The sequence below is a fragment of the Phyllostomus discolor genome, chromosome 14 (assembly GCF_004126475.2).
Source record: "Phyllostomus discolor isolate MPI-MPIP mPhyDis1 chromosome 14, mPhyDis1.pri.v3, whole genome shotgun sequence".
NCBI lineage: Eukaryota > Metazoa > Chordata > Mammalia > Chiroptera > Phyllostomidae > Phyllostomus > Phyllostomus discolor.
Window position 1 is genome coordinate 49,370,782 of NC_040916.2, and position 106,781 is coordinate 49,477,562.

The 106,781-nt window shown below is 48.0% G+C and overlaps 3 protein-coding genes across 10 annotated transcripts; 1 reads left to right on the forward strand and 2 right to left on the reverse strand.

Moving 5' to 3' along the window:
• Positions 1–29,196: 29,196 nt before the first annotated feature.
• RXFP4 (relaxin family peptide/INSL5 receptor 4) lies at positions 29,197–30,837 on the forward strand. Its single transcript, XM_028503224.2, has one exon. The coding sequence runs from the start codon at positions 29,246–29,248 to the stop codon at positions 30,362–30,364; it is 1,119 nt and encodes a 372-aa protein (XP_028359025.1). The 5' UTR covers positions 29,197–29,245; the 3' UTR covers positions 30,365–30,837.
• Positions 30,838–33,722: 2,885 nt separating this feature from the next.
• On the reverse strand, positions 33,723–80,717 carry ARHGEF2 (Rho/Rac guanine nucleotide exchange factor 2). 5 transcript variants are annotated; one of them, XM_028502575.2, is made up of 26 exons: positions 80,387–80,717; positions 78,773–78,890; positions 63,666–63,783; positions 63,039–63,081; positions 61,780–61,873; positions 49,239–49,383; positions 46,962–47,029; positions 46,564–46,627; positions 45,798–45,927; positions 45,453–45,562; positions 45,179–45,325; positions 44,202–44,452; positions 43,868–43,993; positions 43,380–43,497; positions 42,935–43,183; positions 41,287–41,363; positions 40,464–40,633; positions 39,184–39,251; positions 37,930–38,130; positions 37,412–37,531; positions 37,242–37,309; positions 37,064–37,099; positions 36,799–36,849; positions 36,147–36,590; positions 35,662–35,845; positions 33,723–34,847 (listed from the first exon to the last, which is right to left on the reverse strand). In XM_028502575.2, the coding sequence occupies exons 1-26, from the start codon at positions 80,647–80,649 to the stop codon at positions 34,774–34,776; spliced, it is 3,537 nt and encodes a 1,178-aa protein (XP_028358376.1). In that variant the 5' UTR covers positions 80,650–80,717; the 3' UTR covers positions 33,723–34,773. The 5 variants fall into 5 exon arrangements, with proteins under 5 accessions (XP_028358376.1, XP_028358377.1, XP_035871506.1 ...); XM_036015613.1 differs by lacking the exon at positions 33,723–34,847 and adding an exon at positions 35,159–35,414 and having other exon boundaries at positions 35,629–35,845; positions 80,387–80,649; XM_036015615.1 differs by lacking the exons at positions 33,723–34,847; positions 63,039–63,081; positions 63,666–63,783; positions 78,773–78,890; positions 80,387–80,717 and adding exons at positions 35,159–35,414; positions 62,038–62,239 and having other exon boundaries at positions 35,629–35,845.
• A 13,151-nt stretch (positions 80,718–93,868) lies between these two features.
• On the reverse strand, positions 93,869–101,007 carry SSR2 (signal sequence receptor subunit 2). Of its 4 annotated transcripts, none has more exons than XM_028503179.2 (6): positions 100,899–101,005; positions 100,047–100,198; positions 99,286–99,384; positions 98,069–98,177; positions 95,543–95,620; positions 93,869–94,429 (listed from the first exon to the last, which is right to left on the reverse strand). In XM_028503179.2, exons 1-6 carry the CDS (start codon positions 100,905–100,907, stop codon positions 94,319–94,321), a joined length of 558 nt encoding a protein of 185 aa, XP_028358980.1. In that variant the 5' UTR covers positions 100,908–101,005; the 3' UTR covers positions 93,869–94,318. The 4 variants fall into 4 exon arrangements, with proteins under 4 accessions (XP_028358980.1, XP_028358981.1, XP_035871711.1 ...); XM_028503180.2 differs by lacking the exon at positions 100,899–101,005 and adding an exon at positions 100,531–100,562; XM_036015818.1 differs by lacking the exon at positions 100,899–101,005 and adding an exon at positions 100,305–100,470.
• Positions 101,008–106,781: the final 5,774 nt, after the last annotated feature.

The following is a 106,781-nucleotide window of genomic DNA, read 5'->3' on the forward strand; positions in this document are numbered from 1 at the left end:
CTGCTCACCAAAGCTGACTTTTACCAGCACTGGTCCCAGGGATAGGTCAGGAAAAGTCCCCAAGCACCCCAACATTTGCCTCTGCCTTCATCTGCCTGACAGGTATCTGTTAGACTCAGTCACTGAAATAGCCTCTGGCTGTACTCCTCAACAGAACATGAGCTCCATGGGGTGGGGCTACAGGGGGTCCAGAGAGTGGGGCTATTTCTTTTCTCCAGGCTGATGCTGCAAGGAGGGGACTGTTCCACCCAAGAAAGATGATGTCAGCTCTCTACCCAGAGCCACAAACCCCAGACTCTTCTCATGCAACTTTAGTCCACTCCACCTTTCCTCCACTGGAGCCCAGGATGAGCACTGCAAACAAAATCCCATGTGTTGGCCCTTTAAGAGGGTGCCTATGCCTCTATCCATCTCTCTCTGGTGTACAGAAAGCCCTTCTTTTCACAGCTAGATATTATGTGGATACCTCTTCCCGTTGCATGTGCTCTGGGCTGGGGGTTTAGACCCAGGCTTCTTAGGGAGAACCCTCCACCAGAGCTAAGATATCCCTCCAGAACCTAAACTACTACCCATGGGAGCGAGGCAGCCCTTTCTGCATCTCTGCCCTTCCTACGATTTTAATATGACTTCTTCTGTAAATTGTTGGTTATAAGGCTTCTCTTCAGCCTGTCTTCAGTTGGTTATTTGGGATGATTATTCTATAATTTAGTTGTAATTCCGGTTTGGTCCTGGGAAAAGGTGAGTGTAGCTTCCATCGAGTCTGCTGCCATCTTGGATCTCTGTCTCTGCCTTACTTTTCGATGCCATCAAACAGTTTGAAAGATAATCTAGCTTACTTTAACTTTAAAAAGTACCATTCAACTGATGGAAATTAAAACTGGTCAGATGTACAGTAATTGGAATCAAGGCCCATGTGAATAAATTTTTTCAAAAATTAGTCTAATTGTTGAACGGTTAATAATTCTTTGTCATCTATTTCTAGATATAACTTTGAGATTTTCAAAAATAATATTTTCTGTATTAGGCTGCTGAGTTTTTGTGTTAATAAATCAATTTAAATTGTAAATTGAAAAAGTACAAATTATTTCTTTAATACTTTAAGTTATTATTAGAAGTTATTTTTAAAAGATTATTGCAAATTTTGCTCCTCAGTTATGCAAACTTAGGAAAGTTTAGAAAAATAACTTAGGTACAAGTGGACAAAACAATTACACACCCAAGTGATGAGTAACATAAAACATTATTTTTATAATTTATAAGCAAATGGTAAAAGATGTTTCTCCTTTATATTTAGAACAAATTTGCATTACATTCTTTGGATATAAGATCTGGTAAATTAGCCCTGGCTGGTGTGATTCAGGGGATTAAGCACGTGCCTGTGAACCAAACAGTTGCCGGTTTGATTCCCAGTCAGGGCACGTGCCTGGGTTGTGGGCCAGGTCCCCACTAGGGGACATGCAAGAGGCAACCACACACTGATGTTTCTCTCCATCTTTTCCTCTCACCCTTTCCCTCTGTCTAAAAGTAAATAAAATATTTTTTAAAAGATCTGGTAAATTGTACTATAAGAAAGTTACTGTTATTTAAAACTAAATAACAATGAACATTTTATTTTACTTCCTTTCCAACCAGTTTATTCTACTTTCAAATTTCCCATTCTTAAGACAATTTTTGTCATTGAAAGAATGTCCTAATTATTTACTATTTCTTTGTATTTTGATAAATTTTATGTAAGAAAGCTGTCACTCTCAAAATTTTAGGTCAATGGTAAAAATTACAATGTATATATTTTATGTGTAAATATGTGTACATGATCTTTCATGTTCACTTTGTCATTTAACTTTTTAATGTTATACTTACGTACACACCTGTCATGTACATTTTACTCCCAGAATAGTTCAGCATATCATTGTTAATGTTTAGTTATGCGCACACTCTTGTCACTCCCTGAATAATTCAATGTATCACTGATAATAAAATTTTGAGATGAAACCAATAATGATTAGAAGTGGAGAACAGAAAGTTAGATAAGAGTATCAGCAGGTTTTTCTCTTTTTTGTTTTTCCCAATTTTGGTTCCTATTTAAAAGGGGGCAAAGATAGAGAGAGAAGAAGGGGAGGGGGAGAGGGAAAGAGAGTGTGGAGGGAGAGAGGGAGGGGGGCAGATCTGAAGGAAAGGGGCCCTTAGATACTGTATAATCCATTCTAACCTAAGAAACTATTGCTATATATGGCTTTATGTATTTATATATTTGTGACATAGCAAACTTTTTACCTCTTTGCCTGTCATACTTGGGAATTTTAGGGTTTTTTTTAAAGATTTATTTTATTTTATTTTTAGAGAGGGAAGGGAGGGAGAAAGAGAGAGAGAAACATCAATGTGCGGTTGCTGGGGGCCGTGGCCTGCAACCCAGGCATGTGCCCTGGCTGGGAATCGAACCTGCGATGCTTTGGTTCACAGCCTGAGCTCAATCCACTGAGCTACGCCAGCCAGGGCAGAATTTTAGTTTTTTAAGATTGTATTTATTTACATTTAGAGAGAGGAAAAGAGAAGGAGAAAGAGAGGGAGAGAAATTTCAATGTGCAAGAGAAATATCCATTGGTTGCCTCTCACATGCCCCCAGCTAGGGACCTGGTCCCCAGCTCAGACATGGGCTCTGACTGGGAATCAAAGCAGTGACCCTTTGGTTTGCAGGCTGACACTCAGTTCACTGAGCTACACCAGCCAGGGCTGTAATATTGTTTTTTGGGAAACAGCAGTATAAGAAGAGAAGGAAGCCTATATACTATAAAACAATTATTTGACTTATTGTTTGTTGTTGAGCAGGACTTTGTTATCCCATTTGTGTGAGCAAATGCATTGAATGACAGTACGATGAGTTGTAGTATAATTTTGAAACAATTTTAAGCATCAACTGTGACATATTTTTGACAATTTTAGTTACTCGGTGTTTCCATCAAGTTCTGTAGTCCAGGGTTATAAATACATATTTGACCAGTTTATCACATGATGCTTGAAATGACTGTGTCTTACTTCAGGGAAGAGAACACTTAAATTATTCACACCACCAGTATCCTTTATTTAGATTTGCAAGAAATAGAATGCCAATGATTATGTTATCAGCCTTTTGATGTCTTTTGTACAGAGTTTTACTTGTTTATGGTAGCTTATATTCAGTAACATCCAGCACAGGCAGCTTAACATACTAGTATGTTGAGTTCTAGCAAAGTTTAATAAATGATGGCATTTCCATAAAAATTTATGGAGTAATGTACACTAGCGTAATTGACATCTACTCAGGATAATTCTGAGGTTTGAAATTTAGAACCAATTTTGAGGGGCTATGGCATAAAAATAATAACAGGTAGAACTATTCAGAGTGATCGCCTTTCACAAAAGTTAGCTCTGTCTTGCACATCTAAGAGAAGATAGCAGTGAATATTTGCTTTTTGTACTTTTTTTCCAAGCAGAGGAAACTGACAGTTTTATGTTTTAAGTGCCAAAAGTTTTTCTTGGTTAAGCAGTCCCTGAGTTAATTACTGGACTTTGTTAACTTGACTTTTTGTCTCTAAAAAGGTTTCAAATTTTAAAACAAAATATGCTTCCATTATTCCTTAGAAAGCAATAGTTTCTTTTAAAATTTCTTCTCATTTTGGTATTCAGCAACATTGTTTTAAAAATCTTATGTGCTCCATAAACATATATTTGTGAAGGAATTAACTGCTTAGATATTTTAGTAGGAAATGCTCTTGCCCATAAACAGAATGTGTTTATCATATCTGGTGTTGCTTTGGCACTTTATTTTCCAATATGATGAACAAGACTGGTTTTTAAGCCACTAATAGTCTGCATTCATGGCATAGTAAACAGGAATTTTACTGAGAATTAAATGTGCTAATTTTTGCTTTATAGCCAGAATATCAAGATTTGGGGAAGAGATTAATTTTAAATAAATTACATATGTACATATATATTAATATATAAATGAACATAAATTATTTTAGAATATAATGGTTCTGTTTCCAGGATTAGATTTCATTGTTTATGATAACAATTCAGTAACTGCACTGTTTGGCACTATCTTATCAGACAGTAGGAAAAGTGTATCAAAATCACAGACAAGCCCTGACTAGTGTGGCTCCATGGACTTAGCACCAGCCTGCAAACCCAAAGGTCACCAGTCTGATTCCCAGTCAGGGCACCAGCCTGTGTCACAGGCCAGGTCTTCAACTGGGGTGTGCGAGAGGCAACTGATCAATGTATCTCTCACAAACTGATGTTTCTCTCCCTCTCCCCTCCCTCCCCATCTCTCAAAAAAAAATTAAAAGTAATTTTTTAATCACAAATATTTTAGTGTTAAATTATTTTTTATTACAGTATGCTTTCCCCATAATTATCTAGAAATTTATCAATAATCCTGTAGTAGTAAACACTTTGTATGAGTTAATCTTCATACTTACATATACAAACTTCAGTTAAATTTTGTGAATATACATATGTGAATTGTATAATATTTTCAGTAAATGTTTTATAGAATTTGTGCTTTAATCCTTTGTTTTATAAAATTGAAAATTTCAACCGACGCCACTGAAGTTGGCACATGACTGAACCTCCTCAGGTCTGTTAAGAAGACTCATGCTTCCTTGAGAGAGAATGGACTTTTCCACTTGCCATTCTGCTTGAATCACTCAGTCCTCTTCTTTCACCTGGCCCACGTTTGCTATTTTTCAGTTTGTAGTCATTTTTCCCCTTTGTTGTTATGCCAAATCTAGATTAGGCCCTGTTTGCTCTGTTTTTCTTTTCTCCGGCTAAACTATAAGCTCGCTGAAGGCAGACTTCATGTCTAACTTCTTCAACTTGATTCTCACCACCTAGCTCAATGCCTGTAAAAAATGTATTGAATGAATAAATTTGATGTTAATTTACTCTTTTTTAAATTTTTTTAAAAATTTATTTATTTATTTTTAGGAGAGGGGAAGATAAGGAGAAAGAGGGGGAGAGAAACATCAATGTGTGGTTGCCTCTTGTCTGACCCCTGCAACTGGAGACCTGGCCCACAACTCAGGCATCTGCCCTGACTGGGAGTCGAACTGGTGACATTTTGGTTCGCAGGCCAGCAGTCAATCCACTGAGCCACACTGTCCAGGGTGTTGACTATAAGTATCAGTTCTCATAGCATATGCTCCGTTTTGTAAGAGCTGCACAAAAAAATACAACTTAGTGCTAAATGGGTACTGATACCATCAGATACACTTAACTTGGTTTCTGGAAAAAAATTCTTCCAGCAGCTTATTTGGGTGGTCATTTAAGTTTTCTATTGACAATTAAATGAAGGATTCACAAGGGGATAAACTACGGGGCATTTCAACATGAAATGAGGTGAAGGTCACAGGGCACCTCACCTCATTTGAAATGAAATAAAGTGAGGGAACTCACTTTATTCTAAGACATGACTCACTTTATTCTAAGTTTAAGTTACTGAAGCAAAAACTAAAGCAGTTCCCTTTCTAGTATATGCCGGTTCATCAGAAAATAATCTTGAATAATGCTCTCTTATAACTTGTTAACACTACCCAAAAGTATTTTATGTGGCCCCAGCCAGGTAGGTTGGAGTGTCCTCCCTATGTGTCAAGGTTGTGGGTTTGATCCCCAGTCAGGGCACATGCAAGAGTCAACCAATAAATGTGTGGATGGGAGGAAAAACAAATTGACATTTCTCTCTCTCTCTCCCCTGCACTTCCTCTCTTTAAATCATTTGTTATTAAAGATTTAATAAATCTTTAAAGAAAATGTAGTTTAGCACTGACCAGTATGGCTCAGTTGGTTGGGCGTTGTCTCTCAAAGAGAAAGGTCACAGGTTCAATTCCCCATCTGGGCACATACCTGGGTTGCAGGTTTGGTCCCAGTTGGGGCACATGCAGGAGGCAACTGATCAATGTTTCTCTCTTACACTGATGCCTTCCTTCTCTCTTTCTCCCTCCCTTCCCCTTTAAAAGTAAATAAATAGAGACTTCCAGCCAAGATGGAGGTGTAGGTAGATACACTTTGCCTCCTCACATAACCAAAAGAACAACAACAAATTTAAAAACAAAAATAACCAGAACTGCCAGAAAATCCAACTGTATGGAAGTCCAACAACCAAGGAGTTAAAGAAGAAACTTCTATCCACACTGGTAGGAGGGTTGGAGACGGGACACGGGGGCAGAGAGGACCTGTGGCAAGGCAGCAGCTGGAGGACCTAGTGGGTGAGGCTGCGACTGGTGGACCAGGTATCCCCATACTTGCATGCAGATAAACTGGGAGGAATAATGAGGGAGCAAGACAGACCACACAACCCAGGGTTCCAGCATGGGGAAATAAAGCCTCAAAATCTCTGACTGAAAGAACCAGTGGAAGTTGCCGAGGTAGGAGAAGCTACCAGTTTCACAAGAGTTTGTTGGAGAGACCCACAGAGTCCTAGAATGGACACAAACTCACCCACCAGGGAATCAGCACCAGAAGGACCCAATTTGCTTGAGGGTAGTGGGGGAAGTGATGAAAGCAGGGTGAGAGCTGAGCAAGCAGCATTGTTCCCTTTCAGACCCCTCCCCCACATACAGTGCCACAACTCAGTGAAGTGTGTTGCCCCACCCTGACGAACACCTAAGGCTCCCTCCCTTTGCAATATAACAGGTGCACAGAGACAAAAAGATATGGCCCAAATGAAAGAACAGATCAAAGCTCCAAAAATAGAACTAAGCAGTAAAGAGATAGCCAACCTTTCAGATGCAGAGTTCAAAACACTGGTAGTCAGGATGCTCACAGAAATGTTTCAATATGGTTGCAAAATGGAGGAAAAAGTGAAGGCTATGCAAAGTGAAATGAAGAAAAACATGCAGGGAACCAACTGTGAAGGGAAGGAACTGGGACTCAAATCAACAGTGTGGACCAGAAGAAAGAAATAAACATTCAACCAGAACAGAATGAAGAAAGAAGAATTCATAACAATGAGGAGAGGCTGCTGAACCTCTAGGACAATGTTAAACATTCAAACATCCAAATCATAGTGGTTCCAGAGAGAGAAGAGGAAGAGCAAGAAATTGAAAACTTCTTTGAAAAAATAATGAAGGAGAACTTCCCCAATCTGGCAAAGGAACTAGCCTCCCAGGAAGTCCAGGAAGCTTAGAGAGTTCCAAACAAATTGGACTCAAGGAAGCACACACCAAGGCACATCATAATTACCAAGATTGCCAAGATTAAAGATGAGAGAATCCTAAAAGCAGCCAGAGAAAAGGAGACAGTTACCTACAAAGGAGTTCCCATAATACTATCAGCTGATTTCTCAGAATACTTGCAGGCCAAGAAGGGGCTGGAAAGAAGTATTCAAAATCATGAAAGGCAAGGACCTGCATCCAAGATTACTCTATCCAGCAAAGCTATCATTTAGAATGGAAGGGCAGATAAAGTGCTTCCCAGATAAGGTCAAATTAAAGGAGTTCATCATCACCAAGCCATTATTATGTGAAATGTTAAAGGGACTTAGCTAAGAAAAAGAAGCTGATCAAAAATATGAATGGTAAAATGACAACAAATTCACTACCAACAACTGAACCTAAAAAAAATACAACTGAAACTAAACAAACAACTAGAACAGGAACAGAATCACAGAAATGGAGGTCACATCAAGGGTCATCAGTGGGGAGGGGTGGAGGAGAATGGGGGGAAAGGTATAGGGAGTAAGAAGCAAAAATGGTAGGTAGAAAATAGACAGGGGGAGATTAAGAATAGTATAGCAAATTGAGAAATCAAAGAACTTATATTTATGACCCATGGACATGAGCTAAGGGGGGGAATGCTGGTGGAAGGGAGGGTGCAGGACAGAAGGGAATAAAGGAGAGGAAAAATGGGACACTGTAATAGCAAAATCAATAAAATATATTTAAAATAAAAATAAAAATAAATAAAATCTTTTTTAAAAAAGCACCCTACCTTGGCTGGTGTGGCTCAGTGGATTAAGTGCTGGATTGTGAACCAGAAGGTCGCCGGTTCAATTCCCAGTCAGGGAACATGCCTGGGTTGCGGGCCAGGTCCCCAGCATGGAGTGCACCAGAGGCAACCACACATTGATGTTTCTTTCCTTCTCTTCCTTTGTCCCCTCCCCTCTCTGTAAAAACAAATAAATAAAATCTTTAAAAAAATTAAACATAAAAAAGTACTTTATGTGGGTTTTTCATTATTCATTCGCTGGACTCTGGGCTTTACCTTCCAGAGTTTGCCTACTCTTATAGCTCAGCTGGATCCTACTGACAATACTTTGTGAAGGAGAATTTAGGTTTTATGTCCGTAAACCAGGGCAGGACACTTTGGTACCCTATTTTATTTCCTCTTAGAATATGGGAAATACTTAATAGCTACAATTTTCTTAGGGACTTTTAAATAAAGTCTCACTTTAAATATAATTTGTTCTATTTCAACATTGAATCAGGGCATTCTTATCACTGTAACAACATGGAAAGTACTGTGTTACTTTCATGATATATTAACTTTTTTCATGAAGCCATTTTATTAACAGTACTTCATTTTCTGAATAGCACCCTGACTTGTAGGCTAAATAAAGATGGCGTCATTTGCAGGTATAAAGATGATAATATTACCAGATACCAATATTGTTTGTTAAGGTGAACTCTGCAGTTTTTGCTTTTGAAATAACCAGGTAGACTGTTATTATGAAGTGTTGTATCACAAAAGTGTAAAAGAACAGTGACAGCAGTAAATTTTCACTAACACCAAATGGGGCCTGTTTTCTCAGGTTGTGTCGCTCCTTTCACAAACGTCTTTCCGTCATCCGCGTGCAAACCCTTCACTGTAGTCAACAGTTAAGCGAGCAGAGCATTAATGCTTTGACATCCAGAATACGTTCAGCACTAGTAAATACAGGGCCAGTCAACCAGTTCTTTCTCTGCTTAAACCAGACATTCTTAAGATTGTTTGGGTGAGTATATTCTCAGGCTTTATGGTTCTCTTTGGGGAACTCCATGAAATAATGTTAAATTGTCATGTCATACAAACCTGGAGACATTCCGTAGGTAAAATGTGATTGTATTGTATGCCTGCATGTACCTACAAAACTAGCATTACACGCCACATGAAATGGTTTTAAGAAATACTATTTTCAAGTTTCTCTGTTAACATTTATGTGCTGCTTATTCACTCTTTTTTAGAAACCAAAGTCTTAAGAAAATAACAACCAGGTGGAAACTTTAAAATGTGTAGAATTTTACCTTATTTTTTAAAGCAAGATGAGAAACACCCATCATGATTCAATTTGTGAGATGGAACACCTTAGTACGCAGATTGAAGACAACTACTTTAGATGAAGGTAAAATCTCCTACACTTCATTTAAACACAGCATTTATTCAGACTTATAAAAATGTTCAGAATTTAGATGTGTAAACTCAGTTCTCTGAAAAAGCCACAGTATTATTTTATTGGCTGTTTTTCATCTGTTTCATTCAGTCTTCTAGGATAATAGGTTACTTTATCCCCGTGTCACTTCCAGGTTTCTCATTGGTAAAAACAGGCCTCACAGATTCCTTACAGGCTTCAGTGAGGGCTACATAAGAAAATCCTGTGAATTAAGAAGCAAATGGCTGGTACATAATAGGTACCAACAACAGCATATTCTTTTCCAACTTGACTTATTTTGTCTCTGTGGCCTAGCTGGTGTAGTGTATCCTAACAAGACTCTTAACCACTACGGATATGAGTCTCTGCTTTGCCACCGTCCACCGCCACAACTGCCAGCAGCAGACTCAAAGACAGAGCTCTCCACTCCTGTTTGCTTGTCTCTACCGTCTTTCCTTTTAGAGCAGGGGTGTCAAACTCATTTCCACCGGGGGCCACATCCGCCTTGCAGTTGCCTTTGAAGGGCTGAATGTAATTTCAACTTCCTAACAGTTAAGGAGCAGTTACGTTTATGCAGCCCTAAAATTATTTCGGCCCTTTGAAGGCAATTGAGAGGCTGATGTGGCCCCTGGTGAAAATGAGTTTGACACCCCTGTTTTAGAAGGTATCTGTTACTTTTTGCTCTTGTTTTAGTCTCTGATCTCTTTTTAATTCTTTACCCTTTCCAAACTCTTTTGCCCTGAATTCTCTATCTTCTTCTTTCATTTCTCTTTTCTGTCTTCTACCATGTTGTTGTCTATTTTGGCACATCCAGGCTCTTGGTGGCCTGAGGAGTCAATGATGTCATTCCACTTCCAGCAAAAAAATAGCAGCTGAAAGGTTTCTTCTAAGTTCATCATTCCATCATCCCTGTACAGCAACTGCTGTGTCACTGGAATATGTCACACACACTCAAACACATGCGTGCACATGCACTCCAATTTTTTAGCTGAAAAATGCACAAATCATAAGTGTATATAGCTCAATGAGTTACTACAAAATAAATATTCTCATGTGACTATCTCATGTCAACAGAGACATTTGCTAACATCCTGCAAGCCCCCTTGTGTACCCTCCTGCTCTCCATTCCCTTCCCTCCCCCCGGGATTAATCATTCTCCCTACTGCTCACACCTTAGACTGGTTTTGCTTGTTTTTGTACTTTACATAATTAAAGTACTACATTCATATGTATTAAAAGTCTGTATTGTTTTATGTCTTCATGTCTCACACTCAACATCCTGTTTGTGAAATTCATCCATATTATTCTATGCAGTTTTTTTTTTAGTAGAAACTTTTTTTTTAAGATTTTATTTATTTATTTATTTATTTTAGAGAGAGAAGGGAGGGAGATAGAGAGAGAGAGAGAGAGAACCATCAATGTGCGGTTGCTGGGGGTTCTGGCCTGCAACCCAGGAATGTACCCTGGCTGGGAATCGAACCTGGGACACTTTGGTTCCCAGCCCGCGCTCAATCCACTGAGCTACGCCAGCCAGGGCTTATTCTATGCAGTTTTTAAAAATATTTTGTAATATTTATTTATATGGTAATAACTGTCTTTGAAATTAATCAGTTCACAAAGCACTAGTTTTTTCCAAACACACTCACATTTAATGAGTACTATAAATAAGATATTCGTAATTTCTCCTGTTGCAATCTGAACATCAATTTGTAGTAACAAGATGTGGGTTCTAGTACAGATTTTTTTCTAATTCACTGTGTGGCCCTAGACAAGCTATTTTAGATCACCCACACCTAACAAGAATAATAATACTTTTTCTAACTTACAAGATTTACATGAAAACATTTTGCTAAAGTTGCTAAACAAATAAGGTAAAATATGTAATGTTTTATCATATTAACTATTTTCTAATATTTGATTTGCTTTCTATATTTTAACCAAACTAAAGATTGCATACTTTAAAGAATGACAAAATTCAGTAGTTATACCAAGTGAATTAAAGCTAGTAAAGCTAGAAGAAAAAAAAAAAAAAGCAAGCAGCCCTGGCTGGTGTGGCTCAGTAGATTGAGTGCCAGCCTGCAAACCAAAAGGTCACCAGTTGCATTCCTGGTCAGGGCACATTTCTGAGCTGGGGACCAGGTCCCTAGTTGGGGGCATGTGAGAAGCAACCAATGGATATTTCTCTTGCACATTGAAGTTTCTCTCCCTCTTTTCTCCCTCCCTCTCCTTCTCTCTCTAAAAATAAATAAATAAATAAAATCTTTTAAAAATATGTAAAATTTTGTGAAAATATTCTAGCTTAGGAGTTCGTGCCCATAATGATAGATTGTCTAGCATCAGCCATGGCATCAGATATTTTGAACAGTCATTTTGTTCATAGACTATGTCAACAGATTGGCCTCCCAGCTGAGGTCTATCTGTGAGCCTGTTCCTCAGATCGAGCATGTCATTCACCTCATCAGTGAGTGCTTCTGACTTCTCATACATGCGTTTGTCAAAGATGAGGTGCCAGAGAGAGCAAGCCAAGGTTCCCTCATATACATCCAAACCATCATTATCTAGATTATTTTCAACCACAACATCTAGCAGAGAATCACCGACTTTTCCTTTGATTGTTAATGCTTCACCATTGCAGTTTAAAAAGTAGACTTTTGGACTTCTGGCCAAGATAGAGGCATAGGTAGATACACTGTGCCTCCTCGCACAACCAAGATGGGGACAACAACAATTTAGAAATAGAGTAACAACCAGAAATGACAGAAAATTGAACTGTATGGAGGTCGGACAGCCAAGAAATTAAAATAAACCTGTTCATCCAGACCTGTAGGAGGTGGGGAGTCAGGCAGCTGGCTGCAGATCGGGGTGCGGAGAGCAAGAGTTGGGACCGGGTGCGTAAGGCATCCAGGGTGCGCAAGACCACAGCGGACGGACCCTGGGCACACAAGTGGCAGCTGGCAGACCCAGCGAGGTGGGGATTGTGAAGCAAGATACTGTGTGCAAATCAGGATCCCAGTGCTGGGAAATAGAGCCTTGGGGCACTGATTGAAAACACCTGTGGGGGTGGAGGCACAGGGAGAGACTTCCAGCCTCACAAGAGAGGTCCTTGGAAGGCCCCACGGGGTGCACAAGCCCACCCGCATGGGAATTGGCACCAGAGGGGCCCAGTTTGCACGGGGGAAGCAGCGGAAGGGACTGAGGTGCAATGGAGAGTGCAGCAAGCGCCATTGTTCCCTTTTGGACCCCACCCCCACATACAACGTCACAACCCAGCAATTGGGGTGCCCTACCCTAGTGAACACCTAAGGCTCCGCCCCTCATACTTAAGAGGCGTGACCAGACCAAGGGGGGTGGGGGGAAGATGGCTCAAACAGAACTGAAAGCCCCTCAACCAGTACTTTTAAGCAAGCGAGAGATAGCCAGCCTATCAGATGCACAGTTCAAAGCACTGGTGATCAGGATGCTCACAGAATTGGTTGATTTTGGTCTCAAATTAGATGAACAAATGCAGGCTACGATAAGAGAAATGAAGGAAAATGCATAGGGAACCAATAGTGATGGGAAGGAAACTGGGACTCAAAACAATAGAGTGTACCAGAAGGAACAAAGAAACAATCAAGCAGAAAAGAACGGAGAAATAAGAATTAAAACAAGTGAGGAGAAGCTTAGGAACCTCCAGGACATCTTTAAATGTTCCAACATCCGAATTATAGGGGTACCAGAAGGAGAAGAGGAAGAGCAACAAGTGGAAAAGTTATTTGAACAAATAATAAAGGAGAACTTCCCCAATCTGGCAAAGGAAATAGACTTCCACGAAGTCCAGGAAGCTCAGGGAGTCCAAAGAAGTTGGACCCAAGGAGGAACACACCAAGGCACATCATAATTACATTACCCACGATTAAGACAAAGGAGAGAATCCTAGAAGCAGCAAGAAAAAAGGAGACAGTTACCTACAGAGGAGTTCCCATCAGACTGTCAGCTGATTTCTCAAAAGAGACCTTGCAGGCAAGAAGGGGCTGGAAAGAAGTATTCAAAATCATAAATGGCAAGGACCTACATCCAAGATTGCTCTGTCCAGCAAAGCTTTCATTTAGAATGGAAGAGCAGATAAAGCACTTCTCAGATAAGGTCAAGTTCAAGGAGTTCGTCATCACCAAGCCCTTATTTTATGAAATGCTAAAGGGACTTATCTAAGAAAAAGAAGATAAAAAAACATGTACAGTAAAATGACAGCAAACTCACAATTATTAACAACCACACCTAAAGCAAAACCAAAAGAAACTAAGCAAACAACTAGAACAGGAACAGACCCACAGAAATGGAGGACACATGGAGGGTTAGCAACAGGGAAGTGGGAGGAGGAGGGAGGGGGAAAAGGTACAGAGAATAAGTAGCATAGATGGTAGGTAGAAAATAGACAGGGGGACGGCAAGAATAGTATAGGAAATGTAGAAGCTAAAGAACTTATGACACATGGACATAAACTAAAGAGGGGGGATTATGGGTGGGAGAGGGTGTGCAGGGTGGAGGGAAATGAAGGGGGTAATGGAACAACTGTAATAGCATAATCAATAAAATATATATTTTTTAAAAAGTAGACTTATCCTGGCTGGCATAGCTCAGTGGATTGAGCGCGGGCTGGGAACCAAAGTGTCCCAGGTTCGATTCCCAGCCAGGGTACATGCCTGGGTTGCAGGCCATAACCCCCAGCAACCGCACATTGATGTTTCTCTCTCTCTCTCTATCTCCCTCCCTTCCCTCTCTAAAAATAAATAAATAAAATCTAAAAAAAAAAAGTAAACTTATTTCACTTGGTATGATATTCTCAAGATCCATCCACGTTGTCACAAATGGCAGTATTTCATTTTTTTTGTCTGAGTAGTATTCCATTGTATATATGTACCATATCATACTATCCAATCATCTATCAAAGGACACTTTGGTTGTTTCCATGATTTGGGCACTGTGAATAGTGCTTCAATAAACACAGGAGAGCATATATCTTTGGGGATAAATGTTTTCAAATTTTTCTGGTAGATACCCAGAAAAGGGGTTGCTAGGTCATATGGTAACTCTATTCTTATTTTTTTTAAAGATTTATTTATTTATTTTTAGAGAGGGAAGGGAGAAAGAGAGAGAGAGAGAAACATGAATGTGTGGTTGCTAGGGGCCATGGCCTGCAACCCTGGCATGTGCTCTGGCTGGGAATCAAACCTGTGATACTTTGGTTTGCAGCCCATGTTCAATCCACTGAGCTACACCAGCCAGGGCTTATTCTTAAATTTTAAAATATTTTATTTATTTGTGGAGAGGGAAAGGGAGGGAGAAAGGGAAGGAAACATCAATGTGTGGTTGCCTCTCACATGCCCCCTACTGGCGACTTGGCCCACAACCCAGGCATGTGCCCTGACTGGGAATTGAACCAGTGACCCTTTGGTTTGCAGGCTGGCACTCAATCCACTGAACCACACAAGCCAGGGATCTATTCTTACCTTTTTGAAGAATCTATATACTGTTTTCCATAGTGGCTGTACCAGTTTATATTCTTACCAGCAGTGAATAAGGGTTCCTTTTTCTCCACAACCTCTCCAACACTTCTTATTAGTTGTCTTGTTGATAATAGCCAGAGATAGTGAGGTAGTATTTCATTGTAGTTTTGATTTGCATTTCTCTAATAGCTAGTGACATTGAGCACATTTTCATATATCTGTTGGTCATTTGTATGTCTTCCTGGAAGAAGTGTCTGTTCAGGTCCTCTGTCCATTTTTTAATTGGATTTTTGTTGTTGTTGTTGTTGTTGAGTTGTATGAGTTCTTTACACATTTTGTCAGCACTGTTGCTTATAAATACCTTCCCTCATTCCATTAGTTACCTTTTTGTTTTGATGGTTTCATTTGCTCTGCAGTGTTGGGAGCTGCCCTGCCTGGTTTCAGAAGCTGTAACCCACCATGGCTAAGGCTGAGTGAGCGACCTTCGAACCATAAGCCACTAAGGAAACAAAGCTTATCTCCCTGGCAGGGGCACCACTTCTGCTCCTTTTTCCATAACTAGCCCCCAATGCTTGATCAGTTAGCCAATGATGGGTAAGATTCGCCGAGGGGGGGAACAATCTAAGACAGGCATGATCACATGGAGGCCCCAGGGAAGAACTTGGGGGGCTATGGAGAAAGGAGGTGATGGACCCTCGCCCCCTTAGCTTTGACAAAGCCTGAGTCCTCATTCTGCCTGCGAGAAGTCTCCTAATTTCCTGGCTATCTTGCCTCCTCTGCCTGACTTAAGCCTGAAATAATGACAGAGAATGGTGCAGCCCTGTGCTAGATAGAAGGGGCTCCTCAGATAATCAGGCCTGAGAAAAGATATGTAAAATCCTGTGAAACCTGCTTTGCTAAGAATGCTCTTAATTAAATGATAAAGGCCCAAGCAGGAAATGAGTTTGTTTCTCAAAGTTTTGTAGCCTTTTAGCTGATAGACCCTGACTCAGAATAAGCCCTCATAGTTCTTGTATACTATCTATTATTTGATCCTTACTGCCTGATAATGATTAATGAACTTTACCTATATTCCTGTACAATTTAAAAGCCAATAAAAACCTGTGGATGGAAGGATCGGGGTGCTCTACCCTAGAGAGAGTGGCCTGCCCCTTTTCCTCCACAGGACTCAGTAGTCACTGTGAATTGGTCCCACATCCCATCCATAATGCTGCAGACACTGCCGGCTGGTGTCTGGGTCCGTGCAGAAGCTTTTTAGTTTGATATGGTTCCCATTCATTTAGCTTTGCTTTTACTTCTCTTACCTTGGGAATCACATTTATAAAATCCTCGCTAAGGCCAAGGTCCATAAGTTAAGTCCCTATGTTTTCTTCTATATTATTTATTGTTTCAGGCGTTGTATTTAGGTCTTTGAACCAAAATTGAGTTGATTTTTGTATATGGGTACAAACAACAATCTAGTTTCATTCTTTTGTATGTGGTGTTCCAATTTAGCCAGCATCATTTATTGAAGAGGCTTTTTTCATTGTATATTTCTGGCTCCTTGTTTTGAAAATTACTTGCCCATATACATGTGGGTTTATTTCTGGGATGTCAATTCTGTTCCATTGGCCTGGTCTGTATGTCTTGTTTTTCTGCTAATACCATGCTGTTTTGATTATTGTCACTGTGAGTACAATTTGAAGTCAGGGAGTGTGATACCTCCAGATTTGTTCTTTTTTCTTGGGATTATTTTGGCTATTTGGGATCTTTTGTGGTTCCATACAAATCTGATGGGTTTTTTTTTGTTCTATTTCTTTCAAAATGTTATTGGGATTTTGATGGGAATTGCATTAAATCTGTATATTGCTTTGCATAATATGGCCATTTAAACTCTGTTGATTTTTCCAGTCCATGAACATGGAATAGCTTTCCATTTCTTTATGTCTGCTTTAATGGCTTTTAATCTTGCAGTTTTCAGAGTATAGATTCTTCACTTGCTTTGTTAAGTTTATTCCTAGGTATTTTATTCTTTCTGTTGCAATTGCAAAAGGTTGTGTCTTTTATTTCTTTTTCTGAAATTTCGTTGTTAGTATATAGAAATGCAATGGATTTTTGTACATTTATTTTGTATCCTGCAACTTTTTTGTATTTGTTTATTCTTTCCAAAAGTCTTCAGAATTTTTTATAAAGATTTTATTCATTTATTTTTAGAGAGGGAAGGGAGGGAGAGAGAGAGAGAGAGAGAAACATCAATGTGCAGTTGCTGGGGGTCATGGCCTGCAACCCAGGCATGTGCCCTGATTGGGAATCGAACCTGTGATGCTTTGGTTTGCAGCCCACGCTCAATCCACTGAGCTACGCCAGCCAGGGTAGAATTTTTTAAATAAGAAGCATGTCATCTACAAAAAGTCAAGAGCCTTCTGATTTCACTCATGTGGGAGAGAAAACTGATAGTAACAAATGAACAAATAGCACAACAAACAGATAACAGTTTGCTGGTTAACAGAGGGAATAGTGAGTGAGGGAGTGGTAAAGGGGATCAAATATATGGGGACAAAAGATTTGACTTTGGGTGGTAAACACACAATGGAATCTTCAGATGATGTGTCATAAAACCCATATAATTTTATTAACTAATGTCACCCCAATACATTTAATTTTAAAAAGAGGGGTGCTCTGGCTAGTGTGGCTTAGTGAATTGAGTGCCAGCCTGCAAACCTAAGGGTTGCTGGTTCGGTTCCCATTCAGGTCATGTAACTGGGTTGCAGGCCATATCCCTGGTTGGGGACTTGTGAGAAGCAACCATTCAATGTATCTCTCATACATCAATGTTTCTCTCCCTCTCTTTCTCCATCCCTTCCCATCTCTCTAAAAATAAATAAAACCTTTTTTTAAAAATAAAAAGAAGGGTATATATAACTTTTCTAAGTGTTTATTGGTTGCTGAACAAATGATTTATGGTACATTTTAAGTCGCTCTTTTGAACAAAATGGTTTATGGAGGGGGAAATGAAATTATTCTCTAATATCCTGAAACATCTGACAACCTATGCAAGTTTCACTGATATGTTCTCTACTGGATAATACTGCTTTTTAAAATCGATGACATATTTACTTTCCTTAGACTGCCTCTATGGCTGTAAACCATTCTTTGTTGTTTGTTAAGTGGCAAATTCCTTCCTTCCTTCCTTCCTTCCTTCCTTCCTTCCTTCCTTCCTTCCTTCCCTCCCTCCTCACTCCCTCCCTCCCTTCCTCTCTTCCTCCCCTCCTCCCCTTCCTTCCTTTCTTTTATTTTTAGAAAGAGGGGAAGGGAGGGAGAAAGAGAGAAACATCAAATGGTTGCCCCTCACATGCCCCCAAATGGCCTAAACCCAGGCATGTGCTCTGACTGGGAATTGAACCAGCGACCTTTTGGGTTGCAAGCTGGTGCTCAATCTATTGAGACACACCAGCCATGGCAAGATTTTGGGTGTTTTTTTTAAGATTATATTTATTTATTTTTACAGAGAGGGGAAGGGTGAGAGAAAGAGAGGGAGAGAAACTTCAATGTGTGGTTGCCAACACCACCCCACCAGGGACCTGGCCCACAACCCAGGCATGTACCCTGACTGGGAATTGAACCAGTGACCCTTTGGTTCACAGGCCAGCACTCAATCCACTGAGCCACACCAGCCAGGTGAGAAGCAAATTTCTTAGTCACTCCCCCATTAAACTGGAGTTTCCATAGACTTTCAGGGTCCCACAGGTTTGTTGGTTTCCATTCTATCATTTTCCCCATTCCACTTCTGTAACAGTGGAAAACTGTAACATTGGTGGATTGTAACCCACCCCACCAGTCTTTTGACATTATTTCTGTAAGTGCTGACTCTGACTAATATGTGGTTTGTAGATAAACATCATGTTTGTATAAGAATCTTAGGAACTTCCCTGGCTGGCGTAGCTCAGTGGATTGAGCGCGGGCTGCGAACCAAAGTGTAGCAGGTTCGATTCCCAGTCAGGGGACATGTCTGGGTTGCAGGCCATGACCCTCAGCAACCGCACATTGATGTCTCTCTTTCTCTCTCTCTCTCCCTCCCTTCCCTCTCTAAAAATAAATAAAAATAAAATCTTTAAAGAAAAACAAATACCCCATTGAAAGAAAATGAAATACCTTGAAAAAAAAGAATCTTAGGAACTAACTTCAAAAGATATAGATTCCAACCTTCAGGTATCCCAGCTCCAGGAGATTTGCTGACCTTCAACAATAAAGCCAGGAAGACATGTGAATCCAGGATGACTAAACCAGGATGATGCACACCGGACCACCACTTGCCTTATCAGAATGGGCTCTGCTCATCTGCTCATAGAGAACTTCTCAACCCTCTCCCTTGATCTCTTTGTTCTGTCTCCCTCTCTTTCCTTATAAAAGCCACTGCCTTTGCTCTGACCACTGTGACTCGGTTGGTTAGACCATCATCCCATAACTGAAAGGTTGCAGGTTCAATTCCAATCAGGACACATGGCTGGGTTGCAAGATTGATCCCCAGTCTGGGTGTGTATGATCTCCAGTCCTGGCTTACACAGGAGGCAACCAACCACTCCTTCTCTCTTACATTGATGTTTCTCTCTCTCCCTTCCTCTCTCTCTAAAGGCAATGGGAAATTGTCCTCAAGTGAGGATAAAACCCAAACAAACAAAATCTTCTGCCTCCACTGAGCTGTAGAGTTAGGCTTTCAGATGAGAATGCCCCATCTTCAGGGGTATGGGCTTTCACACACAAGTGCCCCATCTTCCAGGTGGCCAGCAACTGAAAATAAACCACTTTCTTTTACATCAGCACTGCCTCTGGAGTACTGGCTTTCAAAGCAGCAGACAGCTGGACCTGACTTCAGTTACAGTTTTTGGCTACTTGATTGGGACTATGTGGACCCTGTTAAGACCTGGCAGGCCTGGGCTGGGAGTTCCATCTGCTTGTGGCAGGCTGACCCCATGACAGGTGTTGTGATTGCAGGAGTTTCCCAGCAGCTGCCAAGAGCTGTTTATCTCAGGGACTCTCCCTGTTCTCCTTCTCAAGGATCAGCTGCCTTTAAATGCTTTGCTGGTGACTGTGGTGAGTCAACTAACTTCAAACTGGGTAAGTTGCTGGTGTGCACAACCAGGAACTCCTGCCCTACCACTTGGGTTCTTTGAACCATTTGGGATTCTGTAGGAATCAGTAGGTGCTTCTTGGTCGTAGGCATGGCTCAGTGACAAGAAATATCCCAGTTCTCCAGTGTAGGATTTCATTGGAGCACTATTTTGGTTATGGTACATGGATATTTGGGTATTGTTTGCTCTTAATTGCTGTATGTTGTGGGGTGTTCTTATCAATACTGCTTTTTAAATGTCTGTTAGTTTTGTTTCTCTGTTCCTCCATGAGAGGAAGTCAGTTTCTATTTGAGAGCACTCATCTGTCTGAAACAAAACTTTGGTTCTCTTATCTGTCTGTTTTGGTTACAGTTGTTCTTTGTTTACCTTCTTATCTTTGGGGGACTTGGTTTGATCTTCGGTGGTTTGTACACAGCAGGCATCCTCTGTCTTTGCCATTTGGACCTTGTCAGGGTCATTTGTGGTACCTGATCATTGAGATAAGATTTTGAGGCTAGTGTACCTGTCCCTCCTTTTAGAGGAGTTAGTTTGAGAGCACTCATTTGTTTGAACTTTGTCTTTGTTTTAGATGTTGCTTTTGTTTCTGTTTTGAAGAGGAGCAGCTTGGCCTTCATCCCAACAGGAAATCTATTAGTTTGCATTTTAGACTAATTAGAATTGGTTTTTCAAAGGTCCAGTAAATGAGATAAGATCTCTTATGAGCAAGCTTTCATGTTGTCATGTCATAAGAGTTCCACTCAGAAAAGATTTAAGTTAATGGTTTGAAAGAGGAAAAGATCCCATTCCCCTCCCAGACTATAAAACTCAGGAAGAAAAGGGGCTAGGGAATGAGTCTTTTAAAACAGTCTCAATCCTCTTCTTAGGGGCTTGGGAGCTGCTGCAGTCTCAGGAATAATGGGGAAATTAATGCCACCTCCAAACCCTGTGCAGCTGCAGGAAGAGCAAGGGCAACTGCCCCACCTCAATGCGAAGTTGTGGGGAGGGGAAATGGGCATTTTTAAACTTAATCAGCTAACGTCATGCCAAACCTGATATCTCTTCTGCCTCTTAAAAGTTGTCAAGCCCACTAAATAATGAAACATCTCGCTTTTGAGCACACTAAAGGAATGTAGTAATCACCAAGAATAAAAATGTGAGTGTATTTGCCAATGGGTGGGGGGACTCTGTTTCTGAAAGTTATAAAATGTACTTATAAATTTTTCAATCTAAAGAATGCTAAGTACTTACTTTTAGTTGTCACTAAAAGTTAAAAATTCTAGCCCTGGCTGGTGTGGCTCCGTGGATTGAGCATGGGCCTGCAAACCAGGGGGTCACTGGTTCCATTCCCAGTCTAGGGCACATGCCTGGGTTACAGGCCAGATCCCCATTGTGGGGGTACATGAGAGGCAACCACACATTGATGTTTCTTTCCCTTTCTTTCTCCTTCCCTTCCCCTCTCTCTAAAAATGAATAAATAAAATATATTTTTTAAAAAGTCTAATTAGCCCTTGTTGGTGTGGCTCAGTGGATTGAGTGCTGGCCTGTGAACCAAAGGGTCACTGGTTCAATTCCCAGTAAGGACACATGCCTGGGTTGTAGGCCAGGTCCCTAGTAGGGGACACTTGAGAGGCAACCACACATAGATATTTCTACCCCTCTCTTTCTCCCTCCCTTCCCCCATCTCTAAAAATAAATAAAATATTTAAAAATTCGAATTAGGGCTGGGAACCAAAGTGTCCCAGGTTCGATTCCCAGCCAGGGTACATTCCTGGGTTGCAGGCCATAACCCCCAGCAACCGCACATTGATGTTTCTCTCTCTCTCTCTCCCCCCCTCCCTCTCTAAAAATAAATAAATAAAATCTTAAAAAAAAAATTTGAATTAGGTTGGGAAAATATATGGCTTCAGTAATAAAATATGTAAATTATGGCAATATATTTTGATAGAAGTATAATTCAAAGTGGATTGTTCTAAAGTTGGTTATTTCTGAATGATCTAAGAAGAAAAAAGTAAGAGGATCTGTGTAAGTTGTGGAGGGTCTGTGTAAGTTGAAGAAAGATTGTGTAGTCAGGAGTTTCCAATCTGCGCCTGCAGGCTGCATGCAGCCCAGGATGGCTGTGAATGTGGCCCAACACAAAATTGCAAATTTAGTTAAAACATTATGAGATTTTTTTATGATTACATATCACAATGTATTTAATGTGTGGCCCAAGACTACACTTTTTCTTCCAGTGTGGCACAGAGACACCAAAAGGTTGGACATCCTGGTATAGATGGAAGAAGCAAAAAGAGAAGGAATTGAGGAAGTGAAAAAAGGTGAGAAAGTAATGAAGAAAAGGGACATACAGGAAGGAAAGACATTGGAGGAGGAATTCTGAAGAAGGAAAGTGAAAATGGGAAAAAAGTGGTAAGAGAGAAAAAGGAAAGGCGCATAGATAAATGGTAGAGCAAGGTCCTAATTTTAGTGACAAATGAAAAGGCCAACAGATCCCTTTGATTTTTAAAAACCAGCCCTGGCTGCTGTGTCTCAGTGATTCGAGTGCTGGCCTGTGAACCAAAGGGTCACAGGTTCAGTTCCCATCAGGGCACATGCCTGGGTTGAGGGCCAGGTCCCCAGTTGGGGGGACACAAGAGGCAACCACATATTGATGTTTGTCTCCCCTTCTCTCGCCCTCCCTCCCCTTTGCCTAAAATAAATACATCTTTTTTTAAAAGATTTTATTTATTTTTTAGAGAGGGAAGGGAGGGAGATAGAGAGAGAGAGAGAACCATCAATGTGCAGTTGCTGGGGGTTCTGGCCTGCAACCCAGGAATGTACCCTGGCTGGGAATCAAACCTGGGACACTTTGGTTCCCAGCCCGCGCTCAATCCACTGAGCTACGCCAGCCAGGGCTAAAATAAATAAATCTTTTAAAAAAAAACAAAACACCAATTGTTATTTCCTGATAGAAAACCCAGTTACAGACTTCTGGCCAAGATGGAGGTGTAGGTAGATACACTGTGCCTCCTCACACAACCAAAAGAAGGACAACAAAAAATCTAAAAACAAAAACCAATCAGAACTGCCATAAAATCTAACATAATGTCCAACAACCAAGGAATTAAAGAGGAAACATTCATCAAGTCTGGTAGGAGGTGTGGAGATGGACAGCCAGGGCAGAGAGGGCTCGCAGCAAGGCAGCAGCTCTTGGATTGGGTGAGGCTGTACCTGGTAGAGCAGGAGGTCCCACATTCAAGTGTGGATAAACTAGGAGGAACAACTGGGGAGCGAAATCGACTGCGTAACCCAGGGTTCCAGTGCGGGGAAATAAAGCCTCAAACCTCTGGCTATAAAAATCCTGTGGGGGTTGAGGAAGAAGCAGGAGAAAATCCCAGCCTCACAGGAGTGTTCCTTGGAGAGACCCACAGGGTCCTAGAATGTACACAAACACACCCACCTGGGAGTCAGCACCAGAAGGGCCCAATTTCCTTGTGGGAGTGAAGGAAGTTATTGAAAGCCAGTGGAGAGCTGAGCCAGTGGCACTGTTCCCTCTGAGACTCCTCCCCCACAGGCAGCACCACAGTGCAACTACGGGGGTTGCACCACCCTGGTGAACACATAAGGCTCTGCCTCTTACTACCTAACAGGTGCGATGAGACAAAAAAAAAATGGCCCAAATGAAAGAACAGATCCAAGCTCCCCCCCCCAAAAAATACAACTAAGCAATAAAGAGACAGCTAACCTATCAGATGCAAAGTTCAAAACACTGATAATCAGGATGCTCTCAGAAATGTTTGAGTATGGTCAAAAAATAGAGGAAAAAATGAAGGCTACTAAAAGTGAAATAAAGGAAAATGTACAGGGAACCAACAGTGATGGGAAGGAAACCAGGACTCAAATCAATGGTGTGGACCAGAAGAAAGAAATAAACATTCAACCAGAACAGAATGAAGAAAAAATAATTCAAAAATATGAGGGAAGGCTTAGGAATTTACAGGACAACTTTAAACATTCCAACATCCAAATCATAGGGGTGCCAGAGGAAGAAGAGGAGGAGCAAGTCATTGAAAACTTATTTGATAACATAATGAAGGAGAACCTCCCCAGTCTAGCAAAGGAAATAGACTTCCAGGAAACCCAGGAAGCTCAGAGAGTCCCAAACAAATTGGAGCCAAAAAAGCACACACTAAGGCACATCATAATTATATTAGCTAAGATGAAAATAAGGAGAGAATCTTAAAAGCAGCAAGAGAAAAGGAGACAGTTACCTACAAAGGAATTCCCATAAGATTATCAGGTGATTTCTCAAAAGAAACCTTTCAGGCCAAGAAGGGGCTGGAAAGAAGTATTCAAAATCATAAAAGGCAAGGACCTACATCCAAGATTACTCTATCCAGCAAAATTTCCATTTGGAATGGAAGGGCAGATAAAGTGCTTCCCAGATAAGGTCAAATTAAAGAAGTTCATCATCACCAGGCCATTATTATGTGAAATGTTAAAGGGACTTATCTAAGAAAAAGAAAGAGATCAGAATTATGAACAGTAAAATGACAACAAACTCACAACTATCCACAACTGAACCTAAAAACAAAAACTAAGCAAACAACTAGAACAGGAACAGAATCACAGAAATGGAGATCACATGGGGTGTTATCAATGGGAAGGGGGAGGAGGAGAAGGGGGAATGGTACAGGGAAGAAGCATAAACAGTAGGTCCAAAATAGACAGGGAGTGGTTAAAATATAGGAAATGGAGAAATCAAAGAACTTATATGTATGACCCATGGACATGAACAAAGGGAGGGGATGGGGTGGGAGGGGGTATACAGGGCAGAGGAGAACAAAGGTGGGGTGAAATGGGACAACTGTAATAGCATAATCCATAAAATATATATTTTTTAAAAGCCCAGGTATCATTGACAGTAGGAAACAAATTAATTGATTTCTTAGTCTAATGTACTCTCATTTACAATTCTGAGTGTTATCTTAAAAAGTTAATACTAAAAAAAGCAAATTCCTTTGTCAATTGCATTGTAAGCAGATCAGTAACTATGTCATTTTAAATATATTTTTGTCATTTAGAGATAGTATTATTTTTTTCTGATGCATTTGTGAGAATGTTTTGTTGTCAAAAGATCCATGGAAAGGACCCTGACTTATTGTAAAATATGAGAGTGGATCCCCCCCAAAACTGGAATTTATTTATAAAAATGGTATATTTATTCTTGTATATTTATTCTTAAATGTTTAAACTTCAGTCACCATCAAAGTTCTCTCCACTTGATGCAATACACCCACCAACATGTTTCTCCACTGCTCAAAAGAGTTTTCAAACTCATCAATTTTGATGCCTTTAGTGCTTCTGCTGTTTTTGTTTCACCTCTTCCACACCAGTAAAATGTTTCCCTTTAAGGACTTTTTTCATTCAGGGAAACAAAAAGTAAAGTCGCTTGGGGTGCGATTGGGTGAATAGGGAGGGTAGGGCACCAGGGTCATGCCATTTTTGATAAAAAAACTCATGAACACTCAGCAAAATGTGGGCAGGTGCGCTTGTAAATCACCCATCATGAAATGGGCAAATGAGTTGCGTCTTCAAAAAAATTTTGCTGACCCTAAACACAGCCTTTCACAATGACACCAGCTGGTATAGCAATACAGATGGGTTCCTAGAACACTCACTTCACTTAGCAAGGGAAGCCACTACTACAAGGGGTCTGCCCTCCAGACGATAATTCCATTTTAGTAGGGGTCCCTTCTCATACGAGTTTCTGAGCATAAATTTTCAAATCATACCTTTGAAATAGATGGGAATTTGTAGGGTTCTGGTAGATGACTGGATTCATAGAGAGGTTGGCAAAAATCAGGGTAAAAAATTAATATGGGACTGAATGGACTAATAACTATTGTTCTTATAACTTTGTTCAAATTATTGCTGTTTGTTTTCTTAGAGCAATGTGCTGAATTGTCAATATTGACACATTTATATTTTTCTCCCTACTTACACCTGTAAGAATTTAAAAATTCTTAATGAGTGTTAGTATTTTCATGACAATATGTTTATTTGCATAAATCCAGTAGGAATCTGATTTTTTCCAGTTTCCAGTTGTGGTGTTATTAATCCAGACTTTGATTGGAGTGTCACATTGGAGAGAGACACACCTAGATTCTGGATATCAGCAAAAAGCTTTAAGGATGAAGATTGACTTCGAAAGTCAATAAAAGCCCTTTGGAGCCCTGGCTGGCATAGCTCAGTGGATTGAGTGCCAGCCTGGGAACCAACGGGTCCTTTTTTTGCTCTGTAGAAAGATAACTCAGACCCTCAGGCCTCCTCACCTCCTATCCTCTTTGCCTAGGCTCTGGAATGCAGGGACAGGGGTGTGGGGTGGAGAGACTTGTGGGCTGAGGTGAGGGTGGCTGGATATTCAGTAATGTTGGAAGGCCCAATCATTAGAAGTCAGACACCGTAATCTCTTGCTACAGGCCTTCATGCTCTATTGAGATAGAAAATGGGGCTGGTGAAGTATACGAATGCGAGGGACCGTGAAGTCTTTTGTTGAATTCAGTTCCTCATCTCCCAGTAGCTGTGAGTGAAAACCATCTAGAGCCCTAGCTGGTGTGGCTCAGTGAACTGAGTGCTGGCCTGAGATCTGAAAGGTCTCCGGTTCAATTCCCAGTCAGGGCACATGCCTGGTCCCTGACCAGGTCCCCAGCTGGGAGTGTGCAAGAGGCAGCCAGTCCATCTCTTGCACACATTTCTATCACACACTGATGTTTCCCTCCCTTCCCCTCTCTCTAATATAAATAAACTGCACTGTCCCTCTGTACACATCCTGTTTCCCTCTGCAGCCTAGGAGCTTCCCAAGGGAAGGCACTGGTGCTTCTTGTACTCAGAAAAGGGGAAGAGGTTGTAGATGGAAATACCTAAAGGGTTTCATGATATAACAGAAAGAGCCAGATTCTAGGAGTCAAGAGACTTTTAACTCAAATCCTGACTCTGCCACCACTTCCCTGGTGGCCTTGGGCATGTCACTTTCACTCCCTATAAAATGACAACTTGAACTAGATGACCTTAGAGATCCCATTCATCTCAAAAAGTTTATTATATTTTATGGAACAAGAAACCTTATTTTATTAATTTTTATCAAATGCAAGGGTCCAAAGTGAAGTTCTTACCTTGGCCACCTGGTGGCATTATTTCTCTACATAACCACAAACTGGGGTGGGTGGGGGGCCCAGTGCTGATTGAGCAAGAGAAAGAATTTAGATTAGAAATTAGTAAGGGTAGAAAGGGAGAGGAGAGAGAGAGAAAGGGGGAGAGAGAGAGGGAGATAGAAGAAAGGAAGGGAGGAAGGGCAGAGAAAAGGAAAGAAGAAGATAGGAGAGGAAAGGTAGAAAGAAAGAGAAGAAAAGGTAAGGAGAGAAAAAAAAAAGAGAGGGGAAGGGAGGGGAGAGGAGGGGAGGGGAAAAAGACCTGGCGGGCGTAACTCAGTGGATTGAGTACAAGCTGTAAACCAAAGGGTTGCCGGTTCAATTCCCAGTCAGGGCACATGCCTAGGTTTTGGACCAGGTCCCCAGTATGGGGCGTGTGAAGGGCAACCATACATTGATGTTTCTTTCCCTTTCTTTCTCCTCCTCTTCCCCGCTCTCTAAAAATAAATAAAATCTTGAAAAAAGAAATGATCAGAGGACCAGCTGTTTCAAAGGACTAGATGAACCCTGGAATCTGAGCAAGCTTCTTTTCTCCAAGGAAAGAGAAAATAGGTCTAATGCATTAAATAGACACCTTCACCGCTAGATTGGCAAAGTGACATTTGGAGGGGTGGAAGAGTGAACGTGGTCAAGAGGCCAGGGGGTAAACCATAGGATGAACCTGAACTTGGGCTGGGCACTCCCCTTCTGCTATCCCCTCTACACCCATTCCTTGCTGAAAAACCCAAACATCCTGGGACTCCAATCTGCATCTCTTTGCCTCTGGGTTTCTTCTAGAGGTTTCATCAAACCCCCCTGCGGATGTATTGTTCTGAAGGGCCCCTCCCCTCACTCCAAGCGAACTGAACATCAAACAGTGTAATTAGTTGGCAGAGGGCAAGAAGATGTTCAATATTTTAGAATCTGAAAAAGATTCGCTCTTCTATCTGCCCTACCTCCCACCCCTTCTTCCCCATCAAAGCAAGGGGTAGAGACATGGGCACCAAAGGGGAGGACCCAGTGAAGCACCTTTTCCAGTTGAGACTGAGATCATGGGGAGACAGGATGAGGTGTGGTGAGAATGCATCTCAGGAACCATAGCTCTAAAACAAGATTTGGGGACTGGAGAAGACAGTGCAGGTGCTGCTGACCTGTGGCTCCACAGACTACAGCAGGGAAGGTGCAAAAGCAGAGGGTAGCAGGACTACTCAATACTCAGGAGCAGGAGCAGAAGCGAGGGCATGCCCAGGTCTGCTCAGGTCCTCCCAGGCCTTGTGCCCAGTAGGGAGGGAACAGGAAGCTGTGACTTCCTCTCCCCTTTCCCTCCCTGCTCTTAGCCTCAAGGTCACTTGCTGCTGCAATGAATTCCAACCTGTGTTGTAGTTGGCACTGTTCCCTGGGCTTGGTGATAACTGCTCAGTACCCTGCTCCCTTCTGCCCCAAACACCCCAAACTTTTCCCTTGAAACAATCATCCATTCAAACAGCAATGTACAAAGTGCTTATTTTTACACTATTATATAATTTCATCACACCAATCTTGTGAAGCAGAGACTTATCTGAAAATTTTAAGAAAGGAAACTGAGGCTCAGGGGAATGAAGTAACTGACCCAAAGCCACGCAGCAAGCGAGTGGCAGATCTAGAACTCCAGAACCTCTGCTCTCTCCCTCCCTCCCTCTCTCTGACACCCCTCTGACTGCCTGCCACAGGCCCCCTCCCAGGCCCCTTCCCCAGGCCTAAGGGAGCACTCTCTGCCGAGAAGGGGGCTGCAGTTTGGTTCCTGTCATCCTTGCAATGGGGCATCTCTGGTTCTCTCCCCAGGGTGGAGGCTTGGAGCTGCCCTTCATAATGTGGTAATTCCCTCTTTTCTCCTCCCTTTCTGCCACAACAGCCTTTCTACACACATGCGTGTGCGCACACACCAATCTCCCCGCCTCTCTCACCCTGCCCCACCCACCACCAATCCTGACCAACAGGCATGGGGTGTGTCATCCCATCTACACCCCGCCCTCAGAGGTCTGGGGCCTCCTGCCGAGAGCCCCCCTGCCCCACCCCGCTGTCCCCTGCCAGTCTGGCCCTGCTGGCTCTGCTGCCGGGCACTGGGACCTCTGATGCCCTGAGATGCCCACACCCAACACCTCTGCCCCGCTCCCCAGTTCCTGGGTCAACACCTCTTCTGCAGGCAGTATGCTGAGTGTGGATGATGCTGCAATGCCTGTCGAATTCCTAGCCCTGAGGGCTGGGGTTGCCCTGGCCTATGGGCTCGTAGGGGCCATTGGATTACTGGGAAATTTGGCTGTGCTGTGGGTGCTGGGCAACTGTGCTCAGCGAGCCCCTTGCCCACCGTCGGACACTTTCGTCTTCAACCTGGCTCTGGCAGACCTGGGGCTGGCACTTACTCTCCCCTTCTGGGCAGCTGAGTCGGCACTGGACCTCCACTGGCCCTTTGGAGGTGCCCTCTGCAAGACGGTCCTGACAGCCACCGTGTTCAACATCTACGCCGGCATCTTCCTCGTCACAGCGCTGAGTGTCGCCCGGTACTGGGTGGTGGCCATGGCAGCAGGACCAGGCACGCACCTCTCGCTCTTCTGGGCCCGCATGGCCACCCTGGCAGTGTGGGTGGCGGCTGCCCTGTTGACAGTGCCCACGGCGGTCTTTGGGGCTGAGGGGGAGGTGTGGGGCGTGCGTCTGTGCCTGCTGCGCTTCCCCAGCAGGTACTGGCTGGGGGCCTACCAGCTGCAGAGGGTGGTGCTGGCCTTCATGGTGCCCCTGGGCATCATCACCACCAGCTACCTGCTGTTGCTGGCCTTCCTGCGACGGCGGCGACGGCGACGGCAGGATAGCAGGGTCGTGGCCCGCTCTGTCCGCATCCTCGTGGCCTCCTTCTTCCTCTGCTGGTTCCCCAACCACGTGGTCACTCTCTGGGGTGTCCTGGTGAAGTTTGACCTGGTGCCCTGGAACAGCACTTTCTACACCATCCACACCTACGTCTTCCCTGTCACCACCTGCCTGGCACACAGCAACAGCTGCCTCAACCCGGTGCTGTACTGTCTCCTACGGCGGGAGCCCCGGCAGGCCCTGGCAGACACCTTCAGGGATCTTCGAGCACGACTGTGGCCCCAGAGCCCCGGCTGGGTGAAGCAGGTGGCCCTAAAGGAGGTAGGCAGAGTACAGAGCACCCCCCAAGAGAGTGGCCCTTCCACCATGCTCGCCACCTTGGACACAGGAACACCTGGGTGAAGGTGCAAGCTAAACACCCTTTTTCTGGGGCCAGCCGGGCACAGGATCCATGCATCCTAGGGAGAGGCTGGCCCGTCTGCCAGGCTGTGATGCCCTCATGGGACGTCTGAGCTGCGGTCTCACTCTGGGTGTGGCGGAATGGGGGAGGCCTGGGCCCAGGTCAGGGCTGTGTATGACAAAGCTTGTGTCTCCATTTGGAGGTGGGAAAGAAGAGGATCTTAAAATAAATCTCTGGATCACCCACAAATTGCCTTGACTTTTTCTCCCAATTCCACCTCCATTTCAGTGTGGACAAAAGCATTCTTTGCCCCATTTCTGCCTCCTTGTGAGGATCCCCAGGAAATGTTCCCTAAGGGTTCTCAACTCATGGATCTGAGGTCAATGCCTAGCTCCCTCTGCCTGTCCTCCCTGCCCCCACATCTCAGACAGGGTGTGCTCTTGTCCTCTGGTGCGAGGGCCCAACATGCCCTCGTCCCCTGGCCATCTCCACCTTCTTACTCTCTCACTGGAGCCCCGAGGCTGATTAACCTGCCGGGAGATGCCACATGTGGAATCTTGCTGGACCCCTGGCACCAGCCAAGCTTGGAATGTAAAACCCTGGTGGTGGCTGGGAATCCCTGTGTGTCTCCCTTAAATCAGGATTTAGAGGGAGAAGTGAGGACAAGTCAAGGATGTGGGTGAGGCACGGTGAGGTGAGAGGTGCAGAGGGAGGGTGGGGGAGAAGAGGAAGCTGAAGGTGGGGCTGGAGACTTGGAAAGCAAGGAAAGTGGTGCTGGTCTTCCCCACCCCACCAGCTTCTCTCAGCGTCAAGGCCCAGGGGTTCACATCCTAGCTCCAAGGGGACTCGGTGAGTTACCTTCTCTGCACCTGTTCTCGCATCTGTGGAACGGGCTGCTGCCCGAAGGAGTGCTAGCCATTGTCCTCACACTCCATGTGAAGTGGAGACAGAGCGGAAAAAGAAAAAAATGAGGGGGTAGCTGGGAGATGGGGCTGGGAGGCCATAGAGGTCTCATCTGAAAGTTTTAAAAAAGATTTTATTTTTAGACATAGGGAAAGGGAAGACGAGAGGGAGAGAAAAATGGACGTGTGAGAGCAGCACTGTTTGGGTACCTCTCACATGCACCCCCAACCAGGGACCTGGCCAGGAATGGAGCCAGCGACCTTTCGCTTTGTGGGAGGATGCTCAGTAAGTGAGCCGCCACAGGTCAGGGCTCCTCTGGAAGGAATTTGACACGTCCTGGAGTAAAAATCAAAGTTTTCCATAAGAACTGAGTGAGGAGCTGGCTCAAGCCCCTCTTGAAGGTGTGTTCTTTGGAGCAGGGGGTTCCCATTTGGTTTCCAGATTCCCGAGACCCAGCAACGACAAAGGTTGGCCACCACAGGGACTTTCTGGGGGGCAGCCCCTGGAAATGGAGGTGGTGGCAGAAAGAAGTTGGGGTGGAGCTCCCACTTTCACTGCCCCACCCCCAAGCTCTGGCATGTCCTACGACCTGTAACAGCTCTAGCCACTCGAGGTCCGACCGCAGCGGCTGAGGGCAGCGCGTGCGCGCGCAGCCGCTCTGGAGGGCAGCCACAGGCGCCCTGCACGGGCTCAGTCCAGTTGCCGAGGAAAGGTTGTAAATAGCCACCCAGTTCACCATGTATTGACTAATATAAAGATTTAATTAGCCTCTCGATGTTTAATTTCCGTTTTGGATAATGTTTAAACTGGTTATAACACTACAGGTCTGTTCCCAGCCAATTCAGGATGGGAAACCCTTACCCACCTGAGTACCCTCTTGCGGCCCCACCCGGAGCCCCTCCAATGGCCCTGCCTCTGCTGGGCTCCGGATATTGGCTCCTCCAGGGGCCTCTCTGCCTGATGAGACTCAGAGGTAAATATTGACAGAGTTGAAACAGGTCCAATCCAGAGATGAATGCACGTAGGCTCACCTTTAGAAGGGGTCAGGGTGGCAGGGGAGGGTGCAGCAATGGAGGAGGTAGCTGGGCAGCGCCTCTCTAATGGAAAGGCATTGTTGTGGCAAAGAGCTGGGCCCTGGCTCCGGGCAGCACGAAGCCAAGGAGCTTTGAAACTGCAGGATGGACCGAGTTAATACCATTTCCAATATAGGGTTTGGGAATGGGCAGTGACATCATGTTTCCAAAGATGAGGAGGGGGTTTGGTCAGGGGGCTGCAGGAGGGGTGGCACCACCAGGAAGAGAGCCGTGGGCTTCTCCACACAAGCTCTGGGCCTGACCACCATCCTGCACTGGGGCCCTGTGAGCATGTGGGAGGAGGCTGTGTTCCCTTCAGTGGTCTTTGGACGCTAACACCCTCCTCCCACCCAGCACTGGTCTTTTTCCATCCTCTCCACCTGTACAGCCGTGGGTCCCAGCTGACGGCAGAGGGCTGCTGGGCCATTGTGGGGTCCGTGTGTCTGAACCTGGAGCCCTGGTATTCCTAGGCAGAGTTGGGCGGGGTACATGCGTGTGTGTGCATGTGTGTGCGTGAAGGACTGACCTCTTCCTGGACCCTATCTGGGCCTGGCAACCCTCTTGCACCTAGATTTCCATGTCTGTAAGACGACAGCGATTCCTACTGCAGATTCCGTAATGGATGAGAAAGCACCTGGCAAGGGCCTGATGCTGGGTGAGAATCAGAGGGTCGGAGGGTGCTGGCTGCTCCCCAGTCCCACGGTCCACCGTGGGATTCCAATCCCTCTTTCCAGCCAAGGTCTCGAGCCCCATTCTCATCTCACCCCCTGAGCTCCCGTGGAGATCTGGGCACACAGGCCAGCATTTCTGCAACTCCAGACTCACCTCCCCCACAGCCCCAGGGTAGGGTATTAACCAGAAACAGGAAGTAAAATTAATCAAAATGAGAAATGAAATCAACCTAATCTGTCAAAGAGCCAAAAAGCAAGCAAACAGCTGCTCTGAGGGGAACCATCTTGAGAAGTTACCCCAGGGCTCCTCCTGGAGAACCAGGGTAGAGTGGGAGCTGAACCTCAAAACAAACGACTCTGGGAAGACGCTCAGGGGGACTGTGCTCAGGGGCACTGTGTCAGAAGGTAGAGAAGGAGGCGAGGCTGACACAGCCTCCGGCACAGCATGCAGACGACATGAAGACAAGTTTTCTAGTACTGGAATCCCCAGCAGCCACTGGGACCCAAGCACCCTTCATCTTTACCCTTGTGTTCGTGAATATCAACAATGGTAACAAAAGTCGGTAGCAGTCTCTTTCGTTAGGTCCCCTGTCTTCAGTGAGGCCACCTGCCCCTCCTGTGAGAGGAAAAGGCCCCTTTCAGAGGAACGCAGGGCGCCACCTGGCTCTCCCCTCACGGCACCCTCAGAACCAGCAGGCAGTCACAGACAGCGCTTCATAGGGTCCCAGGTCTTTAATTCTCCTTGCTTTATCTTTTGCTTGTTTCTTTACAACCAAACTGGCTGGGGCTGGTGGGCACTGGGGGTCCATTGAAAAAATCCCCCAAATTCAGGCTGAGGTTTCAGCAGTGTTGGTGAGGTGCAGGAGACGGTCAGGGCTTGTAGAGATTTCCCAACTCGCCCCAGAGCTGTTTCCAGACGGCTGGGGGAGAGGTCGGACTAGGTCCCCCGTTACTAGAGAGGAGGGGAGAAATCATTACTCCCCCATCCCCCAAGTTCTTCGGAGAAGTGCAGATAGAAGGCTGCAATTTCTAACTGCCTACAATCTTCTGTTAAAAATATAAAACACGTGCAGTTGGCTTTGGTACAAAAAAAGAAAACAACAACAAAAAGACATTCTGGCCCCTGTGGGTTTTTCCCTCACCCCCAACCGACCCTTCTGGCCACCTCAACCTCCATTCCGTCAACTCCAGGAAGCCGGGCTCTATCTCCCGGGGCTTCCACGGAGCAGGGGGAGAGAGAGAGAACAGCAGTACAAGGTTGAGGGAAGAGGGACATGGCCCTGCCCACAGCCCTTCTCAAAGGGGCAGTAGGGTCCTATGGTCACAGCCTGTCTTTAAAGACAGTGCTGCCGGGAGGGTGTCGGGGCGAGAACCCAGCAGCGGGCACGGTTCAGCCTGAGTAAACCCCAGTAGTGTTAAAGGGCAAGGCCCCCGATCCCTATGGCTTGGTTCCCATGTCCCTGGTCCTCTAATCTCCCGTCTCCCTCCATAACTAATAAACAATAAATAAATAAATTTTCCTAAAGTAGAGGGAAGAAGGCATGAAAAATTGGCATCTGTGGTGTAGTTTCTGGATGCCACCAGGGGCCACTGTGGCCTAATTCCCCCAGCTTCCTAAATGGCCCCTGGTATCCAAGGATCCCAAGAGCTGGCAGGGACAATCAGCAGTTCAAATGTTCCCTGGTCATTGGCAGGCTGGAGTCCCCAAGGTGTGCCTCCCTCAGCAACATTCTTCACGGGGCACAGGAAGAGGGAGGGGCCCCCTTAGCTCTCCGAAGCTACAGGCTCCCCATCGCGGCTCTCCGTCTCCTCTGGGATGTCCTGCATTCGGGTGAAATCTGAAGGGGACAGACAGGGCAAAGTCAGTGAGCGAGCAGGAGCCCCACGAACCCGCACCCTGAAGCCTCCCCGCCTGCAGGCTGTGGAGCTCCGAGGCCAGGAGCCCCTGGGTGAGGGAAAACCTTCCGTCCACCAAGTAAGTAATGTGCCCACACCTGTGCACTTTGTACACTTTGTAAGTATATGAAGATACAATTTGATTAATAAGATTCAAACTATTTTAAGATTAACTATATGAAGTTATAGTGGATTTTGGTTATTTTGTATTTCCTGAACCAACTATAAGAATTTGGAGGTCTCTGACATTTTCTTTTACTTTAAAAAATCTATTTCTACTTGAAAAGTTTGGGAATCACTGACTTATTGGACAAATGGTCCCTACATTCTTTGCTTCCTGGAGTTTCTCCACTCCTTCACCGTCAGACAAAACAGGAAGTCCTCGCGTCCACCCCAAGAGCTCCCGGAGGCCTTGGTGGCTGGTTAGGAGCTTCCCAAATGTTCCCATGCTCCAGGATGCAGGCTCCATTTGGAAAGCATAGCCCAAGGGCCTGAACCCAGGTTGCACCCTCCCTTTTTTAAATATATTTATTTATTTATTTTTAGAGAGGGGAAGGGAGGAAGAGAAGGAGACAAACCTCAACATGTGGTTGCCTCTTGCATGCCCCCAACTGGGGACCTGCCAGCAATCTGGGTATGTGCCCTGACTGGGAATCGAACCAGCAACCCTTTGGTTCATAGGCCGGCACTCAATCCACTGAGCCACACCCGCAAGGCTGCGCCCCCTTCTATTCCATGTCTCTGCCAGGATCTCACCTCGTGGACTATGGGGTGGAGACAGACGGCTGCTACCTTCCTCCTCACTGCCAGTGTCAGGGTCACTGCTATCTTGTAGCCGCTCCTCAGGGCTGCCCAGCTCCTGCCTCTCTCGATCCTCAAAAGGTCGATGGACAGAGCGCATAGTCACAGGCAAATCCAAGCGGTCGTGGCCTCGGCTGGGCTGTGGACGGTGGGCAGGAAGAGCAGCAGGCCAGGGAATGAGCAGTGGGAAGACGGCAGACCCTGCTCGGCTGCAGGCAGTGCGCCCTGCTGGGCCCCAAGGCTGAACGCTCCCAGTAGATCCATCACTGACTAACTTCTTTCTGCACCCACCGAAAAGTTCCAGCCCTCTAACTAGTATCCTAATATCCTTCAAGTCTGTTGCCCAGTTTCACTTGGGCTCAAATCCCCGGTTCCTTTCAGGTTTTCCCATAGACCCAGATGTCCACCCCAGGTCAGTCCACTGCTCCGAGCTTCCTTACCTGTGGTGGAGTAAAACTCAAGTACAGGGCATCGCCTGCAGGGAGGCTCCGACGCCGAGGATCCAGGGGCCTGCGGGCCCAGGGGGCCTCCAGGGGGAGGGGGTCGGCCTGGCCCAAGGCGGCCAGCTGCCTGCGAGCCTCTTCAGCCTCCCGCTCCAGCAGCGTCCGGGCCTGCTCGCTCTCCCGGAGCCGGGCTTCCAGGCTGCCAGCCTCAGCTGCCCGCTCTTCGCCGAGGCGCCGGCAGCGCCGCAGTTCCTCCTGCAGCAGCGTGTGTTGCCGCTGCAGTAACGCCAGTTCCGTGGCTTGCTTTTCAGGGGCCACAGGGGTAGCCCCGGCTCTGCCAAGCTCCCCATCCCGAGAGTTGGCTCGGGTCAGCTTCTCTCGTCGCTCGGGGCCCTCAGGGAATCGGGCTTCCATCAAAGTATCCTGCTGGGCCACGGCCGCCTGGGGTGGAAGGCGGACAGATGAGTATATGAGAGACCCCACCCCATTTCTTCTAGCCCTCACCCTCAGCCCCAGGGGCCAGGTCAGGATTCCTCAGGTGCTCCAACTCGGACAAGGTGCAGAAAGCCCAGCTGGAAGGACACTGCCCTACCCGGGCAACTCTGCTCTGGCTCCTCCCCTTCCCTATTCTAGCCCCTGCCCCACTGACCTGTAGGCCATGTAGAAGTCCATAAAGATTGACCAGTCGCTGTAATGCTTCCTGAGGATAGAGGATAGAGGAGAGGGTGGGAACAGGGCCCAAGCTGCGGGACGGGAGAACTGCCTGGAAGCTGAGTAAGTGTGGGTGTGGGGACAGTAAGACTCCAGACACTGCGAGGTGTGCACTCTCTCCCACGCCCCTCCAACCTGGGCTCCAATTGCTCAGACTGAGACTCCTCCCTTCAGTCTCCTACACCATCAAATTCCCATCTCACCTCCTGCGGAGACCTCAGCTGATTTCCATTTCGATCCTGCAGAAATGGGCAAGGGCAGGGAGTCAGCAGGCACACAAGTCTCTAGTACCTGTCCCTGACAGTTCTGTGTCAAGAATCCATAGGCCAGGTGTCCCTTTCCCATCCTCTAGCCAAGTCCCGACGCCTCCTGAGGACCCACCTTCTGGCTGGAGTCCGAGTCGGCTCTACAGAGTTCAATCGAGCCATTGAAGGTTCTGGCCTCGCCATCTGTCAGAAGGAGTAAAGAACGAGCTGAACTCACTCCCCCAGGACCCTGACCACTCGGTCCCCACTGCCACCCCTACCTTGGTCCCCTGCCCTGGCACTCACTGGCAGTGATTCCAGGACTCGTGTTCCCACCACTTTCTGCTTCCGTGGGCAGAGCTGGTTCTCGGGGTGTCAAGAGCAGCTCCACTCCAGGCCCCACCAGCAGGTCTTTCAGGCCCTCCACTGAAAGGCAAGAGCGAGAGGTGAGCGCAGAGGCAACACAGACCCCTGTGGGGAATGGGAGGGGATGACACTTGTGCAATATAGGGGGGCTATGCAGCTGTCTAGGGGAATGGCCCTGCAGAGGCGGGCTCTCACTCACATTGCCACACATGAAGCAGAGTTCATCAAAGGTGCCCAAGGGCAGCCCAAATGTGTGCAGCATGAGAGGAATCTAACAGAAGTAAGAACCACGTCTCTTCCCGACTTTCCCAGCACCTGGCACACAGCAGGCATTCCAGGGAGCTTAGGGACTGTGGGGTGGACATCCCCTCTGTCTGTGTGCAGCCAGGTCTAACCACGTGTGCACGTTCTGTGACAGTGAGTGGATGAGTGTGCGCTCTTCCCCACGGCCGCCTCACCCTCACGGATGGCATCCTGCAGCAGCCGCTCGCCACGAGGGGACTCGAGGGACTCGGAACGGAAAAGGCCCCTGGGCAGGGCGGGCATGGGCCTCCCGCTGCTGCCATTCTCTTCCACTTGGAAGTGGGTCATCTCTGTGAACAGTCCGACCTTCTCTTGCAGCAGCTCCACCAGCGCCCGGTCTTTCTGTTGCAGTTCCACTGTGAAGGAGGAGCAGGTGAACACACAGGTGAGCACACCGAAGAGCCAGCAGCAGAGCGGCAGCCCTCCCAGAGGCAGCCCTAGGGATTAGGGGCCAGGCCTGGGCAGAGTTGCACGACTGAATTTGGATTTTTTGGTAATTATGAAAAAGAAAAAGAAATGTTTTGGGGAACGGTAACATAGGCATTTTTGTTTTAAAAGCAAAAGTAAAAAAGATTTGCAGCCTGAACCGAAGGCCGTCCAATAGCCTTCATCCCCGCCTTCCTTTAGTTAGAGAATGTGTACAAGTTTCATCCAGGCACGTGGCGCCCAGTGAGGCCACATCTCCCAATCTGAATTGCAGCTAGAATTTGTCACATGACTACATTTGGGGCGATGGGTGCGGTGGGCCTTCCAGGTCTACCCTCAAAAGAAAGGGGCGCAAACTTTCCTTGTTTCTTTACTCCTCCTTGCCCCTTGCTAGCTGGGGTGCCAATCACACCCTAACTAATATGAGGCCCTACAGTGAAACAGTAAGTTACTGTCTCAATCCTGGTCTCCCTAGTTCCCCTTCCCAGAGGCAGCCACAGTGACATCTTATCTTTGAAGAGATATTACAAACACACACAATACATTTGACATATATCTGTCCCCATCATTTTTACACCAAAGGTAGCATATACTTCACGTTGTTTTAAACTTTGCTCTTTTCTTTTTTAAAAAAGATTTTATTTATTTATTTTTAGAGAGGGGAAAGGAGGGAGCAAGAGAGGGAGAGAAACATCAGTGTGCAGTTGCCTCTTGAACTCCCCCCACTGGGGACCTGGCCTGCAACCCAGGCACATGCCCTGACTGGGAATCGAACCGGTGACCCTTTGCTTCGCAGGCCGGCACTGAATCCACTGAGCCACACTAGCCAGGGCTAAACCTTGTTCTTTTTTCTTAATGATATATTTTAGGTATTGATCTACATCAGGCCTCATAGAGCCATCTCATTTATTAAAATAGTTGCATATAATCCCATTGTGTGAATATATCATACATTATTTAACAAATTCTGTGGGTGGACTTACTTTTAATTCGCCGCAGGTAAGCCTCATCCTCCGTCTCAATCAGGGGGAAGTCCTCCCTGGATGGGCAGCTGGAAGCGTAACAGAGCGGGTGGGAGTGGCGGAAGGAAGTGATTACAGACCATACATGTGCTGCGCTCTCCCGTAAGACCCATCGGCCACATGCCCTGGTTTCCTTCGCTCTCAAACCTCCCCTTTCTCAGCACTGATCGTCTGCACTTGCTGCCGTGTACGGACCTCTCCTAAGGTCACCTGGAGGCGGCCGGTGCAGAGGGGCAACTCCAGCCTCTGACACCTGGCAAACTGGGCTGACCTCCTGGCGCCACGGTTTACCAGGTGATCAACTTTCTACTTCCTCCTCTGGAAAATGGGGATACTATCTCACAGGTTTTTCATTAGGATTAAATGTAATAATGTAACAGTGCTTTTGACAATGGTGGAAGCTCAGTAAACTACAGTGAATAATTTTCATTATAATTTTAACAATTACAAATATTAATACTATTAACAAAGAAGCCACTGTGGATCTAATATCAATGCGACAGGTATTTTGCACTGTTTTGCTAAAATAGGCAATTTCATAGTTTTGTATGCATTTCTGAAAACGGTGCAAAAGTCTAAATTGCAGAAATTAACAGAATAGGTTTACATATTATGAAGTGGACAAGAATCCATTTTTCTGAAAGCTAAAAAAGAATTATAAACATCCTAACTGAGTATAATCTTTAAGAATCCATTTTCAACACTTTACATATATGCATTTTGCCCGACTGGCTTTGTTACAACAGACACACAGCTGAGCAAATGTGACGGGTGTCCGACCAAGGCCAGAGCTGTTGCTTTAGCTCACTGCACACTTTCCTTCTCGCCTCCACCACACGGAGTTTGTGTATGAGACTTGCTCCTCTTATCCCCAGCATCAATGCTTTCCTTTCTTTTTCATTCATTTTTAGAAAATAAAGGTAAAATGCAACACAACCCAAACAACTGCCCACTGCCTACAGACCAAGATGTTAAGGCAGCTGAAACTGGACTGCCGGACTGACAGCTGGTCCACCACACCACAGCTCAAGATATTCCTTTGCTTGTCAGCTCATGTTGCGTTTGAAAGGCGGTCAGGGTTGTCATATATGAGAACATAAAGGATGACCTTTCCTGCCTGGGGCCATCCTGTCTCCCACCCAGCCTCTGCCTCCACCTCTGAACCCTAGGTCCTAACCCCAGAGAGTGCCGTGGCCGGGGGCCCGAAGCCGCAGGCACCCTGAGGCCACACACACACTCACAGGCGCACACTCTGCTGAATGACCCGGATCCAGGTGTTCCGGTCGTCTCTCGATGCCGTGTGGACCTCATACATCTCAGGGGGCGCTGCACTGATCAGAAACATCCCTTTCTCCTGGTTGGCAATGTCCCGAACGATGAGATTCTGCAGCGAAACCACGGAGGGCTTGTCCTGTCGGTCAGGGGAAAAGAAGGATTAAGTTTGGGAATCCTGATCCTTGGATAATGGATGATTTTCAGTCCTTCTGGAATAACCAAAGGTAAGAGAAGTCCACCCACAGTACAAGAGAAGAGCCCCAACTTTGGTGCCAGCCAGAGAGGACCTAGAAGCATGTGTGACCCTTGGCAATTTAATTAACTTTTTAAAAACAGATTTTATTTATTTACTTTTAGAGAGGGGGGAAGGGAAAGAGAGAGGGAGAGAAACATCAGTGTGTGGTTGCCTCTGGTGCGCCCCCTACTGGGGACCTGACCTGCCACCCAGGCATGTGCCCTGACTGGGAATTGAACTGGCAACCCTTTGGTTTGCAGGCCTGCTCTCAATTCACTGAGCTACACCAGCCAAGGCCATTTAATTAACTTTAAGCTTTACTTTCCTCATTTACAAAAAGAGGATATTAACTGGCCTTTCTCACAAGTGTGAAAGTGCCTGCACCCAGTACCAATCCCTGTAAGTTTTCCTATTTCTTCTTATTTTATTACAATAATGGGTACAACCACAGCCATTGGACTCCAGAGGATTCCAGGGTTTTTTGGACTCAGGTAGGAAACCAAAAAGGGCCTGAAACACTGGTCTGTGCTGACAGAGGAGGTGGAAGGCCTCACCAGGGCAGGAAAGATGTACTTCTGGTCCTTCTCTTGGAGAAACACCAACACATCTGTCATCAGCAGCATCAGCACATCTGGCAGGGGACAGAGGTGGGGAGAGCAGTCAGCATGAGAGGGCACCTTGAGCAGCGGTTCCCTCTTGCTCAAGGACCAGGCCAGGCGACCCCGTCTGGTCAGAGCTCTTGACCCCCTTCCTGGCCTCTCTTCCCTTTGGTTGCTCCCTTCACCTGTGCAGACCTCGCACCTCCCCACTCTTACAGCTCTGAAATGCGAGGGGAAGAAAGGATGTATGTGCCAGGTAAAACAGCTTCTTGGGCTAGAAGACACCAAGAGATTAACTAATGCCTGCAAAGACAGCGCTCTTTACCCAACTGAGGCAGGCTTCTTAACCCAGGGCCCAGACGCCCCTCCCATGTCTACTGCTTGGCTGTACAGGCTCTGCAAACCCTCTGAAGCTGAGAATAAAAAGGATTCCCAGAGCAGGAGGGGCCACCCTTTGTCACCCCTGTTGCTAACCTAGCTAACCTAAGACTGTGGGGTTATCAGACCCCAATCCCCATGCCCAGCAGGCCCCCACTTCTCATTTGGTGCTAGGGAGGCAGGGGAGGTTGGGCCCCTTGCCCCCTCTCCCACAGCTGAACAAGGCCGTCTCCTTCCACCCCGGCAGCCCCTTTCGCCCTCCTCCTCTGCCCCGACTTCCAGGCTCTCACACCCTATGAGGCCCTGCACTTCCAGACTGCAGAGGAAACAAAGGTTAAGTCCATACAACTCAGATGTCGTGGTCAAGAAAACACACACTCACGCTATTCCCTTGGAGATCATACTGAACTGCGGGCACACAGAAAGGGAGGGTTTCTGCTAAATGCTTCCGAAATAAAGATCCCCAGTCTTGCTCGTTTTGACCTCCCCCCAAGGCTTATTATATTCTTAGCTGCTGTGTGGGACGAATGGGAAGGGGAGGAAGGGAGGAAGGAAAGAGGCCAGTGAGGAAGACTGCAATCCCCAGGCGCGTGGGGATTCCAACATGGGACAGAGGGCTTGGCCAGGCTCCGGCCTCGGGGCGCACAACTTACTTGTGCCGCCCACGCCTCACCCCAAGCCAGGCCTGCTACTGTCTCCCCTGGTTTAGGTGGGAAAGACCTGGTCAGTGCTGCACGGGAAGGGAGTCTGGGGAAGTGCGCCCATGCTCCCAATGCACCCCCTGGCTCTTCTGTCTTCCCCAGTCTCTCCGTCCTTTGCTGGCCTCCCCCCCCCCGGCCCCCCCCCCCCCACCGTGGGCCTTCCCAGCTGTGTTTCCAAGGCTCCTGCCCATCCCCCACCCCCGTGGCTGGGACTCCAGTGGGTAGAGCCAACTGCCCCAAGCCCGTCCTATGGTCCTGGAGCTTCTCTGTGTTCCTCATCAAAATTGGTAGCTCTCTGGGCATGAAGGGCCCAAAGAAATGAATAAATACTGACGAGGAAGCCCCTGTGTGGTGCATAGAGTTAAATCCAGAATGCAGACTTTCGCTGAAACAAAGACCATGTTTTTTCCTCTCACTAGTCTCACCCTGGGTATAAGGCTACACAGAGATCTAAGGACTGAATGTCTCTCCCTCTCAATCTCTGACTGCAAACTCTTGCTCGGCCTGCCAAGGTGACCACTAACCTTTGAAGCGGCCAGTCGCTGTCTTCCAGAGCAGGCAACCATCATGGATGAGCTTGCGCCGCAGAAGCTCCTCTCGGCCAAAGGGGCCCTTGCCAGGCACCGGTGTCTGGGCCCGGGGGTCCATGCGGGTGTAGATCTCCTGCAGGCGGGCCCCCTTCTCCAGCTCATGCACATCCTGGTCCACATTGGACAGCAGCTCCTTCACCAGCCCCAGAGCGGTCGTCAGGTCCCGGCGCTCCTCCTCAAGCCCTGGCACCGAGGTCGGCATGAGGGATGGCTCAGCCGGCCAGCTGGACCTCAGCCCCCATTCCCGTCTAGTTTCGATCCCACTGTCAGAGGTTGCCTAGGGTTCCACATCTGTCACTACCCCTTCTCTTGTCATCCCGAGCCTTTTCATAACCCAGACAGCCCTCAGCCCTGTCCTCTCCCGGGCCCTCCCTCTCACCGTGGGAATGCTGCAGGATCCGGCTGATGAGCACTGGGTACTTGGTGATGCGCTGGGTCACGAGCAGGATGCACTCCTGCACCCCATGCCGCTTCAGCACAGCCAAACGGGTCACTTTCTACAAGGGCAGAGGCAGGGCTCAGGGCCAGAGTGGGCCCAGAGGGAAGGGCAACATGGAGAATGCTGGATTTGGAGCCTACACTCTGGTGCTGGCCCTGATTTGGCCATTGACCTCATGCCGGCTTAGGTGAGCGCATCTGGAAAATGAGGGTACGATGCCACAGGTTTGTTGTGAGGACAATCAGACCAAGTACTGAAAAGCTTTTGCTCTACTGCCATGAGGGGCTCCACCAGCACATGGTCCACAGAAGCTGGTGAACACCTCATGTGCGGGTGGGTGCAGCACACATGTGCATCCCATGAATATGACAGGTTGGGTTTGGGCCACTAAAGGAGGCCGAGTGTGTGTCCTGGGGAGGTTTGCTTACCCGGATGAACTGCTGGAAGCGTTTGTCTCGGGCATACAGCTCCTTATAGAGCTTTAAGGCCTTGGTGTGGCGGCTACAGAATTCTGAGTAGGTCTTCCGCATCTGCTCTGCACTGGCACCTGAGAACTAGGAGTTGGGGGAGCAAGGCTGGGTCAGCATATCCCCCAAAGCCACACCTTATCCCCTGATACCCTCTGGCCTCTGGCCAAACAGGCTGGCTTCCTGCCGCTCCAAACCTCCCTGGCCCCACCCCCTGGAGCTCGAAGGTAGGAAATGCCCACTCTAGTCAACCTTTCTCCCGTGCATGTAGCCCATGGGTCCTCCCTTTTCTCACCTGGCTGATGAGTAGGTCACCCAAGCGAGGAATGACGAAGTTCCGTGTGCTGCCAGGGCACAGGGCCTGACGCCGGCGGTCTAACAGCTGGCTGAGGAAGCGGGTGTGGATGTCGCTGAGCTCATCCACACAGGGGAACAGGCCCTGGACCACTCCTGGCTCCAGCTGCAGCTCTTCCAGCATCCCCGTGCGGAAGAGGCGGGTCATGATTTTCAGCGTCCGCACGTGGTGCAGCTCCGTCTGGATTAATTCTGTGTGGACAATGGGACATCTGACCTCTGTCCTGCTTGGCCACAATTGGTGGGACCTAGGCTGGGGGCCTTGGAGCTCTATTAGAGGTTTTCAAGGTTCCTTCCAGGTTAACATTCTGCATTATTATGACCTTAGATCATTTACTACTTTTTTTCTTTTTCAATTTTGAGAGTACGTTTATTAAAGCTCGGGACAGTAAAACAAGCAAGGCCATAGCTTAGAAGCAACAGGAGAGCCTAGAAGGGGCTGCTTTTGCTCACTAGGACGTCAGAGAAAGGGGCCTTGGAGACAGGATCGGGGGTAGGCCCGGGATGAGCTGTCGCTGCCATTGCTCCCCTGGTTGCAAGTGTCGTGGGGACCCTCAGAGTTTAGGAGATGCCCCCCGAGAGGGAATAAGAGCGTGGGGTGCGCTCCTGAGAGGGAGAGCAAGACTGGCCTTAGAGCACTTTCTAACCAACTTTTATCCTGATGATTGTCTTCTCGAGTAGTAAGCGGTTTTAAGGCGAGAACCATGCGTCCTCTGCACGTCTGGGTCTGCCAGGCCCTAGTGTGGTGTCAGGCATGGAACGGGCACAGAGTAAAGACTAGGAACTGACCTGAATGAAGGGGTATGGGTAGAGTCTTGGAGGGCAGTGGAGTAACAGGGAAGGGGCTGGGGGCTGGCAGAGGAAGGGCACTGCCAGGGCCCGGTGAAGGAAGAGAAGTCTCAGGGAGGTCTTGCTCACCATAGATGACATCCTGTTGCTTCATCACCTCCTTTTTGTGCTGCTGCAGGAAACTGCTGTCCACAGCAAGGCTCCAGGAATCAGCTGCAAAGTCCTTCTCATCCATCTCAAAGTCGCTCATCAGCTCATTGTAGATCACCTCTGCACCTGACCGTCAGTGGGGGAAACAACTCAGAGCCTGTCCCCTAGATCCTGGGTCCTTCTCGAGCCCCCTCCCCAGGCCTGCCCGCCAGCCCCTCCCCCCAGGCACCCCCCCAGGGCCCCGCACGGTCACCTTCATCAATGAGCGACTCCACCGACAGGGTTCGGTTCCGCATGTTGAGGGAGTCTGTGGACTGGGAAAGGATCCGGCGCAGCCCGAGCGGAGATTCATCGTTGAAGTGTCTGAGGGAAGAGGGGGCGACTGCATCACCCCAACGCAGGCAACAGCCCTTCCCAGGCGCGGGGCCATGGCCAGGATCCAACGGGCTGTTGCCCTGAGCTCTCCGTGCCTGTCTGTCTAGAATTCGGAGCCCAGGGGTGCAGATGGCGAGGACCCCTCAGCCCCCCCCCCCCCGCCCCGTCTCCACTGCCACATTCTCTGCCTGCCTGGCTCTCCTGTCCCCAAGCAGAGGCTCACCCAGCAATGTTGGTAGTGGAAACACTCTTGGCTAAAGACAAGGAGGAGCGGCCACGGCGGGAACCAAGCAGGGACTGCCGGAAGCTGTCGGAAGGGTAGATGGCAGAGCTCGGCCGCTCCCGCGTGGTGGCTGTCCGGAGTGCGAAGCAGGCACGTGTCAAATCTGCCGCCTTCCTAGGCGTCAGGCCCCCCAGCTCCAGACTAGGGGTGAGGCCTCCTCTCCCACCCCGCCCTTAGCCCCCTCTAGTCAAAGAAAGACGGTAACAGTCATGCCACCTTATGTTTGTGCAAGACTTTCAATACACAAAGAGTTTTTCTTGTCTTATCTCTTCCCCGAAACATGCCTCTGAGCAAACTGAAGCTCGGGAAAGCTACAAGACTCATCTAAGGTGACTCAGCCAGTGGCTGAGCAGGGACGCAGACTCCGGTCTTTTTGACTAAGCACCATGCTCTTCTTGTTCTCCCAAAACTATCTGAACTCACACCGTTTGTGACAGCTGCCACAAACACCCAAGTGCAGTGCAAACAATAATAATGCAGGGCAACCAGGCTCAGATGACCAGCCACCCCAAACCCTCACCCTCTTTGGATTCTCCTGTTCTTCTGCCCCCTGAGCCCAAGAGTCTGGACATCTCACCATCTGCTTCCAGTTAAGGGGAGGAAGGTGCTGACCCAGGGAACAGCCCCAAAGGGGTGGCAGAGCCCATGGGCGGAAAGGCTTGGGTCCAGGGCCCCACGGGGGCTCCTGCACTCGCTCACTACTCACTCTTACTGCGGAGTGAAACAGACTGCAAGGCAGTATTGTTCTTCAGCAGTGCAGCTTTCTGTTGCTGTGAGACAGAGCAAGAGAAAGATACCAAGGACAGCTGTCACCCGGAAGTCACCCCCGCCGGCACAGGGCAGGAGTTGGGCAGCTGGCCCCCTTGGGAGAAAGCTGTCACGATGGCTGAGGGCGTCGGGGTGGCTGAGCCCAGTGCTGGGGAGATACGCCTCCAGCCACAGGCTGGCCCGCTGAGGGCCCGAGGTCTGCGGGTGAGGGTCTGGGCTGCCCCATGGCGGGGACAGGGGTTGAGGAACACAGGGCAGGAAACGAATGAAGAAGGCAGAGGGCACCGCATACTCACTACCCTCTCCCCCAGCCCTCGGCCCTCCCTGTCATCTCACCTTCTGCTTGACCTTGGTACAGTTGGCGAGGGTGTCTTTACAGCGGTTGTGGATAGTCACATTGCAGGCTGGGAGGGTGGGGTAAAGAGGGTGAAGGGAGGGCCGGGTGGTGCAGGAGGGGACATACCCGTATGCAGACACCCATCTCCCCCTGGCCACACAGTCTCAGAGACTGTCCCCCCTGCCCAGACTCCTCAAACATCACCGCACCCCAGCCCTCTCCTCCCGCCTGCCCCTTCCTTAAAGCAGGAAGTGAAGTGAGGAGGCACACGTGCTGACCGCAGTTACGGTCAGGGCAGTGGGCAGTCCCGACTCAAGGGTGACCTGAGGGGTAAACTGTAGGGAAGAAGGGATTACTGGCTGCCAGAGATGAGCTCAAGATGCACAAAGGTGGTTGAGAACGACAGATGGAAGAGAGGACGCCCACGGGACAGAAGATGGCACAGGAGCAGCTGGGATGGGGGCTCGGGCTGAGGGAGAAAATTAACATTCCCCGAGCACCCAGCAGACGTTCCATGTGCACTTGGTCCTCACGACCCTTGCAGGCAGACTCAGTTATCCTCATTTCAGAGATGAGGAACCTGTCCTGGAGAGGTCAGATCATCTGCCAGAGGTCATACAGCTTGAGGTAAGGCCAGTATTTCGACTGAGGCTGAGTCCACAGGCTGTGCCCTCTCTGTGGGACCCCACATCTGCCCGCGAACACTGGCTAGACCCGAGCAGTGTGAGGGCTAACGGGCCCAGGGATGGAGCAGGCACAGGCCCCGCCCTGCCCCACCCTCCGCTGCTCGCCTTCTGCTCAGCTGGCTCTGCCTCCAGTCAATCTGCCTTCTAGCTTCCAGGCTCAGGGAGTCGTGTTCTCCAACTAAGGGGAACCTAGAGCTCTCACACTCCGCCTGCTTCTCCCCTGTCACCACCCGCCACACCTTGCCAAGGGGGAGGACAGGAGAGGAGAGGAGGAGCAGCCAAGCCCAGTCACTGGGATCACTGGTTGTCCCTCCCCCCCAACACACACCCTACACCCTTGACCCTCTCCAGCTGCCCCTCCCCCTTCCCACAACACCGGAAACTCTGCTAACTCCTTCAGACAATACCCAGCACCTCACTCACTTCCACAAATACAAGGCAAGCAGGGGAGGGCAGAAGGGCAGACAGAAGAGGAGGGGGGGTGCCCCCATCCCCCTGGAGCTCCCTTCTCCAACCCCCCCCCCGCCCCCCGCCCCGCACTCAGTGTCTCTGGAGTGAACCTCCGCTTTCCACCTGCTCTGAAAATAGCACTTGCTGGCTGCCCGCCTCACCGGTTTCCCTGGCAACAAGCTCTGGATGGGGAATTTTGTCAGGTCTCTAAAGGGCTCTAGATTGGGGTTCCCTCCTCATCTTCATAAGTCTAAGTTGAGCAACAAGAAAGTAGGGAGGCCTCACTGGTTCTTTCTGAGGGTTCCTTCCCCAGTCCCTGAGGGACTCAGAGGCTGGAACTGTGGTCTCACTTTGCAGCCGCAGCTCACAACACCTCAGTCCTGCTTTCAGCACGAGCAGCTCTTGGCCATAAACTGGGGGCGGGGTGGAATAGGACAGGAGCCCTCTGTGTGGACACACAGGCATGGGGAAGGGAAAACTGTACTTCCTAAATGCAGGACCACCCTCAGCGTGGGTGAAGGTCAGGAGTCCTAACCCTCACCCCCTGAAACACACACACCCTTGCTGTGCGCCCTCTTCCCAAGGCGTGTCAGTTAGTCTCGGAGGTGAAATACAGGGTCCTAAGTCCATCCTCTGCTTCAAGCTGCAGAGATTGAGAGATTTCATGCTCCACCCACAGTGAACAGAAAGGGAGGGGCAAAGGGCCCCTGAAGCCCTCAATGTCCAGTTCTGCCCAGAAGACAGACAGAAACAGCTGCAAAGTCAGTAGCTTGCCACCCCGCTCTCCTATCCCCCACCCCACCACCTGTCCTCACATACATTCTTGCTCCTTCTCCCATCGGTTCCCCTAACCGTCAGCAGCTGTTCAGGGAGCCAGACACACCCAGAGGACGACAGCTGCACAGGGAGCCATCCTAGTCTCCCCTCCCAGAAAGTCCCGCTCATGCAGTATTCCGACCGCCGCTGCTGCCCCTCCTCGGGAGGAAAGGGAGCGAGAGATCAAGCATCTGGCCCTGGCATTTGGTCCCTGCTGGGACTCTGAGAGGAAAGCGACCCCTATGGATCCAGGGCAGAAAGGACAGATGGGAAGATTAGGGTCAGTGGGCACCAAGTCAAAGTGACATTCAGGGGCCAACTTACTCGGGCAGATGAGGGCCTCCTTGGCTGTGATGCTCTTGTTACAGGCATAGCACATGGTCATGCCCGAAACGGAGATGGTGGTGAAGAGGTGCCCGTTGGTATAGCGGGCATCCTTGGCTTCCTTCATCTTTTCCTTTTCCCGGGTCTGTGGAAGGGTGAGAGAGACAGTAAGGGAGCTGGGAAATGCCAGAGCGGCCGAGGGATCCAGAGAGACAGGCCACGGAGGACGCTGGAAAGATACCACTGCCGGAAGCAGGGCCCGCCGCAGCCGACCAGGACTGACCCGGCCGGCCCTGAGGGCCTGGCTGGCCCCCGACCTACCTGGCCCCTGCGGCTGGGCTGCCTCCTGTTGCCACTCATCTCCCCAGCTCTAGACCTCGGCGTCCTCACTCCACCTCGAAGCCCTCGCTCTACTCGCCCCCAAGCTGCTGTGCTCTCTTCTCTGTGCCAGGGGAATATGCGCAGAGAGGAAGGGAGAGCGGGCGAAGCAGAGGGTGCCAGCTCACCAGAGCCTTCAGATCTATGGGAGTTAGCTCTTATTACCATGACAACTGGAGTTGGAGTTGCTGTCTGTCTCTGAGGCAGTCACAGTGGGGGGGCAGGAGATTCCCTTATTAGATTGGCGGAAGGGGGCAGCATCCCTCCACTACTCCCTTCAACCCAGAGGCAGGGCCCCAAAGCTCCCAGTCTTCCACACACACTCAGCCAAGGTACTGAGGGCCTCTAGGCAGGAGGCAGGAGGCAGGAGGCAGGGTGTTCTCCGAGCACCCTGAGGGAGGAGGAGGAGCCTGCCTGGTTTTAGCCTCGGGTCACTCCTCCTCTCCTCCTCTGGCTGTTGAAGGAAGGAAATCCAGCTGGCTGGGTGTCATTTCTGACAGGAAGTCTCTCCTGCAGCATAGCTTTTATCTCCCTCATACAACCCTCCAAAACCTAAGGTAGCTCCTTCTACTCCTTCTCACCCAATAAGTATCTTCCATCCTAGAAGTCCCTTCCGGCAACCACCCTCCATCCTCCATCTGTAACACCAGCTTCTCCGGCCCGGCTCTGGTCTCCCAAGATGGGGCCCATTGTGTGTGCCCTTCCTCAAAACCTCAGAGGGGGGCCGTTCCCATCTCTGCCCTCTTCTCCTGCTCTGCTCTGATCCCCGCACCTCTTTGTCCCTCCACAAGCCCCGGACTTCCCTGAAAGCCTGAGGAGGTGAGAAGACGGGATATCGTCCTTCCCACCTATTCCAGGGCCTTCTGTGGCCGTCACCTCAGATTTTGGAATTTCCCCTCCACTCTTAGAGGAAGGCAAGCAAGAATAGGAGCCGACCAGACCACCCTCTAAGTTGGTTTCCCGGCTTCTCAGAACCAACAAGTGGATCCTATTGCTGAAGCCAAGGGTACGAGCCTCAAGTTGGAGGACACGGGTGGGGCCCGAGACAGAGAATTAAAACTCCGGGAAGAGCCCTCAGGATGGACCTTAGAGGCCAGTCCTGCCTCTCAGCCCAAGCGCACTAGTGGCAAAGAGGTGGGGGAGGGGCGCGGACACACTGGTCTGGTGCTCACAGTGGAAACGGGAAGTGCAGAGGGACTGAGTCAACACCACAGGGGCCGGGGCGCTGGGCCACAGTGCCCTAGCTCAGCCTCCAGACTTGGTGGCCCAGGATCGTCCCCGTCGCTACCCCCCCTCCAGAGGCTCCAGGCTTGTCTGGTGATGAGGTCTTAAGTCACTTCCCACCCAGGTCATCCATTTTTCTCCTCTCCTCTCCTCCCCATCCCGTGCCCTCCCTCCTCCTCCAACCTCTGCCTTCCCTTTGGCACCCTTGTCTCCCCTCCACTGCCTTTGGCCCTCTCCCTCCCCACTCCTCTTCCTAGGCCTGGTTAAGAAAGCTGACCAGCCTCTAACCCTAGCCTCCAATATTTTAAGCCTTCTTTTTTCTTTCTCTTTTTTAACGATTTTATTTATTTTTAGACAGAGGGAAAGGGAGGGAGAAACAGAGAGAGAGAGAACATCAATGTGTGGTTGCCTCTCACACACCCGCCAACTGGAGATCTGGCCTGCACCCAGGCATGTGCCCTAACTGGAATCGAACCAGCGACCCTCTGATTCCCAGGCCCGCACTCAGCACACTGAGCCACACCAGCCAGGGCACCTCCCTTTTTCTATCCTGGAACCCACCTACCTGGACTACTAGAAAATTCCCCTTTTGGCCTAACCTACATGTGTCTTGCTCTTTAGAAGATCAAATCCTACTCTGAATAATAATAACCTTACAGAACCTCGAAGACCAAGGCCAATGTCCTTTTCTCACTGCCACACATACTCAGACCTCCCCTCCTTGCCCACCCACCCACCCAGTTTTCTCTAGGACACAGACAAAAAGTCTGAGCACTTGTTATGTTGGACTTAAAAGCAAGCAAATACATGAATATTGATATAATAATCATATTTTTAAAGTAACACGTCTAAATCAAGGTCAACAGCAGAATGGGCAGTGCTACAGATCTGCCCCAATGCCGCTACCACTCTCCCTGCCCTCCCCGGCCCCCAGCCCTAGGCCTCCAGGAGCACTCACCCAGAAGGAGCAGCGTGGGGAGGGAGGCCTGGGGCTGCCGGGGAGTGGGTCTGTAGTGCTCCTCCCTCTCTGGCATCGGTGCCCCATGGGCAACCTAGGTGCTCTCTACCCAGGCTTCTCGACCTCCCAACACTCACCCTCTCTCCAAGTGACCCCCTCTCTGGGTGGGCCAGCAGTGGGCAGCAGCCACAGCAACAGCACATCCCAACACCAGCACTGCCCAGCAGTGAGCGGCCCAGGCACTGCCCAGCACTATTGTCCTGGAGGCAGGCTGTGCCCGCCCCAGGGCTCAGGCTGGTGAGGACAGGAAGACACAGGGCCTGCTCACCCGGGGTGCCTGCCCCGGAGAAGGAGTGAATCGGTTTGTTCGGTTCTTGGTCCTACTCTTTTCCAGGTATTCTGAAGATCATCACATTGGTCCCCCGTGTACTCACCCCCCATCAAGACAGCCCTTTGCCTCCAGGCCCCAATCTGTCCACCGAGGAAAGGGCCCATCACTCCACAATCCATGACACCCACCGCCAACACTCGGAGGCCCTTCCTGCTTGACTCAGCACTCTGCGGCCAGTGTCTAGAGTCATTCTTGCTCATAAACCCCCCGGGGAAGTCTTTCTTGCTACACAGCTTCATCTACACCGCTGCTACATCAAAGAGAAGTGAATGAAGCACCCAGGACAATGGCTGGTATACAACAGGTACTCAATACATGTTTGGAAAGGACAGAAAGGAAGCATAGGTGGACAGATAGACAGATAGATGGACGGATGGACACCAAGACAAAGGTTCCCAGCAGCACCCTCGCTCCTGTCCTAAGGGCCCTCAATGTTCCTTTTCTCCCTCCTCCTGAAGGGCTCCCCGCCCCCTCTCCTCTTACTTCCTTTGAGTTCAGACCTGGAGGCCCAAAGAGGCCGACCCAATCCTTCCTGCACCACCATCCCAGATCTTGGTCACTTTTGGAGACAGACAGGGTAAATGGCAGAGGGCACTGTGGCCGGTGGCCCCAAAAACCCAAGGCCGAGGCAGTCTCCCCGGACAAGAGAAAACAGTAGCATAAGTGAAGGACAAGGCGCTGCCAAAGCCTGGACCTGGGCTTGCCGTCCTCCTGGGGGCAGCCGGGGGTGGCGGAGGCTCTGCGGGAGCATCAGGGCCTCCCCAAGGCAAAGCCTCAGCCCTCAGATGTCCCCGTTCCGCATCAGGTGTGCCCAGACCAAGAGCTCTGGGGGAGCCACGGGGCACTCAAAACTGTCCCTGCTCCAGCTGCAACTGGCAGCAGCTCCTTCCCCAAGATGGGAAGGCCTCTGTCTAGTCCTCTGTATGGTGACCAGAAGGCCTTGGAGAGTTGGACCGGGATTTGAATCATCTGTGGCTCAGCCTCTGGCCAGTAGGAGTGCAGAGTCGTAGGCCGCGAGGGCCGTGAGTCACGGGGATGAGCTTCAGGGCCGGGAAATAGAAGCGGTCATCCGTGGGACTGAGAGGAGGGCTAGGACGGTCTCCACAAGGCTCTGTCCTTTATGAGCTTCCAGGGACAAGATAAAGAAGGCTCAGGAGAAGGCGGCCAACTGAAACACGAATGCCAAAGCCAGACACACAACACACAAAAATATCGCTGAGCACACAAAGGCTCTTAATAAATGCTTGCTTGATGGATGAGGATGAGACGCTGGGCAATGGGGGTGGGCATACTGGTGAAGCAGAAGAGGGGTACTCAGGGCCACTGGGAATAAAATCAGGCTAGAGACCCTGAGACCCAGGCATCCTGGACCCCAGCCTGCCCCCTACCCGGCCACACCTGTCGGGTCAGGACAGGGAGCCCAGCAGAGGGGCGGGGGAGTGACGCAGACAGACAGGCGTTTGTGCAAGAGAACAATAGCTGTGCCAGGGCTCCCTGCCCTCCTGGCACAAGGCAGGCCGGTGGAGCTGGGAGGGGGGCAGCTACGGCCTGCAGGCCCCCTCCCCCAAGAGACATAAACAAACCCAGAAAGGCCCAGCCAGCTCCTCTCAGCCATTTCTCTTATCAGCCCCGGAACTCCAACCAGTCTGCTCACTCAGGCTCCTGGATGATACTTCAAACCAGAGATCAAAGCTAAGAATGGAACAGTTTTCTCATATCCTGCTTTGGTGACCACCATTCAAAGCAGTAACTCAGAGCATCTGGGGACGGACAGACAGACACACACACATATACACCGCAACACAGGTCATGTGCATGCATGGGACTCATACATTCAGATTTGTCACCTCCCTGATTCCAAGGGCAGGGACCCAGGAACCCAGGGGGACTGAGATCAGACCCCTCTTTAAATCCTTTGGTCAGCCCCAGCAGGTTCCTGTCTAGGCTCATCCAACTCCTCTGTCGTCACTCAGTGACTTCCCTAAGCTTTCGGCTCCCTTCCCCCATCCTTGCTTCTCCCCTCCCCCTCAGCTCTTTCCCTCACCTCCATGACCCCTAGAATCTTTTCCTATGCCCCTCAAAGCTTCAGCCTCCTGGGGATCCCCAACTCTCCAACTTCCCCCCAAACTGCCACCCCCCTCAGCTCCCTCCTGGGCTCACCCAGCCTTCCTCTGTGGCTCCACTCCCAGTCCTGCACACAAAGCCAGCCACCTCTCTCCATCACTCAGGACAAAGAAATAGCCTCTCTCCTTTCCTGCTCCACCTGCCCACCACACTCCAATGCTGTGGTCCTAGAGATTCCAAGGGGACTGACCCCCCCCCCCCCACAGCCATCCCTGGACCTCTGGCCCCTGCTTGCTCCTAGGCAGGAAAAGGCCCTTTGTTCTGTGAGAGGAATAAAGGTTAGGGTTTGGGGGAGGAGAAAGGGAAGGATGGGGTGGGGGTGCTAAAGGGAGACAGGGGACCTCTGCGTTTGGGCCTGTGGAGGTAGGAAGTAGAGCAGAGAGAACAGAGGGGGTGGAGGGCTGCAGACAGCCTGAAAGAACAAAAATGGACTGAAAGGAAAAAAGAAGCATGGGAGCCGTACAGAAAGACTCTATGAGGGTGGGAAGGAAAAAAGGTTTGACTTAAATTTCTTCTTCTACAAGGAGGTACTAAGGAGTAAGGGAAGAAATGGGGGTCAGAGCTTAGCTCTGAGCCATCCCCCCCAAAAGGTAGCAGGAGAGACCATCTTCCTCAAATAATCTCATTTCCACAGGCCCCCCTCCACTTCCCACCACAGTATAAAAAGAAAAGAGACAGCTGGTGTGCATGGGGGAGGGGGGAGAGGGGATCCAGGGTTTGTTGGCTAAGAACCAACTCCCCCCTTTGTAACCACAGCTTTCCGGAGGTGGCCCTCCCCTTCCGATCGGCCCAAACTGACAACCACTTTCCTCCAGTGGCCTCTTTGCCCTCAAAAGTCCACCCACTTAGCCCTCCACCCCTCAAGCCCCACCGGATCCCCAACACTCCCCTACCATGACCACCCCAGGCTAGAAAGAACCAAGCTGCTGGGTTCCCAGCTCCCCACTACCCAAAACAAACAAACAAAACCAGCTTGAGGATCCAGCTGCTCCTCCCAATAATGGAAGAAGGATCCCCAGTATCCCCTCTCCCCAGGTCTGTCTCCCACTGGTTCCCCCATGGCTTTCCTTTTCAGGGTGAAACCAAATTTCCGTGGTTTCAAAAACCTCTCCACCCCCCTTGGCTCTACTCCAGGGTCTCAGCTCAAACCGTTGAAAAATAAACAGACTTTCAAAGCCGGGGCCTGGCCTGGCACAGGGTTGAGAAGAGCCCGCCTGCCACCCCTCGGCTCCACCACACTTCAGCCCCCTCCCCAACCCTCGGCTTGTCTCAGGCCCTACCCGATTCCCCAGCTGTTTTCCTGTTAGCAGAATCTTATCTGCTAACAGGAAAAGTTCCAGGATGAAACCTCTCCCAAGTTAGCCTCAAGACAGGTAGGCAGGCTAGGAGCTAATAGTGGGTGGATTTCCGCCATCCTTGAGGGCTCCAAAAGGTACTGCTTCCTTGCCTGAGGTTGGTGCTAGTGACCAGCATGGGGTGGGAGCTGTGGGCAGGGAGGGCACCAAGGTCCTGAGGTGGGTGAGAAGCCAGAGATTAAAGCAGTTATGGGCCGCACCCTGGCCTTCCCTAGAATGGCTCCAGCGTGGGTGCCCTGAGGGCTGGAAGGTGGTGTCTGCATGCACCTCCTTCCTCCCATCTCTCACTTATTCACCTACAAGTCAGCTACATCACTTCCTGGGCCCATGGAGCAGTCACGGCCTTTGGGAGGGGGCCTGGGTACACAAGGATAAAGGATACTTGGAAAGGAGTGGTCAGATAGGGGTGGGTGAGAGGATAATTATACTCCCAGACTCTGAAAATGGTAGGTGAACATCCCCAGGGGAAGAAATGAGGGAGCTGGGGCGGGGGTGGGGAGCGCAGGAGGGACAGAGCGGGCACAGTGCCCAGTGGGTCAGCCTAATGGTTTCAGGTTGTTTGGGGTTGTAAGAACAAGTTCAGAAGCTAGTGGGGCAGGCAGGGATGGGGAATCCTGTGTTTGCAGGTACAGGGGTGCTCAGGGCCCCTAAGGATGGAGGAAAGGATCCCAGCTACACAAAGACCTCTGCTCCCTTCACCTGAGAGCGATGGGCTTGGGGAAAACTAAGCCTTCCCTGACCCCAGCCACCCGCCTACCGGAGAGAACTGAATCACAGCTGGAAAGTCCATTTGCAAGGAGGAGCTGACTTTTGTCTAGGAGGGGTGGCGTCGGAGGTGATGGTGGGAGGAAGCCCGGGAAACCACCCCCTCCCACCCCCTCCGCCGGATGGCGGGGACAAAGGGGGAACGACTGAGCCAGCAACTGCAGGGTGTGGGGAGGTCGAGAACCAGCCGATGGGAGCCAGAAAGAGGGGGTGCCACCGAGCCCCTGCCACCCCCAACCTGACACACACCCCTCCCTCCCGCTCTGTCCCTTACCAGAGCAACTTTCTTTCCTACGACCTCAAACGCCCAGGCCCCAAACACCGATCCGGCCGGCCAGATCGGAGGCCACCAACATCAAATCCGCTCTCTCCCAGGACCCTAGCCGCGGTAGGGTCGAGTCTACCGCCCCCCACCCCTCCCCACTTAACAGTCCCCACCCACCTGGCCCGCAGCCTGCCCGGCAGATGTTCCGCTGATTTTGGTGCGGGGAGACTGGCTGGAGGGGGGGGCAGTGCGGGGGGCGGGGGAGAGGGGGGTGCCCGCGCGAGGGGGTCGAAGGGCACCCTGGGGAAGTGGGCAGAGGAGAGGGATTGTAAAGCCCACCTTACTCGCCAGCTCTTTGCTCCGGTCGATACGCGCTCGCGTGAGGGATTCGATCCGAGACATAATCCCCCGATGGGGGTTTGCCGGAGGGGTACTAGGGACCCAGGCGTCCAGCTATTGTGGGGGAGGAGGGAACGGGCTGCCCAGCACACGTCGCTCTGGGGACAGGAAGTCTGACTCCCCTCGCGGCACCCGCGCCAGTTCCTCAAACCCGAGTCTCCACCCCCCTGCCCGGGTGCAGGAAGGGGGAGGCGGGGCGGAGCAGGGCGGGTACCCGCGGGACTAACTGCTTGGTCGGTGCAGGAACAGCTCGGAGGAGTAGAGGGGTTCTGCGCAAGCAAGTTGAGGGTCCCCTCCAGCGCTTGGGCAGTTTTCTAGCCCCAGAGGCCCGCCTGAGCTCTGGTCTTCCAAAAAGGCACCGCTGCCCAGCCCCGCAGCCCTCACGCCAGCCCAGGTCCTCTTTCCCCCTCCTTCCAGTCTGCAGGACTTAAAGACCCGCATGCCAGAGGATTCCAGCCGCCCCCAGCTCTCAAGGGAACCCGCAAACAGTTCCTTCCCGGCCCTCAAGCCCATCAAAACAAGCCAGAGAAGAAGAGGGCGGGGAAGTCAAAGGGGAACTGAAGGCTGGGTCTTTAGAAGGCGTTAAGGAGAGTAGTACTTCCAGAGGACAGACGCGGAGAGGAGAGAATTCTCCCGCATGCCCCGCCCCACTGGGATCTTCCTGATCTCACTCTGTCCGGGTCCCTTCGCCTCCACTCCTATCCCCACTCTGCCAAAGAGGAATACTTTGTGGAGCCAGAGAGGAATTCGCCACCTTTACTAAAAGCTAAGAAGCTGAGGAAGTCCTTCTTCGTGTCTAACTAGTTGCAAATTACGCCAGAACAAGCCTGAAAAAGACCAGAAACAAGCCTGTCCAATCAATTGGGACAGTTGGGCCATGGCCAGTCTCTCCATAAGGAGGTGGGTGGGGCAGGTCCTTTCTGGACACTTTGCCCCAGCCCTTGAGGCAACCTCCACCGTTGGTGAACTTCCTGCTACTGGGAAAATTCCTCCTCGGCTCGCTAGCTGTAGGCACTCACACTGCAGCTCCTTTCTGCCTCTTAAGGTCTCCCATTTCTCTGGGGAAACCAGGAGCACGGAATGGCCTGAGACAGAGTACCCCCTGCTTGCAGAGTTTTGCCCAATTCTGGTACCTAAAGGTGTGGGGGAGGAGGGAGGGAGAGGGAGCCCAACCCAGATTTAGTGGCTTCCTGGCCCAGCTGGCTGGGCAGCAGGGCCAGGCTGCAGGTTTCAAGCCCAGCTCAGCCCTCTTGTAGGTGCCAATTTTAGCTTCTGCCACTATTTTGGGCTCTACTGCCTCACCACTGGCTGAGCTGGTTGGGCTCCTCACCCCCAGCACCACCCCCACACTGCTCCTCTGGCTTCCCCTCCTGCCTAGCAACTCCTTCACCTCCTTCTTCACCCATTCCCCTGTTAGGATCCTTATATAGCAAAGACCAGAAAAAAAGGAGCAGAAAGAACCATGCCTGTTCTAGGCTGGATGGAAAGTAGAAAGCAGAAAGGACTTCCCCAGGATGGTTAGAGAGACCGATTCCTCCAGGAGTGCATCTGCTGGGGACACCTCCTGGACGGCCCTAGGAACTCCCCCAAACCAGCCGTCCAGAGGCTCCCAGGCAGAGCCCCAGACTTACCTACCCCCAACCCAGAGGGCAGCCAAGGCTGAAGAATGTACTAAATTTAAAAACAGTCAGAAGCCAGAACCCTGGCTTCATGGCTCCACCCACTGGGGGCCCAGAGACCAGAGGTGGGCTGGGACCTCAGCTTTTCTCCCAGGCCTGGAGGTGGGAGGGTTCTGCAAGCTATGATAGAATCTTAAAGGGCCAAACTCCAGTCTGAGTACACAATAAACCTGAGACCTGAATCCCAAAGTCATTTGAGGGATCTCTCATTCCCTAAACTAAACTTAAGGGGTCTCTCTATGAAGAGGGCCTACCTAACCTTCCAACTCCCCGCAGTTGCCCACTCCAGTCTTCAGGCTGCCTTCCGGCCCGTCTGCTGCCTGTTGCCCTGTGCTCTTCCTCCTCACAGGAGATGGGTAGCAAGGAGGAGGACATGTGGACTGGAAAAGGAAACCAGTCTACCTTTAAAAACACCTGGGCTGCCCAGGCTGGTATGGCTCAGTGGATTGAGTGTGGGCCTGCCTACCAAAGGGTCACCTCACCTGTTCAGTCCCCAGCCAGGGTACATGCCTGGGTTGCAGGCCAGGTCCCTGCCTAGTAGGGGGGTACGAGAGAGGCAACTACATATCGATGTTTCTCTCCCTCTCTTTCTCCTTCCCTCCCCTCTCTCTAAAAATAAATAAATAAGACCTTTTTTAAAAATTGCTCAAATTAAAAAAAAAACAAACAAACAAAAACACCTGGGCTTTTGTGAGCTAGACCTGCAGCTTGACTTAATTTCCATTCTCTGCGTCCTCTGGAATGCTGAGCCCTTTCCCTTCCTCCTCGGCATCCCTTGCCCCTCCACCCAAGCCACTTTTATCCCAGCCACTTGGACTCTTATCCAGTGATCTCTCCCAGATATTCAGAAATTACTCTTAAATATACAAAATAAAAGCCAACCCTAATTTCTGCCAGAATCTAAAAGTGGCCACCATCTTCTTAGTTCATTTAACTTAACAGATGTGTCCACCACATTTCAGGGGCGAGGAACCCACCCCCGGGAAGAACCTCATTGTTGGAGTCAGAGTCGTGGCCAATAAGTGAACAGATAGAGCCCCAGGGATACCTGGGCCCAAGTGCTTCAGTGCCCAGGAGGACACCTGCTTTTCTTATTACTCTGGACCTTGTGCATTCTGGGAGGGGATGATTAAGACATAACCAACTCCAGCGGCCATCCTTCAGAAGATGGTGGAAGAAGGGAAGAGAGGGGATAACTTATTACATTAGCTTTACTCACAGGCAGAGGTAACATTCTATAGTTACAGCTCCACCTCTTACCAGCTATGGGATCTGGGGCAAGTAACTTAGCCTCTGAGTTATCTTGTCTTTAAAAATGGAGGTTAAAATGTTTATCTTCCCTAGAGTGTTATAAGAATCAAATAAAACGACCTCTGGAAAAGTGTCTTGTCAACTCTACAATGCTAATCAAATAGGAAAAAATAAGCCCTTCCTTCTCTCACTGCTTGGCTGAGCTTCTCTCCAGCCTCACCCCTGACGTTCACCTGCTTACGGCCCCTGTCCTGAGCTGGGAGGAAGGGGAAGAAGAGATGTGGTGAGGCAGGCACACACATTCATGAGCATGGAAGGAAAAGGGACCAGGAGATGATGGAGAGGAAAACAAGAGGATGGGGCCAAGGGTGCTAGTGTGGAAAGGTCTAGTGGGACGGTGTCCTGGCTGACTCTGGCTCTTTCCTGCTTCTTGTCTGGGCTCCAAAGCCCTGCCCACATTCCCCGACACCGGGTTACTCAGTCCTTCACCAACTGTTAGGCCAAGGGTGGACAAAAATGCAGACTGACTGGGACCTGGGTGGCCCCTGGGCAGTACCGCTCCCCTACCATTCCCACCACAAGAAAAGGGCGATTCTGCCAACAGACTCTCCTACCCTGAACTGAGCCAGAGAGCCTGTGGGGAGATGGGGCTCAGACCCAAAGCTTTGAATCTCCTCTCTCCTGCTGCTCCCCCATGGTAGAAGACAGGCCTCGCTACCCACCTGCCTTCCCCCAACCCCAGCTTTAGGCTTCTCCAGCTGCTCCTCCTCTTCTCAAGACTAGGAGGTCTCAAGCCCCAATCCCCCACGTTGGCCTGTAGAGAGAATGTGCTAATGATATGGTTTTATCTCTGTTATCCTGGTCCAGCCAGAGGAGGGGAATCCTGGCTAACAGGCTGGCGGAGGAGAGAGCCCTGGCACCGTGGGTGGGGCTGGGTGGAGCCTGGACAACCTTCCCGGTGAGACTCCCATGATTCTTCCACGTGAATAAGAGATGCCTTCCCTGGGGTGTCTTTCAATGCTCAGGAGCCACCCTGGGGTGGAAAGTACATGCATGATTGAAGGGGGGGGGGCCACCAGAGCAAAAGGGGTGGCTCATTCTGCCAGTAAATGGAGAAAGTGGAATGAATTTGAACAGCAGGCAGAGTTCCTGGTTTTACCAGAGCCAGGGGTTGGTAGTAAGGAGGAGAGCAATGTGCCTTCACCTGCCCAGGGTCAGAACTGCACGTGGCCTTACATGGACAGCGAGCTTGTCCTTCCCTATCATCTCCGTTCCTGGCTGCCCCTCTGCCTATAGTTTAATTTCGACTCCTGCTGTTGCTGTATCCTCCCATAAAATTATGAGTGTGAAAAGCACCTTGCAAACCCTAAGACTATATGAAGAAGTAAAAAGCACTGCTATAATTATTATTATTGTGCTCAGTGGTTATGATTTCTGCTGCCCATTTCTTAGCTGTGTGAGTGCTAACGAAAGGAGGGGCTAGGCCACTCCACTCTACAGCTGCTGAGGTTCCTGGCTGTCTCTTCCAGATGTCCACAGCTGGCTGCTAAGCTGAAGACATGGGAAAAATAGAAGAAAGGTGATTTACTAGAATATCAGGAGAGATGGCATATGTTCCCTTGAAACTTGAACATTGCCCTGAGTCCCTGTCTACCAGAGGGAGCTGGGAAGCGAGCAGACGGTGGAGTGAGGAAGAAGGGAACTGGGGAGGCAGTGGGTCCCAGGCCTCCTACTTCCCCAGCTGACTCCTACCTTGGCCTTTCCGGTCATGCCCAAGAGGAAGCTGAAGGTCCGTCGCAGGGAGGAGCCTGCCCAGGTCCCTGAGCCCCTTTCCAGTTGGCTACAGCTGCAGAAAGAGAAGGAAGAGGTGAAGAAATACTCCCAGAAAGATGGTGAGTGAAGGTGCCAAGATAAGGAGAAAGAGAGAGAGAGGAGAGGAGGAAATATACTCAGAGAAAGGGTGAGGAAGAGAGAGGAAAGACTCCGAGAGAAAGATACTCCCACCCCTACCTCCCAGGACTTCTTGGATGTGGACACTATGGTTTCCCAGGCTGCTCTATTTATGAGGAAAACCCCAGGCTCCTCCCAGATAAATGCAGACCCACCCTCACCCCAACCCCCTACTTAATCCCAGCCCAATCTCCTCTCTCATGCTGCTCCTAACGGAAGTGGTATGGGATGGGGGCTCTCCCGGGTGGCATTTTCCCCTGTAAAACAAGAGCCCTGTTTACGACCCTCTCTGCTGTTTGGAAAGCGCCTCTGGGCCTAAAGCCAGTAAGGACTGAATTTCCTGGGATTTCATCAGCCCCATCCCATGAGCTAATCCCAAACCCAGAGCCAGGAGGATGTGTCAGCTAGAGATTTTCAGGACCACAAATCAGAGCTTGATATCTTAAAGGGCCCGTTCATAGCTCACACACCCACACCGCCTTAGAGGCCCGACCAACTCTAATCAGGCTTCATCTGCAGGAGCCAAATAAACAGGTGCTGATTTTCCATGCTTATTGACAACTGTACTTATTGAAATGCCCTACCCAGTCTCTATCCAGATTCCTGAACTGTGCCTTCAGCCCCTGCCCTCTCCCCTCGGGGCTCTCCTCAGAGCCATTGCCCAGCTGTCCTGGGAGCCACTTCCCATTGGTCAATCAGCTGAGCCACCCAAAGCTGATCCATGGTCCCAGGTCACTGTCTTTCCCAAAGGCTGCCCAACAGCCGGTCTGCCTGCTCAGCTTTCTGGCACTGACACAGCAAGCTACTCCCACTGTCTTTTATTTCCCTGACACCCTGGGGTCCGATTACTCCTTTTCTTTCCTTAATTTCTTCCCTATCCCGTGGGCTAAGAGGAACCTTCTTGTGCCTTCCCTGACTACTGAGAAGGGAATCAATTATATGCAACTCAGGGAGAAGGATATTTGTCTTATATCAAAAATGTTAAGGGGAGCAATCTTTTAGGAAGCATTGCTCCTCCCCCAACCAGGCCTTTGAAGGGCTCCAAGCCTCCCCAAACTCACCTTTGGCTAAGGTCAGCTGCGGCGGACGACTGGGATAAATTTCCTGCCAACACAAAAGGAGACGAGAAGTGTCCGGCTGAAGCCTGACAAAGGCGCCCAGGGCTGCCGCCCCCACCCCCTCCACCTGGATCAGGTTCCCAAGCTGCAGGTGCAGGTGACGCCATTCTGCAGGGCAAGCTCTGGGGAATAGGGAGGGAAGGCGGGGTCTGAGCAGAGCTAAAGAACTGGGAAGCCAGAGAAACAGAGCACCAGGGTTATGTGGAGAACGGGGCTATGGACTCAACATCTCAGTCCTATTTCTGGTGAATGGGGAGGGCAGAGGTTTCACACTGAGCTCTCAATGCCTCATCTTGAGGACAATGTACATTGCAGTTAACTGTCCTATCTCTGGCGATAAGGAAAGCTGGAGAGCTTCAGGCTGTCCTATGTTCTCCTTCATTGGAAGAAGAGTGTCAGAATGCCAGCGTCCTGAATTCAGACCTCTCACCTAAATAAAGGCATTTTGGGGTTTCCAAATAGTAGTTAGATATAACCTAGGGCAGCTGAACCCTACACAGCGGGACCTGAGGAGTGGTGCTGAGACAGACAGGAAAGGGCTACCACTGCTTTGCTCCCCACTTGACTCACCAGCTGGATCTGAGCCGCCCAAGAAGCAGTTGATGCTGCTCATGGATACAGACTTGGAAAGCATGCCAGTGGCTGAGTGGTCCAAAGGGCCAGCAGATGGATGACAGGAACACTGACCCTAGAATCACATCGAGAATCCTCACACAAGATTAGGCTTCATCCATCTTCCCCCCATCTTTTCACTTCCCCTCACAGCCTGATCCTTCTTCAGGGCTTCAGGCCTTTCACCCCTCATCAGGACCCATATCTGGGATATTCCATTTGAAATAGTTGGGAAGTTCTTCCTGCTAGTTACCAGTCACTACTCTGAGCAGGCTTCCTTATTATAGAACACATCTTAGAAAAGATTGTCCCTGAACGGTTTACAGAGATGACAAACTCAGTCTATGGAGGCCAGACAGGTAATGAAAAAAAACAGAGCCTGTCTGAGTTTAAGACAATAGGGAATAAAAGTATCTATAAACCACACACCCAGCCATTAGAAAATACTTTTTTTCCAAACCTACATGGAGTATTACAAAACTGGCTACATATCAGGTCATAAGGCAAATTTTAATAATTCAAATAATCTGTGTCAAAGAGATCATAGGAAACAACCCAGAAATCCCTTTCCAATAGGGCAGATAAGGAATCTGTGATATATTTATACATCAAAATACTATTCAACAATAAAAGTGAATCAACCACAGCTCACCCAACAATATAGATGAAGCTCACAAACATAATGCAGAGTGAAAATATCAAGACACAAAAGATTTACATGCTGTATGATTAAATTCATATAAAGTTTAAAGCAGGCAAAACTAATTGATATTGTTGATATATGCATATAAAGGTGGTAAATCTATGAGGAGAATCAATCTCAAAAGGCAAGAAAGTGATCATCTCTGCCAGGAAAGAGAGAGTTGTAAAAGGGTGTTGTTAGGGGCGTATGGATTTTGGTGAGACTCTCTTTTTTTTTAACTCAGTAGTTGCATTAGTGTTTGCTTCCTAATTATTCATTACATTGTACATGTAAGTTTTATATGCTTTTCTGTATGAAATATTTAAAAAATTTTTTTTAAGTTTTGAAAAAGTCTCTATGATTTAGAAATTTTAAAATACCAACTTCCAGGCAAGACGGAGGCATAGGTTGATACACTTTGTCTCCTGGCACAACTAAAAGAAGCACAAAAGCAAATTTAAAAACAAAAAAACAACTGGAACTTCCAAAACATCAAACTGTATGGAAGTCCAACAACCAAGGAGATAAAGAAGAAACATTCATCCAGACTGGAAGGAGGAGCAGAAACAGACAGCCAGGGCGGAGAGGACACATAGCAAAGCTGCTCATGGAAAACCAGGCAGCTGAGGCAGCGGCTGGCAGAGCAGGTGGTCCCACATTTGCATGCAGATAAATGCGATGAACAACTGGAGAGTGAGACAGATCACACAACCTAGGGTTCCAGCATGGGAAAAGAAAGCCTCAAAACCTCTGGCTATAAAAACCTGTGGGGTGGTTGCAGCAGTGGGAAAAACTCCCAAAATCACAGGGGAGTTCACTGGAGAGACCCACAGGGTCCTACAAAAACCCACCCACCTGGGAATAAGCACCAGAAGAGCTCAATTGCTTGTGGATGGCAGGGGAAGTGATGAAAGCAGGGCAAGAGCTGAGCAAGCAGCATTTTTCCCTCTATAACCCCTCCCCCACATACAGTACCACAACACAGAGATGTAGATTGCACCACCCTGTTGAATACCTAAGGCTCTGCCCCTTACAACCAAACAGGTGTGCCAAGACAAAGAAATATGGTCCAAATGAAAGAACAGATCAAATCTTCAAAAATAGAACTAAGCAATGAATGACTTGTGAGACTTCCGGCAAGATGGAGGCATAGGTGGATGTACCGTACCTCCACGCACAACCAAGATTAGAACAACAACAATTTAGAGGTAGAATAACACCCAGAACTGACAGAGAATTTATCTGAATAGAAGTCGGTCAGCCAAGAAATTGAAGTAGACCTGTTCATCTAGACCGGTAGGAGGGGCAGAGAGGAGGAGTGGGCGTGGGTCTCCGCGCACAGATATCAGGGAGAACTGGGCGCATAAGGCAACCGGGAGTGCGTAAGCCTTCCGGGACACAGCGGTGGGCACTGAGTACACAAGAGGTGGCTGGTGGACCCAGTGAGGCGGCATTGTGGACCAGGGCAGAGCGCGCAACCCAGGATCCCAGGGAAGGGACTGAGATCCCAGGAGAATGGAGCTACCGCCATTGTTCCCTCCCGACCTCGCGCACGCCCCGCCCCCACATATAACGTCAAAATCTAGCGACTGGGGTGCCCAGCCCAGGGGAACACCTAAGGCTCCGCCCCTCACCATAACAAGAGCAGCCAGACCCGGGTGGGGGTTGGGGGGAAGAGAGAGAGAGAGAGAGAGAGAGACATGTCTCCAACAGAAGAACAGATCAGTCCCCCAGGACTCATCTGGAAGCTCACGGAATTGGTTGATTTTGGTCGCAAATTACATGAAAAAATGCAGGTTACCATAAAAGAGATGAAGGAAGATGCACGGAGAACCAATAGTGAAGGGAAGGAAACTGGGACTCAAAACAATAGAGTGGACCAGAAGGAAGAAAAAAACAATCAAGCAGGAAAGAAGGAAGAAATAAGAATTCAAAAAAATGAGGAGAAGCTTAGGAACCTCCAGGACATCTTTAAATGTTCCAGCATCCGAATTATAGGGGTACCAGAAGGGGAAGAGGAAAAGCAACAGATTGAGCACGTATTTGAACAAATAATAAAGGAGAACTTCCCCACTCTGGCAAAGGAAATAGACTTCCAAGAAATCCAGGAAGCTCAGAAAGCCCCAAAGAAGTTGGACCCAAGAAGAAACACACCAAGGCACATCATAATTACATTAGCCAAGGTTAAAATGAAGGAGAGAATCCTAGAAGCAGCAAGAGATAAGGGGACACTAACCTACAAAGGAGTTCCCATAAGACTGTCAGCTGATTTCTCAAAAGAAATCTTGCAGTCAAGAAGGGGCTGGAAAGAAGTATTCAAAACCATGAAAGGCAAGAACCTGCATCTAAGATTGCTCTATCCAGCAAAGCTCTCATTTAGAATGGAAGGGCAGATAAAGTGCTCCCCAGATAAGGACAAGTTAAAGAAGTTCATCATCACCGAGCCCTTATTATATGAAATGTTAAAGGGACTTACCTAAGAAAAAGAACATCAAAACTATGAACAGTAAAATGACATCAAACAGAACTATCAACAACTGAACTTAAAAAAAAAAAATAAAACTAAAACAAACTAAACAACTAGAACAGGAACAGAATCACAGAAATGGAGATCACATGGAGGGTTATCAGCCAGGAGGGGGGAGAATGGGGAAAAGGTGCAGAGAATAAGAAGCATAAATGGTAGGTAGAAAATAGGCAGGGGGAGGTTAAGAATAATATAGGAAATGTAGAAACCAAAGAATTTACATGTATGGCCCATGGACATGAACTAAGTGGGGGAATGCTCATGGGAGGGGGTGTGCAGGGCAGAGGGGAATATGGGGGAGAAAAATGGGACAACTGTAATGGCATAATCAATAAAATATACCTTTTTTGCAAAAAAATACACCTTTTTGCAATAAAAATTGCAAAAAGAAAAATAATGAAATGGAACTAAATGGAAGAGGAAAACACCAGAGTACATAGCTTGAGTGAAGGCATGGTATCATGGAACTTCTTTGATTCATAAATGCGTGTATATGTGTGTAGTGTAATGATGCAAATGTATTCTTTTTTTTTAGTTAAATTTATTGGGGTGACATTAGCTAAAAAGATTATGTAGGTTTCAGGTGTACAGTTCTGTGACACATCATCATAGAGATAGATAGAGAGAGAGAGAGAGAGAAACATCAATGTGCAGTTGCTGGGGGTTCTGGCCTGCAACCCAGGAATGTACCCTGGCTGGGAATCGAACCTGGGACACTTTGGTTCCCAGCCCATGCTCAATCCATTGAGCTACGCCAGCCAGGGCTATAAAAATATATTTTAAAGTCAATACATTAAACAAAAACAAACAAAAACTTAAAGAGGATATTTTTAAATACTCCTTTAAATAAACTTACTGGTCAAGTGAATCATAATGGAAATTTAAAGATAGTTTATAGAGACTTCCAGCCAAGATGGAGGCATAGGTAGACACACTGTGCCTCTTTGCACAACCAAAATAAGGACAACAATAATTTAGAAACAAAATAACAACCAGAACTGACAGAAAATTGAACTGTATGAAAGTCGAACAACCAGGAGTTAAAATAGACACATTCATCCAGACCCGTAGGAAGGGTGGAGTTGGGCAGCAGTGCAGAGAGGGGTCGAGGCACAAAAAGTGGTGGCACCAGGCACACAAGTCCGCAGTGGGCAAACCCTGGGTACACAGGCGGCTACCGGCAGACCATGCACTCAGGATGGCAACGGGCAGACCCAGAAAGGCGGTGATTATGAAGTGAGGCACTGCACGCAAGGCGGCTGGCTGACAAGGTGGTCCCACATTCACACACAGATAAACCAGGAGAAATTGGAGAGCTAGACAGACTGTGCAACCCAGGGTCCCAGCGCCTGGAAATAGAGCCTCGGGCACTAATTAAAAACACCTGTGGGGATTGAGGTGCTGGAAGAGACTCCCAGCCTCACAGGAGAGTTCGTTGGAGAGGCCCACAGGGTCCTAGAATGTACATAAACCCACCCACCTGGGAATCAGCACCATAAAGGCCCAGTTTGCTTGGGGGAAGCAGCGGAAGGGACTGAAGTCCAACAGAGAGTGGAGCAAGTGCCATTGTTCCCTCTCAGACGCTGCCCCCACATACAGCATCACAACCCAACCAGTGGGTTGCCCCACCCTGGTGAATACCTAAGGCCCTGTCCCTCATACGTAACAGGCGTGACAAGATTAAAAAGAAAAATGGCCCAAATGGAAGAACAGACCAAAGCTCCACAGTAAATACAAGTAAGTGACCAAGAGATAACCAACCTATCAGATGCACAGTTCAAAGCACTGGTGATCAGGATGCTCACAGAACTGGTTGATTTTGGTTGCAAATTAGATGAAAAAATGAAGGCTATGCTAAGTGAAATGAAGGAAAATGCCCAGGGAACCAATAGTGATGGGAAGAAAACTGGGACTCAGATTAATGGAGTGGACCAGAAAGAAGAAAGAAACAACTAAACAGAAAAGAATGAAGAAACAAGAATTCAAACAAATGAGGAGAAGCTTAGGAACCAAATTATAGGGGTACCAGAAGGGGAAGAGGAACAGCAACAAGTGGAAAAGTTATTTGAACAAATCATAAAGGAGAACTTCCCCAATCTGGCAAAGGAGATAGACTTCCAGGAAGTCCAGGAAGCTCAGAGAGTCCCAAAGAAGTTGGACCCAAGGAGGAACACACCAAGGCATACCATAATTACATTACCCAAGATGAAAGATAAGGAGAGAATCCTAGAAGCAGCAAGAGATAAGAGACAGTCACCTACAGAGGAGTTCCCATAAGACTGTCAGCTGATTTCTCAAAAGAGATCTTGCAGGCAAGAAGGGGCTGGAAAGAAGCATTCCAAGTCATGAAAGGCAAGTACCTACATCCAAGATTGCTCTATCAAGCAAAGCTATCATTTAGAATGGAAGGGCAGATAAAGTGCTTCCCAGATAAGGTCAAGTTAAAGGAGTTCATCATCACCAAGCCCTTATTTTATGAAATGTTAAAGGGACTTATCTAAGAAAAAGAAGATAAAAAACATGTACAGTAAAATGACAGCAAACTCACAATTATTAACAACCACATCTCAAACAAAAACAAAAACAAACTAAGCAAATAACTAGAACAGGAACAGAAGCACAGAAATGGAGATCACATGGAGGGTTAGCAACAGGGGAGTGGGAGGAGGGAAAGGGGAAAAGGTACAGAGAATAAGTAGCATAGACAGTAGGGAGAAAACAGACAAGGGGAAGGCAAGAATAGTATGGGAAATGTAGAAGCTAAAGAACTTATGACACATGGACATGAACTAAGGGGAGGATTGTGGGTGGGAGAGGGTGTGCAGGGTGGAGGGGAATGAAGGCGGGAATGGGACAACTGTAATAGCATAATCAGTAAAATATATTTAAGAAAATAAAGATAGTTTATAACAACAACAATGAAAATCATATAGAACAGCCCTGGCCAGGTCACTCAGTTGGTTACAGTGTTGTCCTAATATGCCAAGGTCACGGGTTCAATCCCTGCTCAGTCAGTAAACATACAAGAATCAACCAGTGAATGCATAAGAGAAACAACAAATCAATGTTTCTCTCTCTCTCTTTCTCCTGTCAAATCAATAAATAAACTTTAAAAAAAGATTTTATTTATTTATTTTTAGAGAGGGAAGGGAGGAAGAAAGAGAGAGAGAGAGACATCAATGCGTGGTTGCTGGGGGTCATGGCCTGCAACCCAGGCATGTGCCCGGACTGGGAATCGAACCTGTGATGCTTTGGTTCCCAGCCCGTGCTCAATCCACTGAGCTACGCCAGCCAGGTCAATAGATAAACTTTTTTAAAAATGAAAGAAAATGTTGCAGAACAAAACTTGTGGAAGATGGCCAAAGTGGTATTTCAAGGGTAGTTTGTAGCCATAAAATGCTTATACTGAAAAAATTTTAAAGCTGAAAATTAATGAGCTATGTCAACTTAAAAGTTAGAAGAATAGCCCTGGCTGGTGTAGCTCAGTGGATTGAGCATGGGCTGTGAACCAAAGGGTCGCTGGTTCCATTCCCAGTCAGGGCACATGCCTGTGTTGTGAGCCAGGTCCCTGGCTCAGCAGGACACGTGAGAAGCAGCCACACATTAATGTTTCTTTCCCTCTCTTTCTCCTTGTCCACTTCTCTCTCTAAAAATGAATAAATAAAATCTTTTCTAAAAAAGTTAGAAGAATAACAACAAAACAAACCCAAACAAAAGAGAAGGAAGGATATAGTAAAGATAAAGCAGAAATCAGTGAAGTAGTAAACAGATAAGATAAATAAAGCTGAGTTGTTTTTTAGGCAAGTAAAATAGAAAATAAGAATGATAAAGAGAAAAAAAGAGACAAATAAAAGTAAATGGAGCCCTGGCTGGTGTGGCTGTGGATTGAGCATGGGCTCCAAACCTAAGGGTCGCTGGTTCAATTCCCAGTCAGGGCACATGCCTAGGTTGCAGGCCAGGTCCCCAGTGTGGGGGCGGGGGGGGGGCGCACGTGAGGCAACCACACATTGATGTTTTTCTCCCTCTGTTTCTCCCTCTGTTATTCTCTCTCTAAAAATAAAGAAATAAAATATTTTTTTAAAAATTTTTAAAAAGCCCTGGCTGGCGTAGCTCAGTGGATTGAGCACGGGCTGGGAACCAAAGCATCACAGGTTCGATTCCCAGTCAGGGCACATGCCAGGGTTGCAGGCCATGGCCCCCAGCAACCACACATTGATGTTTCTCTCTCTCTCTCTTTCTCCCTCCCTTCCCTCTCTAAAAATAAATAAATAAAATCTTTTTTTTAATTAAAAAAAATACTACCTACAACTTAATGCCCATAATTTTGAATATGCACACAAGATAAATTCCTTTTTTTAATGATTTTTAACTTCTTTTTTAAATCACCACCCAAGGAAGCAATTATTGATTTTAGAGAGAGAGGAAGCAGGGGGAGGGGAGGAGAGAGAGAGATAAAGGGAAACATCAATGTGAGAGAAGCATCCATCAGTTGCCTCCCATATGTTGCCCAACCAGGGACCAGGGATCAAATCTGCAACCTAGGTATGTGCCCTGATCCAGACTTGAACCCACAGACTTTCGGTGTACAGAATGACACTCCAACCAACTGAGCCATCTGACCAGGGCTATCACCAGACTTTTTATTGGCTTCCTGCACCTCCAAGGGGTGGCCCATTTCTGTTGCCTTTAACACCTCAGAATTTCAGTGTTGCTAACCTCAGACACCACTTTTCCATCCGCAGTCCTGCAGGTGGTGGTCTTTTGGAATGACTATATGGCCTGGCTGTTGTCCAGCGTGTCACCAAGATTGAAGTCTTCCCCTTCTTCCAGCAGGCAGTGGTAATGACAACCTCAGCCTCCAGCTTGACCTTGATGTTCAGCAGACCCTAGTACTCCTTGGCCTGGTGCTGCCCCTCTGCCCAGGTCTGCGCCAGCTCTGACTATAGGTGCAGTAGGACCCTGCTGAGCTGTTCCATCTTCCTGGCATAGCGCATCTCCCCTTCCCTTAAGCTGTTGTCCAAATTGGCCTTCAGATTTCTCATGCTCTGTGAATGTCACCTCAGCAGCTCCTATCTCAGCCGTCTGCAGGGCAGTCACAGCGGTGTGCTCCTCAGTCTGCTGGAACCAGTACTTGTCTTGCTCCTCTCAATTCTTCCGAGGCAACTTTTCATACTAGGCCTAGGTGTCCACCATGAACTTGCCGAGGTCCTGAGATTTGGGGGCGTATAACTCCACAGTCAACCCAAAGTCGGCGATCTGGCTTTGGAGACCACGTACTTCCTCCTCGTGGTTCTTCCTGAAGAGCAGCTCCTCCTTGAGATCCTCATTCTCTGTCTCCTGGTGCAGCTGAGTGATGCTGGTGTCATTGGTGTCATTAATGATCTTTCGGAGCCCATTGATGTCACTCTCCACAGACTGGCATGTGGCAAGTGCCATCTCATACTTTACTCTGAAGTCCTCAGCAGAAAGGTGAATATTGTCCACAGAACTTGCAAAAATCTAAGCCCTCAGGTCCTCAATGGTCTTGAAATAATGCGCCCAGTATCTGACCTGGGGTCCCTTCTTCTCCATGTGCTCCTGGATTTTGATCCCCAGTCTCCAATTATCAGCCTTCAGGCTTCTCACCCTCTCCAGGTAGGAGGGCTGGCAGTCATACAGGCATCGCATAGTCTCCTTCTTGTTCTGGATGACCCTATGCCCACCAGAGTCCCAGCCATCTCCACAGCCAAGCTCCTGGATCTCCAGCTCTCCCGCCTGCTGGTGAAGTGGGATACGGAGATCTAGGAGCCAGAGTCCCCCATGCCTGCATAGATGCTGGCCATGCTGCTGGCCAGCTGGTACCTGGTGGCTGAAAGACTGCATGAACCTCAGGATCTAGAAATTTGTGGAAAAGCTGGAGCACGTGCTAAAGCTCATGTTGTTCAAGGAGGAAGGTAAGAAGCCGAGACTCCAGTTCAAGTAGCAGGCAGTCAAGACAAATTCTTTTGCCCTGGCTGGTGTAGCTCAGTGGATTGAGTGTGGGCTGCCAACCAAAGGGTTGCCAGTTCAATTTCCAGTCAGGGCACATGTCTGGGTTGTGGGTCAGGTCCCCAGTGAGGGCCACTTGAGAGGCAACCATATATTGATGTTTCTCTCCCTCTCTTTCTCCCTCCCTTCTCCTCTCTCTAAAAAAAATAAATAAAATATTTAAAAAAACCCAAATTATTTAAGAGATGATAGATAGATAGATAGATAGATAGATAGTTAGATAGACAGACAGATTAAATAGAAAGTCTGAATGGTCCTACTAAAAAATGGAATCAGTAGTTAACCTTTCTATAAATAAGACATACCAGGCCAAAACCAGTTTTATAGGCAAGGGATAGATTTTTTAAAGAATAGATCACTGAAATCTTATAGAAAGAGTTAAAGAGTTTTTGTTTTTTAGGCTTACAAACTCTTCCAAGGCCTAAAAACCAAAAACTCTTTAACTCTTTCTATAAGGTAAGTATAACCTTGATTCTTAAACTACACACAGACAATATGACAATGGAAAATTATGGGCTTATCCTTGTTGTGAACATAAGCACAAAATTCCCAAACAAAATAGCAAAGAGCTAACAGCAACCTGTAATAGACTTTAATGTCCTATTTGCAGCTGCTCCCATCATGGAAGAGTCTGTTTCTTCACTTTTTCAGTCTGGGCTGGCCCGTGACTTACTATGATGAACAGAATGTGGCAGACATGGCATTATGTGATTTTTGAAGCTTGAGAAACCTTAACATTTTCACTCTTGTTTACACTGGAATACTATTTACATATGAACAAGCCTAAACCTAAGCCTCCTCGACAGACTATGAGGTAAGAACCAAGGTACCAAAACTAGCAGCTTGCTAACCAACAGGTGTGAGTATGGCCGTCCTTGACCATTGGCCCTGTTCAGGCCACCAGTAAACTGCAATCACATAAGTGAGCCCAAGCGAAACCAGCAGCAGAATGCCCAGGTGAACTCAGTCCAAATTACTTATCCAAAAAATTATGAAGAAAAAAAAGGCTGATGTTTTAGAACACTAAGTTTAGGGTTGATTAGTTATGCAGCAGTGGAAAACTGATCCACAAAAGAAATCCAGCAACGTCTAAAAAAGTTAACCCAACATGACAAAGTTACATTTATCTTAAGGATACGAGGGTGGTTTAATATGAGAAAAATCTTTAAATGCAATTTATCTCAATAAGATTTTTTTTATCCTCACCAGAGGACATGCTCATTGATTCTAGAGAAAGGGGAAGGCAGGGAGAAAGAGAGGGAGAGAAACACTGATGTGAGAGAAACACAAGAGAGAGAAGCATGGATTGGCTTCTTCTTGCTTGGGCTCTGACCTCGAATTGAACCCATGACTTTTGGTTTACAGGATGATGCTCCAGGGAACTGAGCCACACCAGCCAGGGCACCTCAATGACATATTAAAAGGAGAAAAAACATAACCTTCCCAGTACAGGCAGAAAAGCATAAGATAAAATCCAATATTCACTCATTGTAAAATCAAAGCCTTGGCAGTTAGGAATAGAAAGAATCTTCCTTAACCTGATCAAGAGTATCTTTCAAAAATTCACAGCCAAAAATCAATTCCAATAGCGAAACATAAGACAAACTCTCTCTAAAACAAACAAACAAACAAAAAAACAAGACAAAGGATACCCATTATTATCATTTTTAAAATTGAATTTATTGAGGGTGACGTTGGTTTGCAAAACCACACAAGTGTCAAGTGCACAACTCAGCAAAACATCATCTACACCCTGCCTCGTGCGCCCAGTCATCTCAAGCAAGGTCTCTTTTCGTCCCAGTTTCCACCTGCCTTTGCCTACCTCTACCTACCCCCCGCCCATGTTACTACCATTTCTGTTCAGCACTGCCTTAGAGTCCTAGACAGCATAGCAGGACAAAAAGAAAAAAAAGAAAGAAATGAAAGAATTAATATTGGGGGAAGAAAAGAAACAAAGCTTATGTAAAGATAACATAATTGTCTACTTACAAAAAATGAATGACTGTAATTAATCCAATTTCATTTCAATAAACCACAACTGTGATTTACATATAAGAACCTAGAAATAAATTTAACAAATACTGACAAGACCTGTATGAAGAAAACTAATATTTTATTAAAAGGCATATATATATTTTTGGAAAGCCTAACTACATAAATATATTATTTCTAAGGATAGGACGATTCAATATTAGAAGGGTGTCAATTTGTCCTAAAATAATCTTTGAATTGAATACAATCTCAATCAAAATCTAGCCCTGGCTGGTGTGGTTCAGTGGATCGCACACTGGCCTGCGAATCAAAGGGTCACTGGTTCGATTCCCCATTGGGGCATGTGCCTAGGTTGCGGGCCATGTCCCCTGTGGGGGGCGCTTGAGAGGCAACCACACATTGTTGTTTCTCTCCCTCCCTTCCCCTCTCTAAAAAATAAATAAATGAATAAATAAAATCTTTTTTAAAAATCTAGCATGAATGTTGTTTTTTTAGAAATTGATGAACTGATTCTAAATTTCACATAGAAATGCATAGGACCTTGAATAGCCAAGATAATCTTTTTAAAAATAATAAGTGAAGGACTTACACTACTACATTTGTAAGGCTTACATTTAAGCTACATTAATTAAGGCGATGTGATATTGGCATAAGGATAGACAAACATATCAATGGGATAGAGAACAAAGCCCAGAAAAAGACTCACACAAATATAGTCATTGATTTTCAACAAAGGCACTTTCAGCAATTCAATGGAAAAAATAAGTTTTTTTTTAATTGGAGCAACTAAATATTTATCGTATTTTTCAGACCATAAGACACACCTAGGTTTTAGAGGAGAAAAATAGGGGGGAAAATTGAAGCAAAAAATGTGGTAAAATATTTAATAACATAAATAACATAATATTTCACCAATGTAAATATAAACAACTCAATAGCAGCATTAACAACCATTATTCCTCCCAAATGGGGGGGGGGGTGCGTTTTATAGTCCAAAAATATGGTATATAGGAAAACCACCACAAAACCTGATTTCTAGCATATACAAGAATCTAGATAGCTCATAGATCTAAATGTGAAGGCTTCTAAAGGAAGATATTAGAGAAAAATCTTCACATTCTTGGTGTAGGCAAGATTTCTGAAACATGATCAAAATCACTAACCACAAAAAAAAAATGGATAAACTGGACTTTATCTAAGTAAAAACTCATGTTCATTAAAATATGCTATTAAAATAAAAATGCAAATCAAAGCCTGGGAGGAAATATTCACAGTACACATATTTGACAAAGGACTCAAATCCAGAATATATAAAGAACTCTTACAAATCAATAAGAAAAAAATAAGCTGTTTTAAAATTTGGGTAAAAGACCTGAATAGACATTTCACAAAAGAAGATGTTCAGATGGCCTAGAAGGATAGGAAAAGGCCCTGGCTGGTGTAGCTCAGTGAACTGAGTGCGGCCTGCAAACTGAAGAGTTCGATTCCCAGTCAGGGCACACGCCTGGGTTGCGAGACCTGTGAGAGACAATGGACTGATGTACCTCTCGTGCATCGCTGTTTCTCTCTATCTCTTTCTCATTCCCTTCCTCTCTCTCTAAAAACAAATTAAAATCTTTAAAATTTTTACTTTTTAAAAGAATATTAAAAAGTATAACAAAATTTTTCAACTGGGACATGCAAATTAAAAACACAATAAGATACCTCTACGACATCTGCAAGAATGGCTAAAATTAAAAACTTGACAAAAGAAATATAATATGCCTAAGAATAAATCTAACATATATCTACAATATCTCAATGGAAAAAAAACTATAACACTAATGAAAGACATGAAATGTAGAGGTATACCATTGAAAACATGAATAGAAAGAAGCAAATGTTGTAGACATCAACTTTCCCCAAAGTAATCTTCAGATTTAATGTAACTACAATCAAAATCTCAAAGTTGCCCTGGCTGTTGTGACTCAGCGGGTTGAGCGCGGGCTGCCAACCAGAGGAAGGCCGGTTGCATTCCCAGTCAGGGCGCATGCCTGGGTTGCAGGCCAGGTCCCCAGCTGCAGGCGTGCAAGAGGCAACCAACAGATTGATGCATCTCTCGCACATCTATGTTTCTCTCCCTCTCTTTCTCCCTCCCTTCTCCTCTCTCCAAAAATAAATAAATAAAATCTAAAAAATAAAAAGCAAATGAAAAACACAATAGAGAGTACTAGCAACTCTGGCAAACTGGAGAACACAGGTCCCATTTAAGAACATATGAATTTGCCCTGGCTGGCGTAGCTCAGTGGATTGAGCGCAGGCTGGGAACCAAAGTGTCCCAGGTTCAATTCCCAGCCAGGGCACATGCCTGGGTTGCAGGCCATAACCCCCAGCAACCGCACAGTGATGTTTCTCTCCCTCTCTGTCTCTCTGTCTCTCTGTCTCTCTCTCTCTCTCTCTCTCTCTCCATCTTCTTCCCTTCCCTCTCTAAAAATAAATAAATAAAATCTTAAAAAAAAAGAACATATGAATTTTTAAAAGTATAAACATCATGCTAGCCAAACAAAATAAATTTTGGAGCTAGTCTTGGCTCACGGGCCCTCCGTCTGCAAACCCCAGTCTAGCTTAACGAGTCTCAGACTTTTGGTCTGTAGACTTTGGTGGAGAAGGAGAAATCAAGGGGATTGCTTAAAGACTGGACGGAGAGGGGAGGGGAATCAGAGCAGGAAGGCAGAGAGAAGGACTGGGGAAAAGGGGGAAGAGGTAAACCCATAGTGACCAGCAGGGAAGAAGTGGGCAGCAGAGGAGAAAGGCAGGAAAGAGGGAAAGCAGTACAAAGGAATGCAGGAGAGAAGAGGAAAAAGAAACTCATTTCTCATCCTTATGCCTCTGTACTTGGACAATTGTTTTTCATGTAATAATCACAACTTTAAAAGGTTGTTTTTATTATCCTGACTTTCAGAAAGATGAAATAAATTGTTCAGCTGGTAAATGAAGAATTAGGGGTCAGTTTGATCCTGAAATCTTGTTCTTTCTACGGTGTCCCACTGAAAGGGAGGTGAGGAAGGCACGTGGAGACGCCTGTGGAGACACACGGGTGTTGAGCAGGACGGGTCCTGCTGCTCCGCTGGGGGCTGCGACATGCGACATGCAACAGTCCCCTTCTCTCAGCCTCCCTCCCAAACCACAGACGCCCAAACAATGAGGCTGGGGCTGGTTCCCACGGACAGCTAAAAGAAGAGCTTGAAGAGAGGAAGCCTTTTAGTCACCAAGCTTGAGACATTTCTGTGTACTCAGGAACCCTGAGCTGGCCAACCGAGGGATATCTCTAAAGCTCTTGTGTACCCTCAGTGGTCCGAGGCTCTTGTTTTGAAATCCCTCAGTTGTGTACCCTTAAGCCAGAAGGCTGGCCAATCTCTATTTCTCATTCAATAATCCTCTGATTATCTTGCTAGAGAACTATTGTCTTTCAGGGTACCAGATGCCTAGTTTCATCCCACAAACTATAGTAAGTTCAGCTTCAAATCTGAGAAGTGGTTGTAACAACTAGGGGAACAGGGGCCTTTTAATGAGAGATGAACAGAGATCCCCACATCTACATAGAGACACAGACCCAGCAAGGAAGGAACAGAGAGTCTGAGGGAAAAGAGGCAGAGACAGGAGACCCAGTGTGGGGGCCTGAGAACGCAGTCCCAGGGGGCACAGACAACAGATTCAGACGGGGTCGGCTGACCTGCAGTCGGAGTGATGCCTGGGTACAGAGACCCAGCAGCTGGCAGAACAGAAGAGGCATAGAGTGAGGGCTGGACGGGTAAGGGGAGGAGGTGGGGGGCTTCCTGGGGATTTGTCTGTCCATACCACGGCGGAAGGTTGGCCACCTTCGTGCTGCAGTTCCAGAAATGGGTCCAGGTCCTCTTGGCTCTGCAGTGAGGGAGCCTCCTGGGGGCCTGCGCATCCCAGTGCCTGCAGTTTGCTCCTGAAACACACATTGCCACCACTGCCCTCTGTATCCAGTGGCCAGTGACGGGCACCACAGAGGAACACCGCCTCAGCCCAGTCCTGTTGCTTGCCCCCAGCCCAGCCCAGCCCTTCCTGTTGGCACTGGTGCAGCCCAGACCCAAAGTGGCCTCCTTTGGAGCTGTGCTTGAGAGCTGGCTGCAGGTAAGGGTGGCCTCTGGTGGTCAAAAGACAGTACTGCCCCCCAGAAGAAAGCTGGTGTTCCGGGTAGGCAAAGAGCAAGCTGGATTCTCATTCCTTGCCTGCTTTCTAAAGTCAGCTTTTGTCCCTATTCATCGAAATGGTGTACCCAGGGATCCCTTCTCTCTCTACCCAGGGAGCATAATTAATGCCTGATAGTGAAAGGTGACACCTGGAAGACCTGTGGTACAGTTGGTACCACATAAGGGGTACCCAGAGCATCTGTCTTCAACAGGCTATTCTTACGAGGTGCCATGAGCCAAGGCTTTTCACTACAGTTTTGGTCCAAGTCAATTCATGGGCAAGCCACAGGGTCCTTTCCCCTCGCCCACTCAGCCAGCCCTGCCCAAGAGCCAGAAGAGATCAGTACACTCACCAGAGCTAAGGACACTTGTGCAAGACTGCTGCCAACGCAGAGAGACAGGGTCTTTGCATCGCTAGCAGGCCCTCACAATAACCACCCACACCGAACTCTTTATGCTGACCCCCGGGCCTTCTCTTTCTGACTTCCTCTGTCTTTGGGGAAGTGGTCAGGGATTTTCCAGGAGAGGGGAAGAGAAGGGTCCTCTCTTCCCATCTGCTAAGCATACGCAGCCCTCTGAGCAAGTCCACACTTCCCCCACTGAGGGGGGCACTGACATGTCCAAGACATCTTGGACAAGGACAGAAAGGTGTGCAGGTCCTCTTGCTCTGCAGTAAGGGAGAACCCCGGGTGCATCTCAGGGCTTGCAGTTTGCTCCTGAAACACACATTGCCACCACTGCCCTCTGCCCTCTGCCCTCTGCCTTCTGACCTCTGCCTCAGCCTGGAGCTAGCAAGTAGGCAGCAATTTGGGAAAGGGGCGAGTTCAATGCCCCGATCCTGGGACCACTTTTTTCAAGAAACTCCCAGTTCTCTGGGCCTCAGTTTCCTCATCTGTAAAATGAGCAGATTGGACCATGTGACCCCTGAATCCCTTCCAGCACTGAACCACTGTATGTTCTTAGGAACCCAAAGGAGGAGGTAGAGGCAACAAGACCCAGGTGTCCTGACGCTCACCCCATCTCCATACCCCCCCACTGCCCTTGAGACCAGGTAGAAAGAAAGAGCTAGAAACATGAGGGAAAGCCACATTTTGAAAGACAGAGTCCAGCTTCCCCAAGGGCTCACCATAGGTCTGGGTACTAAGCTTCCAGGGAAGGAACTAGGGACCCTGGTCTCTTTAACCCCCGTCATTACTTTCCAACCAGATCTAGGATTTAAGGGAAGTAGGGATAGGAGGCCCCTCGGATTTACCTGCTCAGTGGATCCTGGTGCACCCTATCTGGCCCCCAACTATGTCTTTTGAAGGGGTCGTAGCTATGGCTACGGGCATGGAAGGCTCCTGATCTTCGGAGGGGCACAGCGTGGAAGCCATCTCTCTCCTTTTTCTCCCCCTCCTCTTCTTCCTCTTCCTCCAGCTGCTCTCTGGATTCGACCACAGGCAGGCAGCAGCGAGTGTGGTCTTGGGGCACCAGGTCTCCACCTGTGATGGACACCTCTGGGGTGTCGCTGTTCATGGGGGCCACACGAAGGCCAGTCTGAGTCAAGAAGACAGAGAAGGGTGAGCAGGGTTCTAGAACTCTGGAGCCTTGGAACTAGAAAGATGTCATAGTCATCCAGGCCTACAGCACGAGTCACCCCTCCCGTTACCAAGGCACAGACTTGGAGAACGTCCGGCTCAGGATCACACCGGGACTTGCATGGCCAAGCCCAGCACTGGGGTTTTCTGACTCCCGGCCTAGCGCTCTTTCCCATTCGTAACGACATCCTAAATCACTCATTACTGTATCTTTGGTGAGCACCTGTGAGGCAGAAAACCAAGCTGAGCAAAGAGAATTAAATATTCTTGCTCTCAAGGAATGTACAATCTAGTGAGTGACACTCATGCATATGTGCACATGTGGACACAGACAAAAACACAAATCACAAATGATTACTGGGCCGGAGGGTGTCAAATGGCACGAGAAGTTTCAACGAAAGGCTTTGCGCTATCAAAGGAATCAGTGTCCTCCAGTTGGAGGACTCGAGGAAGGGAAACAGAAGGAAGGTGACCGTCTTTGAGACGAGCCTGGAGGCAAGGAGTGGTTAGGATTGACCAAGTTGGAGAGAGAGGAGTCTAGGCAGGTAAAACAGTAGGGAGACAAGGCTCATGAGTAAGGAAGTATTATGATTTCTTCTGAAACTGATTTCTTCTATGGGGAGTAAGAGCAGTGTTGTGACCCCTCCCAAGGAGCAGAGAGAAGGGCTCCAAAACCAAATATGTGGCAGTTCTTTCTGTCTCCCAGGTGGGCATTGTTCTCACTGCCCAGCACTTCTGCCACCACCAGGGCTCGCCTCAGTGAGTCAAAGGTAAGAGCCCTCAGGTGCTCCTAAAGTTGAAAACGATAAGCCCATTCCAGGAAGAAGTACAAATGCCAGAGTGCAAAGGTGGTGAAGGGGTGGGGAAGGATTACATTTACTGCAACCTCTGAACACCACACTTCCAGGTCCAGTCACTCTGGGCCTTCTGCTAGAATATGTTTCCCAGGCTCCCCTTCTCCCAGGACCCCCCCCCCCCCCCCCCCCCGCACTGAGCTGTTGGGTGTGCCCAGGAGAACCAGGAAGCAGTGAGGCAGAAACTGCCTCCTCCCAGGCTTTCCATGAGGGTGTCAAGCCTCCTCATGTTATCTGGTTACCCCATCCACCCAGGAGCCTCCAGCTTGTTGAAAAATTGTTCCTTCAATCTCCTTTTGCCTCTCACTTCAATCTGTGCACTGCCCCCATGCCCACCAGGACTGCTGAGAAGGCGCTCTGCCTGTCTCCCACAGAGGGGAGGAGACAAGCGCTCAGGCCCCTGCAGTGGCATTCTGTCACTCCGATGGGTAGATTTGAGGATAAAAACAGACAGGCCTAGGAAACCCCTGCACCCATCCATGATCACGACGTCTGGGAGTGATGAAGAGGGCACCCCTCAGCAGCCGACAGGAGGGACCCTCTCCTGGCCTGCAGACTTGGGCCTCCTGCCGGCTGCAAACAGGACGTGCGGCTCTGCAGGGAGCAGGACAGAGCCCTAGTGCCAGCCCCTGCCAACCAGTGGTTTCCAAAGCTAAGATTTGGGGAGAGTGAGGGGGTCCCCCGAAAGTATTGTGAGAAGCAGGAGCGGAAGGAAGAGTAGCAACTGGTGGTGCTCACTGGGAATTGAAGCATGGGGACTGGGAACAGGTCAGATACTGAGAGGCACTGAGGGGGCTCTGGCATTTGGTGGCCTCATGAAAAAAGAAACACTGCTTGAGCTATACCTACTGTACCCAGTCTCTATCTGTTCTCCTTGCCCCAGTTCTGCCCTCAAGGCTGGATTCGGCAAGATTAATGACATGCAGTGACCTGAAGCCTTTTCCTTTCCCTCCATCCCTGGAGATGCCACCTGCTGGGGATGGCACCCTGCCACCCCGGCCTGGTTGGTGGACAGATCCAGTCCTGAGATCTTTATGTTCTGAGATCTCACCCTTCTCCTTCCACCTCAGAACAACTGGATTCTAGCCTCTTCTGAAAGATGCCCCTTTCCCTAACATCTTTGCCATTTCATTCATGGTCTCTGCCCTCTGGAAAAATGGAATCCGTTCAGCTCCTTCTCTTTCATATCTTCATTCCATTTCTCAGAAAGTTTTTCCTGTTTCCTAACTTCGACCCCTCCATGCTATAATGTCAATAATTTTATTCTATCCTGCAAAGAGATAAGGTTTTCTCAACCCCCTCCCAGAGATATCCCCTCCTCCATTTCCTGGAATTCAAGCCGGGGCCCCCACAGCTGTCTGTGGTTGCTTTCCTCCTCTTCTTATTTGTTTATTTATCTCCTTTGTTTTTCCTCACCCAAGAACATGCTTGTTGGTTTTAGAGAGGGGAGAAGGGAGGGAGAGAAACACTGACGCGAAACAGAAACATTGATCAGCGGCCACTCGCATGCACCAGGACCACACCTGCAACGCAAGTGTGTCCCCTGACCAGAAATGGAACCCATGACCTTTCAGGCTACAGGAGGATGCTCCAACCAGAGAGCTACCCTGACCAGGGCTTCTTCTTAAAAAAAAAAAGTTTTTAAAAATTGATTTTAAAGAGAGAGGGGAAGGCAGAAAGGGAGAAATATCGATTTGTAGTTCCACGTATTCATTTAATGGTTGATTCTTGTATGTGCCCTGACCAGAAACTGAACCTGCAGCCTTGGCATATTGGGACGACACTCTGACCACATGGCTACCCAACCAGGGCTTCCCTCCTCTTCTGGTGTTGACCCTCCAGCTCCCCTTCCGCCTTCCCCTGTCCTCTTGAGCTCAGGACATTGTACAAGGGAGCAGCCGGGGAGGACTGCGTCTCACACGCTGGCTTTGTTTAGCTCCCAAATGTCACCTCATCACATCTCATTGCATCGCATCACATCACATCACATCACATCATTGCTTCTGCTGAGCAGAGAGACAGAAGGTGCTGAAATACCATAGGTCAGGGATCAAAGGCCTGAAATGGGGCAGGGGAGGAAAGCAAGAAGGGCTCTCAGAAGCCATCTGAAGCCCTGGCCAACTAGCTCAGTTGCTCAGAGCATTGTCCTGCTGCATCACGTTTGCGGGTCTGATCCCTGGTCAGGGTGCATACAAGAATCAATCAATGAATGCATAAACAAGTGGGACAACAAGTCCTCCCTTCCTCTCTCTCTGAAATCAATTTTTTTTAAAAAGTCATTTTACTTATCTTCCTGCTCCTGAATTAGATGGTTTCTCCACCAGCAGAGACCCTCTATGTCTCTGCCCACCTCTGAGTGTGTAACCTCCACCAACTGATTGCAGGTGGTGAGGTGGGAGCAAACAACATTTTAATAGAGGGAGACATCCATTATTCAAAACTCTGAGACCATATGTATATATTTTTTTATTTTTTTATAGTGGATTTGAAACCCATCAGATTCACTAGTTCTGCCACCTTCAAAAGCCACATGGCTTGGGAACTTGCTTAATGTTTTTGACACTGATGTCTTGTAAAAAGGGGTGAGTCCTCACCAGCGCAGCTCAGCCGGTTGGGTGTCGTCCTGCAAGTGAAAGGTGGATGGTTCAATTCCCATTCAGGGCACGTGTCTTGGTTATGGGTAGTGTCCCAGTCAGGGTGTGTTTGAGAGTAATGATCGATGTTGCTCATTCGCATCAATATTTCTCACCCTCTAGTTCTTCTTCCCTTCCTCTCTCTCTACAGATAAGTATTTTGTTTTAAATGGCAATGATAATACCAAGGTTATAAGGATGTTGACAGACTTAAATGCTAATGTATGTTATACAACTAAGATTGTTCTTGCACCATATTAGGTACTTAATAAATGCTACTATTATTGTTTTTATGTCCTTTTTTAAAAAATATATTTTATTGATTATGCTATTATAGTTGTCCCATTCCCCCCCTTCACTCCCCTCCACCCTGTATACCCTCTCCCACCCACTTCTCCTCTTTAGTTCATGTCCATGTGTCATACATATAAGTTCTTTGGCTTCTACATTTCCCATACTATTCTTACCCTCCCCCTGTCTATTTTCTACCTACAATCTATGCTACTTATTCTCTGTACCTTTTTCCCCTCTCTCCTCCTCCCACTCCCCTGTTGCTAATCCTCCATGTGATCTCCATTTCTGTGGTTCTGTTCCTGTTGTAGTTGTTTGCTTAGTTTCTTTTGGTTTTGCTTTAGGTGTGGTTGTTAATAATTGTGAGTTTGCTGTCCTTTTACTATACATGTTTTTTTTTAATCTTCTTTTCTTCGATAAGTCCCTTTAACATTTCATAAAATAAGGGCTTGGTGATGATGAACTCCTTTAACTTGACCTTATCTGAGTAGCACTTTATCTGCCCTTCCATTCTGAATGAAAGCTTCGCTGGATAGAGCAATCTGGGATGTAGGTCCTTGTCTTTCATGACTTGGAATACTTCTTTCCAGCCCCTTCTTGCCTGGAAGGTCTCTTTTGAGAAATCAGCTGACAGTCTGATGGGAACTCCTTTGTAGGTTACTGTCCACTTATCTCTTGCTGCTTCTAGAATTCTCTCCTTCATTTTTACCTTGGCTAATGTAATTATGATGTGCCTTGGTGTGTTTCTTCTTGGGTCCAACTTCTTTGGGACTCTCTGAGCTTCCTGGACTTCCTGGAAGTCTATTTCCCTTGCCAGAATGGAGAAGTTCTTTATTATTTGTTCAAATACATTTCAATCTGTTGCTTTTCCTCTTCCCCTTCTGGTACCCCTATAATTCGGATGTTGGAACATTTAAAGATGTCCTGGAGGTTCCTAAGCTTCTCCTCGTTTTTTTGAATTCTTATTTCTCTATTCTTTCCTGGTTGGTTGTTTCTTTCTTCCTTCTGGTCCACTCTATTGTTTTGAGTCCCAGTTTCCTTCCCATCACTATTGGTTCCCTGTGCATTTTCCTTCATTTCTTTTATGGTAACCTGTATTCGTTCATCTAATTTGCGACCAAAATCAACCAATTCCGTGAGCTTCCTGATCACCAGTGTTTTGAACTGTGCATCTGATAGGTTAGCTATCTCTTGGTTGCTCAGAAGGATGAGTTCTGGGGCACTGATTTGTTCTTCTGTTTGAGCCATCTCTCTCTCTCTCTCTCTCTCTTTTTTTTTTTTTTTTTTTTTTTTTTTTTGTCTGGTTGCTCCTGCTATGGTGAGGGGCAGAGCCTTAGGTGTTCACCAGGGCTGGGCACCCCAGTCACTAGATTGTGAGGTTGTATGTGGGGGCAGGGTCGAGAGGGAACAATGGCGGTACCTCCGTTCTCCATGGGACCTCAGCCCCTCCCCTGGGATTCTGGGTTGCGGGCTCTGCCCTGCTCCACAATTGCCGCCTCAGTGGGTCCACCAGCTGCCACTTGCAAACTCAGGGTCCACCCACTGCGATCTTGCGTGCCCCAGATGCCTTATGCGCTCCCGGTTCCCTTAGGCGCCCAACTCTCCCTGCTGTCTGCACCACTACCCGCGCCCAGCTGCTTGTCTCCGCCCCTCCTACCGATCTGGATGAATGGGTCTATTTCAACTTCTTGGCTGTCCGACTTCCATTCGGATAAATTTTCTGTCAGTTCTGGGTGTTATTCTGCCTCTAAATTGTTGTTGTTCCATTCTTGGTTGTGCGTGGAGGTATGGTACGTCCACCTGTGCCTCCATCTTGGCCAGAAGTTGTCCCTATTATTGTTTTTTTTGTTTTGTTTTGTTTTGTTTTATCAGGGCCATAGAGAAACAGAGAGCTGGAGAAAGGAAGGACCAAACCAGAAGTGGAATGCGTATTATATGATGGTTTCCCCATCACCCTCTCTTATAAAAGAGAAAGAATAAATAACCCATAGGCCCACAAGTCACAACCGTGTTGCAAACTAATTATCATAAATAACTCCTGATAGAAATAGAGTGCACACAACCAAAGCAAGAAGGAGCAACAAGAAACAGCTTTTCTGTCCTGGCTGGTGTGGCTCAGTGGATTGAGCACTGGCCTGCGAACCAAAGGGTTGCTGGTTCTATTCCCAGTTGGAGCACATGCCTGTGTTGTGGGCCAGGCCATGTCCCTGGTTGGGGGCATGTGAGAAGCAACCACACATTGATGTTTTCCTCCCTCTCTTTCTCTCTCCCGTTCCCTCTAAAATAAATAAATGAAATCTTTTAAAAAATGAACAAGAACCTGGCTGGAGTAGCTCAGTGGATTGAGTGCAGGCTGGGAACCAAAGTGTCCCAGGTTCGATTCCCAGCCAGGGTACATTCCTGGGTTGCAGGCCAGAACCCCCAGCAACCGCACATTAATGTTTCTCTCTCTCTCTCTCTCCCTCCCTTCCCTCTCTAAAAATAAATAAATAAAATCTTTTTAAAAAAATGAACAAGAAGAAGAAACAGCTTTTCTGTCCTTTGGGCCCCTGACAAACCCTGATGATGCTGTCCTCTTCACACAGAAAGGGGTACAGAGTGGCCCTAGCGCTTCAAAGCAGGGTGGACAGACTGCAGCCCACGGGCCACACTGTCCTGCTATCTTTTTGAAATGGTTGGAAAAAATCAAAAGACGAATACTACTTTGTGACACATGAAAATGATATGGAATTCAAATGTCAGCATTCATAAAGTCTTTCTGGAACACAGCGACGCCCATTCACTCACCCTGATCTGGGGCTGTCTTTGCACCACTGCAGAAAAACCGCTAGTTGTAGCAGAGACCATGGGACGACCAAGCCTAAAATATTTATTACCCTGGTCTTTACAGAAGAAGTTTGCAGACTCCTGATTTAGAGCAACTGGCTCTCCAACTCTCAGGGGGGAGGAAGAAGAGATCAAAGACAGACATCAAGGCTGGGCTGCACCCCAACCAGTCATTCTGCCACTAGCTGGGGAGGAGGAGCACTGAAGACCCCAATGTACCTGTTTCCTAAATAGCCTCCGCAGCCTATGGGGAAGAAAGTTAACCCATGAGTGCCCACATCACCTTGTGGGATCCTCACCATTTCCTGAAACACACCACTATCCCTACTTTTCATTTGAAGCAACGGGCAGCACAGAAAGGTAAAGTCACCTGCTGAGGCCCCAGGGCTGCAGGAGGGGAGCTGAGTGTTCAAAGCAAATTTGTCACACTATGGGGCCTGAATTCTTTTTTTTCTTTTCTTTTTTAGGATTTTTAAAAATTTATTTTTAGAGAGAAGGGAACAGAGGGAGAAAAACATCAATTGTGGTTGCCTCTCATGCGGCCCCCACTGGGGACCTGGCCCACAACCCATGCATGTGCCCTGATTGGGAATTGAACCAGTGACCCTTTGGTTCACAGCCTGAGCTCAATCCACTGAGCCACACCAGCCAGGCCTTTTTTTTTTTTTTTCTGAAACCAGAAGAGAAGCCAGCAAAGAGTACAAGTAGCTAGTTTTGAAAGAAACTTGGCAATATTGTTATTCGTCATCCCCCATTCCCACCACACCCCTACCCCAGCCAAAGAAAAGAAGAAACTTCTGAAGAAATTAGATGGGGCCTCCAAAGAAGTTAAAGTTGTTCCCTCTACTCCCTTACAAATCTGAATGTGGCCGCGGGCACAGGCGGGCTTCTCTGCCCGTGTTCACTGCCAGCAAACACGGGACAGTAGCTGCTGCTGGCAACCACACAGCCCTTCCATAGCGTGGGGGAGGGGCCTCCTGGGTCTAGCTCTGGGGCCCTGAATCTCCTGAAGGAGGGCAAAAAGGTGGAAGACCCAAAGAAGCAGATAGTACAGAATAGAGGGGAGAGGCCTGCTGGCTCTCCCCCTGATCTCCTAGGCCTGGGGAGGACAGGGTCATAGAAAACCCTTTGATGTTTCAAAATTTAACCTACCTGCTTTTTCTTCCGTAGCAAGTAAACCATTAATCCAAGAGCCTCTGCAAAGGGGGCCAAATCAGGGCTTCTCTTATCCTCAGGTAAAGGAGGCCCCAGGAACCACAGCTCCTTCCTGCCCTGGACCCTGGACACCCCATTCTACGGCACGTCATAGCACACAAGCCTCTGGTATCTCCCTCCTCACCCAATGATTTGGCCACATCATTACTCTATTGCTCAGTGTGAGACACACGAGAGTTTGACATGTGTTGAACACAGGTGTCCTGGAACTCACTTTTCTTCTCTGACTCTCCTGTCAACTGCCAAAAAAAATAAAAGGAAAGGCAAAGTGTATATATAGAGAGAGGAGTCATTCATTCAGGTGTCAGACACGGAGAAGAGCACCCAGAAGGGTCCATGCGCAAACACCACGGGGGGACATGTGTGCCGTCTCTTAGTGGGACAGGGCTAAGTCCAGGCAAAAGCCGTCTGCCACATCTGCTTCCAGGCTGACTTCTGAGAGGCGCCCACCTGCTTCCGGGGCCCGTGGGGCAGAGTTATCGATTTTATTGTTATGACTCAATCCCGAAGTTCGAAGCTAGAGAGTCAGGCATCCCCAGCCCTGACCTAAGCACATCTTCTTCTCAGCCAGCAGCCAGGCATCTCAAACAACCACCCCAAGTAGTCCCACATGTTTGGTAAACGTTAGGCTCACAAATTACCCAAGAATTTTGCTGTTTTGGGTTTCCAAGTGTGACCACTTTTTTTTAATTGATTTGCAAACCAAACTTAGGTTTGCAAAATCACCTTCTTTCTTTCTGCTGGACCTTCATGCTTATTGGGACCCAGGGTAGCCCATGACGTGTGGGGCCTACAGAAGAGAGGAACCAATCAGTTCTCTTTTACCTCCTCCTGCCAGTTTCTTGGCATGTGTCATGGGGACTGTGCCAGAAAGGTGGGGCAAGAAAGGGTCTGAGGTTCAGAGGGACACACCTGAGAAGACTTTGGCCACTGTGTCTCGGGGAATTAACCCATCAGATCCCAGGGGACAACTAAATGCAGTGGGCAGAGCAGGGAATCTTTAATCGGATGGATGGGATCATTAGGATCAGGAAGTTTCTGGCTCCAGGTATGGGTTGGTGGCCTTTTAAATCTCACAACTAACCTGCAGGATAAAGGGACAACGTTAGGTACTGGAGGAAGAGGACCCTGAATGAATCAGGATATCGAGGTTTAAAAATCTCAGAGCCATCCTTCCTGTCCATACCTCCTTAGTAAGAAACGAGACCAGAAGACAATATAATAGACTTAGGTTTCAGAGGAACTTGAGTCCGAACACCAGTCCTGCAACTCACCTCAATTGACAAGGTTAGCTATTTAATTCCTCTAAACCTCATCTTTAGTATAACGATTATGGTATGTCAAACGCATAGGGTTGGGGAGGTTAATAATGTATATGAAGGGTGTAGCATCACTTGTCACACAAATAGTTAAGTATTGTTGGCCATAACTGTGATTCCCAATTTGCCCACGCGCGTGCACACACACACGCACACTGCCCCCTAATTAAAAATGGGAGCTGAATGCAGGGGGCTGGTAGAGAAGCTACAAACTGCTCTGCTCATTCCTGTGGGGCAGGGGGTACTTGAAGATCTCCACTCCTGGGGGAATGCCCATTTATAGGGATTTATAGGGTAAGGACCCAAGAAAAGGGAAGGGGGAAACTCACCAGACCTGGGAGATGTCCCAAAGATGGGGGACTTGTCCCTGCCCTCAGTTGGTGACTCCGATATGGGAAAAAGTCCTGCTTCAGGTAGCGCCTCTAAGAATCCAGTCCAGCACCTTGATGGGGGTGCCTCTCTCTTGGTCCTTTTAAGGGAAGGGCTCATGATCCAGAAGTTTGCATAGGAGACAGGGGGGACTCATTCCAGTCCAGACCAGCTGCCACTTAAACCCCTCCAGCACCTCCCTCCCCGCTCCACTTCAAACACCTTCTACAGGGCGTGCTGTGTGCAGGGCTTTAACCCCTTGGGTGCCATCGCTGCTCTGGAGGCTTCCTGGGCTCCCCGTGCCCAGCATTCCCTGGACAAAGGGCGTGTTGGATTTCAGGCTCATGTGGAAACAGGTAGAGGGAGCCAAGCTGGGGTCACACTGAGGGGACAGTATGTGGGAACTTGATACCCTAGGGAACCTTCCTCTCCCTCCAGTGAGAACAGGGTGAAGCCGAGTGGGGAAACGGGACATCTCAGAGAAAGACCCCCCCTGCTGGAAACTTAACACAAGGTCCTGTTGGGGTCAGGGAGGCCCTTTGCCTTCTTTCAAATTTGGCTCCAAAACTGCTTGTCGGTCCCTTTAAGAGGCAGGTTATAGCAGCGGGTAGAGGAAGAAAGATTGTATTTTCTGTGATGAAATGCATACAGGGAGGAGCTTGAACAGGGACAGCTACATCTGAGGAGCCCCCCCCCCTCTGCCCATAAGTCCACAGTGACCAGGCAGCTCAGCATACACACGGCTCCCACTCCTTTCCACCCTGTGGTGGATACCAGGCACCGGCTATCTGACCCGTTCCCCACCCATTCCCTGATAATAGCTTTGGGGGACTGACTCACTCTGGCTTCTTCCCTGGGGCAGAGGACAGCTGGTCAGACATTGCACTTCCTGAGGTAAGGAGGAGTCCTCCTCCTGACAGCCCTCCTGGAGAGGGCAAGCCTTGGGTGGCTCTGCCAGCTCCCTAGTTATGGGGCCTTGGAGAAGTGACCTGTTCGCCTGGTGTCCTCGTCTGTCAAAAGGGGGCGTTAAGTGAGATAGGTGCACATAGTGACACGAACATGCCGAGCCTGTACTGGTTATTCGGTAAATAAGCTAGCTACCACTTGCTGTGTGACCTTGGATGAGCCAATTCACTCTGTCTGTGCCTTCCTGACCCGTTAAGTAAGAGGGTTCGCTCTAAAACTCTTACTCTGGGTAAAAGGAGGGCAGTTGCTGCCAGATGTGGAAACTGTGCACCTTCTCTGCCTAGCTGGGCCCCAAGTCACATGATGGGTGACAGGGGGAGCTTCTCACTTCCCAAGAACAGGGAAAACACCTGCCTCATTTGACTGGTGTGGGGGTTCCTCAGAAATCCTCTCAGTAAACCACCTCCTGGCTGCTCAGACACAGCGTCTGGGAGGAGCTGATTTACCCGAGGCCACTGAGTGGTGGATGGGGGTGGGGACGCCCAATCGGCCGGCCGCCATCTGTGGTCGGTGCTGTTTCCAGCACCCTGAGCTGCTGTATTACTCCAGTTCCTTGGAAATTCTTACACCTGTTTCCCACTGACTCTTCAGGTAGGGTCCCAAGGCCAGTATGTGAAGGAGGTGAAAACCTGAGCACCGGTTCCTCCTGGTACCAGGGCTGGGTGTGTGGGTGAGCAGGTGCCAGCTGAAAGTGTGGACGACGTGGGAGAAATGGACGGCTGGTTGTGCAGGTGGGATCTGGAATTTGTTGGCAGCTGGGTTACTCTCTGTATTGCCTTTTAGGGAGGAGCCCCTCCATTTGGGTATCCAACCCCCTGGAAGGACATAAGGCCAGGGCTTCCTTTCCTTCTCCCTGGCAGATCTGCAGGCAATCTGGAGACAGGGTTCCCTCCTTCCTAGGGCGGTTTCTGTGAGAGCAAAGGACTGTTGTCTGCCACTCCTCCTCCCGTCCCATTACCTCAAGAAGTTACCAGAGTTCAATCATAAAGCCAACTCTTCCAGCTAAGTCTGTCCACAGATTTTAGAGGCTCTTAACATTCCCCAAGCCAACCGCTTCGGAGAAGCTCAAATTCCATCCCGACCAGTGGAAGCGGACCTCTTCAGAGAGGAAGTATCTGGTTCTGGCTGCTTTTCAAGGTGCCTGCGACACTAGCTGCCTTCACAATGCTTCTCTTGTTACCTGCCTGGCCTACTCCCACCCCCTCCCCAGTCTCGTCCATTCTAACAAGGGCCTGGACACAAAATGCTGAGTTCTGCAAGGGGAGGGAAAGACTGCCCCTGTTTTTGGGAAAGGAGGACCTCTGGGTTGGACTGAGGAAGAAAACTCCATCACCTTCCGGTTATGAAGCTTATCTGTCCTCTAAAAGCAGAACACCTCCTCCTACAGGTGAGCTCACTGTTTCAGCGCAGGCCACACGGAAAGAAAAGTGTGTTCCCTCCTCCCAAGATTAATACTTCATAGCCCTAGAGAGCAAGAGGACACGTATCAAACAGCTCCCTTTTCCTTCCCTGCACTTCGCAACCCCAAGCTGCCGACCCACTGCTTTCTCCCCCACTCTCCAGAGCAAGTTCCAGGTCCCCACTAGAAATGCAACAGCTAATGCGTCCTCCTTGCACTCTCACCTGGCCAGTCCGGGGGTGTCCCAGCCACAGCCCGTGAAGGAGGGATGTGAGTTGGTGGAGAGAGACTCCATTTGGAGCCTCCCGTTGTCTCCATGTCCTTTTCATCCTTCCTGGGGCCCAGAGGCTCACTGCTAGGCGAAGGAAAGGTTAAACCAGTTGGGCAGCAACCTCCCTTTCGCATCCGCAACAGAATCTAAACTGGGAAACTTGGTAGCAGGAACAAAGCGGGTGTTTGTTGGGCTTCTCCCCTGCCTGGGAGGCTGTTCTCGGACCACGGCATTCCTGGGTTGGATGGAGTCAGCTCAGAGTGCCTTCTCCCCACTGCTGCCACAGCAGAAACCACTGCCTTCCCATAGGCCACGCTTAGGGGACGACTCAGGGCATCCAGGTGCTTCTGCTTGGCCAGAGCTCAAAGCAGAGGCATTAAAAATAAAATCAGCCCTGGCAGATGTGGCTCAGTGGATTGAGCACCAACCTGCAAACCGAAAAGTTGCTGGCTTGATTCCTGGTCAGGGCACATGCCTGGTTGTGGCCAAGTCCCCAGTTGGGGGGTTACAAGATTGGTATTTTTCTCCCTCCCTTGCCCTTTCTTTAAAAATAAATAAAATAGCCCTGGCTGGTGTAGCTCAGTGGATTGAGTGCGGGCTGCGAACCAAAGTGTCGCAGGTTCGATTCCCAGTCAGGGCACATGCCTGGGTTGCAGGCCACGGCCCCCAGCAACCGCATATTGATGTTTCTCTCTCTCTCCCTCCCTTCCCTCTCTAAAAATAAATAAATAAAATCTTAAAAAATAAATAAATACATACATATCTATTTTATCTCTGATAGTCTTCCCCACCCAGCTTCGAGCTGTGAAGAGCTAACAGTCAAGAAAGGTTCCAGACGTTTAGGGCAGTATGTGGTGAGAACACAGAGGGAGATAAGAAGTGAAAGCAAAGGTACCCAAGAGGGGAGAGATATCGCCATGGGAACAGGACCCACAACCCTCACCACCCAGGAGCCTCAGCACTTGAGCCCAAAGACCTGCGTTTACCCAGCTGATGAGAAAAGGGACAAACGAGTCAGTGTGGCATTTGTTTTTATTAGAAAACCCATTTGGTAAGCACTTCCCTAACCCAGAGACTGGGTAACCTCCAGGAGTCCCACAGCCTTCATTGTATCTTTTACCCTCTTCAGGGAGGATAAAGCAGGAGATGGGGGTGGTGTCATGCAGTCTCTGAGCGCACCCTCCCTCACCCGAGGGCTCACACCGCCAGCAGCACACCGCAGGGTGCCTCAGTGGCACACCAGAGGGCTCTCTAGGCTCACAGCATTCTTGTTTGTATGGCTTCGAGAGGGAACCAAGGAGGCTCTCCTTGGCTCCTAGGCCTAGTCCGTCACTCTGGTTGAGAGCAGGACAGGATCCAGGAGAAGGTGGCCCAGGGCTCAGGGAGGCAACTGCATCTGAGATACCCTCTGGAGTCCGGAAAGCACCTGGATTTCTTGGGAAGGGAGAGCTGTGAAAACCCCACTCAGTTCTTCTTGGTTTTGGGAGTGTCGTATTTCCTCTTGCTGGAGTACCACAGCAGCAGGGGGACCCCGATGGAGGGGAGGGTCATGACCCCAAAGGCTGCCCAGTCCAGCTGCAGAAGACAACAAAGGCCTTGCTTAGAAACTTGGAGTAGGGCACAGGAGAGGACCAGGAGGGCGGGTTCCCATGAGAAAGGCAGCATCCCACCTCAGTATCTGGCAAAACCTTGACAGGAAGGCTCCTCTCTGACCATGCCTGATAGAGAACCTCTCTCTGAAGACAAACCTATCTTTCAAACTGAGACCAAAGCCTCACCTGACCCAACCCAGACTGGAAGAGATGCTTTGCTCTCCCAGACAGTATCTAAGAGAGAGGGCCAGGTCTGGCCCTGACAGGCACGCCTCCTGTGATCTAACTCCAGTTTCGCCTCCAGCCCCTCTTCCCCCTCCCCCTGCCTCAGTCTACCCTCCAGGCTCATTAGAGAACTCACCATCTCTGGATGGCACCACGTTTTTCTCACTCTGAGCTGCTCCCTCTTCCTACAATGTCCATCCTTCCTAGTCTCCTCTCTGATTTGTTACACATCACCTCCTCCGGAAAGCCCTCCCCGACTCTGGGAGACCAGGTTCATGTTCCTGCTGCACATTCCCCCAGCACCTTGTGTGCTGCGCTCTCTGTCCCGGCGCTCTTCCCCACTGCTGTGTTCTGAGTCACTAGCAGCCCCTAAGATCTTTAATGGAAGGGACTGTCTCTTGGTCACCATTCTTTCTCAAAGCAAAGTACCAAACTGAGCACATAATTGGAACTTCATAATTACTGAATGAATGAATGAGTAAATGAATTTCCTCATTCGGTACTTTGCGCAAATCTTCAAAAATTCTCTCCTGGACTAGACCACAGCAAAGTCCCCGCATCACCTTCTCCTCGCCCCACGACTCTTGAACTCAAGCAGATGTTCTTTTTAAACCTCCCCACAGGCCGGGACTCCAAGACGGGGCTCTACTCAAAGCTGAGGAGAGGGAAAAAGCAGTGTTTTTGGGGCAACTGTGATCTTCTCATTGCCAAAAATCTCTAATCATAGTTAAATCAGGATATCTGATGGCTGTACCAGACACCAAAAAACAGGTATGGCAAGAACCAACCAATTAAACAAATCTTCTAAGGAGACTAAGAGGTCCCAGAACCAAAAGGGCGCTCTCATCCCAAACAACACGGCACAGCTTACAAAGTGCGGTGAGAATCGCCGATCGAACTCCCGCTGAGCCAGGATCCCGCCCTGTCCAGGCGCACTGGTGAAGCCAACCTGAGGAGCATAAAAGAAGCGCATTAAGGCAAGTCCCACACTTTCTCATCTGAGAAACGGTAGTTCCAACCAACCCAGTTCTCAGCATTAGATTCTGAGAGCTTCAAGAGGAGGAAAAGCTTTTAAACTAAAGAGAACTGGGTGAGTCTTACTGTGTCGTAAAGAGGAGTAAATTAGGAGCCAGGAGCCTCGAGAAACACATGATGAACATTTGGTAAACATGTCAGGCCCGGTATGCAGCTCAACTTCAAACCAAATCCTCTTTAGCCTCAGACTCTGGGAAGAGCTGCTCACCGCCCCCGGACCCTCTGCAGGGCCAAGCACATAACGGAACGACTGGCCCCTGGCAATCATTTCCTCAACCCTCCAGTGGAAACACGCTTCTAAATTGAGTGCCATGAGGCTCAAATGAAAGGAGGAAGATTCTGAAAAGTACCGAGCCCTACCCAAATGTACATTACTAGAGGGGGCTGAGTCCAGTCCACATTCCTCCGTCTTAGAGAGGAGGCCCAGACTTTGGAGCACACTGCAAACAACTCTGTGCTAAAGTGGCAGCTGAGCCTTTGGTTTTGTGTGTTTTAACCCATCAAATACCCTGCAGAACCACAGAGCACTAAAGCTGGTTCCTTTTTTTTTTCTAATTACAATTTACATTTAACATTATTACTTTCAGGTGTACAGCATAGCGATTCGACAATCACACACTTTATACTTTCCAGTGTTTCTCCTGATATTTCCAGTATCCACCTGGCACCATACCTAGTTATATTCCCTATAACTAGGGAATAGTTAACTTTACATCCCCATGACTTTTTTTTTAATTAAAAAAAAAATTTTTAGAGGGGAAGGGAGGAAGAGAAACATCAATGTGTGGTTGCCTCTCTCACACGCCCCCTACTGGAGACCTGGCCCACAACCCAGTCATGTGCCCTGACTGGGAATGAACCCGTGACCCTTTGGTTCCAAGGCCAGCATTCAATCCACTGAGCCACACAAGCCAGAGCCCCATGACTATTCCTAAAGTTGGTTCTGAAAGGAGAAGTGACATGAGATGTGGAAATGTAAACAGGATTATAAAAATATGGTTCCACATGGCTTATAAAAAAATAAAATCCAGAAACTGCACTGAAATGTTAGAGAATCCCGGATTTCTTTTAGCTCTCTGGCTGACTCTGTTCAAAATCCCCTCCCACCCTGACTGCTGTGGTGCGGTGGGTATAGAGCCATCCGCGAACCGAAAGGCCACTGGTTGATTTCTGGTCACATGCCTGGGTTGCAGGCCAGGTTCCCAGCTAGGGGAGTAAGAGAGGCAACCAATCAATCTCTTCTCTCACATCGGTGTTTCTCTCCCTCTTTTTCTCCTTCCCTTCCCCTCTAAAAATAAATAAAATCTTTTTTAAAAAGTCCCTTTCCTACCGTGGACTCACTAAGTAGCCTGTAGCCATCTGTATGGCTGTGTCGGGCCTTTACGACTTCATGACCTAAGCTCTTGGAGGGCTGGATGGTGTCTTAATCTTGGTATTCCCTGGAGTCTGGCGCATCGCGGGTGCTCAATAAACAGCTGCTGACCTTCACACCAGTCACAGGTGGTTTACTACTGTGTTTCTATTACACGTGGGAAACAGAGAAATCTAAGATGAAGTCTCTGGCTTCAAGGAATTTACATTAAATTGGGAGGTGAGGGTGGGGAAAAGAACTATGCATGAGAAAGAAAACCACTAAAGACAGTAAACAATTAAATGTTCAAGTGGCATACAACATAAGAGCTACAGAAGTTTAGTTGCATTAGCTGAATGCGTGGGACAGAGCAATGTGAATTGTAAGAGCAGAAGACATAAACAAGGACTTGTAGCGCAAAGCTCGGTCTTGAGAAGGCTTCAATTAAGGGAGCAGAGGACTTCAAACAGAGAACAAAGGCAGGGTGGGAAGAAGAGCACTGAGAGAGCAGGGAGTGCAGGAGGGGGCCCTGCCTCACCGGGACAGAGGGTCTTCGTCGGGTGAGCGGGAGAGAAAGCGGCAGAGGCAGAGGCAGCTGGACTACTGGAAGCTATGCAATGAGAGGCAGTAAAGCCTGGCCTTGACGCAATGAGGAGGAGGGTTCGAAGCAAGGGAAAGACACAGAAACAGCGAAGATAGGGAACAATCTGACGACACAGGAGATGAGCTGAAAGGGCAAGGACAGCCATAAACCGGGCAGTAAGTGGCACACTCCAGATTACAAGCTAAGCAAGAGGAAGGAAGCGGAAGGGAATGCTACGGTATTCCCTTCCCATCCATTTCAACTGCTTTATTTTGGAACTTTACAATTTGAAACATACTTCCTAAGGACAATATCCCAAGTTTCTGGTCCTTATGTTTCTCAGAATTTAGTGGCTGCTTTGAAAATTTTCTGCAAGAATTTTCAAAGGCAAATCTGAGCACTCCCAGCTAAGCATCTGGGCAACTCACCACCACGGGCCCATCCTCCTGGGCCAGGTAAGTAACAGTGGCCGAGGTGAAGTTGAAATAACCAGCCTTGAGAGGGCGCAGGACAACGGTGTGGGAGACGTTGCTAGCGCTGGCCCAAGAGTTAAGGAAGGGAAAAAGATGAAGCTAAAGTTGTAACAACCTTTCAACTCATAAACTCAATGCACCATTCACACACAAAAAGTTGCCAACATGTGGTGATTTCATACTTGCAATACTCTGTAAGAATGATGAACATACATGTTTTTGTAAGTCTCAAGCGTATGTTATAATATGATGCCTTTTTAGCCAAGTTTTAAGTTCATAATGTACTCAGTATCAAGGTTTTTGAAGTAAAGCTTCAAACCAGTATATGTTATGGATGAAAAATTGGTCACTTAATTAAGCTCACAGAAAATCTTTCATTGACTATAACTGAATGAAATTCTTGAAAGTACAAAATAAAAATAAACAAAAAACCACAGAGAGAACACCTACCCTCATCAGAAAATCTAAACATACTTTAGATCACAAGGGAAAAAAGTCTAATTCAAAACACTCAGGACGTAACTGGTGGATCAGAATAAGAGACTTGCTGACTAAAGAGTCTTAAAAGGTCACCAGGTCCTCCACGTTAGCACCCAACGGAATTTCTTTTCAAAGCACCTTACTCATCTTTGCCAGAGCACTAACATCTATTTGCCGTGAATAATGTGCACTTTTTGGCCCAAATTTTTGAGGGAAAAATAAGGGTGGGCATTATACATGGGTAGGCGTCTGAAATACCTTGTATCTGTTCTTGTGTTTTCTAATTATTTGTTACATAAAATTTCGTGTAACATAGTATGTTCAAAAATAAATGCTAAAAAAACCATACAAGTATCTAAATATAAATAAGTAAATAATTGTACTGAGAAGTTAAAACAAGTTTTTTTCCTGAAAGTTTGGGCCAAAAATATGGGTGCACATCATACATGGCAAAATACGGTATGTGTCTACATCTGCCCAACAGAGTGTGTTTTAGGGCCTTCTAACCTGTCCAGAGCCTCAGGTCTGCTCTAAATCACACTCCCGCAACTGTCACCGGCACCTCTTGCCCCATGTCCCCCAAAGAGAGGCAGAAAAATGGCCATGCCATTTGTTTGAAGTGACCCTGCTGCTCTGCTGGCAATGTCCCCTCCCCCGCCACCAGTCTTCGTCACCCAGTGTCAGGAGGATACGGGGCAATCCGGTCCCATTTGACATTGAGCATCCCAGAGACAATGCCAAAGTCTTCTGGAGGGAAGGAATCGTCAGATAATTCCACATCTAATGCAGCACTAGAAAACAGAGGCAAGGAGAAAGGTTAGGAAGTCATGGAGATGAAATTGAAAGCAACCAGCAATTGAATCTGCCTGCCTGTCCTAAAAATTCAGAACTACAAAGACAGACATGAGTCACACAGATAGTAAATTAGGTTGTTGCACTGAAGAATCCAGGTCAAGGACTAGATTCTCTGGCTTAGAAGCACCAAAATACTTAAGTATTTGGAAAGAAATGGGCCCAAACCCATCCTTGCTTGAATTTCTCCGTGTGTATGTTAGGGGTAGGGGGAGAGGAGCAAGACACATATGGAAAATTTAATTAAAGGCAACAAAAATGTGTACAGGCTAATGAAACAAAGGCAGCTGAAACTTTAAACGCTGAGGATCCTAAAAAAGGATCATACATTTTATGCCTTCTCATCTTCCTCTCCCTGTTTCACATTCTTGCTTCTTCCCCACCCTAAAACTCTCCCAACCCGAAAAAGTGGAAGGCAGTTTTCTGAAACTTGGGTAAGAATGACCTCCTCTTCCAAAATCAGGTGCGGCCATATGCTCATTTACTTATGGTATCTGTCGCCGGAGATCTCCTGAAGATAAGCCACTACCAGTCCCTGTTCTCAGCTGGGAAACCCAAGAGGCCTGAAGAGTGCCCAGCCTGCAGCCCCAGAGCCTCCCACCTGGAGCCAACATTGTAGATGTTGTACTGCAAAGTCAGGTCTCTCCCTTCCACGGCGTATCTGTTCAGCAGTGATTTGGAGGCCAAAAGCCTGGCTCCTTCCTCTGCTTGAGTGACAGCAAAGAGAGCCACCATAAATGCCAGCAGCCTCATCTGTGAAGAAAGACACAAAGTGAGCACTCAACCCGAGCGTGTAAAATCACCAAAATCTCCCTGAGAGTCCTCCGTGACAAAGTCTAACAAAGCTCTTTGTTCTTATCAAAGCAACAGCCCCTTGCACAGAGTAGTCCATAAGCCACTGGACTATTTGCGAGACTCCATGACCCCGCAAGCCCTCGGAAGCTCGGTCTAAGCACCAGCACATCCGCTACTCTCTTTCCACCAGGGCACCAGGGCGCTCCCCAACTGGTAGGGTCTTCTGAGATGACACCACGTGGCTAGAATAGGGCTTTCCTTGGGGTGCTCTATTTCTGCCCATTTCAGACCTGCAGCAGCCTCCAGCTTTGCTTTACACGAGTCCCCTCGGCTGCTGCCTTCCAGAACACGGCCCTCTCCTCCACCACCCACCTCCACTGAGACCCCACCGCGCGCTCGCGGGGTCCTCCCCTACGCCCCTGCATCCCACCCTCCATCCTTCCCTTTGGGTCCCATTCTCTGCGTCCCCACATCCCTTCGTGGGTCCCTCCAGGGGCTCAGTCCGCTCTGCCCCCTCCCCACTCTCGCCAAGATTACACGTCCGCCCGCCGCGCGCCCTCTCCCCCGCCTCGGCCCGAGCTACCCTCAGCCGCTGGGTGACCTGCGGAGATGAGACTCTCCCCTCTCCTGCTCGCACTCCTAAGCCCACTGGACTCACCGTGAACATCCTAAAAGCCTTTCTCCCGTGGGGCGGGGTGGGGGCTGGGTGGCGGGGGGGGGGGGGGGGGGGGGGGGGGACAACAAAACCGGAAGAGAGCGTCAGCATCCAAAAGCCCGGAAGTAAGCTGTGGCCAGAAGCCTTAGTGCTCCGCCCGATGCCTTCTGGGAGTTGTAGTTCTAGGACAAGCCCCACTTTTCCCTTCGTAGTGCCCGCTGGCCTCGGAGACGCGAGGCACTTAAGACAGGCTTGTCTGTTTGTGCGTTCTCCAACGCTTTTATTATTCTGCCCTCTTCAGTGTCTTTTCAAGCTGTCTTGCCCTTACCGTTTGTGGCCAGGTGCTTTGCGGAACTGGCACACCAAGAGATTTTGATTGTGTATCTAGATTGTATCATATATCTAGATTGTAGAGTGTACTGTAGATCTAGGAATAAAAGAAAAGCTATTTCTCTCAGGGTTACCATCATTCTTTCTGTTTCCAGGCAAGACACTTAGTCATCCCCTACATCCACTAAGTCACCAAGCCCTTGGAGGTGCCAAAAAAGTTAATCCTTTATTCTCCATTCCCACTATAACCTCTTTAGTTCATACTCGTAACTGTATGCAGTAGCCTCCCTATCTGAGATCTTTCCCTGCACTTTCAGACAAACTTCCCCAAACAGCATTTTGAACAACAGACTCCAGGTGCAAAGGTTGGACTGTGTATTTAGGAAGTCATCAATTCAAATTCCATTTCTGTCACTTGCTGATTAGGTAACCTCGAGGCAAGCATTACTTGTATAAAGCCTTGGTTCCCAAATATTTAAAATGAGATAATTATAATACTCTCAAAATCTTGGAGGATCACATAAGATAATGTATGTAAAACTCTCAGCATATTGTCTGGCACATGTATGTGCTCAGTAAATGATAACTCTCAATATTACTGTTTCTGTACTCTAGTATAGCTTCTCTTCATTCAGTCTGCATCTATTGAGCACCTGATTTGTGCTCCGCACTATTCTCAGCACTGAGGATTTAGTAATGAGCAGGGCAGATAAGGCTTCTGCTTTCTAGGGGCTTATGTTCTTGTGCAATAATGCTTATGACCTATATTTGTTTTTGGCTCTTCCTCCATCCCCCACCTCTCAGACTAGAGCTTCCTGAGGATGGGTTGTCTGTTTTCTTTTTTTAAAGATTTCATTTATATATTTTTAGAGATAGGAGAAAGGAGAGAGAAAGAGAGGGATCGAAAGGTCAGTGTGTGGTTGCCTGTCATGCACCCTACACTGGGGACTTGGTCCACAACCCTGGCATGTGCCCTCATTGGGAATCAAACCAGAGACCCTTTGGTTCACAGGCCAGCACTCAATCCACTGAACCACACCGGCCAGGGCAGGTTGTCTGTTTTCCATTGCTTAGTGTCCTGCCTGAGCACGCAGGAGGTACTCCAGGTGTGAAAAATAACTTCTCTACTTGCAACCACCAATCTGCTCTTTTTCAACTCTCTGTGTGTGGCTTTCTTGAAATGCCTCTGTTTCCTTATGCAAATCCCATCCATCCCCATCCCAAATGTGTAGCCTTCCTTGGCTTTGCCAAACAACATTGCTCTTTTATAGCACTGCAGCTTAGTATATTTGGTGGTTGTTGTTGTTGTTGTTGTTGTTGTTTCATTGTTTCTGGCCTGAAAAATCTACCTTGACGATGAGGTGCTATTTCTCTAGAGTACACTTACCCAGACCCTACAACCAGGTGCTGAGCACGCAGGAGGTGCTCAAGAAACACCTGACGGCAGAAATTTTCATTAGTTTCCAAGGCATTGTTTTCCAAGCAATCTCCAGTACTGGAAAAATGTGAAGTGTGGGTGTTCTTGGTTCTCAAAAGCAGCTGCGTCAGGAAGGAATCTGTCTTCAGCGCGCACAGTCTGGACACCCTATAAGATAGCCGCTGTGGATTTAGAAATGTCCTCATCCTTACCATACCCATTTACATGTCGACTCTTCTGCCTCCACCCCATCCATCTGAGGCACTTGCTCATTTATTGATACACTGTACATTCATTTTCTGAGTGCCGACTATGTGTCAAGCACTGCAAGAGTCACTGTGGGAGATAAAAGATATGGTGTCTGTCCTCCAGCAGTTTAGAACCTAGTGACCCCTCAAAAACAAACAAACAAACAAACAAACATTCAGTTGCTTCCATTGTCAATGGAATTCAATGCAATTCCTTTGTCCGATACTCGTCCTTCTGCTTTGGCCAAACAGACCGTTCCCTCTTGCCCGTTCTCTCATTTTCAGACTTTTGACCAGTGGAAGTTATTGAAGTTCAAAAATGTTTATTAACTACATACTTTCACCAGTACTATGCTAGTTTCTGGGTAAACAAATATACATAAGATGCAACACTTGACCTGGAAGAGTTTATAATCTGCTGGAACTAGGGTTGAGAGGGGGCTGTATAAGCAGATTATTTTGACACTGTCCTAAGTGATGGGAAAGAAGTTGGCGTGTGGTTTCCCAGTCTGTGGTTTGTCTTTTAATTATCTTAATGATGTCCTTTTGATAAATAAGAGGTCTTCATTTTAATTACGATGTTTTCTTAGAAAGCAGTTAGTGCTGCCTCTGAAATACTGGCTCTTGGTGCCTTGGGCAGCACACGTGAGCTTCAGACATTTGGGAAGGACACAGACACCCAATGAAATATGACACCTGGACCAAAGTGTAAACACTGGTGAACATTTTCACTAAAATGACCTACATCCAAGTGAGTCTGCCTAGAAACCCCCTTGGAATTAGTATAGGTTGTGTTTTTCTTTCTTTCTCTAGAACCAGAGAGAACCCAGGAGAAAGCTGTGTTAACAGACCACTTTGCCCCGGGGACCCTGATGTATCCCACTGTGGATTGGAAAGTCTCAGACGAGGCATGGAGATATGTCATCTGTCTGCAGTCTCTGTGGGAACCTATTCTGACTAGAGGAGAGATACTGAGACTCAGTGGCTGAGGAAAATGTTTCTGTTGAAAGACTTCCGAAAGAATACAACTGCTTTCTGCCATCCTCAAGGGGACCCCACACCAAGAGCTTGAGCAGAACTTTGTTGGCCGCACAGAGAGCTGTGAGCCGGGAGCAGAGGGCACAGAGATGGAGGAAGGTACCAGGGTGCCCACCGTGTGTCACTGGTTTCGTGCCTTGTCTCTTTCTTTTCTTTCAATCTTTTGTTAATATTTATTTGATGCTGAATTTACTCCTGGACCATACATTTTTGTTTCTTCAGTTTCTCCTGAGATATCTTTTCCTTCAGTGCAACATCCTCTTATGGTTGAGGAACAATCTGGTATTTTTCAGGAAGGGTCGCCCCAATGCGACAGGGAGAGCTCATGTCCTGGTTCATCCTCCCACAGGCTCTGTATGTTCTGTGCCACATCTCAGGAGCTTTGTTCACCTGGGTGTGCTCAGTGACCAGAGAATCTATGTGGAAACCCTTAAGTTCAGCATTGCTCTCTGCATTTTAAGCATGTGCAGCAAAAATTTAGCACTCTTTTTTGGGCCACTAACCCTGTGTCCAGCCCCGTTGTTTAGCCTGGGCACACCTACCACCTCCGACTCCACCGTTGTAATGACAGAGTGGCACACAGTGCTTCTGTAAAGTGACATCCTTCAGATACTTGGTGACTTTTCTTTTAAAAAAAAAGAGTCTATTTACTTACTTTAGAGAGAGGAAGAGAGGGAGAAAGAGGGGGAGAAAAACATCAATGTGTGGTTGCCTCTCACATACCCCAAACTGGGGACCTGGCCCACAACCCAGGCATGTGCCCTGACTGGGAACTGAACTGGTGACCTTTTGGTTCTCAGGCCAGCATTCAATCCACTGAGCCACACCAGCCAGGGCAGATACTTGGTGACTTTTCAAATATGCATGCCCTTGATGGCCTGGGCGGTGTCACAAGTGTTCTTACAGTGAACATGAAGATTTGAACCTCTTGATTTGCATGATTTGGGGGGAGGTTTCTGGGTCAAGTGAATAGTGAACCATTTTTTGGAGACTATTGCTGGCCACTTTTGGGAAGAGTCATGACCTGTTTCTTAATATTTAAGATAGAGCCCTTGCTGGTGTGGCTCAGTGGATTGAGTGCCGGCCTGTGAACCAAAGGGTGGCTGGTTCAATTCCCAGTCAGGGCACATGCCTGGGTTTTGGGGTGGGTTCCCAGTAGGGGGTGCTTGAGAAGCAATCACACACTGATATTTCTCTCCCTCCCTTCCCATCTCTTTAAAAATAAATAAATAAAATCTTTAAAAAAAAAGAGCTCAAGCTGCCCACTGACCTCTCTTTTGGGATCTGCAACAAGAAGGCAACCAGAGGAGTGTGTGGCTAAGCTGAGAAGGAAGTGACAAGCTGGTTTTTGGCCAGTGGCTAGGCAGGAACGCAGGCACAGAGCCTTGCTGCCAAATGGAGGGGCCTCAGATGGACATAAGCGAGCTGGAAGGGCACTCTGTAAGCGGTAGTGGATTGAATATGAACCACAATCTAGGCATGCATCCTGGCCGGGAATTGAACTGACGACCTATAGGTTTGCAGAAGGACCCAACCCACTGAGCCACACAAGTCAGGGTGACACTTCCCTTGTTTTTGATGACCTTGAGAGTTTTGAGGAGTACTGGTTAGGTATTTTGTGGACTGTCCCTCAGTTGGGATTTGTCTGATGTTTTCTCGTGATTAGACTGGGGTCAAGGGTTTTAAAAAGAAAGAGAACAGAGGTAAAATGCCATTTTCATCACATCATCTCAAGAGTACATACTATCCACATGATTCATCTCTGACCTTGATCGCCTGGCTGAGGTAGTGTCCACTGTAAACTCTGCCCCTCCTTGACACACCACACACTTGGCTTGTGCAGCCCACACTTGAGAATAGGGACTTATGCTCCACCCTCTTGAGGACAGAATATTTACGTTAGTGTTTTGGAAATTTTCTGCACAAATCTGTCTCTTAACAACCATTTATTTATTTATATCAGTGCAGATTAATATGAATTTATTTTATACTTTGTATTATAATCCAATTCCATAATACTTTATTTATTTTGTTGCTCAAATTGCCCCACCTTTGGCCATTGGGAGCTCCTTCAGTGATTCCTCTGTCCCTTGGAGATGCTCCCATCATTGTAACTTTTTTATTCTCACCCATAGGTATGTTTTCATTGCTTTTAGAGAGAGAGGAAGGGAGAGAAGAGGGGAGAGAGAAAAGCATCAGTGCCAGAGAGAAGCATCGATTGGTTGCCTCTGGGATGCACCCAGACTGGGGGTTGGGGATCAAACACATGACCTTTAAGTTATGGGGTGACACTCCAACCATCTGAGCCACACCAGCCAGGGCTGTAATCTTTTTTTTTTTCAGTCACTTCCTTCCTTTCTGGCACTACAAGGTTTCCCAGCCATAGCTTGTACACTCCCTGCCCCAGTCCTAAAACCAACAATTTCTTGAAAGAGCCCTGGTTCCTCTTATTGAAGAATGACATTAGAAACCAAGATCTGAGTACTAGGTGTGCTTGCTGCCACTAGATGTCATTACACCTTGGCTCTCTCAGCTGACAAAGCAAGGAAATACGTGGGGACTAACCCATATCTATTAATAGTCCTACTTGTAAATATCTGTACCTGTAAAACATGAGTTCATTACCATGTTTCCACCTCCAACCCATTACTACATAGGTCATTTGAGCTTCATCCTCTGTGTACCTGTGAACTCCCACTCCAACAGTGGGACACCTGGCTCCCGCCATGCACATAGCTGTTCAACTCCAGTGTGCGTGTGTAGCGGTGTCACAGTTGTTCACGTGGGGCAAACATCAACTAGACACACGACCGACTGTGTCAAGTAGAGTGCAGTGTTTGTGGACAGCTCCTT

Excerpts from the sequence above, each read along its gene's own strand:
- SSR2 (XM_036015818.1), bottom strand. The coding sequence starts at position 100,409 with ATGTGCTGGTGCTTAGACCGAGCTTCCGAGGGCTTGCGGGGTCATGGA. Across the intron at positions 98,178-99,285 it reads AAATGGGACCGGATTGCCCC|CGCTAGCAACGTCTCCCACA; the intron begins GTATCCTCCTGA and ends CTCTTGGGCCAG. Across the intron at positions 95,621-98,068 it reads AGGAGGATGGGCCCGTGGTG|GTTGGCTTCACCAGTGCGCC; the intron begins GTGAGTTGCCCA and ends TATGCTCCTCAG.
- RXFP4 (XM_028503224.2), top strand. The coding sequence starts at position 29,246 with ATGCCCACACCCAACACCTCTGCCCCGCTCCCCAGTTCCTGGGTCAAC.
- ARHGEF2 (XM_036015613.1), bottom strand. The coding sequence starts at position 80,649 with ATGAACAGCGACACCCCAGAGGTGTCCATCACAGGTGGAGACCTGGTG. Across the intron at positions 36,850-37,063 it reads AGCTGAGGTCTCCGCAGGAG|GAAGCATTACAGCGACTGGT; the intron begins GTGAGATGGGAA and ends CTCTATCCTCAG. Across the intron at positions 35,846-36,146 it reads TGAGTTTTACTCCACCACAG|CCCAGCCGAGGCCACGACCG; the intron begins GTAAGGAAGCTC and ends CACCGTCCACAG.